We start from the raw sequence: 144,179 nt of genomic DNA on the forward strand, positions 1-144,179 counted from the left end.
GCATTTCCTCTGCATAGTATCGACACACTGCCATATTCTTTCAGCATTTCTTTCATATTCTACTGGCCAAAAAACCAGGGTTTAAAATGAAGATCTGTAATTCTTTTTGAGATTCTCTGCTTACCATCATGGAACCAGTCTTTGGCTACCCACCTCTGGTCTTTGGAAGCGTGTCCTAGGTGTCCAAGAGAAGCATTGAGCCCATTACTTTCTGAATGTCATTTATTTCAGCCAATGTTGGTCACCAGATTGGAGCTGTCAGCCAGATAAGACATGGGTGAGTGACAAGCTCTTGGCTCCCTCCCTTATGGGCCACATGTCTGCAGTATCTCCTTTTCTTCAGCCCCTAGGATGCTCCCAGGACAACTTGGTAGTTCCTTCATTACTTGGCATGCGGAGCATAAAAGGTACGTTTACTGGTTGTGGTGTCATTGTGGCAATGACCCCCACACCTAAGTCTCAGCTATCACCTTGGAACATGAGGCATGGAAGGGTTGATGGAAATGGCTCAGGCAGTAAAGCACTTGTTTCACAAGCATGAGGACCTCAGTCCATCCCCAAACCCATGTGAAATGAGAAAAGCACAGTGGTGTGTGCCTATAATACCAGCCCTGGGGAGGCACAGACTGACAGATCCCTGGAGCTCACTAGCCAGCCCGTCCAGCTTACTTGGTGAGCTCTAAGCCAATAAGGGACTTTGTCTCCAAAAAAAGCTAGACTGTGGCATAACTAAGGAATGACACTAGAGGCTGTCCTGTGTCCTGCACACACACACACACACACACACACACACACACACACACACACACACACATACACACACACAACATGCTTACCATCATGGAACCAGTCTTTGGCTACCCACCTCTAGTCTTTGGAAGCGTGTCCTAGGTGTCCAAGAGAAGCATTGAGCCCATTACATTCTGAATGTCATTTGTTTCAGCCAATGTTGTGCATGTGTGCATGCATCTAGACATAGGTGAACATAGATATAGATATGCACATACAAAACACACCCATATGCAATAAAATTTTGAAAAGAAAATGAAACATGTACAGTGCTTACATCCCCACATGAAGAACGAATGAGAGAGAGCAGGGAGTACTACAGCAGGGTGCCACGTGCATGTTCCAGATATAGCAAGTGCCATCTGCCATCACTGACATTGTCATTCTCTTAGAGTGCTCACCCAGACCCATGATCTTTGCTGATCATTGTCTGTGGCAGTGAGTGCTGTCATCTATCAAGACATTTCCAGCTCTACTTTTCCTAGGCATGGTTCAAAATAACCAAGAGCTAGAATAAACCCTTCCTCCTCTGTTTCTCTTAGACATTCTGTTCCAGCAATTTGAAAGAAACACAAGATAGAACCCAGTACTCAGGATGCTTTCAACATACAGTAGTTAAAACTATTTGAGGACACTGTCCTTTGTCCTCTTTTCTTTCCAGCCTTTTGGTACTGGGAAGTAATATCTCATACCTACTGTAAACTTCACAGGACCTAAAAATCGCCTAGGAAACCAGTCTCTGGCTTAATTATGAAGGATTAACTTAATTACGTTAACTGAGATGGGAAGAACCACATGAAATGTAGGTGTAGCCAATCCATGGACTGCAATCCTGGACTCTGCTTCTTGACTGATGACTGACCGTGAACGGCTGCCTCAAGCTCCTGTCACCATGGCTTCCTCACCATGATGGTCTGTGACCTCAAGCTGTGAGCTGAAATAAGATCTTCCTTCCTTAAGTTACATCTGGTGAGGTATTTTGTCCCAGAAAGAGAAAGTAACTATGACACAGGGATTGAACATAGGGCCTCCTACATGCCAGGCAGATGTTCTACTGAGGTACATCCAAAGTCATCTAGAAGTTTCTCTCTGTCCTTTTCCATGGCTAGGAAATGTTAAGGCCCTCTGAGCCTCACTCTCCTGAGAAACCTTGCTCATTAAGTCTTTTAGTTTCTGTGAATGGAAGGCCATTTTATCCTTCTCCAAGCTCATAAAACATTTCTCTTTTGTCTTTGCTTTCTGTTTCAGCCACTTGGCATCATGGACATCAGCCAGGTCTTTACCCATCACTCTACACTAAGGATTCCAAAACCGCTAAGAGCTCCATCCTCCTTTTAGCTTCTTGGCTCTGAGCCTCTCTGGGCCAGATTTCTCTGCAAGATGAAAATGACAGAGAACAAACACCTGGCTCTGGCCTGAAATGGTGCAGATTTGTCATCCTGATACTCAGGAATTCAAGGCAGGAATATCATATGTTCAAGTCCCACCTGGATTACAGAGTGTGCTCAAAATCCACTTAAACAATGTAGTGAGAACATGTCTCAAAAAATAAATTGAGGCTGGAGTTCAGTGGTAGAGCTCTTGCTTAGAACATGCAAGGTCATAGTTCAATCCTTAGTACCATAAACTTAATCAATTAATTAACCAATGGCTATGGATTGGGAAATGTCTGGAGATACAGGGTTGCTCAATCCTATGAGCCCAGGATGCAGGTGGTGAGCTCACATTATGTTGTTATGGTTGTTTACATCATAAATTTTCTTAACTTGGGATGCTTAATCAAAGGTCCCTAGCAACATATACACCTTAAATAACTTAAACAAGAAAAAAGGTGAAAGGTAGCCTTCCAAATACAATTTATCCCCAACAATTAGAACCTTTTTCCCAGTGCCAGTGTTTGGAGCAGGGACTGCTAGTTTAAATTGTTATCAAAAAAGCAAGGTCTTAAAGACAGACCCACCAGAGTGACTTCAGTGGTTTGGCTAGGATTTACCAATCTGTATGTAATGTCTGGGTACTTGGTAAGAACATTCTACAAGGCATCTAAAACCTATAAGAGATGAAAGTTAATAGTCTCCTACTGCATATTGAGATGGTTAAAATTAATATATCTGGAGATGTATGAGTACTTACTTGATGCCTGGCAACCTACCACATTTCATGAACATCAATTACATTCACTCAACAGTGTCTACAATGCAATTATCAGCTCACAATGTCTCATAAACAAACAAACAAACAAAACATGGAGAGGATAAGCTAATGTCCAATGTCACTTTGTTTGGAATTGGGAGACCTAAGATGTCCCCTGGGGAATCCAACTCCAGAGCTATGTGTGAAATGGCCAAGGGCATTCTAGATCTAGTTAAGGAACCAGTGTGTTGGCTTCCCTGCAGTGAGCTTCCTTCTGGATGAGGGCATGGATAGCAAAGCATGTTTTGCACTGTGATCTTATAGAGCTCTTGGGAGGGTCCTGGAAGTCACTATGACCTTCTTACTCTGTGGATTTTGGCTAGTGGTGGTGAGGAGAGAGTTCTGCTGCCAGTTTGCTTAGCTTTGATGCCACACTACAGGGAAAGCTGTCTCACTTTGGGAAAGTTTATATGGCTTCTATGCCTCCATTTCCTCATCCATGCAATGGTAATAATGGGACATTCCATGTCTTGGTTAGTTTAAGAAACAAATGAATATACACACCCACCCACTCACCCAACTCTGAGAACAGTTCCTGGCACATAGTAGGTGCTTTCCAAGGCGCCATTAACATTTTGAACTGTGTGTATCAATGAAGATTCAAGTCTTACAGGTAGAAAGTTCATGGCTTTATCATACACATTCAGGTGTAACAATAATATTACTAATAACACTCCTAGTGCCTTGTAGGTAGATCCTACTTTTTTCCTGTCTATTCTATTACCTTGGTTGATTTTCATAACTTCCTTGTGTCAGGTCCACCATGATTCTCCCTTTGTACACATTAGGACCAGAGAGGGTCAGATTCACCTAATCCCACAGCACAGACTAGAATACCTGGATCTGACACCCAGAATTCATCAGACTTAGACACAACCATGTGACCTCAAAGAGACATCAAAGAGAAAGTTCTGAGAAATGGGACTAAAGCATGCAAGCTTGGTATGCTGTTGAAACCCCAGAGGCTAGCTGAGTACTCCCCATAGTAGAGAGAGAACACCTGGAATCTGTGACCTGCCTTGTCTCAACAGGATGCTGTAGGGAGTCTCCACCTCAGGCCACATACCCAAGGAGAATAGAATCAAGAGCCCCAGATAAGCAAAGTGTGCCCGCTGCTGCTCTAGAGAGCTCTCTTCCCTAAAGCAGCCTTCCTGGCCTCCCTGCTTACATCTCCCTCCATGTCTGCTAAATTGCTAACCTCAGTTCCTTATCACTTGTCATTGTTAACCATCCTTTGGCCTTTGGGGACCAGCAGGGACTGCAACCCGGGTGGCCTGGCAAGAGTCCAAGCCAGGCGACACTGCTCTTGTGTACCCAGATTTCCTGCCTGTGGTTTGCCCTGCTGTCATTGTGCTTGCTCACACGTCCTGCCCTCACTCTTGGGCTGGCGCAATGCTGTGTTCCCCTAGGATTGTGATCCTATGATGGTGGTCATGTTGGAGAAGAAAGCAGACCCCTGGACTATCCAAACAGCTTACCCACCCTGACTTGGACCTCCTAACCTCATTTATGTCACTCTGCCTGTTCCTTATCTGCGTAGGCTGAGCTGGGGGGCGGGGTTTGCTGGAGGGCTATGAGAGATATAAGTGTAGTGCACCAGTATCCCAGATGTGTGCATTTACAGTGTGATCCCAAGGGCTCATATAGATATTGCAAAGAGCTGAGCTGCTTCTGGGTGCTGGGAATAACAAGGCTGGACCTTATAATCGAATTCAGATCTAATGACATTCTGGGAGATTTTGACCCTCCAGGAAGGAAAACTGGAGCTCTTGTGGCAGTTTAAGAGACCCTTCAGTATCAAGTCTGGTTGTCTTGTCCTGTGTACTTTGCCATCCTTGGTCTGGGAGCCCAGGCCATGAACAGGCCCCACTCAAGACACACTGTTTCCACCCAGTATGGCATATCCCGTATATTCTTTCCTTCCCTCTTCTGACTGGCAGGGCTCTGAACTATGGGAATGGGCCTGAAAAGAGCTTTTCTTGGTTATTTTCTAGTCAGTAACACTCAACATACTGGCCAATTTGAGAGGGGGAGAAAAAATGTTATTTATGGCATTAACAGAGTAGAAAAGAGCAGTGACCTTGATCATAATCAGATCTGGTGTAACCTCAACCCTGGCCTTGGTTACTTATAGCCCACATTATCTCTACGTATAGGTGAATGCCCAGCTCCAACGAAGGTTAGTACTGGGCCTAAGGAACAAGAGAGTATTCAAAGAGTGTTTTCCATGTGCCCGGACCCTGCTAAGTGCCTCACCTTACTTCTTACTTCTTCATGTGATCACACCTGTAGGGAGAAAGCGTTATTGTCATCGTCATCTTTTGTATGAATAAATGGAGACTCAGAGTTTAAGTAACTTACCCAAGATGATTCTGATAGGAATATAGGAGACTCACCTCAGAGAATTCTGTCCTATCACAGGAGTTTGCTTTCCTCTGAGATTCAGGGAAATGATGAATTGAAAGCAAGAACACATAGAAAGTGTTTAGACCTGGTCCACGAGAATGAGGAACACAGCCAGCCACAAGAATCACCTTATGCTCAAGAGGTGGTGGGTCCTAAACAAACCTCAGCAGACACTGTTCTAGTTTACTGTTAGTTAATAAAGTATCATTGGTTCTTAGTGGGACACTGCAGGTGTTGATTATACAGTGAGGAGGAGTCCTGGAGCTCAAACACAGAATGTTTCATAGATGGACCTTCAGAAGAAAACATGTAGCACACTGATCTTTAAAAAGGAAAAGTCAAGATCCTTCAAACATAGATGAGGAAGGGGAAAGTCTGCACTCAGCATTTGGCCCACCATTAATCCTTAGCAAACATTTCCTACAGGATCTCTGGGCTCTTCCTGTTATGGATTCTAGAATTCCAGTTACAACAGCTTCCCCACCACCACAAACAGAGCTTCCTCCCTTTTTCTAAATCTCCAGAAGGAAAAATAAAATAAATAAAATAAAATCACTTTCCCACCTCTGGAAAGATTGCATCATTAGCAACACACCCTGTGCACTAGCTGGTTGTTTCTCAAGTACAAGAACTTCCAATGAGCCAGTGCTTTGAAACTCAGTGCCTCCATCTCCACAATGTAGAGAACACTACCGAGTTAAGCTCCTTGCCAGTAGTCATGGAGAAAAGATGCCAGCCAACAGTTTTCATTGCCTTCTAAGTTGGGAAAAAAAGACTCCACTGAGTCCTTTAATAAACATATCTCCAACGCCCAATTATATATACTGGATGTTAATGCTGTCATCTTCATTTTCTGGAATCAAGACTAAGCTCCAAGGAAATAAAGATGAATTATGTGGTCACTGATTTAGGATCCCTCAATTTCCATTTAGAAACAGACATGAAAAATGGTGTTTACAAGAAAATAGAGTCAGTGTGATGAAAAAGGTAGTTCACCAAACATCAACACATGGGCAGGAGTCTAAAATGTGTGGGGGGATAGAGGAAGAATAGGAGATTCGGATAGCTTAACTGTATGTTCTAATAAATTTCACGTTGCTGGGATGAACATCTAAAACAGGCACAGTTTAGGGAAGGAAGGGTTTACTTCAAGCTTAGAGATCCAGGGGGAAGTTCTATAAATGGCTACCAAAGAAGTTACTTCCACACATCCAAGCAGAGAGAGAGAGAGAAAAAAAAATAGCTAGCTAAAAACCAAAAGCAGCAGCAGGGAACAGGCAGAAAGCAGCAGGAAGCCAGGCAGAGCTCAGACTGCTCTGCATATACCTTTGGGCTGGAAATCAGATCCACCCCCAGTGACAGCTCTCCCAGCCTGGTGGCTGGAGGCCCCACTTACAAGCTTTAATAGACCACCTGAGTCTGTGGGGAGCACCTATTAAACTACCACAGTGTCATACTCAGGGACACACACATAACTATAGATAGAGCCTAGATTGAGACTGAAGCATTGTTCAGCCTCACACCAAGGTCCTGCACAGTTCTATCCAGTGTCCTGCATGATACTCTCAGTTTCCCTAACACTGAGATAGCCTTGTTCTTTATACATATCTTCCTATGAAGTACAGGGAGGCAACATTACATAGGAGATCAGTGAGCCTGAACACTATAGCAGCCACTTCTCCTGCACAGAGCTGCTCAAGGAGTAGATATGGGGCCATCCCTGACTGTGTGCAGTGTGGAATCACTACTGAAAAAGTACTCTAATCACTGAAATACTTCAGGAGATATGATGACTCTCCCATGCCTGACACAGGGTGGAGGCATCAACAGGCATTCGGATAGTATCTCTTGGAGGCAATTGTCATGTCAAGGAGGGCCATGCTTACAAAGATCAAGTTCCTGGTACACTGGAGCATGTATTATAAGAGACCAGCCCAAAGCTGTGGGAGTGAAGAGAGACCTGGGGTTGTATAAAAGAGGCTTTTTGGGGTTGTGAATGCCTCAATGATAGTTTGCCTGCTGGGGCTTTACAAAAAATCTTTTTAAATTGCTAAACACTTTAAGACTGAACTTGATTCAGGCTGTACATGTCCGGACCTCTATGGATGCATTTCCTTCATAAATACCATGCAGTTGGAGAACTCACAGCAGAGACATAGCCCTGCAAGCATCAAGTTTAGATTCCAAAATTCCAAAAAGTAAGAGAAGACATCTTATGCTTCAAAATCTTTCCCAGGGGCTGGAAGGATGGCTGACTGGTTAAGGTGTTTGTCTGCTAAACCAAAGGACCCAGGTTCAATTTTCCAGGACCCACATTAGCCAGATGCACAAAAGGGTACCCATGTCGAGTTCATTTGCAGTGGTGGAGGCCCTGGTGTGTCTATTATCTCTCTCTCTCCCCCTCTGTCTGTCAAATAAATATATAAAAATTAATAAATACAAAATATTAAAAGCATCTTTCCCAGCCAAGGAAGAAAGACTGAATGATGAAAACAGAATTTTGAGGGTGTACTGAATGATAACAACATTTGAATCATTGTAAAAATACTGCTTCCACGTCAGTAAAGTGCTTGCCTCACAATCATGAAGGCTTGAGTTCAGTCCCCAGTCCCCTTGTAAAATTGATGAGTTTTGTGGCACATATTTGTAATCCTAGTGCCAGTGAGTCAGGAAGACAGGCAGATCAATGGGGTTCATTGCTCAGCTATTCTGACTTAATTGGTGAGTTAGAGACCAATGAGATAATCTGTCTCATGAAAGGTAGATGGCATCTGAGAAATGACAACCAAAGTTGTCCTTTAGCCTACACACACACACACACACACACACACACACACACTCATCCATACTCACACATGCACCTATACACAAATGTACCCAGACATCTACATACATGTTTTTAGCAAGTATAGTATCTCTATGATATTTTTCTTCTTATGTCTAATTGCTTTTCTTATATTTCTCTTGATCCACGTGTAAGTATTGTTGGACAGAAGATGTTATTATAATGTTATCCCAGAAATTTTTCTATGTGGCAAACATACGTAGTGTCTATTTGACTCAGTTGCTTGTTTATTGTCTAGCCATTGCTGATCTCATAATAATCCTCCCCAATAGGTAAAGGGTGACTCCATTTCTCTGTCCAATTCCTCAAAGGGACTGCGCAAATTCTCTCTGAAGAGCCGAGAAACATGCTGAGGACTTTTCTCTGCCTTATACCAGACTCCATTATAGAAAGTGGTTTTGAATCTCAGAAAGTTCCACAAACATTATCTACTTTGATTTTCACAACCATCTAATAAGTATGAGTTTATTTTTTCATTCACTCCTTCAAAAGGACTTACTACTGAAGGCCCATTGTGGCCAGACAGTTACTTGGGACAGCATCTGACTCAAGTAGTGTATGGAAGATACTGGGTGTCCTGACAGTTTTGTGAAGACTTAACAGTGCAAATGTCCCTACCTAGCTGTGGGAGATTAGTTTCAAGACCCTCATGGATATCCAAATCTTTGGGCTCTCAAGTCCTTATATTAAACAGTTTCGTATTTGCAAGCAACCTATATACATTCTCAGTTGTAGTTAAAATCATCTCTCCATTAATTATAACACCAAATGCAAAGTCAGTGTTATGTTCATCGTTGATATACTATATTATTTAGGGAGTAATAATAGGGGGAAAGTCTGTGTTTATCCAATACAGATGCAATTCTTTTTCTATATACTTTTATCTACAGTATATGAGGGTATGATCTGCGTGTGATGAAGTCTGATCGTTAACAAAGAACTACAAAGTAAGATGAGCTACTTACCACAAATGGTGAAAAGGGTTGGGCACAGTGCCTTTAGCAAAGGTTAGAAGCTTCATTGTGCAGGAGAAACAGAGAGATTAAGTAACCATTGCCCAGCAAGGCCTGTGAATTAAGCCACCCCATGAGAATGAATTCATTAGGCCAACAACTACTGCAACAAAGTGATTACTTTTTAACTTAGAGAAGGCTTGACAAGTTTGCTTTGGGTTTTTTCTTTTCTCTTTCTCTCATAATACAGCTGCAAGGATCCTGCGATGGAGAACATAAAATGCTCCCACACTGTCTGGTGTGTATCACAGTCCCCGTCCCAGATGCTCAAGCCCACTCAGGCCCTGAAAGATTTGCAAGCTTTGGAAGGCATTCTCTGGCATCCAACTGTGCCCATCAGTACCCACCCCCCTCACTGCTTTTCCTCCTCCATAAACCCTCTGATCTCTACTCAGTTCAGTTTCAACGGATGAATAGGAAGCCTGGAAGGAGATCTATCTGACTTAACCCTTCTGCAGGGAGACATCGTTTCCTGCCTATACTGGAGGCATGCTGTACACCTTCTTGCTGGGCTACCCCACTCCACTCTGACCCATCTCTCAGGAGGATTATGCTTTCCTCTGGAATTGGCCTGCTTTTTGATGGGGATTTATTTGAAACAGGCAAATGAAACTTATCTAGCCATTAGCCTGTTGCAATTATTCCTGTCTGCTCAGCTAAAGGAGAGCTCAGCTGGAGAGCCCAAAGGGTTGAGCAGGCCATCTCACGTTCACCCATGCTTCTAAAATTTCCAGTATGCATGCAGGGGCATTTAGCCTTCCAGTGTGAACCCCACAATTGCATTTGAGTAGATAGTGAGCTCTGCTTTTGTTTTGCATGTTAATTTCCTCAACATTTAAATGTTGACAGACACTTTTTTTTGAGAAACACATTATTTTCCAGTGACCAAATTTTAAATCATTCAGTGATCATCCAGCAAAAATATATGTCATTACTTTTCCCCCAGAAGTTCTTGATCCCATTGGATATGGGAATTAGATAAGATTAAGTTCTTAAGCAGCATCAATTGATGAAGCAGACAGATCATGTGCTGTCCAAGTGGAGAGAACACCATTGATACTTACTTAAACAGAAGACCGTGTGGTGTGGCCAACACACATACACACACACACAGAAGCTGAGGTGTGCTTGAAGTAGAACAGCATTAGGTTACTTTAAAGTGACAGTTTCTAAATGAGAGCAAAACTGTGTAATAAGATTTAAAAAATCAGACCCATTCTTAGTTCTTTAGCTCCCCAGCCAGTGACAAAATATGCCATTAGTGGCCACAGCACGATTCTGAAAATATACCTTCCTTACGATTTAACGCTTTTTTTCCCCTCTGAGCTAAAAATTACAAAGCCCCGGATTTCATCGCTCTTGTAATCTATTCTTTTCCCCCGACTTCCTGTTTTCATGAAATTTTAATCAGGCACTTAAAATAAATAGCTATGCAGAGCTTCTCTACCTCCCCCAATAGCCAGGATGGATGTTTTGGGTAAAGCGATAGTCCGGAGACCTTGAGAACAGTGAATCCCATTCAGTCTTGGCAAGACAACAGAAAGGAAAACATGGCTAGGTCTGTGGCCTCACTCTCAGAGGGACAGAATGGTCCAAAGACCTAGTATTGTTTGTTTTCAGGGCTTTTTCATTGTTGTTGTTTTCTTCTTCCTCTTCTTGTCCCCCTTTTTCTTCTCCTCCTCTTCTTCTTCCTCTTCTCTTTCTCTTCCTTCCTATTCTTCCAAATACTGATAGAAATTTGATCAATTTGGAAGGCAATCAAGATGAAAAGATAAAAACACGACTAAATAATTTCAGGAAAAAGAGCAAAAAAATTAAGCCCACACAGTAAACTATTGAAATTCATTTAAAGTAGAGAAATGAGTCATCCAGCGTAAGCCTCCTTTACTGCTGATAGATTTTAATGATGTGTATGTGAACTCCCTTCATCTAGACAGAAAAATGTCTAGTGGTAGAAACAAGCTAATATTTTGGTTCTTATACTTTTCCTGTGATGCTACATCTGCAAATGACATAAAAACTCTAACATATGAGTCACAGTGAAACATATTTAGGAGTGAATGCCCTTTCTAGAGACTGAAAGGTGTATAAAGAAGATTCTCAGAGACACGGGAAGACATTAATGTCCTTGCTTTAAACTGCCATGCTTCTGTAGGACAGTATTTGGTGAACAAATTCATCAGTTAACATGACATTAAGTGATGTGAGGGTGGATATCCTTCAGCCTCATGGATCATGTCCTTGCATCAAATTTGAATGGACTTGTGCTAGCTATTTGTACCCACAAATGGCCAAAATTGGTCCACCCAGGCACATGTGCTGATCCTGGAGAAACAGGAACTGGGTTTAAACATTTAGGAGAAAAATTTTATAAGCCTGTAGAGAGAGAGAGAGAGAGAGAGATGATAAATATTTTACAACTGGCCAACCTGGGCACACACGTTTTGGAGAAGCAAAATTTATAGTACTCACTAATTTCTGTGGTGTATATCTCCCATTATCACCAGTTTCAAGATACTGTGATATCACTAAATGCAGATTTGAGAGATGTGCACTTAACACCACAAGCTAGCACACTGGATGCTCACAGTGCATATAGAATAGTATAATGTGATAAAGTAAAAAGAAAGTTAGGACTTTGGGGCACTTGTTATATTTTTAAAAATTTTTTATTTATTTATTTATTTGAGAGCATCAGCTAGAGAGAGAAAGGGGGGAGAGAGAGAAAAAAAAAAGAGGGGAGAGAAAATGGATGCACCAGGGCCTCCAGCCACTGCAAACGAACTCCAGATATGTGCGCCCCCTGCTGCATCTGGCTAATGTGGGCCCTGAGGAATCAAGCCTCGAACCAGTGTCCTTGGGCTTCACAGGCAAGTGCTTAACCGCTAAGCTATCTCTCCAGCCCCACTTGTTGCGTTTTTTGGAACAATTTATTTGATTATAAGTTTTCATGATTAATTTGAAATAATGGTTTTGCACAACAGTAATGTACAAAATTTCTGATAACTTCACAGTGGGCTTTTAGGAACAGGTACAATTTAACTCCAGTATGCCAGGGGTATAGGGTAACCTGATGTTAGATAAGTTCTCTAAATACCAGCAACATGCAGTTCTTTGTACAAAGTAGCTCTCTCACCTCAAGGGTAGATCTTAGTTTTGTATCTGTCCTTGCCACCTTCCACACTTTCTCCAAATTATAATTGGTCAAATAATAATGGTGCTAACTTCTTTTCTTTCTAACTTCCCTCCTTCCTTCTTTCCCTCTCTCCCTCCCTCTTTTCCTCTCCTTTTATTTCTTCTTTCCCCCTCTCTTCTCTTTCTTGCTTTATTTCACAGTGTTTGTTTGGAATAGAGTTTCATTTCTTTAATTTTTCTCCAAATACAAATATACACTGGCCTTCTTATCTGGTTTAAGTGGAATATAAACTGTCTCAGGAATGGCAGCTCCAACTCCCTAAAGAGAAGTCATTCATCTGTTTGGAATCATGTCAGAAAACCTGGAGAATCTCCCTTTTTCTTCAGGGGCCAGGGATAGAATGCCCCTGAAAGGAGAGAAGACATGGGTCTGAATTTACACTAACTTCCTCCTCTCGCTCTCCTCCCTTCCTCAGTCTCCCAGGTACTGGGATGAAAATCTTGCACCACTACATCGTTCACCTTCCTTTTCTAATCCCAACACTTCCTGCCCTCACACAACATGACATGCTATTTGGGTTATTCCCTTGCCATGGGGTACCTCCATTTGGTTACAGTCATTGAGAGCACTTTCCAAGAAGTCTGTAAGGATGTGAACCTTTAAAAATCCTAGCAGCACTTTGAAGAAGAAAATATCAAAACACCTGGAAGAGCCACCTGAGAAAAGACTCTTAGTAAGAGGCTGCCTGTAGCCTGTTGGTTCAAGACCAACAGAGGAGAAGGTGAAATCTTCAAAACTGAATTCAGACCTGAGCCTCCAGGTCCAGTTGTCAGGGATCTCCTAGCTCCCAGCAGCTTTCTGCCCCTTCTCACAGCAATCCCAATAAGCAGTGGTCGGGTTGCTGGCATGGCACTCATGGAGAAGGAAGCCAAGCTCCTGTGGTTGGATGCTTCCAGCTTCTGTGATCCACCCACACTATCAACAGACCCTATCCCAGCGGCTGTGAAACCATCCTCCTCTTGGCCAAATCCTTGCCACTTGGGTTGGAGTGAGCAAAGTCATCCAAGCCAAGCAAACCTGAGCATAACGTGGTCCTCTCTATGTACTGAAATCCAGATTTAGCATGATTTGGCAGGACGACAGCTGTGCTTGGCCCTGGTTAATGTCACAACCATATCTCAAATAGTCCATTCTCTTTATAAAACACAGTTTGACTCAGGGCTTTGAGATATCAGTTTGAAGGGATTGGAAGAAAGAGAGGCTCTGACGGAGAGCCTTTTCTTTGTGAACGCTCTTATTGAAGGCACATGCTTATGTGCCTTTCAGATAGATTGAAATCGGCCATCTTTAGCTTCCTTCTTTACAACCACCATTACTCAGAGATTCTTGGGAATGTGGAGGTTTCTTGGAGCTGTTTTGTTTGCTTTTTGTAATTGATGTACTTTCTCTTCAATCCCATTGAGGTGGCTGGTGACCAAGCATGGGCTTTGCCTAAATTTGCAGATTGATAAGGTTTATGGAGCAGTTCTGGATGCCCGCAAAAGGAAACTCAGCTGTCAGGAGTTTCTACTTCTGTTCTTACCTATAGTCTTACTAGGCCAAGTTCTTCCTCCAAACAAGAGTAGAAGTGGGAGGGCTCACTTGATGGCCACATCATAGGCCTGCTGAGGTAGAAGTGGATGGAGGGAATGGGCTGAAGGACTGTGCCTAGAGTAAGTTATTCCAAACTCCAGCGGTGCTCCCATATATGAGCATTACCTCCTCCTAGGCAAGCCCAAGCAGGTTTACTTTGTACTTACACATAGCTGTGTTTGAACCCAGTCCCTTCCTTCACTAGCTGGAAGCTGGAAAATGTAGCTATTCTGAGCCTCCTATTAATAAATAAAGACAAGGAAAACAGAAAGGAAAGAAAAATAATAAAGGAATTCTTCATTGGAGAAAATTGGGCAAATTATATTCAGAACTGTATGGACTAATTTAGAAACTTGTTATGAGTCTATTCAAAAATAAATGTTTCCAAAATGCACATTAATAAAAATAACAATAACTTTAATATCTCAGATGGTCTCTTGTAAAGGCTAAATGGATGAATGCATTTATAAATGTCTGACAGAGAGCTAACCCTTCAATAGTATTAGCTGAACACATAGATGGGAGTAGGACTGCTAAGCAGGCATACATGCTGTTTTAACTTAATTCCAAACAAGGCATGATGGATACTGCATTCACCAAACATCAGGACAGACATTTTCTTCTTAAAGAGCTATGATTAGTACAAGAAGCTTCCAAGTAGGTCCTTGATATATATTTATGGAGCTTCCAACCTTGAAGATACGCCCAAATAAGTTCTTTGAAAGAACTGTTATTTTGTATTTCTTCTAGCATAAGGACACAATTCAAGGTACTGATTTTTCATCCAAGAAAACTGACATGAAAGATGTATAAGAGAGAGAGAGAGAGAAAGAGTCTGCTGGGTATCACAAATAAATAAATTGGGCCAGGGGCCAAATATATCTGTGTCACTCCCAGTGCCTTTCTAGTTTGCTTGTCTCATCTCATCAAGACTGAAAGGGCAACTTCAAAGTTAAAGCCCCCACTTCCAGACTGGTGTGGTGGCATAGGCCTGTGATTACATTATTCTTGAGGCAGAAGCAGGAAGATCATGGGTTTTAGCTACATCAAAACAGCAATTCAGGGCCTTAAAAGAAATTAGAAGGAATATACAATTGAAGCACTTCTTAGCCAAAAGACTTGAGACCAGAGGTTTAGATGTTTTCAGATTTTGAGATTTTTGTGCACACATCTTCAGGTATTTAAGGTTGGGACCCATGACTGAACAGGAACTTAATTTACATCTCATATGTTCCTTTTGTACATAAACTTAAAGTGATTTTGGGAAACATTTTTAGTGTGTTTGTGATTTCACTGTGACCCATTACTTGAGGTCAAGAGTAAGTGTGGGATTTTCCACTTGTGGAATCATATTGGCACTCAAAAATTTTAGGTTTTGAAGCAATTTGGATATTTCTATTAAGGTTCCTTAACCAACACTGAAAAATATTTATAACCCATTTTCTACATTTTCTAGTGTTTTTAAATTTTTATTTATTATTATTTTTTTGACACAGGGACAGGGTCTCATAAAACCCATGCTGGCCTAGAATTTTCCATGAGGCTGAGACTAGTTTTGAATCCTCCAGCAACCACCTCTCACATGCTACTATTACAGATGTGTACTATCATGCCTGGCTAAGGCCCCTTTCTTAAAAGAAATCTAAAAGATTCTGTAAAATGTGTACATAGTATGTTAGATGAAATGGAGCTGAGAGTGGTAGCTCATGCCTTCAATTCCAGTACTTGGGAGGCAGAGGTAGGAGGATCTCTGAGAGTTTAAGGCCACCCAGAGACTACATAGTGATTTCCAGGTCAACCTAAGACCCTACCTTGTAAAACAAACAAAAAAAAAAACGGGCAAAAATTAAGAATATTAATTCTGTAAAGCATGTTTCTTTATACACACAATTATGAAAAAAATTACAAATGCTCCTAAGTTTTTCTAGTTATTGAGGGCAGATAGAGGAGACAGCCCCTATTCTCTCTGCCTCTTCCCTCTACACAGGGCTCTTGGGAGATGTTTACTAAACCAGGAATCTTTAGGTCCTATAACGCATAGGAGACAGTGGGGTCCAGAAGGTATGAGGTCCTATACTGTTACCCAAGTGTTCTGTGGCCTAGAAAAGGAGTTGGGTCATTTGGGACCCAAAAGCAGAACACCACTGAAGAAGGTATTGTACATTAGGTTGCCAAATAAAATACAAGTTGCCTATTTCAATTTGAGTTTTCAAATAAAAAAGGATAAACTGTTACTCTAAGTAGATCCCAATATCACATAGGAAGGGAAATACTTAAAACAACAGCATGGTTGCAATTTGTCTGAATTTCAAACTGAACTGGGCTTCTTGAGATTTCATCTGTTAAATCTAGAAAACTTCGAAAATTGTTACTGAGCAAGGAAAAAAAAAAAATCTAGCAAACTTGCTCCTGGAATACATGGTCTTTCAACTACATTGTTTTTGAGTCTTACTATGTTCCCCAGACCTTCTCTGAACTAACAACAATCCTCCTGCCTCAGTCTTCTGAGTATTAGGATTATAGACATTCACCAACAGACCCAGCTCCCCAATTACTTGGGTGGAGTGTGGAGTGGAAATGGGCTCAAACTCTGTTCTGCAAATAGCAGAGGGAAGAGGGTGTGGGACACATAAGATGCCAGACCTTATAAGTTCTGCCATGTCTCATATGCCTGGCATCACTGTGCCCTCCATGATGTCCCTTTCAAGCAAATGAGAGGGTTCACACTTGAGAAACAAAGTGAGTGAAAGCATGCACATTTCAGAGCCAGATCACTAATTCAATTCAATCAGTCAATCCAGACTAGTTTAATCATTCAGTATACAAACTGAGTATTTCTAACCTGGAGAAAAGGAGCAGGTGATCAGGCTTGTAGAAACTCAGATGAGACATAGCAAGTAAAAAGACTGAACTGAGAATCCTTCCTTATCAGGTCATTATGAGAAATAGGAAGACCCCTTCTCCATGCTCTTTCATGTCTTTAATAAAAGTTGAATTCTTAAGGTATGAGAGGTAAGGGGAATGTTAGTATACATAGGATATGATGATCTCTCTCTCTCTCTCTCTCTCTCTCTCTCTCTCTCTCTCTCTCTTTCTCTCTCTCTTGTGACAGGACTAGAAGACGGACAAAAATAACACCAAAGAATGACATAGTGCCTCAGATGTCTTTGAATAAGTACATGGATCTTGTCTTGCCATCCTCAAGTGGCCAACATATCTATGTGGTCAGTACAAGCTATGCACAGTTAAAATAAAGCAAACAAATATCCAAATATCCAATATCATTGCTGGGAGCTGGCCTGTGGGTCTTTGCCGACATCTGCACTGCTTCACACAACCTCCTGGCCTCTAAAAATAGATATTCTGTGGTACATATAATTTTTATAAGATGACTAATACAGGAATGCCCTTTGGGATAACTTAGTGTCTTCATTTCTCTCTTTTCTCTCTATATTTATCTATGTCTTCACTGGCCTCTTTGTGTAAAAGTTATGTTGTAGCCATAGACCAAGAACATGAGCTAGGAAATTATTTATCTACCCCTAAAGGAACTATCACTTTTACAAACAGAAAAGACACTGATGTCTTCTAAATGGGAGTATGCCTATTTTTGTTGTTTCTTCATCTCTGTAAATTTTCCTAACCAAAAGCTCTTTGACTTGTTATAAACTGCAACATTTGAAGAAAAAGACTACATATATAGATAGACAGAGAGACAGACAGACAGAGACAGAGACAGTGTGTGTGTGTGTGTGTGTGAAAGAGAGAGAGAGAGAGAGAGAGAGAGAGATAGAAAGGGAGAGAGAGAGAGAGAGAAAGAGGAGACATGAGCCAAAGTACAGCGTGGGAACAAGCAAAGACATTTTATTTCTAACTTTGAGGTTGAGTGTGAATATGTTTTTCTGCTTATAATAAAAAATAACTTAAGTATCATATATTGTTTTTCAGGCTGGGGAGATGCCAGTGGTTAAAGACACTTAGTTGCAAAGCTTGTTGGCCCAGCTTTGATTCCCCAGTACTCACATAGACCCACACGTACAGTGTGGCACATATATTTTGAGCTTACAGTTCAAAAGATCTGGCACATCTATGTGGGTTCTCTCTCTCAAATAAATAAATAAATAAATAAATAAATAAATAAATAAATAAATATACTTCTGAAAAATTAAGCTAGACCCACTCTGATTACACTTCTTGTAGTGTCATTCTCCCTTAGATAGTGGTTTTATTGTGATAAAGAACATAGGTAGATGGATTCTTAAATTTAGGAAACTGATAATCAAACTGAAAACTACCAGAAAACTAAACACTTCCCTTGAATGCAATACCATGGAGCTCATGGAGCCCCTCCCCACATGAAAATCTGACGCTTTGTGTGCAATGCCCTTCACCCTTGATGCGTAGAATTCTGTAAACTGCATCTACTTAATGACTACTGACCAGTCATAGCTGCTTTGTTTTGAGGGGATTGTCTGGAAAGCACCCAGATCAAGAACAAATCCAGGAGGATTTGGAAAGGAACAGGAAACCTTGAGCCCAGGCTCTCCCCTGGGCACAGTAGTAAGCTTCTTAGTGTCTTGGTTTCCATTTCAGTGGTTTGAAACTGGATGGGGATGATGACAATCACAATGCTGAACACACCTCCTTCACATTCTGGCCACAGAGACTAGAACAGCTTACAGAGAATCCATTGTTGCTCCAAAATCTTGCTCAGGGACTTGCTTAGGCTCCAACCTGATGGAGCCTTTGGTAGGTAGAGTCTTGCTGGAGGCCCCAGTGAAGAGCCCTCACCCTCCCTTGAGCTCCCTGAGAACAAGGTCAGGTCACTTTTTTTTTAACTTGACATTTTTGGACCCGATGGGAGAGGTAAGGCTCTGTACAGCTCACAAGTGGTTTTTCAAGTCCCAGAGGCTTCAGTCATTAGTGGCTTGCTTCGTATTCATACCACTTTGCTAACTCAAGTCTGCAAGGCTAGAGGTCAGGTTGCTCAGCCACTACAGTGGTTGACAGTGCCACGTCATCATGTTAACATGTGGCTTCCTATTGTCCTGAGCAAGGGAGCAGAGCTCAGACAATTCTGTCCTGATTCTTAAGTGCCTCAACCAGGAAATAAGATCAATTATGACTGCTCCTATCTTCTTGGTCCCAGTAAGTTACATGACCATACTATATGGTCAAGAAGCAAATGGAGACATTCTTAGATGCAGAAATGGAAGTAAAGCTGGAGATACTAGGAATTTCTAATAGTATTTGTTACACATTTCCGTTCTGTACTCGTAATTCACGAGAATAGGACACTGTTTTAAGCACCTCTTTTGTAGTTCTGCTGTAGTTCTATGTGAGCTCCCAGTGAATCAGGGGTAGAGTTCCACATTCATTATCTGCATGTGTGCATCTCTCTCTCCACTAAGGAGAGTATTTCCAGAATCAGGAATAAGTCCAGTTCACTCTGGTCTTGTGGTGGCTTGAAAATAGAATGTCCCCTATATTCTTGTGAGTTTGTGATGAAGCCCCACACTAAATCCCAACCTGATGAAGCCTTTGGTAGGTAGAGTCTTGCTGGAGGAAGTGTGCTACTGAAGATAGACCTTGGGGTGTTATAGCTCAGCCCTACTTGCTGAACTTAGTTCACTCTCTATTTCCTTCTTGCTGATGTGAAGATTTGATGCCCAGTTGTCAGCTCCTGTCATGCTTTCTCCACCGAAATGAAACTTTCCTTCCAAACAGTGAACCAGAAATACACCTTTTCTTTCTATACGCTACTTCTACTTGGGTATTTTGTCTAATAATGAGAAAATAACTGCTACAAGACTCTTTGTTAAGTGGAAAATTGGTGCTCTAAAATTAGTACATAAATGAATGGATAGATGGGTAGATGGATGACAGATAGATAATAAATAATAAATGTACAGATGATAGATGAAGGCAGATGAATAGTTCATACATAGACAGGTAAATGATACAGAATTAGATACCTGAGAGATAAACATATAGGCAAATGAAATGATAGACATAGGTAAATACTGGCCAAATGACAAGTGATCCATGGGTAAATGAATGAATAATCAATGATAGATTGATGATAGATATGCATAAAGATAGATGATGAATAGATGGGAAACAGATAAGTAGATAAATGATAGACAAATGCAAGTAGATGATGTATAGATATATAGATGACAAGAGAGCTGGTAGACAGATAGATGATAGATAGATAGATAGATAGATAGATAGATAGATAGATAGATAGATAGAAAAATAGATAGGTAGATAGACCAATTACCACTGATACCTCCTGGTCCTAGTGCCTTACTAAACACAATGTATTAAGCAGGACAGTTCTCATCAATACTATCTTGAGTAGGCAACACAGGTTTTTGTAAAACTTTGGCCCAGATGGAGTCTATGACATCTGAGACACTAGAATTCACTGCCATTTTTTTTCAAGTTGACAATAGCAACCAAGAGTACATATATGGTGGTAAAATTGGTAAAGAGGCTTTGTGATTTTCTCCAGGACATAGATCCATGTATAAACATGTGCACATGTGTGTGTGTCCACACCAAGGGGCTGAACATGTCTATATATCCCTAAGATCTTGGGAAGAGCTCACCCTCAGCTTGCCAAGTCAGCATATTTCACTGAGTAATAAATTGGGTCATTTGGTGGTTTCATTCATTGCTCAAATCTCCTTTGAAACATCACAGTCAAAGTTGGACATGTAGTTTCAAGTTTAGGGCTATAGCTTTCCTCTGAGGTCTCTCCAGTGGGTATATCCAAATACAAACCAATCTATGATAGTATCATTATCAGTAGCCTTTAAGTTCTACCAGCCACTGGGTAGTAACTTTAGCAGGAATTCTGATGAGTGTCTCATAACCAAGGTTGTACATCTTGCCAACATTGTAAAAAGAAGTCATTACTACAAGACCTACATTACAGATGAGAATATTATTACCCATCAAGAGTTACTTGGCATGCCAACATCTGACAGGAACAGGCCAGAGGGCCTGATCTTCTAAGCCCAGAATCATTGTTCTTCAATTCCCCACCAGCCCTGGCTGTGGAAGGAGGCTTCTCTGGCTTGGAATCTGCTCTTTACTTTGATCATATCCATCTTTCAAGTGGCAACAGGTTGCTGTTTGCTGCGCATAGACTTGAGAACAGATGTCTCCCAGAAATTCTCAGGATGCCATTAAATCTGCCACCTTGAAATGTCCACCCAGCAGAATTCAAACCCAGAAGTCCTGGGTGCCAGAGAGACAGCTGACATCTCTTACCACTACCCCCCTCAGGTCAGGAGAGGAATGTGAAACTTGGGAACTTAGAATGATTGTGATCATCCACTGAACACTCTCTATGGCTCTTCCCTGATCTCCTGGCCTTATGTAGGTGTACATGGAACAGATGTGGCACAGATATTATTTTATCCCATTTTACAGATGAACAGACTGAATCTCAGGGTAGTACAGTGACTTTGTCCTATAGTTCATGATCTGAATTTCAGTCTGAACATTATGGATTGCCAATTGTAATATATATATATATATATATATATATATATATATATATATATATATATATTATATAATGTTTTATATACATAATATATATTATGTTAACTATACAAAGAAAGGAAAAAGAGTATTACTTTTCTGCTTAATTTGAAAAGGAAGATTGAGAAGGATCATTGTTGTAATTGCTATTAAAATTTATCATAAAACTGCAAAGATAAAACCAAATAATGATGCATTGAGGCTAAATAACAATGAATAATAAAGTAATAAGAAAAAATAGAGTGGAAACAGATGTGTGTGTGTAGCTAAGACAAAATAAAAAATGTATCAAGAGTATTGAAGAATGGAACATTTAAGACAAATGTTAGAAAACTTATTATCTATGAAAAAATCAACCCAGCCTTTCATATTTTATAATAAAGTAAATTTTAGATTTGTTGCAGATTTAAAATGTAGATATAAAAATGATTAAAATGATGAACAGATGAAGAGTTTGACTGATGGTTACCAGTAGCATCACAGAACACGGAAGCAGATAAAGGTAATATTTCACTTGAATAGACTTCATTTACCAGCTAAGTGTTATAAAATGTAAAAATGCAAATATAATAAGGCAAGAAAGACAGAAGATATTTTGGCACAAATATGACATGATGTTAACATAAAAAGCTGAGAAATTATCAAAAAAAAGCATCAACAGTCTTGGATATAAAAGGGAAGTAAGTAGGGGAAAGTAAAAATAACCCATAGAAGGAAGAATGAAAATGTCCATAAAATAAGAACAATAAAAAATATAAATATAAGTGAATAATTGAAAATTAGAAATATAGAACCTATTCAATATTGAATAAATATATGAATATGTGCTATCTAAACAAAATAATAACATTATACTTATATATGAAAAAGATTTATATGGAGTGAATAGCCCTAATAAGGTAGCTACTGAAACATTGTTCTGCCTAGAATTTATGGTAGAATAAACTGATTCACTCTTCTTACAGAGCAATTTTATTTCCTGTGTTGAACTTTAAAATCACACGTTTACAAGTCATTATATTTGTTACGGCATTTACTAAAGGAGAAAAACACAGGCTGCATGTGTCTATGATCTGCACCACATGATCACAGTCATGTAGAGAAATCTACAGTATCTGTACATAGAAAATCAATTGAAAGAATGATTTCTTTTTTTCTACTATGGCTATGAATGACTTTTAGGTTCTTCTTTGGGCTTTTCTTAGATTATGCTATACTACACACACACACACACACACACACACACACACACACACACACACACACACAATTAAATTAGCTCCTACTGCTGAGAGATGCTCCCATTGTTAGCTCTTCTTGCTAAAAGGAGGGCCAGAGAATCCAGGCATAGCATCATTCTCCAAGAAGCCACCATGGCAACATATCACCACAAGAGGTGATTCAGAGATGGGACAGCTTACTTGACATGTGGTGAATATGAAATGTCCCCAGCAGGCTCATATGTTTGAACACTTGGCAGCACTATTTTGGAAGACTGTGGGACTTTTGTGGTTAGATGAATTGCTGGAGAAACTGGGTTGCTGAGGGTAGGCTTTGAGGCTCTTCCCTCAGACCCCCTTTCACTTCTGGTTCCAGTCTGCTTCCTGACTGCCATGATGTGAACAGAGATTTTCTGCTCTAGTTGCTATGGCTGCATGCTGTTCTGCTGCCATGCCTTCCTGCCATGATGGAATGAGTCCCCTGAACCATGTGCAAAAAAAAAGAAACCCCTTCCTCAGTTAAGTTGCTTCTTTCAGGTATTTGATCACAGTGATGTGAAAGCAACTAATATGGGCAAGGCTCATTCAAAGAAGCCCATAACCATGCTCTTAGGTGCATCCTACTTTCTTTCTGAGCACCTTTCCCTCTCTCTCTTTTTATAACAGCCCCCATGCTTAAAAATCTATATTTAAAATGTCTTCTAATACAAGTAGATAGCACAGAGATACTGAGTGAAAGTTGGCCACCTAGGTAGAATATAGCATCCCAGAGAGGCCAGCTCCACAAACACCTAGATGAGAGGTAGAGTATCAGGGCTCAATTGCTCTGCTATTCTGCAGACACTGAGCTCTGAGTGGACACTGTGAGAAGCTGAATATCCTCATAGCAATTTTTTAGTCACCCAGCGTCCAGGTGAGAACATTGTTCTAAACAGGAACAGTGACTTGCATATCAAAGGCTCGCTGGCCAGCTTAGAAGATGCTGCGTGGAGAACTGGGAAGCCCTGGTAGCTTCTCCTCCCCTGATGGCAACCCCCTCTGCTTATCTTTTGTTGGACTCTTAGAGAGCTACCATGGTGGTGGTACTAGATGTCTGATTCCCAGTGTGTACCACAGAGATGGTTGTGTGACCTTGGAAAGGCCTACCAAGGTGGAAGATGTACTTTTTCACGGCTTGGCCTGCAAGTAACTCATTCTGCACTGAGATATGGGGACTCTGGACTTTGCTTCTTTTGCATGGGGCGATGGAGCAGAAACTATCTTGATGTTGTTGGTAGACGTATGGAAAATGGCCCATGGAAGCGTTCAGCAGGGTCTACCACAAACCAAAGTCATAGTTAGCTAAAACTGCTACTACCACAGTGGATCTTTCTACTATTACTATTGCCACCATCAATATGGCCAATGAAAGTTTAGTACTGTCACACCACAACCGGCACTGTATTGTTTCTGTCATCTCCACTACTGCACCATTCCTGCCTCCATTGTCACTGCTATAACTACTGTTACGGGACTGTTGTTGGTACCACTACTGTGACTATTGCTGTGTTCGTGCTGCCACTACACCTAATCCCGCGGCTACCGCCACCGCTACCACTATGACTGCTGTTTCTACTTTCTCATCACTGCAGCTGCTGCGACTACTTCTCTCTTCTCTGAGCAGCTCATAAGCACTTCTAGAAATCACATGCTCCAGAACTGGAGCAAATAATCTCGACTTGAACCATTCTTACTATCTCCAAAGGCTGTGCCTTGACCTGTTAGACTACACGCTGGTCAGTGCAGAAAGCGTTGTGTGCCGGTCACCCAACTCCTATACTGCTGAGGGCTGAGTCTATCAGGTCCCCATCTAGACTCCCTACATTAGTCTCCTCTCCTCCCCTCCCCAATAAATCACGACTACCTAAGGATTGTTCTCCTTTAAAAAGAAGAAATGAGACTGGTAGCATGAGGTGAAGTGCCCGAGTTCACAGAGCTGGTGAATGGTGTGGCCTTGATTCAGACATTTCTACCAGAGCTCTTGACGTCAGCTAAGCTGCTAGCGGTTGAAAACTAAGGGAGAGGTTTGGGCCCTGGCATCTGCTCAATTTCCTTGTGGCAGGAGATGGGTTTTGGAAGAAGCTGAGCTGGTACATCCCACTTACCCCTGACTCCAAGCACTGCAGTGATAATTTTCTATGCATTTACTGTGCAGGTGGCCACTGTGAGGTGGAAACTTGCACAGAGATGGCTGTGAGTGGGGGATGGGGAGAAAATGGAAGTAGGGAGGAACCCCAAAGAGACGGAAGGCAAACAGGAAGTTGGCTCCAGGGGTTGCAGGACCTCCTTCAATCTGGGCTTGGTGCCCCTAAGGCCCCTTGTGTATATTATTTTTGGAATTGGCCATGTGATGAGTAAGTGCCTGTTGGATTAGATAGAGTCAAGGCCAGCTTCCAGCCTGGTGTCTCCCAGGCAAGTGTGTTGTCAGCCCCAGGATCCTGGTCACTGGCAGCATTCCAAGTCACCTTAGTCCCCTACAGTCCTCCCCCACCCAGAACTCTCAAGGCCCTGGATAACAAAAGGAAGCACGAAAAGAAAGGGGGAACTGCTCTTCCTTCCCTTCCAACCCCAGATCTGCCTGCTGCACATCCACAGGCCAATCTGATGACCTTAGCACACCCGCCCTGACCTGAAGATCTTGCAAGCTTGGACTTTCTGGGGCCTGTGCTCTGCCGACAAGCAGGGTTTCCTGGGCTGGGACAACAGAGTTTCCTTCCCCTTTGGGTGGCCTTGGTCAGTCTTCAGGGACTATGGCAACTAAATCTTGATATACTTGAACAAAGGAGTTACAAAGTAGTGGGTTTCCACACAGTGAAGATCTTCAGTGGGCTTCATGTTGTAAGTCACTTGAGCTTGTCCTGTAATAGAGACTCCCAATGTGTGACATACCCATATTGTGTGCACGTATACTTGTGGTTGTGTTTCTGACTCCATCTTCCTTAGCCAGGCTTGTCATGAAACACAGTGAAATGTTTGGGTTTTTAAGAGCAGAACAGTGGCATTGCAAATTTTGCTAGACAGAATTATTCAGATGGTAACATCATAAGTCCCGATATCCATATACCAAGATTTTTACCAGGTATTTGAAAGGTTATCAGGCAGAGACTGTCCCTTCCCAGAACCCTTGAATCTGCCAGGATGATTCCAGCATTGTGGAGCAGGCAAGCAAGGAGAGAGAATAGTTTGGAGTCAGTGAGAACTGAGGTACAATTCTAGCCTAGCAAAATGCCTGTGATGGCACCTTCTTGGGTCTCTTGCATCTCATGTAGAGAAGGATATGATGCCTACAATGAAGGTTCACTGCCACTTACAAAGAGCTTATGGCTGATGCCAATGTGATGATCAGACAATTTTGGGGTGTTCTCAATATAATGGTCTTCCCAATGCTCCCTTCTCTCAACTTTTCAGATTCCTGCAAGCAGGAATAAAAATGCAGCCACTGGTACTACTCAGTGAGAATGGTCACCTTCTAGAAGAGAGCACTGCTGTGCATCCGCATTTCAGTGTCATCTCTGTAGATGAGCACGTACCAGGCTCTTCCTTGAATTGAGATACTAATGAAGTGGTTTTGTCTCCTGGACTAAAAGATAGGGAAAGTTTATAAAGGTGGCTTTTAAAAAGTATATAGGTAGGGTTGGGAATGTTCCTCAGAGGTAAAACTTGCATGGGTAAGGATGTAGTTCTAATCCTCAATATTGAAAGTAAGAGTGGATATGGATAGAAGAACACATGCAAACAAGAGCGGATATAGAGGGAAGAGCACGTGCACACAAGAGTGGATATGGAGGGAAGAGCACATGCACACAAGAGTGGATAAGGAGGGAAGAGCTCATGCACACAAGAGTGGATATGGAGGGAAGAGCGCATGCACACAAGAGTGGATATGGATGGAAGAGCACATGCAGGCAGGAGTGGATATGGATAGAAGAGCACATGCAAGCAGGAGTGGATATGGAGGGAAGAGTATGTGCACACAAGAGCAGATATGGAGGGAAGAGCACGTGCGCACAAGAGTGGATATGGATGGAAAAGCTCATGCACACAAGAGTGGATATGGAGGGAAGAGCATGTGCACACAAGAGCGGATATGGAGGGAAGAGCATGTGCACACAAGAGTGGATATGGAGGGAAGAGCTCATGCACACAAGACTGGATATGGAGGGAGGAGCATGTGCACACAAGAGTGGATATGGAGGGAGGAGCTCATGCACACAAGAGCAGATATGGAGGGAAGAGCACGTGCACACAAGAGTGGATATGGAGGGAAGAGCACGTGCACACAAGAGTGGATATGGAGGGAAGAGCACGTGCACACAAGAGTGGATATGGAGGGAAGAGCACATGCACACAAGAGTGGATATGGAGGGAAGAGCACGTGCACACAAGAGTGGATATGGAGGGAGGAGCACATGCAAACAAGAGTGGATATGGAGGGAAGAGCACGTGCACACAAGAGTGGATATGGAGGGAGGAGCACGTGCACACAAGAGTGGATATGGAGGGAAGAGCACGTGCAACAAGAGTGGATATGGAGGGAAGAGCACATGCACACAAGAGTGGATATGGAGGGAAGAGCACATGCACACAAGAGCAGATATGGAGGGAAGAGCACATGCAAACAAGAGTGGATATGGAGGGAAGAGCACGTGCACACAAGAGTGGATATGGAGGGAAGAGCACGTGCACACAAGAGCAGATATGGAGGGAAGAGCACATGCACACAAGAGTGGATATGGAGGGAAGAGCACATGCACACAAGAGCAGATATGGAGGGAAGAGCACGTGCACACAAGAGCAGATATGGAGGGAAGAGCACATGCACACAAGAGTGGATATGGAGGGAAGAGCACGTGCACACAAGAGTGGATATGGAGGGAAGAGCACATGCACACAAGAGTGGATATGGAGGGAAGAGCTCATGCACACAAGAGTGGATATGGAGGGAAGAGCACGTGCAACAAGAGTGGATATGGAGGGAGGAGCACGTGCACACAAGAGTGGATATGGAGGGAAGAGCATGTGCACACAAGAGCGGATATGGAGGGAAGAGCACATGCACACAAGAGCGGATATGGAGGGAGGAGCACATGCACGCAAGAGCGGATATGGAGGGAAGAGCATGTGCACACAAGAGTGGATATGGAGGGAAGAGCACGTGCACACAAGAGTGGATATGGAGGGAAGAGCACGTGCACACAAGAGTGGATATGGAGGGAAGAGCACAAAGAAACATGACTATTGATAGTGGTGTGCTCCAGATTGTTACAATTAGCTACAACAGCTATGAAAAAGTAAATTCGTAAGCTTAGCAGTTAAGACACTTGCTTGTGAAGCCTAAGACCTATGGTTTACACCTCAGGTCCCATGTAAGCTAGTCACATAGGGTGATGCATGTGCAAAGCTGCATATGCACACCAGATGGTACATGCGTTTGGAGTTTGATTACAGTGGATGAAGGCTCTGACACACCAATCTCTTGCTCTCTCTCTCTTTCTCTCTCTCCCTCTCTCTCTTTCTCATTTAAAGAAAAGCCAGTCTGTTGGGATTGCCTCAAAAAAATAAAAACTAAAAAATGTAAATTAGTTAAAATTTAATACAATTCAGCACTCAGTTCCTCTGTTATACTAGCCACATTTCAAGGGCCTGATAGCTATGGATAGCTGGTACCTACTATATTTGACAGCACAGACCTAGAACATTTTATTATCAGAGGAAGTTTCACTCAACAACATTGATTTAGAGATTATGAGATTCTAATTCATTTCAATTTTTTTTCCCTTATCAATAGTCCATCACTGGGTTTTCCTATTTAAAAAGAAAAACATTAGAGACTGGAGAGATGGTTTGGCAGTTAAGGCACTTGCCTCTGAAGCCTAGGAAACCAGGTTCAATTCCCCAGTACCCACATAAGGCTGCTGTACATGGTGATGCATATATCTGGAGTTCATTGGCAGTGGCTATTGGTCCTGGTACATCCATTCTCTCTCTGTCTTTCTCTAATGAATAAATAAATAAATACATATTTTAAAATATATATCAGTACAAACAGGTAAAGGAAAATATTAAAATGTACTTTATTTCATACATCAATATCATATATTAATTATATTCATGTGTATGCATTTATTAATATCATATTACCATGACTTTAAAATGACAACCCTAAACTCACAGAAAGAGAGACTAACCTGGCACTATGTGAGGCTGACACTTTCACATTAGTTTTTGTACTGGCCCTGGCAGAGATGAACCCCATAAAAGCCCCTTTTGTTCTGTATACAATCAAACCATCTTGAGCCAGGGACCTCTGGCTTCTTCAGGGCAGGCCAGGGCCCTTCACAACTCCCCAGGAGGCCACTTGGCATGCATTCCTGCTGTTTGCTTCCCTTCATAACTCTCAGTATACTAAAGAGATGTTTTTACAGTCTTCCCTCCATGGTTTTAAATTCTACTCCTAAATAACATGAGGGGGGAAGGAAGTATTACAAGAAGTACCAAAGCAATGAATAATTTTGGACCTTAGCAGCTGGAAAACCAAACTTGGTAAAGATATACGTGTTTCTGTGTGAGAGATGGGGAGTGCATTGCTTGGCATGTGTGAAGCCCTGGCTTTAACCCCTTCACTGAAAAAGAGGAAAAAAAAGACAAGGCAAAACAAGCTTGTTGGGGAATGTAGACTTGGACCGACTGATTGTGACTGATTGCCTGATAGCAAATGACAGTGTACAATTATTAAGAATTTCAAGTTGGGAACAGCATGGAACTCTGTCTAAGCATGTTACAGGCCTATGATATCAGTGTTCATGCAGGCCTTTATAATTTTATATAATTTACTAGTGAAAAGGGGGGCTTCCAGTAAAAAATGTTGGAATGTCAATATATTCCAGTAATATTTGTCATAAGCAGCCTTGTCAACCTCCCACCAAGTATTTTATTTTAAAATATTATGTGTGTATTTGGTGTGTGTGTGTGTGTGTGGCGCATGTGTGCTCACAAGAACATGTGCATAAATGTATATGTGGAGACCAGAAGTTAACATCTGGTGTCTTCCTTAGTGACTCTACCTTTTTTACTTTTTATGTTTTTTGAGACAGGTGCTCTCTCTAGACTAGAGCTCTCTGATTGGGTTAGACTAGCTGGCCAGGGAAGGCCCAGTGTTCCACTTTTTTTCTGCTTCCCCAGTGCTGGGATTAAAGGTGTGCACTGCCTCTCCTTGTATTTTTACATGGGTTCTGGGATCCAAACTCAGATCGTCACATTTGCACAGCAAGCACTGTGCTCATGGGGCACAGCATGTTTTTCAAAGCTATCTTTGATATAAATACTTACGTCTAAATGATTGCCATATAGCTGCCTTTAAAACCTGGTGTCCTCGTCAGAGCACCAGCAGCTTAGACAGGGGGACTGGGAAATGTTCGTCAAAGGGCAAAAAATTCTAATCAGCTAGGAGGAAAAAAATAAAATTAATCATACAACATGGTGTTTGTTTACAATTATGAGCAATGTATCATGTGCTTGAAATTTTCCTAGAATGTTGATTTTTAAGTGTTTTTACCAGAAAAAGTGATGGCAGTGAGGTAATGCATATGTTAATTAGCTTAGTATAAACATTTCACCATGGAAAAGCTATCAAAACATCATGTTTTACCCCATAAACACATGCAACTATTCTTTGCCAATTAAAAATGTACAATAAAAGTTAAAGATAGTCTACTGGGAAAACATAGAGGTGAAATGAATGCTACCATCATCAAAGAGTTAAGGAGAACGAATTCACTGGTTAAAAGATAAAAATATCCCACTCAGCTGAGCATGGTGGCACAGGCCTATAGTCCTGACACTGTAGAGGTAAAGGCAAGAAGACCTTGAGTTCAAGGCCATTTCAGTGCGTTTAAGGTCAGCTTTGGCTACATAGTGAATTGAAGCCCAGTTGAAGATGCATAGTGAGATGTTGCCTCAAAAGGCAGTCATTATTATAAGCACACTGCTTTGACTCTACCCTATAAAATAATTCATGTCATCTTGTTTGGAATGTAATTGATTCATTACCCAAATGAAAATCAGCAAGGAAGCTGTTTGAACTCACTCCTGAGACCAATGGGATGAGCTTTCTAGTCATGTCCCCTAATGTATGCTATTGACTTTTGGAGTAGGGTGCCATGAAATGAGAAAAAAGAAAGTGTCAGCCTGATAAAATTGCAGGAAATGGGGCTGGAAAGATTGCTCAGTGGTTAAGGCACTTGCCTGCAAAGACTAACAATCTGGGTTCAATTCCCTAGTACCCACATAAAGCCATATGCACAAAGTGGCACATGAGTCTGCAGTTTATTTACAGTGACTTGAGGCTCTACTACATCCATTCTCTCTCTCTTTCTTATTCTCACTATGACTGCAAATAAATAAATAAATAAATCTAATTAAACTGTGATGGAGAGATGGTGTTGCAGTTAAAGCACTTGCCTATAAAGCCACAGGACCCAGGTTGGATTCTCCAGAACCCAGATACACAAGGCAATGGATATGTCTGGAGTTCATTTGCAGCTGTTGCAGGCCCTGGCACATGCATCCCCCCCTCCCTAAATAAATAAAATACTTATTTTTAATCTAGAAAAGTCTAGTAAACCTTAAAATATAGGAAATGGTAAGAAGTTTTTAGTATTTGAAGCAGAGAAGTCTATGTTTGTAGAGCTGTCTGCCAATTAAAATGGTTCAAGTACATGTAGAAACATAATGGTGTTATGACTTGAAGCAACTTGGTTTCCTTGGTGTTTGGTAACTGATTCTTAGAAGGATGGACTTAGCCATGAACTCTCATTTTGCATCATGGCTGCCTCAAGTAGAGCAAGGTAAAAATTTGGGCAATTTCTCTGAGGATGACACCAGGGTGCCTGTAGGTATCCCTGTGACAGGAACACTTGAATGTGGGAGGGGCACAGAGCTTAGATGGAAGTGCATGTGCTTCTTCTTGGCTGCCCATCAACTATGGGGCCTGGAGCAAGCTAGCTCTGCTTCTGTTTCCATCTCCATTAAATGGAAAAATTTCTAATGCACCTGCCTCAGGTGCTTTTGTGTGGATGAGAAAGAAAAGATCCATGAAGCAGTGAACCCAACCATTGACACCAGCAGAATGACAGTATGGAGGATGGGTTTCTGTGAGGCCTTTATGATTTTGAAACGTGACATGGAGTCATCTAAATATAGTGTACATAATTTTCTAAGTCAAATATTGGAGCATATACTTGGGTAGTTGTGAAGTCATATTTTCAGGAAATTTTTAAATTCACATTTATGTTGGGAAATGTAGGACTTAAAACTGACATGGTTACATGATATGTGTACTGAGTCATTTCTTGTAAAGTTCTTTTCTGCAATCAAATGTATTTAGAGCTGGGGATGAAGGCAGGAGATCGGGAGATGATAAGGAGTCCAGCATGGTGTGAGACAGGTGCATCTTTCTGGTCCCAATGTATACACTACTCATCCTACATACATACACATAGCCTCACTCATTAGCACACCTCTATACATGCACACACCATCCACATGCACATGCCTATACAGACATGCACACCCTATACATATGCCCACTCAGTCAATCACCTACACACTTATGAACACATGTTTTATTCATTAAAGACTGATCTCATATTGTGCTAATGTATACTATAAGTACACAAGCATATCTAATTTTATATACACATGCACACATACAGTATAGTTGATCTTGAACGTACATTTATATGTTCCATGGGAGGAAATTCAAGCCTAAAGTACTGAAACCCTGTTGAAAAACCCATGGCTGAGGAAGCCATAAGCCCTAGTGTGGGAAACTACTATTGTCATCCTGCTAAATAGGTATATGGTGCCTAACCAACTGCCCTCTAAATACTTATGTTTACATATTAATGCTACTCTCACTTTTGTTGTTTACTGAAGCTTCTCTTTTCAAATGGTGACTACTGGGAAGACTCAAGCTGTATAAAGAGCTGAGAAGTGACATTGGAAAGTTCAGAACTCAATGGCACATTTCTACTCCACCCTTCAAGGTGCAAGGACCACTGCAGTAGAGGTAGTGGGAAGGAGGTAAAGCCAAAGGCAGAGGACGAGTGCTTGGAAATTCTGTCTTCCTGACACAAAGTGGCCGTGGCACTCACGGCCTCATAGTGGCTGCATAAGAAGAGGTAAAATGATGACAATCAAATAGAAGAGAGATATTTGGAAAGAAGATAGGATCCAGTGGAGGGGGAATTCTAAAAGGAGAAAGAGGTGTGGAGACTGGATTATGATCATGGCATATTGTCTATATGTACAGAGGATGTCAATAAAAAGTAAAAACACAAACACATTTGTTGTACTCAAAAATATTTTTTTCTATTTATTTGAAGAAGAGAGACAGAGATTGGGCATGTCAGGACTCACTGCCACTGCAAACAACCTCCCGACCTATGTGTCACTCTATGCACCCAGCTTTACATGCGTACTGGGGAATCAAACCCTGCTTATCAGGCTTTTTATGTGAGAACCTTGTAAAGCCAAGAAATCTCTCTAGCCATATATATATGAAATCCTGAACATTAACTTTGAGACAAATTCCGTATATTGCCACCTAGATGCCAAAACCAGCTCTCTTGTAGAGACAATGTGCCAGGACTCACTGTGAGAGGTTACCGAAGGTCATCAGATGGATTTTTGAATCTCAGAGACTCTCATTGCAGAAATTTAAAAGTATTGTGTTATAAGAATGCTTTATGTTGGAGGCAGCATGCTGTGGGAATCCCAGAAACTACATGAAAGTGAAGACAACATGTCTTCTACAGGTGGTCTTTCCTCTCCATCTGCTCTGTCCCAGCCACACCAAGTGCTTTGATTTAAAATTTAGGGGCTGAAGAGATGGCTTAGCAGTTAAATGCTTGCCTGTGAAGCCTAATGACTCCAGTTCGAGGATCAATTCCCCAGGACCCACATAAGCCAGATGCACAAGGGGGTGCATGCATCTGGAGTTCATTTGCATTGGCTGGAGGCCCTGATGTGTCCATTCTCTCTGTCTGCCTCTTCCTCTGACTGTCACTCTCAAATAAATAAATAAACAAAAAAAATTTAAAGTTATACTTGTGTGAATATGTGGTAGGGGGCTGGGGGAGAGAATATATAGCATACACAATGTTAATATTGTTTTATTTTCTAGTGCTTGGACACAGCAAAAATACAGGTTCATGGAAAACTGAGATCAGTTGTTTTAATAAACATATCATGGATTGATATAGGGGTTGTTTGATTTTTTTAGCCTTGATTTATCTGTCACTTTTTTCCAAATTTGATTTATTGGTCAATTTCTTTTCAAGATTTGATTTATTGGTCAATTTCTCTTCACAATTTGATTAAAGCCCATTACATAAGTCTTTTCAGATCTACTTCAAACTATCATATATATTTCTAAGTATGGATGCTTAAAGTCTTTATTAATAGATGTTCTTGATTGATGCCTGTTTTTCATTAATTTTTTTAATATTTCAGGTAGCCATTTATTCTGTAATCAGAATCAGCATAAACAAACTAAAATCCAATTGTGTTATGAATTACTCATATCTTAGATTCAGAGAAAAAGAAACTTAAGCCTAATGAGGGAAAAAAGCTTGTGTATGTGTGCATGTGTGTGTATGCTTGGTTGGTCTTGAAGCTCTGGATGTATTGATGATTTTTATAACAATTCCATGGAGAAGAATTATCATATCTTCAGTGAACATTTCTGAGTGTGTAGAAACTTGGATGTCCACAAGAAGGGAGCCCCTTGTTTCATTCTGGCAAACATTTAATGAGATATTTGGACTTCAGTTCTTTTTCTCTTATTATTTTCTAATAAACTTACAGGAGGAGATACTGCCTTTCAGATACCACCCACCAGACTCAAGGACACTTGATGAGACAGTACAACCGAATCCAATGAGCCTGTCATTCTGACTGTCCAGCACCATGCCTTTTTGTTTGTCTTCTTGAATCATCTCTAGAGAAAAGGATGATCACTAACTGATCATTAATTTGGGCCTCTGGATTGGTAAGATTGATAGTAGCAAATATAATTAAAAAATAATCGTGCTTCTCTACCTCCAGTCTTGACTGAGGTTTACCATCCACAATCAGGAATAGTATTGTCAACCTTGGAAGGTAGTTGCAGGGATTAAATGAAGCAATGCAAGCAAAGTATGGAGCCCAGGGTTTGAGAGATGGTCACTGCTGCTCTTTGCTTCAAAATATTATGATGAATTATAAATGCAAGTGAAAAATTATCATTTATAGAATGGTCATGACATGCCAGGAATGCGGCAACATGTCGAAGATGTATAGTTTCCCTTAGAAGAGGTCAGTGCCACATACAATTTCTTATTTGGGACTGGATAAACTGAGTCCCAGTCAGGTCAGTGAATGTCAGCCACAGCCCAGTCTACAACTCTTGGACTCTTCACTGCAACTTCTTGTACTTTGAGAAAGCTGAAGCTGTTCTCTGCGAGAAAGTCGTTGGAGCTCTAAGTCACTCAACAGTGGCAGGTCATCAGTGTCATGGTCAAGGTGAGGAACTTGTGTGGTTTCAGCAAGAACTGAACTTAATTGATTCTTTGTCTCAGCCTTGACATGACCAGCAAAGGCCAGCTTCAATTACACCAGCCACATCCTCAGTGTGGAAACCTCCCTTGGATTGGTACTCCTCTAAAAATGAGCCCTCTGAGTTCTTTGGTCTGTCCAAAGCCAGAAGCCAATGCAGTACATTTGGAAGTGTCTGGAGAGGTGCCTAGGTAAAGGCTGATCCCAGCTTTGCTTTTGTCCATTTTTATAGGTTGGGATTCTAAGGAAGCTATACCTTTAATAAGTTGTTTGTAGGGTAAAATACAATCTCCTTATATTGGGATAAAGGTATATTAACCCTGCAAAATGAGCCATTTTATGCATCCTACTCTTGAGTTGAAGGAAAAGCACTGGCTATGATGGGTAAATGATTCTTCTCCTGGTTCTACTTGGCCTTTGAATGTGCAACTCTCTTCCATCACCCTCTGTCTGAGGAATCCTTATCTATGTTGTGGATTGGATCTAAAATGTCCCTCATTGGCTCATATGTTTGGATGCTTGATAGTCTGCTGGTAGTACTGTTTGAAGAGGTTGTGGAACTTTCAGGAGATGGGGTATAGTTAGAGAAAGTGGGTTACTAAATAGTGGGCCTTGAGGGTTACCTTTGGTCAGGGCTCTCTGCTTCCTGATCCTCCAAGATGTAATAAGCAGGGCCACACTCTCTTTCCACCATGGCAATGAACTCTAGCAAGTTTACTCTGCTGAGATTTACTGTGCCCTCTCAAGCTGTGAGCCAAAATAAGTTCTCTTCCTTAAGTGCGCCCTACCTGCCTATGATGTTCAGAGGGGGATTTTTCCCCTCCCTAGTGGTTCTACTCACAGTAGCTATTTCCAAGGCTGGGGACAAGGAGAACATGGAAATATTAACTCCTGAGTATAGTAACTGTGGTCTAAGGCTACCACAACCCCAGTTAACAAGATTGCATTATGTCTCATGAGTTATGTCTGGGAGCAACAGCAGGAAGATGTGACAAGGGTTCTCAACTGCCTAAGACCAAGTAGAAGGAGAGTGGAATGTTAGAATAGGGTCTGAAGTGCTCATCTGTGTGATCTTTGGGTAGCAAATTCCCTATATGCAAAATGAGTCTGGCAGAGTTGGGAGAATTAAGTGATATGAAGAAACAATGTTTGTGGCACATAAAAGGTGCTCAAGAAAACACCTACTGTCATGATGAATCCATGTCTTAGCAGCACCTTGGCTTGTTTTGAGGAAGAAAAGTCTCTTCTCCCAGAATATCACCTGTGGGGACGATTCCAGCCTTCTCCAGCTCTTCACATTTCAGCAGGTACTGGCAAGCAATGTTTTGAGTGGCATTCAAAGAACCAAGATTTCTGAGTCCATAGCCTAGTATGAGTGCACTAAGAAGAGAGGTTGACATGAGCCCACCTAGAAGGCCCCTAGAATCTTAGCCCACACCTTCTATGGAAACATTCTTGCTGGGGCAGCTCAGCCAGACAGTTTGAAGTCTGCTGATGCTCATACAAGCACTGTGGTAGTTTGAATTAATGTCCCCCAATAGACTCAAATGTTTCATTAAAAGCTGTAACTCAGATTTCTACCTTCCTGGCTTGAAGAGGTGTCATTGTGGACAGATCCTGGGGTGGAGCCCTCAGGTATTACTGAGGTCAGATCTGAATTCCAGCTGAGATATGTAGAGTGCCTGAGCTCTGTCTGGGGATCCCAGAGTGTGCTTGCTTGTGGTGCTGGTGGTGGCTTTTCTCTCTGCATGGATTTGGTAAGGGGGACCAGCTTCTTTTGCCATTATAGAACTTCCCCTGGATCTATAAGCCTGAAATAAATTCCATTTCTCCAATAAACTGTTTGGTTTATGGTCTATCCAAGCAGTGTGGATACCAGAGAGTGGGTTGTTGCTGAGATGAATCTGCCCATTTGGACTTTGGTCTTTGTAACTTTTGTTCTGGAGGAATGGGTATAGACTTGGTACTTGCAACTGTAGATGACTTTCAAAGCATTAAGCCAAGTTTTATGGAGTATTATGGTGAGAGTTTGAAAATGCTAAGTGCAAAGAGAACTGTATTTGGAGGCTTTGCTCATGAACTTTCTCAAAAGAATGAAAGACTACTGAGAATTTTGTTGGAACTTGGCTACTGGCATAAAGCCTGGTTGCATTTGGCTGCCCATGACCAGAGAGTTTGATCAAAGTTAAATGTAATGGACTGATGTGCTTGGCTAAAGATACAGAACTGAGAAATGCAAGATTTAAAATTAGAGAAATTCAAGGCAATTTAAAATTTGCAGACACAGAGACTGGTTTTAGTTTACTAAAGCTGCTATTGTCAAATACATTAGCAATTCTAAGAAAGATGACCCTACCTCTTTACAGTGAATCACTGGGAAGGATACCTGAGGAAAGAGTGAATGATAGGAGACCAAACTCTTTAGAAAGGAAGGAATCTGCTTTTCAAGGTCATGATTTATTTCACCCCTGCATTAAGAATATGTCTGTGTCCTGCACACCTGGTATTGATTCAGAAGCATAAACAAATTTATAGACTGGATTATAAAGTGCACAGGGCTCCATGAGCCACTCCTGAGACATGGCATAAAAAAGGGCATGATGACTCTGATAAAGAACCCAGTGAAGCCACTGAAAGATAGACTGTGATTTGCAGGGAGACCCGAAGATGCTTTGAATATGGCAGGACTGCACAATGGAGTGCTGTTGGCTCAGGATAGAAGTTTCCGTGTCTACTCAGGAGTAGAACTGGAAAATCCAGAGACTCATCACTGGTCACTTGTTATGGATATTTGGCTTGAACTGCAGATGTTTGCCTAATGGTTGCTGAGTTTGCAGTGGTCCAGAATCTCCTTGTTATACCTTATAGCAGTGGAAACGTTTACTCTTGCCTTTATATGTTGAGAGTATGTAATTCGCTTTGATTTTACAGAACTCACAGTTAACAGACAATCTTAAATCTCAGATGAGACTTGGGACTTTGTAACTATCTTAAGTTGGGAAAGACTATGGGTACCTCTGAAGTTAGACTGAATATAATTTTTAATGTCAGATGGTTGTGAGGGACCAGGGAAATAATGTGGAATCTTTGAATTTGTGTCTGCCAATGGATTCAAATGTTTTATTAGAGCTATAATTTTAATTTCTAACCGCCTGGGTAGAGGAGGTGTCACTGTGGATGGATCCTGGGATCCAACCCTAAGGTGTTACTGGGGGCGGATCTGAATTCCAAACTAAGGCATGCAAACCTCTGCCTTGGGTTCCTACTGTGTGCTTTCTTGTGTTGCTGATGGTGGTTTTTTGGTCTATGTGGATTTGATAAAAGGGGCCAACTTCTGCCATTGTGGCATTTCCCTTGGATCTGTAAGCCTACAATGAATCCTATTTCTCTCATAAACTGTGTCTGACTTGGAGGTTCATCCCAGCAACATGGAGCTGAATATGGAAAACACCTTTGTCAAAGAGATGCCTCAGCACATTGTGTCAGTGGCAGTCTGTGCCTTACCCAGTGCCTGCAAGCTGGCACTCCCATGTTAGCCTGGAACAAGCCTCCGGGTACTAGCTATGTTCCCTGTAGTACCCCATCTTCCAAGGAAGCCCATAAGAAGGCTAGGGATTCTCAAAATTTTTACTCTGCCTTCTTTTTAAAAAAAAATAAAAAATCTATACCTTAGTGTGTGCACACTTGCATACCTGCCACAGTGTATATGTGGAGCTCAGAGGACAACTTTGGGTGTTGGACCTCACCTTCCACCTTGTTTGAGACAGGGTCACCTGTTGTTTTCAGCTGCATTTGTCAGGCTCGCTGGCCAGCAAGCACCCAAGGAGTCACTTGTGTTCGATTCCTATCTCCCCATAGTTTCACTGTTATTATAGACACTCACAGTACTGTGTTCTGCTTTGCACTGGTTCTAGACATTCAACTTGGGTCACATTGCTTGTGTCACAAACACATTTACCTACTGAGCCATCACCCCAGTCTTCTCTGTCTTCTTGAAACACCATTGTGGGATGTGCTGCTTCTCTCGATAGACAGGTCTACATTTCTTGATGCTCTTACCACTGCTCCACAATAAACCACCTCAGTCAATAATTACAGGTGATATACTTTGTACTTACTATGTTCCAGGAACTGTGTGCTTTGCAGTAGGATTTCCTCATTGTACAGGTGAGGAAACTGAAGACATGAATATCAAATGACAAAGTCAGATGTCTCATGTCTGTATCTTCTGGACTCCAGAGTTCATCTTCATAGTCTCCATATATCAGGAAAGAAGAAGAATGTAGAGCTACATCAAAGATGCCAACACAGAGGAAGTCTGTCTCAGGGATATTTGAGGGATGGTAAGGAAACTTCCAAGGTAATGGATCCAATTGAGGATGGCATTTCAGAAGGAACATGTGATTAAACATAGCACAGGAAGACAATGAAGGTGGATGAGGACACTTGCAAACCAATGAGGTACCGTTTGTCTCCTTTGGGTGTACTCCACTGTATGGAATCCTGTGATAGTCATTAGGGCAATTCCCAATCCCAGGCTTAGTTCTAAAGAGCAAGAATTTTGAGAAGATCTCAGAAAAATGTCCTTTAGATGAGGACTCCCAAAAGAGAGTGTTATGCCCTCAAGATTGAAAGCTGCAACAGACACATTGTCTGTCTCTTGGTTTTGTTTCTCCTAGCATCTCCTCTGTCTTTCTTTTCTCCTAGCATATTCCTGTGGTGGCTAACAGGATAGCAGTTACCTCAGAGTAGCCCTTCATATTACTGCCATAAGAGTCAGGTCTCCTCTCTTTCTCCCTTAAACAAAGAACGGTAGGCAAGCTGGCTTCATCAGAAGCTAGACCTAGAAATGTGGGCAGTTTAAGTTTGGGGAAAAGAACTTTTGGCCAAGCAGATATGATTGATAAAAATCCCTTCTCGGGGCCTCCCTGTAATGAAATATCCACAGGCTCTGTGTTGTAAAAAGCAACAAGCTAATCTATTTATGAGATGGCCAACAGAGGAAATATTGGTGACAATTTAGGTGGGTTCCCACATTCTTCTCTTTCACTGGTCTGGACCTGAATCAATGACCATGATGCCCTGGGATTACACCGCCCTAAGCCCTAATCCATGATGCCTTGTGATTACACTGCTCTGTACCCTAACCCAAGGGACATTATTAACTCAAGAACTGAAAATAAATGTGCAATATTAGGTCAATGTAAAGTATTCATATCAAACAGATACAGGTATAAATAATCTCAATGGCATTAATCATAAAATGTAGCAAAATAATTCAGTAATGATGATGTTGTTGCTTGTTACTGTAATGGTTGATCTCCTTGGTGATTTGACAGAGCCTAGAATTACTGTGGAAAAAAATCTTTGGGCATGTCTGTGAGGGATTTTCTTCATTAGGTTACCTGAGGTTGGAAACCCTACCTTAACTATGGGTGGTATCATTCCATAGGCCATGGTCCTAGATTGTGTAATAAGAAGAAAGTGAACTGAGGATCAGAATCCATCACTCTTTTAATTCCTGACTTTGGATGCACTGTTACCTGCTGCCTCACACTTTTGCTGCCATAGTTTCCCCACCATGATGGACTATAACTTCAAACCATGAGCCAAATAAACCCTTCCTTTCTTTTCTTTTTGTTTAAAGATTTTACTTTTATTTATTTATTTATTTGAGACACAGAGAGAGGGATGGAGGGAGAGAGAGAGTGAGAATGGGCATGCCAGGGCCTCTAACAACTGCAAATGAACTCCAGACTCATGTGCCCCCTTGTGTATCTGGCTAACTTGGGACCTGGAGAATCAAACCAAGGTCCTTAGGCTTTGCAGGCATGTGGCTTAACCTCTAAGCCATCTCTCCATCCCCTTCCTTTCTTAAATAGCTTTTGCTAAGAATTTTGTAACAGCAATGAGAAAAGCAACACAATTACCTTTTAATAGAATATATTTATTTGCAATTTTATATAAATTTATCTTTAACAAGACTATTTAACAATCAGTTTGCAGAATTCTTGAAAACTTGACAATCAGATTATGCAGACCTGTACAAGCTGACTTTAGCACACCATCATTTCCAAGCATATCATACCATCTGTTCAATAGCATCAAATCAGTTTCCTACTTTATTTCTTTTTATTTTATTTTTTATTTATATGAGAAAGAAAGATATAGAAATAGGGAGAGAGAGAGAGAGAGAGAGAGAGAGAGAGAGAGAGAGAGAGAGAGAGAGAGAGAGAAGTGGCATTCCAGGGGCCCCAGCCACTGGAAAAAATCTCCAGATGTGTGTACCCCCTTGTGCATCTGGCTTACATGGGTCTTTGAGAATTGAACCTGGATCCTTGGTTTTGCAGGCAAGTGTTTTAACTGCTAAGCCATCCCTCCAGCTCTCCTACTTTATCTGTTAAACCATGTCATTGCATATTTTTTTAATGTTCTCATATAATTTCAGACAGGTTTGTTTCCTGTGTAGCCTTTGTCACTTAGTGTAAACCACCTCCTCAAAACAGGCCATGAGTGTCCACAGGATTTGCCCTGCTTTGGTTCAACATGCTGATTTTCATTTTCTGCTTTCCAAGGTCCTAGAGCATCATTACCTGGACTTGAAATCATCACCCTCAGAGAGGGATTTTTAGCTGCCACATCTCATGTGAGGGAACTTTAGTGTTTACATTAACAAAGTTGAAGCCTACGAATTAGTCGGTGACATTGTGTGGCCAATTCAACCACAATCATGGGGTGAAGTTTCAGTGTGGAGTAGATCTTTGAATATCTTCCTCAGGTATGTTATTTCTTCATCAACCTAAGTCAAGTACAAGTGACACCTTCATGTTTTATCTATGTGATGTTGGCCAGGTTAATCTCTCTTAGACTCCATAGTCTCCTGAAAAAAATGGGTATAATTGCTAATGGCTGCATCATAGGCCTCAACCTACATGGAGATTTAAAATAGTGATGGACACAAAGCAAAGTGCTCAAAAAATGTCAGCTTGTCAGGTTTTTCCATTATGGAGTCTCTGCTATCCTCACATATATAAGCTCTTTCTGGGCAACCCATAGGCAGTAAGATTTTTTTTTTTCAGTTCAATTCAATTGCTATTTCCAGATCTATCGATGCTTAGGCTGCTGGGGCAGAGCAAAGCTAGACTTTTCTGCCAAAGTAATTTCCCAAAGTTTCCATTTTTGGAGGAGAAAATTAGACAATGGCCAAGATCAGCAGTTTGAGAGAGGAGGAGGAGAAAATGAGTTTCTTTTTGCCAATGGTCTTGTCACAGAATTTTCCAGGCTCTAAGGTGGAAAGAGGCAATGGAAACTGCCAAGTATATGTGCACAATAAATGGACCCAGCAGGCAGCACCCAAACGATGAGGTCTGTGGTCATTATGGGCACTTGCTATAGCCTACAATGTGTAACCTAGCATTACTGATTGCTACTATAAGTAGCCTGATCAAGTGCACTTAGTCATGTCAGAGCTTCTAAGGCTCAGTTTTCTTATGTGCAAAACATAGATAATACCAGTGGCCAACTGTGATGTTCAAGCTGAGGCCTGATGGATGATCCAAGCACAGTGAAGTTTTGGTGATGCAATGGAGTGGCTCAGGCCAAATATGTGGTCCTTTCTCACTCACTTCTGTACATCAGAATGAGATGCCCATCTTGGCCCCTGAGCATCTTACTGGACACACCTGAAAGAATTCAATGTACCTTACAAACAAGTGCTTTGGTCTTAGGCAGTTTGTCTGTGAGGTCTTTTTGTTTGCACAATGGTTGTCAAGAAGAGTTAGGCAGAGTATTAATGGGAATTGTGTCAGTTTATGCTTGTGTTAGGCTGGACAGGAAGCAAGGAAGGAAGGGAGAAGGGGAATAAAGGATAGGAGTGTAGAAAAGAAGACAGAGAGGGAAAAAAGGAAGAAAGAAAGAAAGAAAGAGGGAGAGAGAGAAGGAGGGAGGGAGGGAAGGAAGGAAAGAAGGAAGAAAGCTAGTTGGCATTATGAACACACTCTCAAGGATATATCATGGTTTAATGTTTCATTTAATTCTCTTTGGCTAACTAAATTTATTTTACTTGTCATTTCTTATGTTTGTACTTTAGTCTTTTTTGTTCTACAATTAAAATAAATAACCAAACTAATTTTAATTGAAAATTTTTCTCACTCAAGAGATAAAGGAAGATTTGGGCCAAACTTCTGGGATAGTGGCTCTATGGCAAGAAGAGAAAGAGCAGGCTGGAGTGGTATGTCCCTGTAAACTCAGCCCTATGGAGACTGAGAAAAGGGGATCATGAATTCCAGATAAGCTTCAGGTACATAGTAAACCCCTGTCTTAAAAAAATTAATAATGGACTGAAGAGATGGCTCAGTGTTTAGGGCACTTGAATGCAAAGCCTGAGGGTGTGAGTTCAATTCCCCAGTACCCACATAAAGCAAGATGCACAAAGTCACACATGTTTCTGGAGTTTATTTTTTACGGTGGCTGGAGACCCTGGTGTGCCCATTTTCTCTTCCCCTCCCTTTCTCTCCCTTCTCTCCTTACAAATAAATAAATAAAATATTTTAAAGAAAAATAAACAAAATAAAATACCCAAAAGAACAAGATGTAGAGATAGCTGTGAACCAGCCTTGCACAGGAGCATAGATGAGGGGTTTCATCAAATGTTGGAACATAGTCCTGTGCTCAGAGGTCATACCACTGCGTACAGAACTGTCCAGTCCTCCTCAACACCCAGCTGGGGTTAAGTTGAGGAGTCTAGGGGCTTTCACTGGTTCAGCAACAACAAAAATCCCCAAGAATTCCCCCTATTATTCTCTTGTTTGTTATAGGAGGTCCTTATTCTAGAAGACTTTTGAAGTTGTAGAGATAGCCCCCTGGTAATTCTGCTTCTTCCAGACAGGTTAAACACAGAACTTATTCGAACATATTGGACACATACTTTTCTCTCTTGAACTAATGGAAAGAGTGCAGAAACCCCTCTTCATGGTATTTCATGTTGACCTCAGCCAGTCCCTGCATGTTTGTTTTGGGGACTGTTGATTATTTATTTAATAGCCATTTCTGAACCCACAGTATAACTCCTTGAACACAAGTGTCAAGACTGAAGCCCTTGACAGGGATTTGCATGGGCTTAGCTATTAACCAAGCTTGAAGCACCATAAGCCCAGCCCATGGAGGCCCTGGATTCCAGATGCTGATGGTTTGTTCACACATAACACCCTCTTTAGAAGGAACTGCTGTTCAAAGTGGCTGGCAGTCTAGTCTAAAGACTCCACTTAATCTTTCTTCTCAACAATGTGCATCTCTGTGCAGAGTCCATGCTCTAGACAAACTGAAATTAGACTGAGTCTCCCATGGAATGCTCCAAGAGCAGATAACAGAAGTTACAGTATCCTTCCAGAGCAAACATGCCCTTTCCCCACCCTGCCTTACCTGTTTCCCTGCTTCCCATTCAATAGTAAAAACAGAAAACAAGTATCAAATGATTGAAACACTGGAGACCTCCACTGTTTTATTGACTTGTCACTGCAGATAAATTGACTATAATTTACTTCCAGAGTAAATTACAAGATGTTCATAAAAAAAAGAAACTGTTGTACATTACAATCCCTAATTAAGATGTTAAACACGATCCTTTTCTTAAATTGGAGGAACTGACAGAAGCAAAAAGTGCTGAGAGTGCCAAAATTCACTCTGCAGTTTTTGCTTTCTTTCCATCATATCAGGTTACTGTTGGAGGGCCTGAGGGGCACAAGTGGTGGGCAGAGCGTGGGGGCTTGCTTGAAGGGACTTCTACTGGTACGCTCTTTTGATTTTGTATCAGTTACGTTTGTGTTGCTATGAACAAACACCTTACAGAAAGTCCTTAAATAAGGGAAGCATTTATTCTGCAGAACAGTTGCAAGAGCATGCATCCTATCATGGCAGGGAAGTGTGGCAGCTGCAGAATGCCAGCTGGTCACACTGCAGCCATAGTCAGGAAGCAGAGAGAGCACATGAAGTGGACCTGGGCTATAAAACCTAAAGTCCGGCCCCTGCTGATCCATGAAAGCCAACAGAGTGGGCTAAGGAGCTTGACACTAGTGGCCTCTAAAGTTAAGCCTCCCCACAGGTGACTATTTGCCTATTTATTTATTTACTGGAGTTATTTATTTAAAAAAAATACTTGTTGAGTACTTGTGGTAGACCAAACACCAGGCTAGGTATTAGAGAGCCAGTAGTGATCACAGTGGTATTACAACATGAGCCATTTTCTTGCAAGTACACAACCACACTGTCTAGCTTTCTGCTTTATTATGGTTTAGATATGATGTGTGTGCCCCCTCCCCCACATACAAACATAAAAGCTATGGGTTAATGGCTTGGGAACCCAAGTGATGGAGTCAATCATGGAGAGGTGATTGGATCATAAGGATTCTGAATGAACAAGTGGATTAATCCACTTAGAGATTCGTAATTGAATGGTCGCATGGAGAGGTGAAGAAAAATATATATGACCTGATGAGCAGAAGTGAAATAGTAAAATAGAGGTAAGTCACTAGAGATAGCTATTCTCCAGTCCCTTCCTTTACCGTCTTTCCTCACCATAGGTGAGCAGCCCCTTCTAACACATGTTCCAGCACCATGCTATTGTGCTTCATCATGGAGCAACAGTAATGGTGCCAGCTGTCCGTGGCTGACACCTCTGAAACTGTGGACCAAACTCTGTCCTTCCTCCTGTTAAGTTGTTTTTCTCTGCTATTTGTTGCAGACATGAGAGAAAGATTAACACAGGCTCCCTCCTGTCTTTGCCTTTCAGGAGAACATATACCCTTCCCTTCTTCATCCCTCTAACTTCACAACATGTAATCCAGCTTTTTCTTTTTTTTTCTTTTTTCACCCTAAAATCTATTGATATTTAATGTGGAATGTATATATACATATATGCATTGACTTGGAACACACGTATCTTAATTTTTAAATTTAACTAAAATTTCAGAATCCTACATTATTGTGTATGGTGTGTGTGTGTGTGTGTGTGTGTGTGTGTGTGTGTGTGTAAATGTAGGGAGAAGTATGCCATGGAGTACATCTAGAGACCAGAGGATAAATTTGGTGTCAGTCCTTGCCTTTCACTTTGTTGGAAGCAGGATCTCTTACTTGAGTGTCCACTTCCACATTCACACTAAGCTAGCTGTTCCAAAATCTTCTTGAATTCACCTGTCTCCACCTCCCATATGGTAGCAGTGCTGGGATTATACACTTTGTTGCATCTGACTTTTTGGTAAGGTCTAAGAATTCCAGCTCATTCTTAATTGCCCAAATAAACTATCACATCTATAAACAGTTGGACCACAACTTGGCACAATAGTCTTTTAGTCTTTTTGGCACTCAGCGCAATTGCAATGAGTAATTTGTTGAAAAATCTTTCTATGTCACTGAATTGTGAGGCTTAAAGGGGTCAAGGACAAGTCGTGTTTTGAACCTATCTTTATTATCAGCATCTCAGTGCCTCACATGTGGTTTCTTCACAGATGGCATGATAGGTGTTTGGTTAAAGGAATGAAAGAGTGATTGAATGACAAGTGACCTTCTGCACCAGCCTTCAGGACCTCAGAGACAGAAATCTCATTTTATAAGTTCAAAAGTGCATTCACTAACTAAAATACATGATTTTCCCACATGACCTACATCATGGATGCTAACTGTAACTATAGAGTATTACTCATCCTCTTGTCTGACAATACATCTAAGAACATGGATTCCTCAACATTTGTAGATAAGGGACTTTAGGCTAAAGGCTTACATTCTCCTCAGTTCTTATTCTTTTTTAAATTATTTTATTTATTTATTTGACATAGAAAGTGGTGGTGGGGGGAGAGAGAATGGGTGTGCCAGGGCCTCCAGCCACTGCAAACGAACTCTAGACACATGCTCCCCTTTGTGCATTTGGCTAATGTGGGTCCTGGGGAATTGAACCTGGGTCCTTTGGCTTTGTAGGTAAATGCCTTAACTGCTTAGCCATTCCCCCAGCCCCTCCTCAGTTCTTATTCTTAAGCCTCAGTGTTTTGTAGGATGTCCTGCTCACCACAAGCTTCTCATCATGGTGCTAATCCAGTACTAACTCATCAAAGAAAGAGTAGAAGAAGAAAACTAATGGCATCCTCCGCAGTACTGGAGTCTGGTTATGACATCTCCATATGTGCACTTCTGAACTTTCCCTGGCCTCATACCTCTGGGCTTTTTCCTTTATATATAACCAAACAAAACTTCAAGCCTTTCAAGATCATCTTTTATGTGTGTCTGTGTCTACCAGGCTGGAAAGTCACCTGTCCTTTTTCTGTCCATTCATGAAGCCAACATGAAATCTCCCTTATGTATGTGTCCTGAGCTTGGGTTTCTACTATGCAAGCCAACCATGGAGCTGACTCCAGGGTGGGTATAACACACAGACTTCACTCAGTGTCCATAAACACCAGGGTCCAGATGCTAGAGAAAGCTGTATCTCCAGCTGATACTTAGAGAATATCAACCAGATAACTGAGATAATTTTTAACCTTGTGGGCTATACTGCTCTAGATGGAGCCAAAGCACTTAAAACATGAAGGAACTGAATTAATAATTTTCTTTGACTCTAACTATTTTATGTTTACATCTAATAGTCAAAGCTGAGTCATGTTTTTCTTCTGTGATGCATCTACCTTTGTTGTTTGGATCAGACTATATTTCCCATTAACTTTGTTGAGCACAGCATCCAAATTGAGATATGCATCTAATTTCAAAGACTTTGGATGAAAATAAATGATTATGAAATATCTCATTAAATACATTTCTATATTGTCTATGCATTAGTAGGAGACTTTAGAAGTATTGGGTTTAAAATAATATCATTCCACCTGTTTCTTTTTGCTTTTGTAAAAGTGGCTGTTAGAAAGTTTAAGACTGAAAAACGGGTTGCTGTTATATTGCTTCTTAGACAATTCTAAATGCATTAGTAAATAAATAAATAGCTGGAGCAAACACAACTACAGGTGGGCTTAACTGTGAGTGATCTCAGGGAGGTGCCATGTCTTGGCTCTACCCACCCCTGGCAGTGGTGGCCTTTCCTCTCTGTATGCTTTCATGTCTGGAATGTACCAGCCCCGTCCTGGAAGCAGAGTTACAGGTGATCAGTTAGGGTTGCTTGTTTGAAAAGCAAACTACTAACTATTAGTGTAGAACTGAAGTTTGCAATGGCATGTGTTGCCTTTCCTTTCCTGTCCCCTTCCTTATTCCCTTCATTTCTTTCCTTCCTTCTTTGTTCCTACCTTCCTTCCTTCTTTTTATTCTTGAGTTTAACTGACGGTTTATGTATGACAGATAATTGCATTTTCCTGAAGTTACCAAACACATCTACCCACTCACAAAGCCCTTATTTCATGTTTTTCTTGAGACAGTATCTCATATAGCCCAGGATGGCCTCAAACTTGATATATAGTTAAGAATGACTCCTGATCTTCCTCCTCCCCAGAAATGGGATTATAGTTGAGTTCCACCATGCCTGGTTTATGATGTGCTAGGTACCGAACCCAGGACTTTATGCATGCTAGTGAAGTATTCTACAATCTGAGCTACATTCCTGGTCCATCTCTTCCTATTTCAATGAAGGCAGAAAGAGAGACAGAGAGAGAGAGACACACAGAGAGAATGAACCTCCCAAGGGCCATGGGACATTTTTCTAAGTGTAACACAAAGTCAGTTCCCAAGAGTCCATCCCCCACGGCCATTGTAGCCCCACCAGGCACTTAGAATTCCTGAGCAGTGGCTTTCCCTTCAATATTAACTCACCTTTTTACTTATGTAATTTTTTGTTTTGTTTTGTTTCACAGCATGACTAGCATACTTTTTTCTGCTATTTCCTGGAAGCTTCATTCTTCTTGGAGTAGCAAGAAAGAAAGAGAGATGAAATGTGGGGAAGAATAATGAGGAATCAGTCCACAGAATAAGGTCAATAGTATCAGTGTGGAACCCTAGTGGCAGGTAGGATGGGGCTATGGGCCTGCTGTGATGCATAATTTGGAAATCACACATCTGGAGCCTAGGGACTTCCCTGGTGGAGGGAGACCTGAAGGAGCCATGTGTACTTCTCCTTTCGCCACTTAGCAACCTGGGAGGAGGGAGCATTCAGTGCCAGCCAATGGCCTTACCACACTGTCATGTCTTTTGCTACTGAAAATTAAAATGGTGAGCAGGTATGGTGAGGTAACTTGGTTGGGGGAAACCAGGCAGATTCCTAGCCCTGGGGCATGGATTGGTACATCTAATTCAATAGAGCCTGTCATGGTTAATCCCATAATGACTGCTGACCACTGGCAGATAGTTAAAGTTGACAGTGTTTTCTCTAATGTTTCCTTGTGCTCCCTAGGAAGTAAACCACACCATACCGCCTTGGCTTTGGATGGGCTAGCGTGGAAACGTGGCTCCTCACACCCCATGGGCAGGTGGTGCTCAAAGGACAAGGATGGCAGACACAGAGAAGAAAAGAGCTGATACCATCAAGCCATGGAAATGCAGATTCTTGAGTCACTAAGGTAGGCAGTTTCTATAGATCACAAACTCCAGGATGTTTGTAGCAAAGTCAGAGTTTCTGTTACTAAAGATTCCAAACACCTAGTTTTCATCCTCTATATTAGCTTGGGAAGCTAATGGGATATGGGAACCAGACCCATTCAACTACCTGTTTTTGTTGACCAGAAAGAAAAGAAAAAAAAAAAAAAAAGATTTTATTTGAACCCAGCCAGGTATGTTCACTCCTATAAGAGCAAGAGAAGAGTTGAGCAGCTACAGTAAAGATCAAGAGCCCACAGAGCTTAACTTACAACTGCCTTATCATTTAAGGAAAACCTGCCCATCCTAGTCCATTATTTCACTAGACAGTTAGCCTCCACCTGTTTGTAGTATTATCCTGCAAATGTTCTAAGTACTATTCAGAACCAATCTGATGTGCACAATGTTTTCTGTATTTTATACATAAGAAATTGTCATGCAGGGAGGCAGGAATATTCACTCCAGAGCTACTGGATCTGGTGTATTCCAGACTGTGTACCTTTCAGCCTATACTGGTCAACCTCAGAGTCCACACAGCCCCCCTTCTGACTCTCAGACCTGAGTTTGGATATTAAAAGCAACAACAACAACAAAAAAAAAACACCCAACCAACTCACAGGCCATCTTGATATTCATGCAGTTGAAAGTCTCTGCAGGTCATCATTGTTTTTAGTATACATGCCCATTTATCTGCAGGAACTTCATGACTGCCAACACTGTGCTATGAGAGATTCAAGGGAAATTTCTAGGCTTCAGAAAAGGGCTCTGCTCTGGCTTTGTGAAGCTTTTAGACCAATTCAGGAGAGATGTTTATGTATGAAATCACACAGGATGTCTATAGTTGCAAAATGTGGTGGTTCCTCTCTATCCTCTCTATTGTCACTTGATTGGATCAAGAATCAGGTAAGAGACACATCTCTTGGGCAGGTTTATGTGGGCATTTCCAACAAAGATTACCAGAGGTAGAAACACCTTCCCCAGAGCAGGCAGGCCATCTGGTATCAGCCTATATAAAAAGAAGTTCCAGAGCCTGGTTTGGTGGTACATGCCTTTAATCCTAGCACTCAGTAGGCAAAGGTAGTAGGATTGCTATGAATACAAGGCCACCTGGAGAATACAGAGTGAATTCCAGGGGTCAGCCTTTACTATAGTGGGACCCTTCCTCTAAAAGCCAAAAAAAAAAAAAAAAAAAAAAAAAAGGTTCCAAGAAAAAGCAACTATTTCCTCCTGCCTCTCTTTGTCCCTTGCTGATGAGTGCATCCACCCCATTAATAACAATTTTTGCTGACAATGAAACCCAGTTTCTTGTCTCCCAGCATGAATTGAAAATCAACGGGTCTCCAGGAACCCTCCTAACTTCAGTGCCAGGTGGGGTCTGCTGATACACTCAGACTCATGTACTAAGGCACTGGGTCAACAGGTCCTCCAGCCTGCAGATAGCCATTGTTGATATACCCAGACCACATCATGTAAGCCAATCTGATATATCCCAATTAGGATGTGAGAACCTTGACTAATACACAAAGAGCCTTAAAATCTGGGCTCAGAGATTTTTACTACAGAGGACTGAACTGGGCAGGAAAAAGGCCAGCAAGAAAGTCCATATCCCACATTACATTGCCTCTGACCCTCACCATCCCATGGTTCAGAAGGTGATGTGCAGCCCTGGAACTTGATGGTGTGTCATGGAAGGAGGAGATTGTGGAAGGATGAGACCAAGCTGACTGTCTTGCCTACTTTGTGGTGTTATTAGAACCTGACATCTATGGGAAAACTTATCCCAACTAGGAATCCTGCTGGCACCTAACCCTAAACCATACCACAGTAAGGGCCTTTGTGTTCCCATATTCTGGGAAGAAAACAGAAGTTCAAGACTGAAGCATGGTGCTTCTCACTCCGGCCCTGTGTAGTAGCCTTTGAATCTAGCTAGCCTGTGCCTTTAAACTTGGAAAATCTTAGACAGGAGCTCATGGAATCCTGACCTCTAGCAGGCCTCTGACTCACTATGTAGCTGGAGATGACCTTGAACTCTTCATCCTCAGTGCTAGGATTGTAGATTTGTGCCGCCACACCTGGTTTATGAGGTGTTGGGGATGGAACCGTGAGCCTCCCCATGCTACACAGGCACTCTACCAACTGAGCTACTAAAGACACTTTTAAAGAGCGTAGAGAAGCCTTTATTTCTGACCCTCCTCCCAGCCCAGGGAAGTAACAGCCTCTCCAAGAGGTTTGCAAAGGGCCTCTCTTCAGGTATTGCACCTCTGGGCCCTCAGAAACACAGGACTTCAATTCTAGAGAAATGACTTTGGAAAGAACTTGAGAAACACAGAGCCTCAATTCTAGAAAAATGACTTTGGAAAGAATTTGAATACTTTTTTGGGGTTTTATGGAATTCTTAAAGGTAATCCTTGGGCTGTCTTGGAACAGATAAATAACATTAGGAAAGTCTACCTATACCTATGGTTAAAGTGCAAGTATTAGCTAGAGGGTGGCTCATTCAATATGATATTTGGTTACTTCTTTCACATAAGATATTTAAAAGTGCACACATAAGTGTGCATGCCTAAATGTGTGCATTCTCCCTCTCTCTCTCTCTCTTTCTCTCTTTCTCTGCTGGGTGTCGAGCTGGGAGGCCCCTCTGGATGGCCAAGGTCACATAGCTAATCAGTGACAAGGCAGAGGTGAATAGGACCCTGTGCAAATCCAGGAGCAGCAGACTCCTGAGCCCGTGCTGAGCCCTGTTTCTCATTAGCCTGGCTCCTACCTCCCAGAGGCTTCTTCTCCAGCTGGCATGCATGAAACCCCCAAGCTTTGTCTAGTGCACCCTGTCAAATGAGGTCCCCTACACAGCTAACCAGGTAGAAAAGAGACAGCTCTCAAAATAGCTGTTAAGATGACACAGGGCCAGCTGGCAATGTGACTCAGTTGGTAGTTTGCCTAGCACACATGAAGCCCTGGGTTTGGTACTCAGCACTGAAACTGGATATGGTGGTGAACACCCGTAGTCTCAGCGCTATGACAGTGGAGGCAGAAGGGTCAGAATTTCAACATCAGCGCTTAGTGAGTTCTGAGTGAGCATGATCAGGGTCAGTCTTGCCTCCCTACCACCTCTATTACATATATTGAAGAGCTCAATATTCTGTATTCCTACTGAGTAAGTTCTATTCTCAAGGAAATGTGTCTTCTGATGATGTTTTAGGGAGGTTTGAGCAAAGTTCACTTTTGTCCCCCAAAATATAATCCTCTACCCACCAGCCAATGTCTCCTTGAGCTTTTGACTTATTTTTATAAGGTACTGAAGGTGAATTTTCTCCCACATTCAAGAGCTTGAAGTTAAGCTTAATGTATAAACCTTTATTTTCTAAGGAGGCAGGTTGGCCTTCTGGTATCGACAGACTCCAGAGCTGAGATTTATTACAGAATGGTAATCAGGCAAAAGAATAAATACACTACATCTTTAATTCATTAATCACCCTGGAAAGCAAAATGAACTACAGTAAAGAAGACAATATGTTTTCAAATTTGGGGGTAGGAGGAAAAGGGTTGGTTTTTCAGTAAAGTCTGGCTGCCAAAATCCATTCTTGCCACAGATGAGTGGAAGGACGGTTTGCCTCTGAGGCTGAAGCTCTGCTGAAAGCTGGAAGTTCCACAGAGCAAGGTGGCCAGGGCCAGGTGGCTGTGGATGGTGTCCTCTACAGGGCTCTTGTTGTAACTCACATCTTGAAACATAGGATGGATAAACGAGTACATGTTGGAGATGGAACATCTTGTGTTCCAAGTCTTGCTCCACCTGGAAAACAGGGAGCTCTGGGGAGTCATCCAGACTCACTTATCACTTCAGGACAATTCTTCCTTCAGGGATGGGGATGAGAGGTGTTTTGTCTTCTTAGCATTATTGCTATATTGAGTTCCCATGGAAGCTGGCCTATACCAAACATGTCAGCAAAAATTAGACACCAGAATTTTTTCTTCCCCATCATAGCAGTTATGTATGGGAGAAAGTGTCTTCTGGTTTCTACCTTGGGTTTAGCCTGGTGCACCAAGAGATGCTTTCTTGCCACTGTTGCAACCTGAGAACTAGACACAAGATGCCTTTCTGCCTCTTTAAAAGAATTCCAAGATGAGCAGCAGGAAGCCGGCACCTTAGTTTCTCCACGCCAACAACCTTCAACATCAAGGTCTGAGTAAAAATTAATGAGAAACGATGGTCATGTGAGGGATTTTGAAACATCTTTCTCCCTTCATCCAAACAACTACTCTGCAGAGAGACAGCACTATGACTTGACTCAATACACACAAGAGAAAATAAACCCATGAAGAAAGACAGGTCAACCCCTATCCCTGCCTGCAACAGTTCTCTCTATGGTTGAAAGGTGACAAACTACCACCTATTTTTAAGCACTTTCTGTATACAGAAAAATTGCTGGAGACTCTCATCCATTCTTAACAGCAATCTAGAAAGACAGTTTTGACTATCTCCAGCTAACAGGCCCAAGGTGCTTAAACTGTGTATCTGTCTTAACATGACTGACATTTGGGGCTGGACCATGGTTTGTGTTGAGAGCTGACTTGTGCATTTAAGATCCTGAACAGCATCTCTACTTTATACCCATTGGGGATTGGTAGGACCTCTCTGCAAATAATGATGTCTTAAACTGTCTCTAGATGTTGCCGAATGTGCCCCCAGTAAGTGATATCCCCCTCAGTCACTCTTGCCAAAAAAAAAAATGATGCCATGTGTGTAAGAATGGCAGAGCTGGGAATGGCACCTGGTCTTCCTGCCTCTTCCATTAGTTTGTTTTCCAAATGTCCCTTAATATAATAACCAAAGGCAGTGAGTCTCAGATACTCAAATGTGGTCTCTTTGGGGGAAATCTATGAACTAGTTGGAAACTGACATTCTCAAGTCCCACCCCAGGACTCTCTGAAATGGGTACTCTAGGGAAAGAGTCAAGGATCCAGGTGGTGCGGGAACACTGAAGAAAGCTAGCCCCTCATTACAGATGACATTGCTCAGAATTAGCAGTGTACTAGAGTCACCTGGGGAGTTTAGGGGGAATGTTGGTGTCTGGGTACTACTCTGAGATTCTTATTTAAATGATCTGGACTGGGGCATAGGCACTGGGATTTTGAAAACTTATCATATGGTTACCATAGTTGTCCAAAGTTGGGAACCATTGATCTGGAAGCGGTGGCCACTGGTTCTTAGGGAGGTACTGGCCAAAGTTCAATAAGTTAATAAAAAGCAGTTGAGGTTGTTTTGGGACCCATCCACTCTGATATCAGACAGATGCTGCCAGGACTTTCCAGTACCCTCTCATTATTTCTTTTCAGGATTCTCTTCCACGGATTCATCTACATTTCTAAGGTTTTAAGAGTCTTTTTAGTTAGGTTATGCTTTGGCTCAAGAGGTTAAGGTGACCACTAAAATTGGCAGGCTGCTTTATTTCATTATATTGGACACATTCACACAGTGAAGGAGTCACTGTTATGGGGGGAATGAAACTTAACTTTTCCTTTAACAAAATCTTAGTGACCTTGAAGAACTTAGCTAACCCTATCCCTCCCTTCAGCCATTGCCTTATATCATTGGCCCTTAGCCCCTGCCAAGCCTGTCTACTCACCATCCTGTCAGATTCCAAAGTCACTTGCTTGTTAACCTGGCTCTGTTCCCTCCTCTCCTTCTCTCCCTAGCCTGGAGTATTCATCCTACTTCTTCTGAGGTGCCCATAACCTCCCCTTTCCCTGCACTCTTTCTGAGGTCCTTTTTGACACCAATAGCCACAACAACCTCCCACTTCTCTGCTTCTCTTTTTGTGTTTACCATCAAATCAGCAATATGAGTGACATGTTTGTTACTAAGTTGAGTGACATATTTTTTCCTATGGGCTTCTTATGTACTAGTATGCTGCTAACTGGTTAAATAAAAAAAAAAAAAAATAGCCTGGTTCTCTTAGAGCTGGGCAGATGACTCAGTGGGTAAAATGCTTGATGCAATAGCATGTGGACCTGAGTTTGGTTCCCCAAGACCCCTTAAAAAATAAGGTAGGAGGGAGCTGGAGAAATGGTTTAGCAATTTAGGTACTTGCTTGCAAAGCCTAAGGAGGCAGGTTCGATTCCCCACATTCTTTCTCTTTCCCTCTCTCTCTCTCTCTCTCTCTCTCTCTCTCTCTCTCTCTCTCTCTCATAAATAAACTAAAATTTAAAAAATAAGGTAAGATTAGCATGACATGCCTGTAATCCAAGTTTTGGGAAGGTAGAGACAGAATTGCTAGGGTTTTATTGTCTAATTAGTCTAGCTGAATTGAGGAACACCAGGACCAATGAGAGATCTGGTTTCAAAAAAAAAAAAAAATAAGGTGAAGAATGACTGAGGAAAACACCTGAAATTATCCTCTGATCAGGTACACACACTTGCAAGCTCACACTTGTTTACATGCAATTGTACACACACATGCACCATGTACATATGAAAATGTATACATGCAAGCAAGCACATAGCAGATGCATATACATGTAACAACAATACCCCCCCCCCAATATACACACAAACACATACACACACACAACTGAATGTCTGGGTAGGTGAAGTGTGGAAAGAATATTTGATTCTCTAGCTATAGAATAAATAAATCTCTCTTACAAATATACTCACCATGGCCAATTGTATGTTCTCAATGCATGTGGGACTGAGAAGGCATGCACACACTTGGCTCTTGCAAGCCCCTAGATGATGGACAGTCAATCTAGCAAAGATTCACTGGACATTCGTTCTGTGTAAGGCTCTTCACTGAAGGTGGAGCCGAGAAAGACAGGGTAGGATGCTTGGATCAAAGTCTAGTCTGACACAGAAGGAAACACTGCCTGTGACAGGAAACATGCAAGGAATGAGCTGCCAATAGACTATGGGATCCCCTTGAGTTCTAACCAAAAGGATGTTTCGGAAAGGATGTTTTGGTGTTTTTGAGTCAAAGAAGACATGGTTGTCACTGGTCACTTTTGTTGCCACCTGGGTGATAATGAGAGTAGCCAGCTGGCGTAGACCATGGCTAGATGCCATCTCAGCTGGGTCATTTGCCTTGCATAAGAATTCCATGAGGCTGGGACTGGGGTCATCCCAGTGGGTAAAGTGCTTGCTATGCAAGCTGATAATCTGAATTTGGATCCCAGAAGCCACGTAACAGCTGGATGCAGTATCAGGTGTGTATAATTCCAGCCCTTCTAGTAAAGAAGGATGGGATGCAGAAACAGGAGAATTACCAAGAGTCCATTGGCCTATTATCCTGGCAGACTCAGCAGTAAATATCAAAGAGACTCTATATTAAATAAAGTGAAAAGCTGGAAGTGGTACCCAAAATTATCCTGTCATCTAAGCACACACACACACACAAACACACACACACACACAGATTAAAAAAAAAAATCCTTCCAGGAGGCTGTTTGTAGCATACCCATCTAAAACATGATGGGATGTAGCCTTTCTACAGGGCTTATGACTTAGCCAATGTCATAAGGTTAAGAAGGTCTGGTATTGGTGTCTGTGTAACTGGCAGCTCCTCACTGAAGTATGGTTACGTGTTTCCAATAGGGAGGTGGTATTTGTTTATGCATTTACTTTTTGTGTGTGATGGGAGCTGGCTGAGCTAATAGCTCTGGGGACAGAAAGATTGCCTAAAGTTGCTGAAGAGGAGTGGAAGCTGCAGAGGAACGGGGACAAGGGAAGAAGGCCAGGAACTAGAAGACCAACCCTGCCCTCAGCAGTTTCCCATTTTACTTGTGTGTAGTGATCCCACATAAACTTTCATTTTACAAATGGTTCCTCTGCTGAAACAAAACAAAATAAAATGAGTTTGAAAAGCTCTGATTTGTGCCAAATCCTTAAATTTATGAAGGCGATAACTGAAGCCTGGGGAGCTGCTAGCGGTCATTTCCACCACTCTATATTTCGTTTGAAATTGTGAGAGTGTGAAGAGTAAAACTAGTTGGAGGAAATTTTCAGAAAATGTAGTAGTATGGCCCGCTCACCGTCAGGCAACGTGGAAAACTAGTCAGGCAATATTTTAAGCATCTAGGTACCAGGCCCTCTGGATCAGGGGATGGTTTACGTCCCCTCCCTCTCTGCCCTCAGCTGGGTTCAGGCAGAATTGGTCTATCGATTTTTCAGGCTCAGCATTGCCAACTTGTCTCAATACCAGGTCACACCCTTATGCACAGGGAAAATGCTCGACCCCACGTTGTGGTACATCATTTCTCCGCAGGCAGTCTTGCCCCTGTTCAGGGACTTCCCCACATGCAACGAGGTCAGAGAATTAGAGCTGCAAAAGCTCCCCCTTTGCTCACCACCCTTCACCTAGCTCTCTCATTTCTACCCAGGAGGACTGTCACTGCATGACTGTATGTTAAGATATAACTCACAAATTAAAAACCAAAAGAAAAAACACATTTTCTGTCAATGGCTTAAGGGGATTCCATCTCTAAGCTGCTGCTAAAGCTTTCTTAGTCTTTTCTACATTTGTAGCATTTTGGAGCAATTTGCTGGAGTCAAAGAAAGCAGTGAAATTTCCACAACCGACTTCAAAGCCCCAAATCCTGTGTCAGTGGACGGGAGTCTGGTAGCAACCCCAGAGGGGACGTTTTTCAAAGAGGCATGTGTAGGAACGTGCCAGGCATTTTTGCCCTGTGTCTGCAATTGATGTTAATGGCAGACATGTGACCAAATCCCCATGTAGTTCTTTGAAAAGTGCCCCTCCTTCTCCTCCCCCCAACACTGTGGGCTGTGACAAGGCAGATGCTATGAACAAGAGCAAGAATAGACAAACCATCGCCTCCGTTTCATGAAGCTTTCATTCACTGAATGTACCTAAGTCTGTTTCACTTGGGGAACTACGTGGAGTCAGATGAACCAAAGAAAGGTCCGCCACTTGGAAAAATGAATTACAGGCAGAAATAGTGGAAGAATAAGGAAACTTTCAACCCGCCAGAGCTCCAGCCACCTTTTTTCATTCCTGTGTTCTGTTTTGTAGCCATTAGTTCACAGTTCTTCCCTGGCCTGACATTGCAGTTTTTCCTTAAACCCATCTCTATCTTCCTATCTTGGTATATGTTTGGGACAATTCTTCCTTCCCAACACACATATATTAATACTATGCTTATTCCATCTAAATACCCAATACCAATTCCATTTTCTAATATACATGTAATATGCTATGTGGATTATTGAATTAAATACTAAAATAATTGAAATATAATTATATTGATGACAAAGCATTCAAAGAGAAAGATTCATTTTCAAGAGATCTCTAACAGGGAGTAAGAAGCAACCATGGTGCACACGATATTTAACAAGCTGTCCAGGAAAGGAAATATAGCTCATAGGAGGGGCAAGGAGATGTCAGAACAGGAGTGTTTTCAGAAGATGGAAGATAATATAGAGAACAACTTCTAATTTTGGTAGATGGCAACGATGCTCTCTTGAAAATCTTACAAACTATTTATTTATTTATTCTGGATTTTTGAGGTAGTGCCTCACTCTATCTCATTCTGACCTGGAATTCACTCTGTAATCTCAGGGTGGCCTCAAACTCACAGTGAGGCTCCTATTTTTGCCTCCTGAGATCTGGCATTGAAGGCATGCACCTTTATGCCTGGCAATTTACAAACTACTAAGGGCTCCTACCACAAGTTGATGTGTGTGTTTGAGCACCTAACTGCTTATTCTGGCAGATAATCAGTGTGACTGACAGGGTGGTATAGAACATTTTGGTTGGTTCAAGCCAGTGACATTCTTCTCTGGACTTGTGTATACGTACTGTAACGCCTATCACACACTAAGTGACTGATGAAACAATGGCAGATCTTATAAATATGCTATTGGTATCTTCTCAAAGTTGGTGCAAATAATCTGAGAACACATGTATCTTTGCAACTCAATTATTGAATACATTATTCCTTTTACTGTGCATAAATTTAAAAAAATCTGCTGTAATTAACCATTTTACTGGCTCAAATCTGCTATATTTTCTTTGATTCCCATGCTGGTCCATGAAGAGGTGACCTGAAAGCTGGATGACTGCTTAACCTACAGAAGGCCCTAGATTCTAGGTAAATTGACCCACTTTCTGGACAAAAAGAATGTAATCATGCAAGAAAAACAGGAAATGTGACCCTCTTGGGTCCCGTGACTATTCAGTGGCTAAGTCAGGTTTAAAATCAAAGCTTCCAACTCCAGTCTACTTTCTCCAGGAACATAATCAGGCTGCCTTGGCCTTGCTTATCATGAATAGAGCTGATAAGTAAAGAACTGGGAAGGCCAGATGGCACTGGGAAACACAAAGCAGTTTTTCATCCATTCCCATTTTAAAATGGACCTGGAAAACGAAAAAAAAAAAAAATGCTGATTTGTCAGATGGACAATAAAATGTGGGAACTTCGCCAGTATCTTCTTTGCTTTCTGCACTTCTGAAGAAGCTTGTGTCCCCTGACTTCTTGGAATCTGCTGGAACTGCCTAATATAAAAACACTGATGTCTGAGCCCCACCCACCCTTTGAGGTTCCTATTTCATTACCTGAGGTAGGCATCAATAATTTTTGAAATCTCCACCTCCCCATCCCCTCTGGAGTATCTATAGTTGTCAACCAATCCTCTAGCTTCAGAGACTTGTTCATGTCCCAGCCCCTCAAATTTCGACCTCCAAAAGACATATAGATGAATCTCAGGTGCAAATTCTCATCTCTCATACAGGGAACTGACCCATTGCATTAGCCCAGCCTAACCCCATTCTTGGAGAGTGGAGTTTCAAAGCAGTAAATGGGGGGAGGGAGGGTGTCACCATGGGGTATTTGTTACAATCATGGAAGTTAATAAAAAAAATTTTTAAAAATTAAGAAAAAAACATAAACAGGAAGCTTGGCCATGAGGACCCAACCCTAGCTACTGCTGATGAGATAGTTTGTTCTCTTCCAAGGGCTGGAACTCAGACTCTCCTTCTACCAATAGCTGGGGTGGACTTAAGAAGAAAGGGCACAAATGTGGAGATATGTAGCATTACATGTGGGATAAAAGGGTACCCCAAAGCAGAGTCTGTATAGAGAATGGAATTTATGTGTATAAAGGGAACTGGAGGCTCTGGAGAGATGGCTTAGTGGTTTAGGTTCTTGCCTGTGAAACCTAAGGACTCATGTTTGACTCTCCAGGTCCAATGTAAGCCAGATGCTCAGTGAGACAAGTATGCTCAAGGTTGCACATGCACACAAGGGGCACATGCATCTGCAGCTGGGTTGCAGAGGCTGAGGTCCTGGCACACCAATTCTCTCTCTCTCCCCTGCCCCCCCAAAAAAGAAAAGAAAAAAGAGAGAAGATAGGAAAATGGTCAGAGAGAATACATCTCCATCACCAATTTTCCCCCAAATCACCTTGTATTCACATTGTTACAAGCACCTTCATCCTTGTATTAAAGGAATCCAAGCCTAAAGGCAGTTGGTATAGCCAAAAAAATCGCAAGTCAGGACCCCAGGGAACTAACCTATTTCTTGCAGTACCTCTGCCCTCCTATCATGGCTTACCCAGACACCAATGGGTAGGCCAAGTTAGACAGTGCCTTTTGGTGTTCTATGGCAGCAGAGATCCCAAACTGGTCTCATAAATCTCATGGGGAATCCAGGAAAGCCGGCACTACTCCCACAACCCTTCTCGTTATTGTACATATTTGTAAGATTAATCCCATGACAGTTTTCTCTCTGAATACACATCTGTGGAATCACATCTTTGTTCTTACTGGGGTGAGTAAAAGGAATATGTAAAAATATAAACTGGCCATTTAGAACAGGAGTTCCATGGGAAAAATTGGCCCAGAGGCCCTTTGGCATTGAAAGAATGAAATAACCCAAGATCTCAATGCTTTAGGCCATGGTTTATCAAAACTGCCCCATGTTACTTCCAGGAGATGGTTGATTAAAACCCAGGTGCCATGTTTACATAAGTTCAGAAAATGCTGTGTCCTCTCTGTGCTGGAATAATATGGACACAAGATGGATATGTTAGCATACAGAGGCTCTGAGATAGATGAGCAAAAATTAATGTTTAACACATGATTTCTCTAACTTATTTGAGCAAAGAGTTCTCCAAAGCACACTGATTTTATTTTTCCTGGGTGAAGGGATTATTTTCTAACAGTATGGCACAGAAGAACTATAAGCTACGGCTCCATGTTATCATCCATTTCTCAAACTTGAAATTCTTTATTTTAAAGAAAAAGAGCAAAGTTAAACAGCATAGTCACACAGTCGTTCTAATGTAAATGAAGGCTTGCAAGGTATCAAGGTCAAATTTTCATCCCATATAACACTGTCCATGGCCAAACATGGCAGAATGCTTATCCTGTGCAGGTGCTTTACATACATTAACATATTTAATCCAGGTACTTTACATACATTATCATATTTAATCATTTATGCATGCCTTTCAGGGGCAATCCCTACCTTACAAATGCAGAAACTGTGTATTCTTGTTTATGCTAACAGAGATTTTGCTGACCAATTTTTATTAAACTGGGCTTTCACTGGACTGATTTAACACTGATTTGTCTTCACTGGCAGGCAATTTCATGACTGCCAGTTGTACACCTGACACTTTACACATTGTAGAGTATTAAGGAAATGTACCATCTATTATTTTTAAAAAGCTGTTGCAATGGCAGTCTTTATTTTATTTTCTGAGCAGGAAAACCTATTCCATTACCCAACAAAATCAAAGCACAGGATCACATTTGGTTTTAGAGCTGGAAGGGTCCTTGGGATCAAGACCACGAGGAGTCATTGTTTTGCTCCTTTAGATAGCAACCAGATTATGTGTCTCTCTTCTGAGTTTCACTCAACTGTATTCAGAAAAAGATAAGAAAAAGAAAAAGAAACACCTGGGTACCCACTATACAAATTCCGGCTAAAAATTGGGCCTTGTGATCAAGGAAGGCTGAAGAGAGAGACTGACCCTGGCAGACTTGGTATTTTATAACATAGGCATAATCATAGTATAGGATCAAATGACACCTTAACTGCTTTGGGCTCTTGCTTTAAAGGGGATTAAAATATCTATTCCTCTAGTTGTTTTAAGGATGAAAGCTGGCTTAGGGGCTAGAGAGGTGGCTCAGTGGGTAAAATATTTGACATGCAAGCACTAATTGATGTGAGTTTAGATTCCTAGCACCTACATAAATGCCAGGGGTTAAGGTGGCCCATTTATAGCCTCAGCACTTGAGAGGCAGAGATGGAGGATCCCTGGGGAAAGCTAACTACGTAGACTAGCCCAATCTGCTAGTTCTGGGAGCTCTGGGTTTAACTGAGTGACCCTCCCTCAGTAAATAAAAGGAAGAGTGATTATGAAAGGCACTCAACATCAGCCTCTGCCCTCCACACACTTGTATACACATATGCACATGCACTTCCATACACAAGCGTCCCATAGGCATACAGATATGTATTCACCTACGCATGCACACCACACACACATATACGTGCAAAAAGAAATATCCGGCATGGGTCCTGACTCCCAGGAGACGCTTGATCTATTATAGTTTTTGCTTATCTTTCAAGGTTGTGAAGGGCAGAGCGGGGCAGAACTTGCCAGTGCTCATGTACCTGAAGGTCTGTTTTAACTCTTAACAAATGCAGCCCTATGTGAGCAGAACCGATGCTAAGTATCAATTCTCCTTTAAATATCTTTTTTAAGATTCCCAAAATAGTTCCTGTAATTTCAGAATTCTTGGCGGGGGGGGGGGGGAATTTGATAGTGTTTTTTTTTTAAATTAAATGTTATAATATCTGCTCAAGAAAATAATAAGTTCATGACTACTAGTTTCCATGTATGTCAGAACACTGGCTCAGGGACCCCTTTTGGACAATTGTCCTTTTCTGGTCACCTTCAGAAAAGCTAACTTTCTGACAACTGCCCATTAAGTCTCTCTAATACCTGAGATACATGGTACAAGCCCTGGCATTTTGGGTACAAATGTGTCTCTGGTACCCTTGTAAAACATTTTTTGTCCAATTTCAAAAAATAAAACTGTGCCCATGTGCAATTAACAAGTAGCAAATAACAAGCAGCATATATTAACTGTATAAAAAAATCGTTAATGAAATATCCCAGCATTAGTTTAAAATGATACCCAAGTTTACTAACATTCATTAAACATTGTTTTGTATGTATATCTCTAATGTGCTGTATTTATTATACTGGTAATTTATAGCACATATTGATTTGTGCCTTACTTTATTGCAGCATTTTGGGGTATATTTGTTGAGGTTTAAGTCAAGGGCTCATTTTTACTTCAGCAAGCCACAAAAGCTCTCCTTGGCACTCATAAATCCCAAGACTAAATTTCAGGATTTGAGTAAATGATGAAATTTACATTGAAACCCGTGATCAATTTCTTCACCTCCACTTTCACAAATTTATCATTTTTCATATGTATAGGCTTTATTGTTTGTTGTCTTGTTTCTAAGTAGAATTGTATGGCCTTATTCATTTCTCACATTAATGCCTTCATCATTGGAGCTGGAAACATAGACAAGAAAAAACATAATGAAGAAACTTTAGGACACCTCCCTCCAATAAAGAATACTTGTGTTCAGTGTGACCAAAAGGACACAAAGATTGACACACAAAGCTTCCTTCTCAAAGGGCTGTTTTTCTGGGTTTAAACCCTTGGCCCCAAGAAATAGATGAATAATATTTGCCCCATATAATCACGAATTATTTTTTCCTTTAAAAAATTAATTAAAAACACTAGATCGAATAAATATTTCAGGAGAGGAGCAGTAAAGTGGGAAAATACCATGTGTTTGGAGTTTTAGTACTCTCTGAGTACAGAAATTTATTTGCAGCAAGCAGAAAATAGACAGCAAGCATAAAAACACAGCCGAGTCCCCCTAGTAAAATTATTTATCAAGCTAACAAGGGAGGGACCCTTCCACTCACAACAAGCCAGTGAGGAAAAGACATGGCTTTATATTTTACCTTTGGGTTAGCAAACCAGTAAAAATGCCACTGACAAGCACTTCACATAAACATTTCTTTCTAAATGAGCTTCCTTGTTAGGAAGAAGGAGAAAAAAAAAGCCTTCCAAGCCAAGGAGTACTATAGCTTACAGACGGAAAATTGTAGCACACATATTCTGACTCTTCTGTGCACAAATAACATAACTGATAAAAAATAAGGTAGGAGAAATTATGAATGGCATCTGAATCACAAATTAGAAATCCATTAGTACAAAAATGCTTAGACATTGATCATGATGTCCACCCACTGGAATATTTCAAAGCCCTAGTTTTGAAAGACACTTGTTCAGAACTAGCTTTAACAGTCTCTGAAACAAACCACATCCATATATATTCATGCAGACAGATGATATCGCCTCAACTCTACAAACCTTGATGCTATAGATGCTTTTTCCCAAAAATACTTATGCTATGAGCAAACCCGCAAAGTCAGTTTTGTACAGCTTAGCTCAATGACACCAAACTTTGATTGGAAATTACAAGTGTCCTCATTGTAACTTGTAATAAAAAAACAAAGTGGAGGAAAGGGAGTAGGAAAAAGGAGAGGAATGGAAAAAAAAGTTCAAGGTAGCCTCATTCCAATTAAATTTTAAAGAAATACTAAAAAAAAAAAAAAAAAAAAAAAAACCTTGTTAGAGTCATTGTATCCTCAATCATTCTTCAAATGACTCCTGATGAGCTGACAATAAACTCGCATGGTAGGCTCTCATCTTCCTCAAAGTGGGAGTCTCACCCATTAATCATGGCAATATAATGGGAAGATGTTTTTTGTTTGTTTGTTTGTTTGTTTTTGAAAAAGAATGGTGCTAGTGAAGAGGAGAGAAACTGAATGACACTAAAATGTGGAGCAAAGATATACAGAAACACCTTGCAGGACCCACATGCCAACCATACCTCCTCAGTATGATTACAATGGCAAGTTTCTCATGACTCAAATGAAATAGGAGGAGAAAACTTGAACACATATTACTTGATTGTTTTCCCCTCTCTCTGGGACAGGGTGACATTTCAGAATGCCTGTGGTACCTCCTACTCTCAGGCAGGAGGCTCTCATTGTGCCTTGTACTCTTCTAGAGTCAAGGCTGAAACTCGCCAGCTCTAATTCTGCAAACCTGATTTGGGAGCTAGATGTATTGTTTGTCCATATATCTGCAAGGTTGTATGCTATTTCTAACCATAGTCCCCATTTTTGCCTTTAGACTAGGATCCTGTAGAATGCTACGAAGCATACAGATCTGACATTCCAAATGGCTAGGTTGCCCAGCTGCCTATGAAGAGCAATGTTTAGAACACGTGCGTGTGTGTGTGTGTGTGTGTGTGTGTGTGTGTGTGTGTGTACACATGCATGCACACATGTGCCCTATGGTGCATAGGTGGAGGTCCCAGGAAACCTTCAGGTATAGGTCTTGAACACCTGAATACCTTCTTTGAGGCAGGATCTCTCATTCACCATTGTGTTTGCTGGGCTAGTTAGAGAGTTTCCCAGGGATTCACCTGTCTTCTTCCACATCTCACAGGCAAGTGCTTTATGTAGTACACCATTTCCCGAGTCTCCACAGTGCTCTTACAGACAGTTTTATCACAGACAGCCAACCTTGACTAGACTTCGGAAGCAGCAAGAACAAACATTCTGGTGTGGTGGTTCCACTGGATTTGTAGAACACTGAGCATGTGGAGAGGCAAGAAGTCTAGGAAAAGAATTTGCTGAAAGACTTTAGGTGTAGAATAAGTCTACAAAAGTGCCTGGAGAGAAGGGGAAAACTCCCATCATTCCCAGCCTTGCTGCTTATGGAAATTTAGAGCTCATCCTACTCTGTGCCCCCTGAGAGTGCAAACCCCACACCATCTTCTAAAAGCACCAGTAAAATTAGTGGTAGCTCACACATTTTGCCTTTTCATCCTACTAGGCAATGACAAGAAAGTGTTTAGAGCTTCAAAGGGGAAAAAACGTAAAGAAAAAAAAAACACTAAAGCTTGGCAAAACAATAACAAAACAGCCTTTGAGCATCAGGACGTAACTTTCAGTAGGGCTGCCCACAGGAGCACATGAGAGGCAGCCCAGAGCCCTGGGACAGAGAGGTCAGCTTCGAGACAGAGATTTCTGATCTCTCTTGGCTGCCCTCACCATGGAGAAGACAGATACTCCAAATATCTTGTCCAGTGAGTTTGCATGCCTTCTAAAGTGCAGTTTGTAATTCCACACTATATGAGTTGTACAGCACGTCCCTTAAAATTGTTTTCAAAGGATCCTAATCAACCTATTTGAAAGAGAAAGACAAAGGGAAAAGATGGGGTAGGAAAGAAGAAAAGGATAGATGGAAGAAAGGAAGGAGAGAGATGTAACAAAAGTAAACAGAATATTCTGTTCTATTCAAAATGTTTATCCCAGTAAGAAACTTCACACCAGCTTTGACTCCTTCCTGTACATCAAGAACGAGCCTCATCTCAAGATAAAAACAAACCAGAGGAACATCACAGCAGCATAGACACCAGCCCTTTAATTAACTCCCATCCATAACAAAAGGTCTCTATTCTGATTAAAGATCCCGAGAAGCAGTCCACCCCGGTGCCTTAGAAACCCTTTAAATAATTTCTACCCCTAACTCAATTCAACCGCCAGGAACAAGCAGGGGCCTAGGAAGAAGGAAAGAAACTTTGTGTGTAGAACCCAATTTAAAGGAAGATGACCTCAGGGTCAATTTCTTGGAGCATTGGAGATCAATTCAATTCTCACCTCCACAGCCTACCTGCCAGCAAATGAACTTGCTGTGCTTTTCAATAGGCTGGGATGACTGACGATGATGAGGGAGACAAAATTGTCAGGTGCTGCATGTGAATAACCACATTATTAGAAGCTGCTTGCCAAGGAGAATGCGGAAAACAAAATCCTGCCAACAAAATGCACCTTGCCCCTCTTTCTGGACTGCCATTGTTAATTCACTGATTATGTTACAGAATGCACCCTTGCATTGTTAATAAGGTGTTAATATATTCCAGAGGCTTACACCTGAGTCCCTGTGCAGTGGTTACCTTCACTCTGTTGACAATACCTGTAAATCCCATTGCTGGTTTGCTTTCCCCACAAAGCACCTGAACTGGCTACTGTCCTTTTCCCTGTTTGGCATTAGTGCCATCTGAAAGGACGTAAGTGCTAATAGCTGTATTACATTCCTGAGAACCCTGGAAAGAGAGGCACAATGAATATCACCCCCATCCCAGCTCCCCTTGTCCTAGCATTTTCCAAATATTACAATAGAAAGTAAAAACTAACAAATAAAAGGCCTCAAGCCTGGCGCTTAGATCACTGATTGCTGATAATTTCATTAGGTGCCAGGAAAAAGAAAAAAGATGTAAACACAAACCATGACAGTCATTTCTGGAGGGAGGAAATGAAAGACTGAGAAAGTGGCAGGTGAAGGGAGTTTCAACATTGGCAAGGAATGGTGCAGTAAATCTGAGCTTTTGGCAGGTGACTAGATGTGAGCTTTTACAACGAAGGCTCTTTACAGAAGCATCGTTTTGCTTTAAGGAATGAAGGCTGTGTACTGTGCAGAAATTTCTGCCCTCCCCCCCACTAAATGAATAATGTTCCTTTCTTTAAGACAGCCTTTTGAGTAGTATCACAGGGTTGAAGGAAAATAATACACATTCTGATGGCTTTATGAGGCCAGTTAGTCTGCTGTAATTAATTATTAATTAATTAATTAAATCAGCACTTTGGTAGGGGTTTATGGTCATGATTAGGGAAGAGTTTAAATAAACAAACAGCAACAACAAAAACAATTGAGTTGAATATGGACAATGAAACATTTAAACACTTAAAATATTATTTAAAATCACTTTAAATGATTTTATTTGATTATTTTATTTCACAATTTTCTGTGTCAAAGGATACTTTTTTGTATAATATGCTTGAAAGATACCCATGGAAAAATTCACTAGAATGGTCCCCGAATGTGTAAGCAAGACAGCATTCTTCTTGTCTTGCGAGGTAGAGGACTGATTCTAAAGGCTCATTGTTTAGAAACCCTAAGAAGCGTTCACTGAGGACAGGGTTGAGACCAATCACTTGGACTTAAATCTGAACTTGCAGCGTGGTTTCACATGTCCTTTTCATGGAAACATGGGTTAAAACTTTCCAGTGATTTCTTCAAAGGACACCCAAGAGATCATCTTTGTCTTTGAACTAAACAGGTCACATGCACCCAAACAGATGCTGGCAATCAGGAACCCACACTTGCATTTTCTCTCTGGATGGCTATGAGCAATATGGAAAGACCAATAAGCATAACAGAAACAAGATCTCTAAAGACTTTGGTTGGTTTTGTCTCGTGGTTTAGTGTTACCCCAAATCATAAATTAGGGGGACACCTTTGTTACACTTGACAACTGTTTGAAGTCATTTACATGCCACAAGTAAAGCCAGGGAAAACTATGTCAGTCTTATAGCCTTTATAAGGCTAGGGGAGAAAATGGGTAGGAATGTATGAAAGAGATCCTGTTTCTACAAATTTCATCAGCTTCTCCTATGAGTGACAGGAGCCACCTATAGGCTTTCCCCTGTGTATGTGTCCCATATGTTCTACCCCAAGGCAGCTCAGAAATATTCAGTTGCATCCAGGTCTGAGCCAATGTCAAGAATATCCGAACTGGGAAGAACATGGACATGAGCTGACTACAATCCATCGCCACTTTTTCCCAGTCCAAGTTTCAGTGCATAAGAATCAAAAACATTTTGGAAGGAAAGCCCTCTTTACACGCTGATGCAAATCACGTGTCATTAGGTTATCTCTTTAGTACAACTCAAACTTTGATATAGCCTCAAAGCCTCGAGGGCTTGAGGGTCAAGCAATATCGTCATTTGTTTCCATAGAGATAGTCGTGCCTCTTCCAGTGATGCCATGGAACAAGTACAGGCAAACAGCAAGATTGGCAGAAAGAGAGGCAAGCTGTGTGTGAGGATTAGATGGTCTTCCTTGACAAGAATCACAGCCTGTACAAACAGCGCATCTGTGTGAATTTGCATTTGTGGGGCTATAACATGTAATGGAAAATGCTAGTCAAGGTCAAGGGGTGCACAGAAACAGACAGTTTAACCTTTGTAACAATACCACTCAGGATGAATATTTTGTAATACGTCCACAAACCATCTTATATCTAGACTATGTTTCTGAGAGTAAATGAAAGGTAATTAAATGACTCCCCAACTGTTTTGGATTTAATTTTTCAGAACTGAACTTAGGAACAAACTTCTAGAAATAAGTCAGTAAGTTGTATATGGATGAAATTAGCAAGAAAGAATAAAGAAAAAATAAAACCCTACTAGTTCACCTTATTTGGGCTTACACTACCAGAGTCCCTTAACCAAAGCGACTTTCTAAAAATAAACTTAAGTAACTCTCCCAGGTGTACTAGCTATTGAGCTTTTCATATATCAGCTTGTAATATCTAATATCACCGAGGAACTTCACAGAATTGTCCACCTCCTTCCCAAACTCCCTATCTGACCAAATGCCTTTCTATTCCTTGCTCTTACCTGTCAATCATGTCCACAGCTGAAATTTGATTTCTCTCCCACCAGTAACCTTATATGAAATATTTCCAGGGGGTCAGGACCAAGTGTGAACCTTGCTTTTAGAGTTCATTAACTCTTTGCTCAAAATGGATGGATTCAATGTCACATAGTCTGCCAATGGTCCTACATCACCATATTTAATAGGTGGTTTTCAAATAACAATTAAAAAGACAGAGAAGTAAAGTATTGCAACTGCATGCACACGCGAACATACAATCTCAACCCAAAGGTTTACACATTGAGTTAAAAATCTACATATGAGAATTCCCACAGAAGACGTGAGTTTTGTATAAGGTTAGCAGAGAAACTATATTATGTATTCACAGTCCAGTTATTCAGAATGGGACTCTCCTCACAGCAGCATGGAGCAGTAAGTAATCAGATACTACTTTTGAATAAAGGGAAAAGGTGGATTCTGTTTTTTTCCAAGCTCTTATTCACCGGATCCTTCAAGTGCCTTCTTTGCAAAGAGCAGCAATTTTGACAGTGTGACTTTTGCCCCCCTCAGTTTTGCTAGAAACCAGAAGAAGAAAGAAGAGAAGCATTTCATGCAAATTTCTCAGCAAGCAAAATTTTTAATGAAAAAAAAAATCAAACTTTGTTCCATTAGCCAATGAGAGGTAAGAGTATATAAAACCATGACACTAAATCCTTATTGCTGCAAGAATGTTGGTCTAGCTCTCCAGATGAAGTGGGTTCATAATTACATTCACACTGGGATACTTGTAGTAGAAAACTCATTTAAATAGCTCAGTTTTATTTTTGTTGTAGATGAAAATCAGATTTCGGCCTCCCACTTTTCTCTCCTCTCTCCCCTTCTGCCTTCCACTGAAGTGGAGGGCAGTTCCATTGCCACATTTTGGATGTAGAAGGAATGGCATATTGTGCTATAAAAGAATATTAATTTTCCAAGAGTTAGTATACACTAAATTATAAGCAACTGTAAATTTGGAATTCTTACAAAGTCTGGCGGACATGACTCCAATAAAGAAGAGATGCCAGTTGCTCAAATGCATCAAAATTTTCTGAAACTCCAGTAGAAAGAGTACATTTTCCAGCACAAACAGCATTGTGTGGGATGGAGCTGAAGAGCTAGGATCTATTCCGATTGCATTAATGGCTCATCTGAGACAGACATCTATGTTGCAAAGTCAGTGTAGAACACAAATGCATGCTGGTGCTTGCACAGATTGCTTGGGTCACACTTCTGCAGCACCACCTATCACCATTGCTATCACCCAAATACTAAAAAGACTGAAAACAGGAACTTTTCACACCAGACGAATTAGCAGAGTTGCTGGCTTGCTTTCCCTCTCATGGCAAACTCATTCAGACAAGCACATGCAAATCCAAAATCAAGGGGTACCTGTTTGACTTCGGGCAACTGCATCTCTCACATCACTGATGTAGAAGATTCCCTTGGATACCTGATTCAGTAGATATATTAAAATAAACAAAGGGTAATTAATAACCAGGAAGGGTGTTTGAAGGACAATATGTTCAAGGCACCTTAACTATCTATGACAAGGGATAGACTACAAGAAAGAGGATCTGGTCCCACTTGCTTTTGCTGGGTGGCCTCAGCTCCACTGAGCCAGAGGAGGGGTCTGCACAGAGGGAAATTGCCGGCAGTACAAAGGTGCTTTCTCTTAACTGTGACTGAGGCTGAAGTAGCCACAAACCATTGGCCTGGATGTCCAGATCAAGCATTGAAACTGTCCTCAAGTCACAGGGAATCAAGAGATTTGGGGTTAATACAGGGAGAATCTTAAACATTTCTGATGGGTATCTTTAGTGTTCCCCCAATGCCTATCCCTTGGAGGAACTGCTGCCCAGCTTTGCAGCCATTTGCCATAACAAATTTTCTTCCATATTTACCCCCTCTCCATTGCTGTGATCTATTTTGCTGGCGCTGTAAATGTTGTCTTAGCAAGTAAAGCCATTCAGATAACACCCCTTTATTTATTAATTCCTTCTCTGTTTAAATGAGTAGCTGGGAGTACTCAGAACGATAATATGAAAATGAGCTTGCTTAAATAAAAAGACATTTATGCTTCAGAGTAAATAAGAAAGCACAGCAATTCAAAGTACTTACCTTACTATCGCTCACAAAACCCTTATTACTACTAGCTGTACTAATACGAGTGGCAAAATAATAATCATTTACTGTACAGAGCCCAATATTTTCCAGACAGGCATTTAATAACAAAGCAGACCTGTCATTTCTTCCTATAGTTAGTCACACATAGCAGTTCAGACTGTCAAAATATATTTAAAATCTAATTTAAAAAATTCAACACAGTTATGGGAAATCTGTGTACAATAACTGCAATAAACTAGTAAGTCAATCTAATTTTTTTCCAGCAAGGATATTCAGTTATTTTTCTTTAATCTTCTACACTTCTATTTGGATTACCTTACAATTGGTGGGAACAAATAGACTGTTCATTCACATGCTGAATTCTGTGGGCTGCTGTAACTGAACACATAATCTTCCTTCACTTAAATTGTCACTCAGTATAACTCCCTACTTCTTTCAAATGCTCTTTATCTAAATAGTACCACTATGCCTATATGCTTGGATAAATGAATTTGTACCCTTGTGTCTGCCGGGGATGTCTGAAATACATTAGGTGCCTTCCTTCACATCTCCTATTAGAAATACCTTTAACACCTTATTGTACAAACTTCTGATCTTCAAATATTCATCTCCTGCCAAATATATTATTCTACAGGAAAAAGAGTAGAAAAGAAACAAAAGCATATTGAAATTATAAAATTACAAAACTTGAGAGCATACTGGTTATATGCATTGTTCTCTGCCTGAAGTTCAAATAGTTACTGTCTCAAAACACTAAAAATAAAAACTCCCCAGATTAGAAAATTTGAAAAAAAAAAAAAATAGCTCTAGGAACAACAGATTTCATAGTGGTGTGAGTAAACGGAGTGTAAAACCAAAGAGATTGTGGGAAGAATCTTCTCATTCTTTTGGGGGTGTTACAAACATATGTGAAGCTTTGGCAAGGAAGATTTACATGAGATCATATACTTGTGAGGCATTTTTCAATTTTAGAAAAATATTACAAAGCAATAATTGGATGTAGGTTTTGCAAAATGTGCCCCCCCCCTTTCCTTCCTGGTCATTGATAGTCTCCGTTATTTTTGGAGAAAACGCATCAGCCTCATTAAATGCAATGTTTGGCATGTTGCCTGAAATCTCATAAAGTAGATGTCCTTTTTAGATCATTGGTGTCATTTTCCTCAAGATGACCTCTACTCTCTGGCTACCTGGGGAACCCATCCTTTATTCAGGCTTTTACTTTCAGAAGTCGAAGCAGGGAGGATATTGTTTGCACACCTGAACAGGGTCCAAAAGCCATTGCGGTTTCCTTGTTCTCGCTACCTTTGCCCACACCAGTCACAGGGGAGGGGTGAGGGCCAGGGGTCTCAAATAGGAGTGAGAGAGAAGATTTTTGGGTCTGGACCATGATGGTGTAATCTAAGCCAGATGTCTGACAGCAGATACTCTTACACTAACCACTGAAGAGGTTTTTATTTTAATAGCACAAGAGTATGTGCTGATATATCTAAGCAATATTTCAAGAGGGCTCAATACCTTCACTGTGTGATGAATTAAAACGTTGAAGGTGGTCCCTGAAAACATGTCACAAGTTGTCAGTTGCTGTCCCACACTGGCCTTAGTCACAGAAATTCTGGAAGAGGGAATAAATGTTACCTGTCTTTTTATATGGGTGGACCAGTCTACAAAATGATTCAGGCCTAGCTCTTCTACTTACCTAAAAAGCCAAGTAGACAAGAAACTCTGCCCTTATGATCAGCTTAAACTCATGAAGTAGCAACTGCAGTCCTATATTTTAGTGGTGTTCTCACTGCAATGTGTCACTTAAAGGAGAAAATAAATAAAAAAACTGACAGAGGCCAGAATATATTTAATTGCCTAAAAATGGAAAACACGATATCTATCACCTTTGCATAGTGTCAATCTCAACATGATTACATGCAGGGGGTTTTTTTTGTTTGTTTGTTTCTGTTTTATCAAAGATTATTTTTTTTAAAAATATGACAGTGTAAAACTATCTGGGAACAGAAACTGTCAGTTTCTGTCTCAACATATTCATCTCCACAGTGAAAAACACTAGGAGGCAACTTCTCTTTGTGAAGCTGCAGTGAGACTGCCTAAGGAAGCCCCTGCCACCTCCCGACACACAAGGGAGGGGGCCTTTGGGCAAGGCAGCCTAGGCAAAAATAAATAAATAAATAATTTTTAGAAGAGAGTTTCCCTGAAATTAGTCCTTTGAAAGTTTGTACTGTGGAGAGTTTCTGAAAGTCTGAGCTTGTTCTCGAATTGTGTTAAATCCGGGAATGCGAAGTAACACAGTTGGAGAACTCATAATAAGTTTTTTTGGCTGGCTTTGTTTTGTAATGTTCATTAGACTAGAGACCATGGACAGCCCCAAACCTTTTGGGTGTTTTCTACAGAGATTTTAAAACAGGCTATCTGGGTTTCTTTCTTCCCTCTTTCTATTTCCCCCCCTTCTTTTTCTTCTCCTAATCAAAGCCAAAGCAGGAAAGGTTAAAAAAAAAATCTGAAAAATGGGACGGGAAATTAATGAGTAAAAATCAGCCAATGATCTGAAGCAGATGATGTTATTTACAGACGGTTGGACGGGGAGGCGCTAGGCTTGGATGGGGTTCCAGGTGAACCGGCAGCAGAGGCTTTTGGGTTGCGTCCTGCTCAGTCCTTCCAGCACTGGTCCTGCAGCGGAGCACCGCGGGTCATTTGATGGCCTGGGAGGCCCACTCAGGCCACAGTCGTCCTTAAGGCGCAACTTCAGACAAACTTCACAACAGATCCGAGCTCCCCGCAGGGGCGCTGGCGCCGGATGGGCGCAGGGCCCAGGGACTTGCTGGGTGTGGCCTCCACTGGCGCCCCCAGGTGGCGCCGGTGTGCATATTAGATAACTCAGAGACCTGACAAGGTTCCCTAGAGCTCTGTCTCCTGGGCCTCTGCTTTAAGCCTGGACTTTCAGCCAGTACTGCAAGACTTCTAAGTTGCTGCCTTCTCCTACTCCCTCGCCACGTCAGCCACTCCGGCTCCAGCCAGTTCACACCAGCTTTGCACTAGTTCTAGAAGCCCCTTAGGAAGTCCACCGTATTTCCTGTCAGCTTTTGCTGCAAAATGGGACCCTCTATGGGACTGGGCTTGCAGGGCAGATAGAATATGTGTAAAAGGCTTGGGGCAAGTGAGTGTTGAGTGGGTCTGGACTGCATGCTGATATTGGGGGAAGGGCCTCTAGCTGCTCTTCTCTCCACTCCCGGGAGGCGCCCATACCTTCTGGTGCATGTCCCTAAGGCAACCCAGATGTCTCCCCACCCTTGCCTTTGCACATAAACTGGGCCAGGAGACTGCTGGGGTTTCTGGCTAGAGGGCAGCGCCGCCTGGAGCCCCCTAATGAACCTGTGTGACCCTGCATGGGAGGAGACTGCGCAGGTAGGTAGTAGAGAGAGATTGAGTGCGACAGGGAGCAGATAGTAAGGGGCCCAAACCTTGGTGCTAAGGGCTTCATTATTTTTACCAATCTGTGGGGAGTTCAATTGGGGCCTGACAACACTTTATTAGTCCGCATATAATCAGATCTAATCCTTCCGAAGGAGAGGAGGGTATCCTTAGAATGACCTGAGATGACCCCAGGCAATTGGAGGTCACAGGCCTTTGTTAGTAATACTTTCCCCAGCCATTGCCAGGATCCCTTCCTCTGCTTTCTGAATCATTCTTGAAAATTGACCTGGCCGAGCCTAAGGTCTGCATTTCTTCTGCCCAATCCCCCACAGTATGTCAGGAACCCACTTCTATCGCCTCAGAGGTGGACACCACACAGAGATCCAAGGCAAGCATTGGTTGCAAAAACAGGACAGCTGTGTACTTGATTTGATTGCAAGCCACATGTGTCCTTGACAACTGTCCTCATTGAAGACTTTCTTCCTTACTGCCTAATGGTACAAAAGTGTAGTAGTGGTTTCTTCTCTTCTCTAAGTCCAAGAACCAACCAACCAGGAGGAAAAGCCTATCTGTGGAAGCTTAGCTTGGAAACATGCAAGGGTGGAATGGGAACATTTAGAATGGTGGGTGGGTAAGAACTGAGCCCTCAGCAATCTTTCTTCTCCTCTCCCAAACCAGGCAAGCACCCCTCCCTCATGCTGTCGTCCTCATTAGTGCCCTTTCTGATGGTAACTAAAGACCCAAGATGAACGTATGCAGAAAAGAATATAAGATTTTGCAACCCAAAGTCCTAATTATAGGGGGAAATTATTACTTAACAAAAGAAAGAGAAAGGAAATGAATTGTGTTGGACCCACTAAGAGGAGCTCAGTAGATGCGTGCTCTGATTGGAGTAAAGAACTGTGCATTTCCATCATAGCCTCCCTGTGGAAAATGTGTCTAGAGAGTTTCTTAAACTGGTCCAAGTCTGATGCAGATTCATATAAACATCTGATTTCTGTGTGCTGTTGATATGAGTGACCTCAACCTTGCAGGCCTATGAAGACCTACACACACACACACACACACACACACACACACACACATGCTTTCAAATTTCAACAAAAACCTGTCATGATGTCATAAAACCTAGTGCAGTGACCATATAAATATTGGGCTATCACTGGGGTATCACTAGGGTATCATTGGGGTATCATTATCTGACTGATCCAAATGCTACCATTTCAAATCACCAACTGATAAGTGAATAAATGTCAGATTAATATACAAATGATTTTCTCAAAACCCTCCATTTCAGCTTGGGCCCTGAAGTTGTTTTTGAAGTTGAAGAGCAAACCTCTCTATGTATTTTTTAAGAGCCCCTTGGCTTTCATCTACAGTGACTATGACTCTGGTCACTAAGCAGATGAAATTGAATGTGGTTATTCATTCCTGTGGCCTCTTGCCTTCAAAGTTCTCCTCTCTCAACACCTACAGATGGTGCAGGGAACAAGGTATGGTGCAGAGAAATTTGACTTTTGCTATTATTATTGTTGTTTTGTTTATTTTTTCCTAAAGGTTAGGATGCCCCAAGTTTGCAGTAGTACTGTACTTTTTCTTGCCCCAGCAACCAACAACACATCCTGGGAGACTGAAAGTTTATCACTCTGTCTCCTATTCCTTGCTAGAGAAAAATTGTCAGCCAGAGCTGAGTCTGTTCAGGAGATGGGGAGGAGAGATGCTTGGAGAAAATTCCCCCTTTTTTTTGACGTCTGCATTTTGAAGTGTTATATTAAAGGTAAGAAAAGCTGTGTCATGGGAAGATGTCTGAGGAAACATGCAAACACCAGTCCTGATTCTAGTGGTAGAACCCTGGACTACTCCCCATCCCCTGTGGCTACTTTCTTTCCTGGACTTGAGACATCTCCGAGGTTGAGGATAGGCTAAGAGCAAAAACCAACTGTGGGGTTTTCATGGAAGGCACACAGACTACTTATTATTCACTTAGCCTCTTGAAGAAGAATGGAGAGAGGTAAGAATCATAGCATTTGACTTCAAGAAGCTCCCTTTAAAAAGCCCCTACAACCAAAAATAACAAACCAAAAGAAGGAAACTTTCCCCAAGAAAGGGGCTAAATTATTATTATTATTATTATTAAATCAAATTAAAGTCCATCACAGTGGGAAGTCAGGTAAACCAGCACTGAAAACCTGGTAATGCTGACTTCCTCCCATGAAGTGAGAGTTTGTGTTAAGATCTCAGGCCCTGGAACTGAAGCGTGAGCTTCCCTGGCACCGTGATCAGCGCTGAAGGTTTGTCACTCACTGGGTATGTATTTTCATCATCAGTCCTGTCTGAGTTAGGCATTAACTACTAGTAGGCCACAGGAGTAGAGATACTCAGGTGGCAATCAGACTTTTAAATATGTTGGTTGCCTTGCTATGCTGCAGGAGTATTTTTTGTCTCAAGGCAAGAATGCATGGATATGGAAATAAGTGTGTCTCAACCCAAACAGAGCAAGGTCAGTGAAAGCCCAGGGAAGCACTAAACTGAGGAGCGTTGAAATGTGTCATGGGCAAATATACTCATTTCCATCAGGAAACACTGGGAATGTGGCTAGAGATAGCTGTGTGCCCTGCGGGTGAGGGCTGCCACCATTTTGCACTCTGTCCATGCTTTTAGCAATAAAGCCAGTGGGTTGGCAAAGGGAGGTCATATTTAAGAACAGAAGAAACTAGAATTGATGTTACTGAATACAACTGACTGGGGTGAGGGTTTAATGGAGGACAGCATGGCGTGTTAGAATGATGAGTTCAATAGTTCCCATTGGAGTAGTTTGTGTGGGAGGTGGCCACAGCGGTGAGGAAATGTCTACATCACAGATTTATCTGCTGGGCAGAGGTTCGAACCTATTTAATATCAACACATTACTATGTTGGATTCATTGTAAAAAATACTGTGTGATTTGGAAACATGAAATGTGCAAAAAGCTCAGAAAAAGACTTTTGTGTCTCCAGGAGCAGAAAAGGATGAGGGGAACAAATGTACACAGCAAATGCGTCGAACTATCTTTGTATTTTATCACATGTGCTTTTCATTTAAAGTTCTGACTGATAAATGACAGCACTAATATCTAGTGCCTGGCGAAAAAACAGGGTGCCCATTCTGCCAAAGCGACTGCCAGCCATATCTGTTTGGGGAGAGGAGTCAAAAAAATTAACAGAATTATCTCCCAGAAAAACAATGAAAAAATGAAAATTTTACTGTTAAGAATGGGGAAAACACATATACATGCTTTAAAAATGTTAGCTATCAACTTTGGGTAAAGTTTACATATGTATATATGATCACATATATACATACATATTATAATTTCAGTAGATTTTTAAAACTAATGTTCCAGGTTGCAAGCAATTACACCTGTTTGGTTGCATGCATTATACAAGGCAAAACACAGGGGGCTTTTCTTATGGTTCTTCTATCTATAAGACCCTCAGACAAGAGTCATGGTTGTTAATTAGTATGGAAGTTATACATTTGATAGCCTTCTTTTCCAACACAATGGTTTTTCTTTAAAGAGGAGACTACATAGAAATCAGGATTAAGTTGTTCTCCAAAACTGCAAATAATAATGCTTTGTTTTAATGCACAGCTCTTACATAAACTTCATCTTATGAACACACTGGGTGTACATTGCTGGGGCTTCCAAAATGTGGCGTATCCCACTGATGGCTCCAACTTGCGAGTGGGCTCAGTTCTGTAATTGGAATGAAAGGAATTTTAACACTATTTATATAAAGATCCAAATGCAGTATAGAGGGGGTAGCTAGATTTCCTTATATGTTTTTATTCTTTCTTTTAAATTTATAAGCCTATTTGTAATGAAGGGCATCTCGGTAGGATTTAGTTGTTTGAATATAATAAAAATAATAATAATAAAAGTATTTGTGCTTGTCACCTACTGTCCTCCAAAGATTTTTGTCACTTCTAAAAATGTCTTTTACTGTGAATTAACCTTCTCGAAGAAGCCAGCCATCCAGCCTCATTTTTACCAGTAGTTCTAACCTTACTTTCTTCTAATTTTGAACTACTTCATAGGTTTTTAACAAGATGCTTAATTGTTACATATCTGTATTTCCCCCTCAACCCTGGTCTCTTCTTTGAGAAATAACTACAGTGACTATGTCCTGAATACCACTCTTACATTGAGGATGTGTTTGCCTAAAAACTCCCTTTGGGAAAGTGATATGGCCTATTTCTACATCATATGTATACATATACATATATGTAGTCTTATGATGTGATTAGAGAAATAAAAACTTCAAGATGAAGACAGACAACAGCAAACTTGTAGTCCATGGGAGCACATTTGCTAATAAGACTTCTGCTAAGGCAAGTTAAGTGTGGATTTGGGAACCACATCCAAGCTGTCACATTTAAAGAAAGGTCAAAATGTAAAGGGTAAACTCTGTGCTATTGAAAGAGGCTGGAAGGCTATGATAAAGTAGCCAGAACTCACCAGCTTTAAGAACTACCTGTTTTAAAAAAAAAAAAAAAATTCAGGCCTTTCGTCATAGTTGCAATATTATCTTTTCTTTTCTTTCTTTTTTTTTTAAAAGAAAAACTGAAAACAAAATAAAACCTCAGTCATTGTGTTTGCTATATTTTCAAACACTGCTCGCTTTGTTTGATGTTCTATTACTTTCCAAGGGAAGTTAACTAAAAGAGAATAGAGCATGTATTTGTAACAGGGATTGCATGAATTTGTGTCGCTTTTAAATAGGTCAGTGCTCAGGAGTTCTACTCAAGGTAGCTGAGATCTTTCCCAGTGATCCCCCACCCATAGAATGTTTGGGGGTAACTAGCAATAAATCAAAGCACACTCCATGAGGGCATTCTTATAGTTGGCTGGGGAGGGGCTCATGTGACCTGAAGGCATTGCCCACCGTGTCTACTACGTAGAAGTAGCGAAATACGATTTGCTAAGAGTTAAAACCAGATATTAACTGAGCGTTATGCAAGGAAAGGGTGGATTTACTTTTTCCTATTTAATGTAAATGATCTGCAATGTTAAAGAAAAAACAAATAAATAACAGCAAATCCAAACAAACAACTTTGATTTGTGCAAAGCACTAATGTTCAGTCTTGTGAGGCCTTACTATAAAGAAAGTCACAGTATGTAAGGGGAGTAGAAAAAAATAATCAATTTTGGCCAAAAGGCAAGAATTTTTTATCTTTACCATTAACTGCATATGGTCCCAAGCTACCTCAGATGGGTCATAAGTGCCGGTCCTTCTTTTTCTAAATGAATCTGCTCCTCAGAAACTCAGGGCCATGTTTAGAAAGCCCAGTTTCTGTTTTTTATTTTAAATTACTTAATTCATTGGAAAACTGAAAACTTTGTGGAGCAAAATCTTGAAGTCATAATGTGTATCTATATTACAATTACTTGATGGAGCCAGCCTTCTCACCTCACAGGACAGCCTATAATTTTACCTTGAATCATTGGCTCCAACTTCTCCATTTTTCCTTTTACTAGAGGGGAAAAAAAAAAGATGCATGTATACTTCTCAGCAGATATTTGGCCCAGTTAAACTGTACACTAAGAAAGTGAGTACAGAATCAAAAAAAAAATGCAGTTTATTATTGTAGATTATTCTCTCTTTCGATATAACCAGAATTGAAAATGAAAGAAAAGCACATAGGAACATCACGCGTGGTTAGTAACTCAAGATATAAAACAATTTTGCACAGCAAAATATGTAAAAGAAAAGTAACTGACAAGATTTTTTTATATTTATTGTGGTAGATTTACTTTTCATTATTTTTTAAAGACAGGATGTCAGTCCCTGAAAACATTTACTGATTATTGCCTTTAAAACTGTGGATTTTTTTTAAGTTACAGAAAATCCAGTTCTGCACCACAATACAACTGTAAAAAAATCTGCATCGTCTTAAAACTGTGCAGTAATGCCATGTTTATAACTGCATAAATTTTATTAGCGTTCTAAACAGTTTTGCAATTTTTTGTATTATATGCTTGCAGGTTATATCTTAGTGCAATTCAGTCCCAAATACTTTAATTTTGAAAAAAAAACATACATTTTGAATGTAAAATACCCCTACAGATATAAACAGGGGTGTCTCCCCTTTTAATACTTTGGTTTTTCAATACAGTCAGTGGTATAGCAAAAACTACACATACCCAACTTATATTTAAGTTGCAAGCACATGCTTCATAAGCTACTTTTTTAAACAGTCCCCTTGCAAACTCTACCCCCCTTAACATCACAACAGTAAACAATTTAGTGCATCAATCTTTTAAAAAATCTACAGCTACACAGACCTAACTCTTTCCAATTTATCTATAACATTCCTTTTTCTGTAGCATACATTTTAACTGGGCTAACAGATTATAAAAACTAGAATTAAATTATATACTAGAAACCCATAGCATTCCACATTTGACAATGACCAAAAGCCAAAAAGAAAACCATAATAATAATAATAATAATAATAAAATAAAACAAACCAAAAATAATTGGGGCAAATTTCTTTTTTTTTTTTTTAAATAAAATTTAGACTGCTTTCGGCAACAGCACAATTTAAGTCCCTAAAGCGGGGCATCATTCTTATGAAAAAGAAAACATCAGTGAGAATTCTGAGATATTTGCCTTGTTAAATCTGTGACCGAGTCTGGTATCTTTGACAAGGAATGCCTTCAGTGCGTTTACAATGGGAGGCTGAAGTTGTGAGTAACTCAAAGCAGTTTGGAGCAGATGCAAACTTTCACGGGAGAAGGCTTAGGGTTGCATTTATTTGTTTGTTCTGAACTCAAAAAGTCATGAGGCAATAAAACAAAAGTATGAATGCCATGCGCTAAGTCTTCGAACGTCCATTTCCAAGCCAAAAGAAAAAAAAAGGAAAAAATAATTATACCATACATGTCCAGCATGCAGGCTTCTTTTTATTAATATAATGTCTCTTTTCCATAAAGTCTTTGAAACAGTCATAGTTCATGGTTGCTAAGACAAAGTAGCAAGCATCGTAATGCACGAGATGAGCATGAGTTGTTTGTAATGGCAGACTAAACTCTCAGATTTGGCATCTTAAGGCCAAAACTCACAAGTCACACCCAGAAGGTTGATGCAGGCTTGATTGTGGCAGGTTCAAGAGGATTTTCCCTCTATTTTAGCATAACAATGCTAAAAAAAACCCCGATGAAACTCAGCACGATGCTGCCAGTCTATAAATTTCACAGTTTTTTTTCTTTTGCAAGATCAACCTCAACATGAAGAACTCAGGAAGAGAAAAAAAAAAAAAAACTTTGCTATTTTTTTTTCTTTTATCTTATTGGAGATGAGTGGAGAGGGAGTGAGGGTGGGTGGAGGTGGGGCAACACAGCAAGCTCAAAAAAAAAAAAAAAAAAGGGAAAATCCAAACAAAATAAAACACACACACACGCACACAGAAAATGAACACCAGCTCATGAACTGAAAAAGAAGAGAAAAAAAAAGGTGCGAATGATGCAGACTTCAAAGGTGGGCAATGTTTCACACGAAGAACTCTGCTGAGATCTTTGACCATTGTGCAAGTCCAGGGTGGGGGGGTCGTAAAAAAAATAACAAGCTAGCAAGTTATGGAGAATTGTGAGTTTGGCAATCCACAAGCCAGACACCCCTTTACCCCACTCCCCCAATTTCAAATAGCCGCCACCACCAGGAACTCTGAGCAGGGTGTGCGTGCGTGCGTGTGAGTGCGTGTGTGTGTGTGTGTCTGTGTGTGTGTGCGTGCGCGCGCGTGTGTGTGCTTGGGCCACGGGGGGCGAACTCGGCAGGGGAGGGGGCGAGGTGGTGGCGAGCGCGGCTGTGCAGCTAGCAAGCCGGCTCTCGGCTGGACCCCCGCGGAGCACTTATCAAGGTGGCTAGCTGGGGTCGCGTGTCACACTCACATGAAAAACTCGGGAGAGGACGGGTTGTCGCTGCTCGAGCCGTTTTCTCGGAAGCCGCTGCTCACCAACTTCTCGTATTTCTCCTTGTAGGCGTCCCTCTCTCGCACCAGCCTGGAGATCTCCTGCTTGAGGTGGTCGACCTGCTGCAGCAGCTGGTTCTTCTCGGACTCCAGGACGTGTCTCTGCTGCACCCTCTTGAAGCGGCAGGACTGGGCATAGCCGCGGTTTTTCAGGGTCCGCCTCTTCTGCTTCAGCCGGATCACCTCCTCCTTGCTGACCCCGCGCAGCTGCCGGTTCAGCTCGCGCACCGACATGGTCACCAGCTGCTCATCGGAGAAGCGGTCGTCGAAGTGCAGGCCTCCCGCCGCGTGGTGCGGGTGCAGGGCGCCCCCCGCCCCCGCCGCACCCCCGCCGCCGCCACCTCCGCCGCCGCCTCCGCCGCCGCCCCCGGCGCTGGCCGGGCCCCCGCCGCCCGCGCCGCCCGCCGAGGAGGACGCGCCTCCGCCGCCGCCGCCGCCTGCCGAGGCTCCGGGCGCACCGGCCGTCGGGTGGTGGTGGTGAGCTGCGGCGTGGTGGTGGTGATGATGGTAGTGCGGGCCCGCGCCGCTCTGCGCCGCCGCCGCGGCGATCACGGCGGACACCACGGCGGCGGCGGGGCCCATCTCCTCGCCGCTGCCGCCCAGGGAGGCGCCGGCGCCGGCCCCGGCCGCCGCGGCCAGCTGCTGCGCCCCGCGCGCGTAGCCATCGAAGCCGCCCTGGAGCTGGTGACTGTTGCTGATGAGCGCCTCGACCGCGTCCTCGGGGCTGAAGCCCAGCGCCTCGGGGTTCAGCTGCTGCGGGTAGCCGGTCATCCAGTAGTAGTCTTCCAGGTGCGCCTTCTGCTCGCTGCCCGAGCCCGGGCTGGGCGCCGAGAAGCTGGGGGAAGGGGGCACCGAGCTGCAGGGCGTGCTCATGGGGGTGGAGGACAGCGAGCCCCCGGCGATGAGACGGCCGCACTGGCTGATGATGCGGTCGGTCTCCACCGGCTCCTTTTTCACTTCAAACTTCATCAGATCGAAGTCATTAACATATTCCATGGCCAGGGGACTGGTGGGCAGGTCGGAGTTGCTCATTGCCAGTTCTGATGCCATTCTCCTGCCGCCGCCGCCGCCGCCGCTCCGCCAGATGGGCTGCAGGAGAGGGGCCAGCGGGCTGTGCTGGGTGGCCAGCGGGTGAGCCAGCTTGCCGGGCTGGGGCGCTTCTAGCTGGCGCGGCGGTGGCTGGCCCGAGAGCTCCGAGCGAGCGCGCACACACCCCCCGCCCTGCCCGCGCCCCCCGCGCCCTCCCTCCTCCCCCTGCTCACGCCAATGTGCTCGCTCGCTCGCCCCGGCCCCTCCTCGCTGTCTCTTGCTCGCTCGCTCGCTCGCCTCCCGGAGCGCCGAGCCGGCGGCTTCAAGCTCGGGAAGGTTCTCCGCGGGTGGCGGTGGCGGCGGCTGCGGTGGCGGAGCCGGAGCAACCCGGGCCGGTGCGCGGCGTCCCCCGCTCGCCGCTCCGCTGTGCGCTTTGCATAAGGAGGGCTCGCCTCTCCTCTCCCGGCCGGCGGCTGCAGGCGGGGCGCGCGCGGGGCCGCTCGGGGCTGGAGGCGCGGCAGGCGGGCGGGCGGGCGGCTGTCCCGGCGGCGCGGGCCTTGGCACCCGGGAGTTAACACTTCATGCTTCTCGCCTCCTCTTCTGTGTGGCTCTTTTATTACTATTATTATTACTGTTTTCTCTTTCGCTCCCTTGCGCGCGCGCTCGCTCGCTCACTCTCTCTCCCTCCGTGCAAAGTGCAAGACAGAGGTGCAGGCCGGCTGGAGGCAAGGGAGGGGGAGTTTAGTTCTTTCTTGCCTTTTTTTTTTTAAAGCAAAATTACGAAGTCCAGGGAACTGCTAGCAGACAGCAGAAGGGTGGGGGGAAGCTGAGCGGACTCGAAGCCCGAGCTACAGCTCCGAGATGAGAACAGATTTTAAAGCCTCTGATCCAGCAAGAAGAGTTTAAAGCAATTGCTGAGTTTTATAGCACTCGTGACGTCAGATCAAATGGGAAATTGACTGGCACTCCCCGCCAATGGGAGGCGGCGAAAGCGGCTGCGATTAGCATAATAGTATAGGAACAAGGAAACTTTTCGGAGCTGTCAATCAGGACCCAATCAGCTGACTGTCAGCTGGGACCGGTTGGCTTAACCCTCGCTGTGCCACAGCTCCCAGCGAGAGTGGGAACGAGGCCCCCAGCAAAGTTTAGTGCACGGGATGGGATGAGGGGGGGGGGGCGGGCTGGAGTTTGCTACAGGGGCGCTGGAATCTGCGCGTACCCGGGAGGTCAGCTTGCTCTTCTTCCAGGCTCGAGTGAGACTTGCCTTCTCCAAGCTCCAGTTCTCCCGCTGCTGCTGGGCTGGGGGTTCATCCAGTCTCACCTCCCCTACCTGCTCTCCACCCCGAGATTGTGTATTCCTCTTGCAGCTGGACCTCCTCGACCCACGTTGAGCATCCCCAGTGAATGCCAGGGGGAGCTTCCTTCCCTGAGTCTTACGTGCCTGGGCCTCAAACTTGCCCCAACTCTTTGTCCCTCCTTCGGTGCCTTGCGCCCCGGGAATGCGCGCGCGACGCCGTGGGTCCGTCGGGGTGCGCCTTCACTGGCCGCTCGGATTCCGTGGAGGAGAAAGAGAAAGCCTATTTTATTACTTGCTTTTTAAAAAGTGTGTGTGTGTGGGAGGGGGGGCGGATAAGCTGTTAAGGGCCAGTCCGCGCAGGAACTAGCGGCCCGCAGGAGTCGCCTGCCACTGGAAAGAGGGAAAGAGGGAGGGGGCTGCTCCCGCGAGTTCACTCCGGATGCCCAGAGCAGGGCGCGGGCTCAGCGCTCAGGCTCCCACTTTGGCTGGAGTTTGGCCTTTGAGATTCATTCTCCCTCCCTCCCTCTCTCTCTCTCTCTCTCTCTCTCTCTCTCTCTCTCTCTCTGTCTCTCTCTCTCTCTCTCTTCACGCTCAACATCCTCACCATCTCTTATGAAATCTGACCTGGGTTTATCCCGGTCCATAGTGCCCTTTGCACTTTTCCGTTTCATTTAATTATTTCGGGCTTGGTCGTGTAGGAGGGCGGGGGGGAGAGGGGGAGAGCAGTACCCCAGCTTATTCTCGCTCCCCTCGAAGGGTTAAATTTTAAACCACTTTTTTCTCGGATAAGCCCGGAAACCCAGTGGGGGTGGGGTGGGGTGGGGGTGGGGCGGGGGTGGGGTTGGCCCCATTCCCGGCTACAAATACTAATAACTAGTTTAATTTCCTAGATCGATTATTTTAAAGCTGTGCAAATTAAAAAAAAAAAAACACGGAAAAGAGAAGGAAAGAAACAAGAAAGAAAAAGGATAAAAAAGAAAGAAAGTAACAACTCTTTTCTAAGATTTTAAAGCGGTAGACAAGTCGGCGGAGCGGAGATTTATTTTGGCGAAAAGCAAGGCTGCCTGAAGCCGACCCCACATTGGAAGACTGTCCTACTTGCTTGGAAGCTGGCACTATTGATTCCTTCAATTAATGAAATGCGCCTGATGCTAATCGTATTTATTTTAACTTTATGGGGGGAGGCAACGTTAGGAGGGTGCATTAAAAAATGCGAAAAACCTGCAGAAAGATCGAAGAGCGAAAACTATTGTTGGATGGAGTTGGTTTTTACCTCAACAGCGCCACCTTTCGGCAAAGGTTAGTTGAAATTGATCCGTGTCCAGTTTTGTCACAGTGCAAAGAAGCTGGTTCCCCAGTGTGGGAGGAGGAAAGAGGCGCAGAAAGTTAGCTGGACCGCAGTGGGATAACCCGACCTTGTAGACAGGGGCTGAAGAAAGTGTTAGCAGATGCGGGAAACTTTTTATTCCACCCCCCCCCACCCCCCGGTCATGGTTAACAAAGAGACCAGGGGACACAAGCCCTTGTGGGTGAGCGTCATTCTTTGCAAGCAGGTCTCATGGTAATAGGGGCCCCAAAACGTTGTTCAGGTTCCAGGAAGGATTTTCAGCGTGCTTATGGTAATATCAATGGAATTAAAGTTACTTGTAATTCAGTGATAAATGAGATGTCTCTCGGAAGGAAGATGGAGTGCAGGGCTATAAAGTTGTTTATCTGAAAAGTAATTCTCAGAAAACCTGACTTCTGACACTTAGTCATATATTAAGCCGGGCTTCATGAACGTTGCACTTCAGAACCATCTTACCCGCCCCGTAGCATTCTTCGCTATTTATAACGAAATCTGAGGTGTCACTCACGGGCTTCGGATACCAGATTGGATCTGTGTTAATTTCTCTGGTGCTGGCAGCCTTTAGTTTCAGCACACCCTGAAATCTCTGCTGGGAGACACCCCTGGGGATCTGTAGGAACATCTTAATCCTAAAAGGCCAGCGCTGTTGGTATTTTCCAGACTCACAGTTCTTTGCTCGATGACTGCAGAGAGCTTGTTTATAAGGGTAGTTTTGGTTTTATAGGCATACTTTGTTGGAGTGGCATGAACTATGTCTAGTCCTAGTTTGGGGAAGAAAGAGTGGAGATTATGTCAATATTTATGTGACCTAAGAGACTTCTCTTTGGTTTCCTCCTCTTTAACAATATTTTACCTAGTAATGAAGTTAAGGGATTATAGCCTGTGTATTCAGAGGAAAATCCAGTGTTTAAATCACATAAACATTGCGCTGTTTAGCACTGTGCACAGACATGGTTTTCTAGGCCTTTCTAGAAATCATTAACCACAGATGCCTGAAGCTTATATTTTTATATAACATATGAATTTATGTCTGTCTAGGAGGGTTTCTTTCTTTTTTTTTTTTGGTTTATGATACTTAAAAAAAAAAAAAACTCGTTGGCATCTCATTGTTAAAAGACCCTAGCTCTCAAAAGAAAAGTATTTTATTTGGGCAGGAACATCAAAACTGCCACATTTATAAATAAACAGCACTGTACAAACAAAATTTGCTAATGACAAGACCATACCATCTAGTTTCATGGTCACATATCTAATTGTTGCAATTATATATCATTTTTAGAAATTAAATATCTTTGTTTGGGCAGCTAAATGCACTATTATCTCACATTTTTATGGTTTATTTTTGCTCACTGCAGTCAGCCATGCATTTTTCTCCCTCCTATTGCAGATTTTTTTATAGCCTCCCATTTTCTCTTGAAAATAGAGTATCAGAAATATTATATTAATATATTGAGAGGGGCAGCAGGAGTGCTCTCAGGCTTAGAACTTAATTCTCTTTTTTGTCCCTTTTACTTTATTATTTAGTGATTCACAGGGGTGTCTAAACATTTACAGTTCTCTGTTAGCAGGGTTTCTTTGATAACAATCATGCTCTCTCATTTTAATTAGTACTATTCAGGTTTCTGATTCTCCACAATTACAGCAGGCCACATTTCTTTAGACTTCTTTGCTAACGTTGTTTGTTTCACTTCTATCCAAGCCAATCTAATCCAAGTACAATGTGAACTGTGTTTTCTCACTGACTGACATCCCCTCTGCATATACTCTAGTAATGTCTGAACAACAATATACAGTCATTTAGAAACCATGTGTTTGCCATTATTGACCAATTCAAACCAGTAGCATTAAAGTTTTTGAAAGCAATGAATATTTATAGGAGGATTTCGAAGGGGAGGAGGGCACTGGGCGGGTCATGTAGAAGATTTCGAAACTAACATGAAAATAACACAATCATAGTTCCCTGTCAGTACATACATAACAATTTCATGTAAAAAAAAAAAAGGAACGTAATCCCCCCTTCATGTCTAAATTGCCAAGATTAAGAACTAAAAGGAATATATTTTTCCTGATTGTGACTTATTCTGCTCCAGTGTGCTGTGTTTAAATCAGACTTACAGAGTCTAGAGGGAACGGGATGTATCATAAGTGTCTGAGCCCTTTGTTTGTCTAAGAGCAGATTTGATGGTGCAGAAGTAAGCACTGTCCACTCAATTTCAGGATGAAACCAACTAAATTGATCCGAGAAGGAGTTCTTGAAAGCACCTGAATAATAAGCCATACACTGTTCCTAGTTCTAGGGTTAGATCAATCCTTTGCACAGTCTTCAGTTAGCAGGGTAAGTAAATCTCAGATCACTGTTAGATTCATGGAAAAAAAAAATAATAGAATCAGACGACATAACCTGATAAGGGTAAAATTGCTGAGGAAACAAGTCTTGCCTCATATCACAGGACATGAAAACACAGTGATTACTCGGAGTGGTTATGAATAGGTGAATTATGTGCTAAATAGTCATCAGACTAATTCAACATTTATTAATTCTTTTCTCTTTAAGCAATTCACAGTTGTAAGTTAAAGCTGCTCTCTCTTTGAAGACACATCTTTTATAGTTTTTATTAGAGGTAATTTATTATTTGCATTACCTGTATTTACTTCATAATTGAACATTTTGCATTCAAATTTATGTAATGCATTATGCTTGAGAATATATTTCTGCCTGATTAGCATAAATAGTCACTTACCTCATGAATTACTAACAAAGTTTATCTTAAAATATAGTTTTTTTTATTAAGTGGAACACAAACATATGTACAATAAATTCTGAGTTTTCTAGTATCGTCAGAGAACAAGGTGGGTTTGGTTATAGGGAAGTGAGGGGAGGAAGCTTTGCAATGAGACTGGAGGCTTTCCTGCCAAAGGTAACATTTATATGGGAAGTCGGTGCAGAGAGGCATGAGGGGGGGCTGTGAGGGTCAGGGTAAGGAAAAGAGCAGAAGAATGATCCAAGCTCATTATACTATGTTGGGGGGTGGTTGATTGGAAGCTGGCCACAGGAAATGTGGATTCTGCAACTAATGACAAATAGAATTGATGATTTCTCCCTGAGTGGGAGGAAGACCATGTAGCAAGTCAGTAGCACCGATAGAATTTGGGGGTTCTGTGTATTTTATTTCCATTTTGTTTGTTTTTGTTTTTGCAGGCTTTATCTTTAGACCATAATACACACTATTTCACAAAATGCTTGCTTTGCACAAGAGGTGTGGAAAACCTGGATGATTTCTGGAAAGGTGGACCAGATTTCATCTATCTCTGTTCCTTTTCTGCGTCTGGTAGACCCAGGTGTGGCCTGGCAGACAGAGACCCTAATTGAATAAACCACTGTGGGGACACATGAGCACTGGAATGAAAGGGCTTCTTTTGGTCATACACAGCAGGCAGAGATGCAAAATGGTGGTGGTGGGGGGGCTGTCTCCTTGCTTTTGACATCCCAAATCACCAGATTTCCACGCTTGACTCTTTTCTTGCCCTTTCTTTTTATAAGGCCTAGCTAGCTCCATAGATTGTCCTTTCCCTTCAACTAGGGCCTGCCTCTGCCTTGTACCACACTTGATCCTATTCTCAGCTTGAAGCGGTAAGGGAATTTGTCTCAAAAGCAGTCAACCCTTGAAACATTTTTATTGTCATGAATTCATATCATGATTTTTTTGAGTGAAGGAAAGAAGTGAGGATGAATAAATATGAACATGCAGTTATCTTCAGGAAGCTTTCTTCTTTCATATGTGTGGTAGGCAGGGATCTCTATAGTGGGGCCTGCCGTATGAAGTGCTCTTCACTCTGCTTCCTACCTTCTGTTCCAGAGGCATTTAGCAGTCACTAGACTTTAGAAAGAGATGCAGTTCTAGAACATGTAGACTAATCTGAAACTCCCCTGAATTCTGTGGTAGCTTTATTTGGCCTGATCCAAGGAGTTTCTTACAGTGCTAGTCTGTATCTTAGTTCGTGGATAAAGCATGGATGGCATAAAGCTTCCTCGTGTACTGTTTAGCACATATCACCCAGTGACCCTCACAACATTCATTCTGGGGGGTTCTTATTCCACAAAGAATAGAAAACTGGTTTCATGCATTCCCTGACACAAAACAAAAATTAAAGTCTAATTTATAGACCTGAGAATATTTTTATTTTGAAACTTTGTAACTGTGGGGCATGGTCTTTGTGGAATTTAAGTGTTTAGGTAAGATAGAAATAGGAGGATCTCAAACAAAAGAGCTGCTTTCCCTTTCCTCCACTCAAGCCCCTTGATCTTGTACTAGTTGAGGTAGACATTTATGTTTTACAGAATGAAGTTATCGCATGGACATATGTCCTTCCTTATTTCCCTTCAGAATATATCTCTGTCCATCTCACAAGAAGGTTTTGGGTGCTTCTCAGTTTCAGGGCAGACTTCACCTAATGAAATCTCCTTTGCAGAGGGAGGGTGTCTAGAGACTTGAGCTAACCCTCCTTTCATGCAGAAGTAGAGTGCGAGTTTGAATCTGCTTTATGAGCCTGGGTGGGTGAGCTGGCAGGGTGCATGCTGACTTCACAACTAGGACAGTAGACGCTGTGCCTAGGCACTGCAACATGCCCATGGAAACATTTGCGTTTCTTTTAAAACAAGCAGAAAAAAATAGAATTTAGCATGGATGATATCTGCCATCATACCCATGCAGTCATAACATATAGTTTTAAAAGATAGTTTTTTTAACTGAAGAAGGGGTCTGTGGGAAGCCACACTGTCTGGGACTCACAGGTGGCTGTGATTCTGACACCAGGTGGATGATCACCTCCATGACAAAGGACTCATTGTCCATTCATTCTGTCTGCTATCCCTGCCACCCATCTTCCTGGCATTCTTGGGGTTTTCAAATGCATTTTGTTGGTTTTCACATGAAATATTACTTATCTATATTGCAAGAAGAATTCAAGCTCCAGGCCTTTTCTTCTCACATATTCCCCCACCCCATATTTGTGTGCTTTCTCTTCTGACTTCTTGCACAGAAATGTACAACTGTCCCCAGGAAGCTTCATTTCACTGGATTCAGCCTATTCCATGTGTGGCAGAATCTCTTTGGATCTCAGATGGCTAGCCACTAGTTTTCATTTGTTTCCTTGCTTTGTTCCAACTCCAAATAAAATTGATGTGTTTTTATATGATGTAACCTGTCTGAAGCATATTGAAACACTGTTGGGATTAGAGCTTGTTTCTAGCAAGTGTTCCGTACAGCCTGGGGCCACAGATGAATTCAATAAATCAGTAAATTGTTGTTCTCCTGCAATTCCTGCTACCCCAAGATGGTAGCACCACTGGAAGAATAAAGCCCTGTGGTATCCCAAGAGTGACTGTCCCTGTCATTCACATCCCCTAATGGACATTTTAGATAGTTTTTGCATGTATGTGAGATGTGTGTGTGCTTGCATGTGTGTTCACATGTACATCCTCAAGTGTTATTATCATCATCCACTTCTTTTTAAAGTTTTTATTTATTTATCTGACAGAGAAAGAGGGAAAGAGAGAGAAAGAATGGGCGTGCCAAGGCTTCCAGCAACTGCAAACAAATTCCAGATGCATGTGTCCCCTTATGCAGCTGACTAACATGAATCCTGGGGAATCGAACCTGGGTCCTCTGCTTTGCAGGCAAATGCCTTAACTGCTAAGCCATCCCTCCAGCCCCATCTACTTCTTTTTGAGATGGGGTCTTTCAATGTACCACAGCTCCCCAGTGAGGCTAGATTGTTTCTGCCTCCCTGGTGCTGGGATTACAGGTGTGGGCCATCATCATACTCCACATTTTACATGTATACTGAGAATCAAACTCAGTCTTCATGCTTGAAAACCAAGTGCTTTACCCATTGATCTACCTCCTTCACCCCAGTTGTGGTGACTTTTATGTTCTGTTACCCCATGTGGATGTTCTCCATATATCTTTCTAGTAGATTCTGAAATTACTTCACTTCCTGATGGTGTAGGTAAGGCTTTATGTTGAAGATTACTAGATAACAAATCCACGATTCCCATGTATGTTTGTCTTTGTAAACTTCTGCCCTGTCAAAAATCAATTGCAGCTGTCCAAAACTGGGACCTCAGAGACTAATAAAAAATAGATAAAGCCCAGAAGAACTGAGTAGAAGAACTTTGTGTACATCTGATAACCTACTCGTGAAGAGTTCTCTCCTCCCTGGTTTTGCACTTGGCTTAGATCACCCACTTTCCTGCCATTTCCTGATGCCAGGTTCTGAGGCATTTTTCTTCAAGAGAAGAATTCATAAGTTCAAGTGTCTACCTTTGAATGTAACTTGTCCCTCTGGTATCTCTTGAAGAGACTTAAATGTGCAGTTTCTGAAAAACCTTCCCTCTGAGGCTTCTACCTCACTTGCTTTTCATAGAAACTTGGGAGCAAGAGAAGGAAACGGTCTGTGAGTTATTTATGACCTGCCTCTGGGTTGTACTCAAGAATGTTCAGCCTGGTTGGTTTGGCAGACAGATCTTCAGATTCTTAGGGCTCAGGAGGCCTGAGGAGACCCTTCAGAGAAGTGTCACTGAGTGTTGACTTGGGCTCATGAGGTCCTGATGAGGGGTGAAGGCTGGGGCTCTGGTGATGGTAGGTGCTCAGCTAGGGTGGAATGTGGAAGGACGGCCTGACCTGGGGTCATAGCCTCAATGTCATTGTCCACATCTTATGTCCATTCACTGTCTGCCTTCAGCAGGGCTCCTCACTGCCTTCCTCCACCTGTTTTTCAGGTTGCAAAAGGGTGGAATTATGTGACATTGATAGGATGTCCACAGCCACTTGAGGCTAAATATGAGTCAGGTGATCAGAGCAGACACCTATAGACACAGACCAAGGCTGACACACTGGGTCACTGTGGAACATTCATGGGTCAAAACAGCCAAGCCAGAATCCCTTGGAGGTCAAAATGACAGAGCCAGTGAGGCAGGGTCAGAAGGGCAGGGACAGACTTCCTGCATCTCCAAGCCAAAAAAGCTGCTAGTTCAGGTGGATACTATTCTGAGACTCTGGTGGCACCATGGCAAAGAAAGACCTCATGGATTTCTGAGGGCTGTCAGGCAGGGACATCTTGGACCTCAAGGTGCCTTGATTTGGCACCAGGCCAAAAACAGGTGTAAATCCTCCCATGTTGGGGCTTTTGAGAGAGCAGGCATCCTTTCTATGCCTCAGTCCTCTCCCCATCAGAGGCAGGGAGAGGGCTTTATGATTGTCATGTAGTTGTGTGGCAAGTGCTTCCCACAGCACCTCCCTCTAAGGAGCTCTATAGAGAATGTAAGTGGCTGGTATGTGCTAGGGATTGTGTGCACATTCTCTGTACCCTACACTGTTTCTCAGAGTGGTGCTCCTGTGCACCAACACTTCAGAATAGTCCTCTTCTACATTTCATGCTCTGCCTTCCAGCTATCCTTATCCTATAGCTAGCCTCTTGCTTTCTCTCTGCTGAGTTTTGGCTCACTTGAAATTCCATGCTTTCCCAACATGTCCTGCCTACAGTCGTTATTGGCTCATTTACATATTTCCTTAGGTCTCATAAACCTTACCAGAGTTCTCTTGACCAGAGAGTCCCAGTGCAGACCGAGTACCAAGGGGAGACCTTTGCTTTGTGTTCTCAAGTGTCCTTAGCCCTCGGCAGGCACGTTGAAGCCTAGCACAAAACCTCTCTCTCTTTCCATTCCTTCACCTCCTGCAAATGCCGGTAGTAGTTTGATGGGTGTTTATCCATTGAAAGTGAACAACTGTGTATGCTGATTTCTCACATTCTTCTTAAAGTTCTAAGAACAGTCCTAGGGAAGATTGACTTTGTTAGAGGCAGGGTGTCTGTTGCAACAAGACACATTTTAAATTCACATCTCACTGGTCTGATCGGCTCATGCCTCATTTGCCAGGATGCTTATCTGGTTCCTTGCATAATCTACATCTTCCCGAGCTGGAATTGGGTGGAAAGCATGTTTGAGATGTACAGGCCCGTGAGCCAAGGCAGAATGCGATGGCTTGCCGGGATGAATTCCTGGGTGCGGAGAGGGACGGGACGGAATACCAGGGTGTAAGCAAGGCGTCTGCTGCTGAGAGAGAGAGCCCGGCTTCAGCTCTGCATCACAGCCCCACCTCCCCTAGGGCTTCAAGGCACACAGACGCTGTTTTGTAATCTTCTTGTAGCAATGCCAGGCCTGCCCCCATTTCAACATTCCCAAATCCTGCCCACTCCTCAGGGCATGGCTCATGGGCACTGTTGCACCTAAAGCTCTGAGCAGTGTCTGGCATGGAGCAGGTACTTAGTAAATGTTCCTGCAGCCCTTCCAGGCCCTGCCTTTCATCCAGGACTCTAAGGGTCCTCTACTACTTCAGATGCTGGTGGGAACCCTCTGGTATAGCTCTAGAAAGCAGTACAGAACCATGGCCGTGTGGAGTGGTGACTTCCAGTGTGAGAGCTTGGAGGCCTTATCTGGGGGCATTTCTAGTCTCAGGGTCTCCCTTTGTAAAAAGCAACACCACTTAACTATCTGTGGTTTGCAAATAAGAAAACTTAGGCCTATATGGGCTGAAGCAAAAGGGAAACTTATTTACTCACATGATCAAAGGCTCTAGAGACAGAGCTGGAGTCAGGCCTGGCTGAGGGGAGGAGGAGAGTATATGGTGTCATTGGAACTGGCTTTCCTCCATCTGTGTGAGTTTTAGACTAGGGCTGTCAGTGTCAGGCACGACCAGGGTCACTATAGCCCTAAAACCTCCCTGAGCTGAGGCTCCAGTGGAGAGATATCCAAGTCATAGTTTCAATAGTATCAGCCAGGCCAGCTCATTTGACAATTTATATGTACAACTGTGAGCTTGACCCTGTGGCCAATTGATGACTTATCTGACTAGCTCAGACTTGGACTCAGAATGTGGGTGGGACAGGGGTCTAGGGAGTTCTCTAAGCATCTCTGAGGGAGCCAAAGGAATTGTCTCCTTCCATGACACTCTGGAGCCTGCCACCAAATTATAACATTACTAATAGCCATCAGGTACCTGATACTCACCCAGGTCTGCCCTCAGCTTGAACTCTGTAGCTAGTCATAGCAGCCTTATATGATATGTGTTCTTATTGCTTCCATTTGACTGAGGAGGACATGAAGTCTTACTTGGTGGTATCCCCTTAGAGAACTTTTCCAGCATCATATAACTGGTGAGTGGAGCAAGGTGTGAAGCCAAGTATGGCTATAAAGTTCACATCCCCATGTCCTTTATTGTGTATTGTAAAGAAATAGTCAAGAAACAAATAGACAAGTAAATATATAATGTAACAATATGCAGGTAACATTAATATAATATATAACATGACAACATGCAGTACAGTATTTTATGATAGGATATAATGTCATGTCATGGTCATGTTGGGACAGTAAGCAGTACATTTCTGCATTCATCTTAAGAACTCTATTGTGTATATGGCTTAGGGAGAGTAGGGCAAGAGTCAGATGGTTGACCAATTGACTTGTCTTATGTGCCCAGTGTGAATCCTTTGATTTAGAAAACTTATTCCTACCATGACAATATGCTGTTGTAATATTCCTGATTTTTGTTTCAGTCTCTCAAGAACAAATGATTAAAAAAGGTTGCTGGAAGTCCGAGCCAATTACCTGGAATTTCTAGGTCTGTAACTCTCTGGCTTCCACTGGTGTGCAAAGATGTCAGGCTGGACTTGTGATGCTAAACTTATCTCTTTGGATACTCTTGGGAAAATTCTGAGGAAGTCAGTTTTATAGGCAGATAGAAAAAGAGACAGTGAAAATGACACCATGTGTTTGAGCTTAAATGCTCCATCCCCTTTGTAAAAAAATGCTATTGACTTTTTGAGAATTCCAAATGTTATGCTAAGTTGGCTTTTGTGCCACATGAACATGGGTGGTTCTTACAGGATTTGGGTGAGCAGCAAAGGAACAGGAAGAGCTGAGGAGCAAAGGCTTTGTGTTTTACCTAATGCTGAAGCCCATGGTCCCTTCTACTTCCTCAAAGTGCAGATCTCAAGAAGGAAAAATAGCCCTAGGCTTCCTCACTTCACTCCTGCCTGTCATTGTGATACCCACTATTACTGTGAGGTGTTTAATCAAAGAATAAAGGCAATTATATAATACCTCTGAAATTAGGTTCTCATCTGTAATCAGAATTGCTAATATCTCCCTCCCTCCACCATCCTTGTGTGTAATTCTTGGGTGATTTCAGTTCCCTGGAGGTGACTAAGAGTCTAGTCATGAATACAACGCCCACCAACTTTATTGGAATTTATTGTCAGAAAGGTCTGTGTTCCAAAACCAGATGAATGTAGCTGCAGTGCTAGTCTTTCCTGGCTATTGCACAAGTCCCTTCATTTTCTTTGCATTGAACTTGCTTTGCAAACCCATACACCAGCCTGCAGTTGCTGTCTATTGTTTATTTCTCAAAAAAGGAAGAGTTTGGTCTGAAGTTATTGAAAAGAGGAATTAGGCTACTAGAAGCTCTCACTCTGTCACCTACATTTTTATCTCTCCAGTAACATCAAGGTGATGTGGGAGTGATGAAGATGATGATGCCAACCAATAATTAAACTGAAATGACCAGCTTGAAGAAACGCATGAGCTGGAGAAATGAGTGGATAAGAATTCAAATACAAAAATTTTGGGATATGGCCCAAGACAAGTGTTGTAGATTTTTCAGCAAATGAATGAAAAAGAAAGGGGATGGGTCAAAGCCGGAACTGTTACAGATTCAAGTAGATCTTCCAATAGATCTAAAAGAAGTGGCTTGGACCCAGAGAGGTAGCATCAGTGGTTTGGAACCAGAATGTTTGGGAGGTGACAGGCATATATTAGTACTCCCTTATCTGTGGTTTTCCTTCTCCCAGTTTCAGCTATTCAGAGTCAACCAAGAGCCAACAAATATGTAATGGAAAATTCCAAAAGAAAAGTTAGTTGGTTCTCAGTTATGCTTATTCTGCATAACATAATGGGATCTTCAGCTATCCCACCCAGAATGTGACTCTTCTCTCTGCTAGACGTCCCCACACAGTATGTGCTACCTGGCCATTAGGCAATTAGTTGCCATCTTGGTTCCCATGTTGCCTGTCTCAGCACTTGCCTGTATGGTTCAGTACTGTTTGTGGTTTCAGTCACCCACTGGTTGTCTTGAGATGTATCTCCCCATAGATAAAAGGGGACTACTGTACTCTGCTTCTCACTGGCCTCCAAAAGTCATACTCTCACCCTGGATGTGGTATCTGCAGGTAGGTCCTAAGTACATATTAGCCTTCTTCCCACATTGTCAGATCAGCAAACTCATACTTAACTCATACTTAGTAAACCCTCTTGGAGGTCTTACCTGACCATTTCTTGCCAATTCAAATGAGTAAAGCATTTCCTTTATGCTTTCTGCCCCTCAACATGGCATGTATGACTGACTGACCATGCATGGTTACTATATGCATATTTTAATAATTAAGAGTTTGAAGTTGGTTAAGGTTCACACATATTTGGAAGGATTAATCTAGACAGATTCTGAGTACCTTCACTAGCCTCTCTCAGACATGACAACTTGTATCACAACCAGCAAACTGGCAGTTTCCATCATCCACTTTATTATATGAATTTCACATATACTGTGTGTGCATGTGTGTGTGTGTGTGTGTGTGTGTGTGTGTATCTTCACTCTGTGTAATTTTACCACATGTATAGATTCCTGTGGCCACTGCCACCACATTCATAATACAAAGCATTTCCATCATGAGCTTTCCTGATTTTATTCTCTATAATTGTCTTTTTATTTATCTAGTTCTGGCATGACTATATGTGTATCTGAACAGGGAGCTCATGTTTGATTTCTATGTCCTGGTTCCAGTTAACTTAAACCAGGTCCTGGTCCCCAGGGGATCCTAAATTAATGTTTATGGAGTAGATTTAAATTCTATCAGAGGAAGAAAGTTGAAATCCAGACCCCTTTATAAAAAAAATTTTGCTGAAGAGGGAGAAAAACACAAAATATCCCAAATCCAAATCACTCAGGAGAGGCCAGCTGTAAGACCTTTTCCTCCGTAGAGGATTGTGAGGGTTCTGGTGCTATCAATAATTTTGTATTACCTTAAAAAGTCACTTGCTCATGTGATGCAAACAGAAACATGCTTCTGTGAGAGATCAGGCACAACTACTACCCATCCTCAATTCAATCCCTTCCATATCATTTGTCTGTGAATATGAGGGGCTCTGAGGTTCACTTAAAATCATGCAAGCATCACCAGCATCCTCCTCGCCAGGGGTCTCACAGAAGTCAGCATTCCATGTAGCTGGTGGTGATTTGAGCCTCAGGGACATTTCAGGTCTGGCATGGAAAGGGCCATGGACATGGAGTTGAGGGGACTCAGCACGAGTCTCAGGGTTTCTCCTCTCCAGACAATCTCATGCTAAACTTGGGAGTAAGTTCTCCTGTACTGGTCACTGACCCTACTCCCGGGTGTCACTCTACTTAACAACAGGATTTTTTGAGGCTGCTTTGGAATTGTGATGTCCCAGGAGCTCCTCTGAGTGTTCCCAAGGTTTCATGCTAATGCAAATGCTTTCTCCATTCAGAAGACTAATCATGAGCTGTTGGAGACCCTAGGCTTCAAAGAATGAATAAATAGCAAAGTGTGTCCATGATGTTGAGTTCCTTTCAGGTTTAAGACATTTGAAAGGGCAGTGACCAGTGGAAAGATGAGTTGAGGTCACGATTATTATGTCGTCACTTACTGATATGCTGTATGTAAGGCATTATTCATGAGTTTTAAAGGAATGAGTATATCACTTTATTTGTCCATCTATCCATTTGTTGGTTTGTCATCTATCTTTCATCTGTCCACTCATCCATCCATCCCTTAGATGCATTACTACTTACAGTGTCATATTGTTAGTATCTCAAGGGGAAACTTAAAAGGAATGCAAGAGTAGCTTTTAGAACTTCTTTGTCATGTCTTCCTGACACTAACATGTTTGCTTCTCAGAAACAATACCGTCAGTTCTTAGTGACAAAATAACCACCATTACTTTCTTCCTGAGTTAAATAATTAAGAACTTAGCACAGAAACCTGCACAGAAAGCTAAGCTGTTGTGGGCAGTTAGTATATAAGATATTTTAGGTTGTTTTCAAAATGAAACTTGCATTGTATATACACAAACACATATGTCTTATTTCCCCGGTGTCTACTGAAATCAATTGCACATGGAATGCACTGTCATTACTCAGTCTTACTTTTGGAAGGGTAAAGACTTTCCCAACAACTCCTCTGGACTTTCCCAAGGCTTCATGGTGAGGGTATACATCTCAGATAGTCCGGGTCAGTGGCTTATTGTTCCTGATCTTTGTGTTTTCCCATAAGAATCAACTTACATGCAAGGGATTCAACATTCCTTTAAAGGTATGAACATATACTTTGAATCCAGCCGAGAGACCAGGGTGTTACCCTCAGACAACAAAGTCATATTAGCTTTTGATGGATACCTCTGTCATGCTTCATGCTTCACTGTGCTGGTTTCTTCCAGCTGTTTGCTAGAAATATATTTCACATTCTAGTCACCCAACTCCTTTAGTACAGAAACTTATTCTAACTGCTGGTGCCAAATTCTTGTTTATAGAGATTTTCCAGATCATTCCTATGTGATAGGACCAGATATCTGGAAGAAAAAAGGCACATTAAGCTCAATGAAAGGACAAGAGTAGAGATATGGGGAAGAACGAAGCCAAGGATTAGCTCCGTGCTCAAGCTGATATCCTGCAGAGACAGATTGTGGTGATAGAGACCAGAAAGGATGTAAGAAGCCATGACACAGCTGGTCAGTGTGTTATGTCATATTTTAGAGCTCATTAGCATGATGTTGGGTGGATTGGGCTCAGGGTATATGCCCCGGAGAAAGTTATAGGGTCAAAGAATAATTCCCAGTAACATATTAAGGAATCTGGCTTTTCACTGATGAAGTTATTACTTATATCTGGTCTAAGTGGAACCTACAGTGCAATAGATATCTCCACAGATCCCTGGAATGGATGCACAGAAAAGCTGGGTCTGGCTGTACATGCCTGTCATGTAGGCACTTGGAAGGAGGTGACAGGATTATCATACGTTCAAAGATACCTTGGGCTATGTGAGATGTCTCACAAAACAAAAATCAAAACAAAGCCATGTCCAGGAGTTTAAGAAAGAGCTATTTTAGCTCTCTGAGATTTCACCTGCTCACCTGTAAAATGCCAGTGTGATGTTAAACATTCACTAAAGTTTCCAAGTAGACACCTACCAATCTACACACATATCCACATTTTTAAAAAACATTTTTATAACAAAGCACAGCAGTATATCACACAGTGCCTGGCATGTGATAGACACCAAAGCCACCAACAGAGAGCTCTCTTCTTATGTCCATCTTGAGAAGCCCAAATACACCAAGTGTATTATCATTCCTAATGTACAAACCCTTCACTTTAATGGGATCATACACCAACCTGCACTTTGTTATAGATCATGACTTTTATTCAGTGCTTTGGACTTTTATCTGGGAAAAATAAAACTTTGCTAACACTCAGGTGATATTGATGGGACTAGCTCAAGGTTCCAACTCTCCTGACTTTAGGCCTGTACCCTTCCATTCATCCGCATGGCCTCTCTTCCTTATCCAGAGTGAATCACACTTACCTATGAAGTGGCATGCCCATATACTCCTTTTATTGGGTAGACTCTGAAAGATCTATGTGGAGCTTGGCCCTTATGCTGCTCTCATTTATCCTCATCTTATGAAAGAATTCATAGAAATGTGAGGCTCTGCTTGTTTTGCTTTGGAGAACCACAAGTTGAAGCTGTTTCTTGGAGGATGTCCTACATCCTAGAAAGAGAGACAAATCACACACCAAAGTGACCCTTTATCCAAACTGTCGTGCAGCACACAACACTAATTAACCAGGCCCTAATTAGGTTGGAGACAGAACTTAATTGCAAATTTTGCTCTGCAAAACTGTGTCAGTCCATGGGGCTCCCTCGTTCCTCTTGGTGGCTTCTCTATTCAATTTGTTCAGTTTTCAGAGGGGATGGCTCAGCAGCCAGTATCTTCTGAGCCTTGAAGCTTAGCTGTGGTCTCTAGCTAGCAGCCAGGAAATTAGGCAGGGCCCTGAGATGATGTTGGGGATTCATATCTCTGAGTTCTTTGAATAGGAAGATATAAGTCACATAGGCACTGTTAGACCACCATAATGAGCCATCTGCTGAGGAAGTGGACATAGTAGAACCTAGGGAGGGTATATACATGCCTTGTCACCACAAGCCTTGTGAGGGAGTACTATGATTTGAGGAACTTGGGGCTCCAAACATTGTGTGGTGAGTGTTCACCCACACAGAGATGCCAAGATGATGGCACAGTGAGGGTGGCATGTATAGGCTTAGAAGTCAAAACCTGTCTCCTTTGTGACATGCCTATTGGGGACCCAGGGCCAGCAGGTTTGACTGAGGGCTCAGGTTTTCAACAACCACTAGGCTTTTGAATAGTGGGTCTGAGAGAGCTAACCTCAGTTTTGTGAAATGCCATGAGATAATTCATCTAGCTCATTTCATTCTAGTGCAGACTTTCATGATGTTGGAAACTGGAAAGGAAATCAACACCCATGCTACTTCCTTTGTTTCCCAGTGCACACATCATGCATGGTTTAATAAAGATGGCACCTTAAGAAATGCAGTCAGTATTAAGGGAAGTTATTCCAGCTCCTTGAAAGCATGTGAGCCAAAGGAGGCAAGATGATATATGAACTGGTAGTCTGGAGCAGTGGCAACAACTACCAGAGCTTAGCCAGGGTGTCCCGTGTAGGACTGTTTCTTCCTTCCCACCCCCAGACATCTATTGAATAGGATAGGTACTTCACTGTGTGATATCTATATGCCACACATTCTTATTTTTAACCAAGATGATTCCAACTCACTAGGCTTTTTCCAAAACATTCAGCAATTCAGTTCCTAACCTAATAATGTTTCCCATATCACTCTTTCCTACTTCCTTTGTAAAGTTAAGCAATGTTTATTTATCTGTCTTTCTCTCCATATATCTGTGAGTTCTTTGAGGACAAGAGTTGTGTATTAGTTATTTTTTAATTGCTGTGACAAAATATATTACCAGAAGCAGCTTAAAGAAGGAAAGGTTTATTTGGGCTTATAGTTCTAGGGCATAGAATGCTGATGTCTAGCTTGCTTTCTATTTTTTATTCCATCTAAGACCTCCCCACAGCTCATAAAATGGACTGCCTGTGCTAATTAGGGTGATTCTTTTCACTACAAATTAATTTAATCTAGGTAATCCTTCACAAACATGCCCAGAGGTTTGTTTCCATGGGCAACTCTAGATCCTAACAAGTTGACAATAGGAGTTTGCCATTGCAAGTGATATCATAATTTCATATACTCTATAGAGTAGCAAACATCTTATTACTTGGAAGAATGAATTGAGTTAACAATTTTGGGAAATTAATCATTGTGGGAATATAAGAGAATATCTTTCCTCAGTGGTTTCTAGATTGAGGAGAAAATTTCCTTGTTTCACTGAAGATCAGTATCTGCCCCAGCCTTGACATTTCCTGTGAGGATAGAAATGTGTTCACTATTCGTCAGTGTAATTTAGACCAGTTTAAAGTCTTTCCATCCCAAAAGATGACACAGTAATACTTGACATCTGCTGATGATTGATCAAGTGTTCCTGGGCCAGCTCCTCTTCCCTTCCTTCTCCTCTTCTTCCTCCAACTCCTTTGTTCTTTTCTTTCTCTTCCTCATTTTTTTCCCCATTTCTTATCAGCACAAAAGAATGTACTTCTTGGTTTTGATTTTTCCTGAAGCCAGAAATTTGCACATGAAGAGCTAAGATAAACTTCTATGTAAGGGAAACACTATGATTCTCTCTCTGTACATTGAAGACTATCTAGGGAAGAAGCCAGCTGCCTTGATATGCACCATATCCTTTCCATGAAAAACCCAAGAAATTTTCAAGGCTCTGTGGACCTGAGCCTTCCTGTTTAGCACACATTGGGTCAAAGGTAAATGAATGAATACTTAAATAAATAATTGCTGAAAAGGTTAACAAAAACAGGTTGTAATTGACCTTTAAAAAGATGTGGATTTTCTCCTAAGTCTTATTTCTGCTTAAATTGCAATTTGAAGAAAAAGGCAGGTTTTGAATAAACCATCATGAAGGACAATGGTTCAGATGAGAACTTCCAAGAACAGGGCAACACTGTGAGCAGAGATGGAGTCAGGCTCTTCCCTTCTTCCTTTCCTGCTCTCATGTCTTCAGTCCCTAACCTCCATGAAGCCAACCCCAGGGTCAACTTGAATTTCTCATCATCTCATCATCTTAGCACACTTGCTGCATACATTAAAATGATTTCAATCTATAGCATGTTTTGTCATTTCTACTGAGATATCTCTCCCCATTCGTAATTGCTGCCTTGGTAGTTATCCATTTTCTGTCTTTATTGATGTGCCAATTCTGGGAATTTTCTGCAAATGGAATCACATGCTACAAGGTCCTTGGGATTGGCTTGTTTCCATAATAACCTCTCTTCTGAGCTTCATTGCTTTGTACGGATGAATAATATTCCAGTATATACATGTACCCCACCTTGTTTATATATTCTTATCTCTTTCTGAGTGCTGGAGATTGAACTCAAAGCCTTGCATATGCTAGACACGTGCTCGATCACTAAGCTGTACTGCCAGCTTTTCATTGTTTTGCTAGTATATATGTGTGTACATGTGTATGTATGTTCATAATTGTCCAGAAACATGTGTATTATCGGTGAATATGTATATGTATGCAAATTTATGTGAAGATGTGTCAAGTGTCTTCCTTAATCATTGTGCATTTTTTTTCTGTTTTGAAACAGGGTCTCTCACTGGAACTGGAGCTCACTGATTCAGATATACTAGCTAACCATCAGTCACCAAGGATCCTTCTGTCTCTGACTCCGCAGCCTTGGAATTATAGGCATGCACCATGCCCAACTGTTACATGGGTCCTGGGGAGATCGACTTATGTCCCATGCTTATCTTATACAACAGTCACAACACCTGCTGAGAAATCTCTTCTTCCCCTCATCCATTTCTTGATGGACATTTGGATTGCTTCTACATTTGGCCCAACTATGCATTCCATTCCACCAAGTGGATCCAATAGCCAATTCAAGAGCAGTTGGTTACCCACCATGGCTGTGTGCCACTATTGCACTTGGGTAAGTAACACATCAGGTTGTTTGCTGCTTAGTAGCTTAGACCACAAGTTGCTTGGGCAGATGTTGGCCATTTTGCCCCAGTCACGCATGTAGCACCTTTTGGCACAAGACAAGCTAACTCTCTTGGGACTGACTCTCTTCTAGATTCCAGCCAGGTCTCTCCATGTTCTGTACCATCAGCATATGGTGTCTTTAGCAGTAAGGTCTCACCATTAACCTTTGGTGGATAATCAAGTGGTCTAACAGAAGTGTGTCTTCTTTTGGGAAACCTTGTAGATCTTTTTGATCAACAGCTCATTGTGGATGTTAATTGTATCCTGGTACTGGGAGTTACAGGCCAGCACCAAGGAAAAGAAGGAAGAAAAAGACAGGTAATGTAAAAGAGAAGAGAGAGAGAGAGACAGAGAGAGTGAGAGAGAGAAAGATAGATAGATAGATTGATTGATAGATAGATAGACAGACAGAGATACAGAGAGAAAGAAAGAAACAGGAGAAGATTAAGGTTAGTCTTCGCTATACCCTCTCCTCTCCAGGGCCCTTTGAATCAGGTGTTCACTCTAAGGACCTGATGAAATTTCAACCTTTTAGCCTATCTTTGAAGATATAGGATTTTATGATACCAGTTCCATTTGGGTACAGTTTTGTGGCCCCTTCTGCCCTTGCCCTCCCCTCCCCCTCCACCATCTCTATTGTTCTGTCCTTGAGATGCCTATTAGGTATGTCAGCATCTTGGGCAGATACAGGTTAGGAGCCACAGGTGAGTGACACCATGTGACAGATGTCTTTCTGTGATTGGGTGAGTTTGCTAAGAATGATCTGTTTCAAGTTCAACCATTTTTCTTCACATTTCATTGTGTCATTTTTCCTTACTACTGTGCAGAATTCTATCTTGAAGATATACCACATTTTGGTTATCCATTTGTCTAATGATGGGCATCTGGGTTGATTCCAGTTCTTAGCTGTTATGAACTGAGCAGCTATAAACATCGTTGAGCAAATATCTCTGAACTGAAGCATGGAGCTTTTAGGATAAATGCCCAGTAAGGGAGTAACTGCATCTGTTGGTACCTCTATAGTCAACCTTTTGAGGAGTCTTTATATTGCTTTCCATAGTGGTTGTACCATCTTACATTCCCACCAACAGTGGATGAGGGTTCCTAGTTCTCCACATCCTTGCCAGCATTTGTTTTCATGATTTTTTTAATGTTTGCTATCCTTACTGGGGTAAGGTGGAATCTCATAATTGTTTTAATTTGCATTTCCCTGGTGGTTAGGGATGTTGAACATTTTCTTAAGTGTGTGCTTGTCATTTGTAAGAAATGGCTTTTTTTCCATCTTCTTCCTGAACTGAACAATGACCTCTGGAGTGCTCTCTCCTCCTCTAGCATTGTTCTCTGCTTCTGGTCAGGTCTCCTCACTTCAGTGGTAGGGCTAGAATCTCTCAGCCTACAGGCACTTTGAGGACCTATGTGTTGAACAAGGACAAGGTTATAAGAATCTGGCACTGAATCATAAGCTAACCTATGTTACTCACTTCTTGCCAGCCCTCATCCAATGAGATAAGAGCTCAGTCCTTCCTATTATCCAGAAGGCTTGCAAGATTCTGTCTGCTTATCATGTCAGTGATTTTCCTGCTCCCAAACCTTTGTGCATATCATTTACATTTGGTCTGTTTTCCTCTGTTCTTTCTCAAAACTAACCAAACAAATGAGTGAGTAGACAAAATTTAGTATATTCAATATATGAGCTCACTCATGGTCACATAGCTGGTTAATGGAAGCATCCTCACCATACTCTTATAATACATGTTTGTTTTCCTCAGTCTCACCTTTGAGTTGTTATGATGGTCAAGTATGACTGTCAGCCTGATGCGATTTGGAATCCCCTGGGAGACACACTGCTGAGTACTTGGGAGGTCACTTCCAGAGAAGTGTAACTGAGAAGGGAAGACCCACTGTGAACGTAAGTGGCATCATCACAAAGTCTCACCAGCATTCATTTCTGCTTCCTGTCAATAAACGCCATGTGACCAGCAGCCTCATATTCCTGCCACCTTGCCTTTCCCTGCACACTAGACTGTATCCCCTCAAACAGTGAGTTAAATGAATTATTGTTACCTTAAATTGCTTTCACGAGGGATTTTTGTCACAGCAAGGTAAATAGTAGCTGTTATAATTGGTGACCTCAAGTCCTTTTCTGCCCTTAAGTCTTTGTTTCTGAAGCTCAGCGGTGCTGTCAGTTGGACTGGACAGACTTTTGTGCATGGAAAGGTATTTGTCTTCATTCCTGGTTGCCATTTACTAGGTGTCAGTAGGAACCTCCCTCATCCCCAAGAATTGACAATCCTGAATGTGTCCAGATGTGGCCAAATAGCCCCGTGCAGATAAAATTGTCCTGTTGAGAATTCCAGCTCTATAGCTATTGTTTTGTTCAATGAATATTGGCAGGCAGCATAGTCAAGGGCATTTTCCAACCTTTTCTTACCACAGAAAGAATTTCATCCAATTATCCATTAATAGTGTGGGAAATGAGAATGGTACACATTCAGAAGGAATTTTGACAAATTTGAGATGCAAACAGTTGTATTATTAATTTAGAGCTAATGAAACTATTTATTTTAATGGAATTCCTCATTTTTCTAGATTTCCCCGGCCCCATAAATATCAACTTAGTGGCATTCCCAAGTACCCTGATTAAAGCAGTTTGTATAATTTCAAGCCATTTAGGACACATTGCCTTGAAGTATTTTCTGAATTGCTTCGTTCATCTTTTTCAGGATCTGAACTCTAGGTTGCCATGTTAATGTAAAGTGGAGGAGGGGTTGATTTTCAGGGACAGAGGCTCCAAGAGAAGCAAGATCCAATTTTAAGAAGTTCATGTTAATTTTAGCAACTTGTATGTCCTTAGGTGCTAAGCCTAGAACCAATCCTGAGAAGAAAAATAAACACAGCTGCTCCAAGCCTGCTATTCTCCTGCTCTGGGATGCTCTACCCAGCTGATGAAGTGTGGTTCCAACTTGGAAAGTGGAACTAGAGTTCCCACTAGAAACTGCTGTGAAAAACAGTTAGCTGGATATGTCCAAATGCAAGATTAATCTTTTTTTTTCCCCCAAGCAGAATCAATAAAATTTGTGTGATACATATTAAATGTTTAATTAGAACCCAATGCTGCAGCACTTTCAGGAACGTATAAAACCCCTTTGCAGGGGGTCTGGAAGCCACGGGTACTTACCATTTAGCCAAGCATTCTTCCATCCATCAGACCCCAGGGGCCAGCTTCCTTTTACATTCTTTGGTACTGGTTTGTTTTGCAGGTCAGAGATCTGATGATATAACAATTGATGACACTTAGGTGACTGCTAAGATCATAAAGAGGGTAGCATTTAAGAGCAGAATCACCATCCAGCAACTCCCTACTGCCAGAAACCATGCCGTCGTCTCTACAGGGGAACAGGAAGGTGGGTACTTTGCCCAAGGTCTGTGTGACAGACTTAAAAAAAAAATCCCAAGAGCCAAGAGCAATCTTAAGTTTCTGGTTGGTGGGGGGAGTGCTTAGAAACAGCATTTTGCAGCTTTGACTCTCACTGCCAGTAAGACTTCCTGGGGGTTTCTGTGCTGGCTTCATTTCCAGGCAGAGGAGCCAGGCTCACCCTAGGTGTTCTCATGTTGTGGGATAAAACCTTATTTAATAGCTGTATTAATTGAACCCTCACACTGGGAAGCTGGATGGGATTCATATCAGAATGTCCCCTTGATGTTAATGTCCCTGCATGATTTCCTCTGTCATATACAAGAGAAGCTCTTTCTGCTGATTTTTCTCTTACCCACTGCCATTCATCCATCCATCCATCCATTCCATTCCATCTATTCATCCTACATTTTATTCACTTGTACATTTCTCAAGAGTCTGCTTAGAACCACCTCTGTGTGGTGCACGTACTTGTGCTGAGAGGTGACCCTACTAAGCATCTATCAACTGCTAGCTACCATTCTGAGTGACTTTATATGCAACATTTTTGTGTTCTCCAGCAGGAAGAGGAGTCAGGTTAGATGGGTGGTGATTCCTCCAACTCGACATGACATTGTCTGCTTCCATTTCTGTCTACTTATATTTATCCAGTAGTTGCATCTTACTTCCTCTCCTACTTTACATGGGTACTGAGGAATTAAATCCAGGTCATCAGGCTTTGCAAACAAGCACCTTTAACCACTGAGCAATCTCTCCAGTCCTTGGAGAGATATTTTATAAAAAAATTTCCTTGTCTCTCATTGATGAAGGCAAAAAGGGGAAAATCTCAAAAAGTAGTCACAAAGGTAGCTTCAGAAGGCCCTTTAACCCTCCTTGACTAGTTTCAAAGCATGAGGGAAGGAGTCAGGCATCAAAACCATGTTGGCTGCAGTTTCAGAGTCTGCAGCAAGGACATGTTGGACAACCACTAGGGAACTCAGAACTGTGGACCTCCCAGGGTAGTACAAGCAATGGGAGCATCATTGTTCATTTATTTCTCTATTTTCACTTCTAAGCCTATCATCACAGTGTTATTTGACCAATAAGTAAAATTAAGATTTCTCAGTTAGAGGCACCTTTCTTTGGATCCTTGGGCTGGAAATCAGCTGTGTAAGGAAGGTTGTTCTGGGGACAGAGTCTGAGAACTCAGCATAAGACATCAGTGAGCACTTAATGACTATCTATGGTTGTTCTAGGGTAGGAAAGGGCACTTGATTCACTCATCCAACAGAGTAGGTAGGTTAAAAGCTAGTGCTCCAACTTAGATGCAAGTTCAAATTCAGCCTGATAGGAACATACTATGTCATTCTGGGTAAATTGTTCTATTCTCCCATGACTTAAGATTCCTTGTCTAATATTCTGCTGTTACAGATATTTCAAGAGACAACATGTCCATGATGCCGAGCACAGTGCCTGCCATGTAGCATGCACTTGGTTTATAGAAGCTGCTGTGTTAGATGGTGTAGGAGTTACCATTCTCCTTGCTGGGATAAAATGCCTGACCAAAATTAGCATGGGGAGCAAGGGTTTCTACCAGCTTCCAGTTCCAGGTTTTAGCCCACCATGACAGGGCCAGCGTGGCAACAGGAACATGGGGCACAGTTGGGCATACTGCATCTGCAGTCAAGAATCAGAGAGGGGTGAATACGAGTGCTCAGCCAGCTTTCTCCCTTGTATCCAGTCTAGGACCCTTGCCCATAGAATGGTGTGACTGACAGTTGAGATAGGTCTTCCCATCCCACTTAATCTATCAATATAACCCTTCACAAGCATGTGCAGAGGCTCCACTTACAGGTTATTATAGGTCCTTTCAAATCAATATGATCAACATAATATAAATGATCACAGATGGCATTCTGAGAGGTTGCTAATACTGTTTCTGTGACAAGGTTAAAGGGATTTTGCAGATGGATATAAAGTTACAGATCAGTTGACTTTGTGGCAAGTTACACAGGGGTGGTGTCTAATCTAACTTATGTGCTTTCTGAAGGCAGAGGATTTCTCTACATGGGACCATAAAGGGGTGTCAGAGACAGAAGATAGGAATAGGATTCACCCTTATGTCTAGATAAAGATAGGGAGACAAGTGATAAGAAATGCAAATGTTCTCTAGGAGGAAAAGTGAGCCACTTGTGACACTAGGGTAGTAAATGGGACTTCAGTCTTATAACTACAGTGAACTGAACACTTCCAGGGAATCAAATGGGTTTGATAGCAGGTTTTCTACTAGGTCTTCTCCTTCAGAGCAGAACCTGGCAGGTACCTTGACCTTGGCCTCTGAAGTCCCTACCAGAGAACTCAGTTGAACCAAGTCCAACTTCTCGTGGCCTGTCAAACTGTGACATAACAGGTAGGGTCATTTTAAGGTGCCACATCAGCAATAGAAAAGGACCACCACTTTTGTTACTGTTGCTGCCGACAGACTCATTTCATTCTCACAGTGAAGCATTGCACTAGCTACCATTCTTTTTTGGTAATAGGAAGAAAATTGAAACTCAGAAGTTAAGATTCCTACAGGGCTTGAAAGGGGGCACAGACAGAGACCGCTGGTAAGCAAGCTGAAGAATGCTGTCTTCTGGACTTGACATGGCTGCTGCCCTCCTGAACCCACAGCAGATGGAGTTATCTCCGTAAGAGCAGTGCGAGATTCCATTGTGGAGAGTGGAGGGGCTCATGAGGCCCACCCCTCCCTGATGAACCACAGGCAGTTAGTTGTTGCCTGGGGAGGAGGGCTCATTTTCCTCTGGGAGCCACTGGTAAGTTGTCCATACTCTAGGAATAACATCTCACCTATTTTCAATTAAGCAACCCTTACTAAGCTCAGTGGGTCACACCAAAAAGACATTAAAATACCAGGGGGATGGATTGGGAAGAAGTGATTCAGAGGGTGGAGAAGAGGGAGAAGAAAGTATATGTAAACATGATAAAAATGCATTATATATGTGTATAAAATTGCCAAAAATACATAAAATTATAAAAAGGAACAAAGCTCAGCAGCAGAGTGCTTACCTAGCATACATAAAACTCTGGGCTCAAAACAACTAAACCACCAAAATTTGGAGTTATTAGGCAAAAAATGTAAATATTTTAGGTCTATGATATGACAGAATTTTCTAGAAAATTAGCATTTGTCTTTTAGTTATCTTGGTAATGTAATATGTTACACAGTTTTTTAAAATGTGTCAATTAAAAAAAAAAAAACATCTTTTTTTAAATAACACCTTCATATCCTGCCTTGGTTTTATCTCCTTAGGGGTCCTATTCTTGTTCCAGACTCATCTCATTCCTCAAGCACAGTGGTATCCTCTAGAAATCTCTGAGGAGCAATAAGGGACCAACTAGACAACTCTTAGCACACATATCTACATGTGTTCATAAAGACAACCATATTCAAATTCACCCAATTACACTGTAGTATATTAAATAAAGGTGTATATATAGGCCCAGTGCAAATTAAATGGACTTCAGAAGGCACAATGAAAGGCCTCTTTGAACAGCCCAGTTTAAGCTTCTAGTTCAACAAGCGAACTACCCAGCCTCCACTCCTATGTACGGTTCACAGCCCAGCATAGCAGGTGTCATTTAGCTGGCTCTTTGGTGAAGAAAGAAGAAGGAAGCTCAAAGTAACTGAGCCAGGGTCTGTCCTCAGATCCACAGCCCCATTCTTCCTTTCACACTCACTGGGTTCTCCAATTAACTGCCTAAGGTACTTAGTGTTAAGGTTAAAACTTGCCAAAGCCTACTCTGGAGTGAACAAAGAGAACGTCAGAACCCAGCTATGTGGGCTCCACACACCTGTTCCAAGCCTTTAGAGGTAGATCCCCCAAAGCTGATCCTTGTCATAGCTGCCACCCAGAAGGCACATCTCTCATTTGCTTTCCATCTTTGTGATCTCAGACTGTTCCCTGCTTAGGATCCTAAGTGACCTACTTGAATGCAGGTGCTTACCACAGACTCTCTCTCCCTTTAGGATCTCCAACTGGGATATTTACATAGAAGCCTGGGAAAGATTTACAGAGAAGGACACCACCTAGGTGAGGCTTCTGTGTCTCCTTCTGGTGTCTTCAGGTTCCTCTGAGGCCATTGAAGGACATCCTGCAGGGGTAAACTTCTTCAGAAAGCAGTGACACTTGCCACAGAGGTTTCACCTTCTTCTCAGCTGGGCCCACGCAGGGCCACAAGTGAGTCACAAGTGAAGAGTGGAGCTGCCTCTCCTGGTTGCATAGCTTTGAGTGCCCCAACCACAAATGTCCTTTCATATAAGTGTTGGGATGATTCAGCGGAAACTTCTGGTCAAACGGATCACCATAGCAACTTTCAGTAGACATCCAGCATGCAAATTAAAGAGTGGAAAGGGACCATTTTCAGTACTCCTAAACTAATACATTCTGAACCCTGTGTGGATGGAACCCTAGACTCTTTGAAGGTGTCATGCTGTGTCAGCCCAAGTGCACATCACACCTGGCCCATCTACTGGGACCTTCAGATGCTACAAAGAGATAAGGGAAAGCCATTGGGGCAGCTTCTGTACCCTGAGTTCTGTGTTGAATAAAGAAGAGACATAGGGCAGAGCTGGGAGAATGGGATTTGTGTATCTTTTCCTGAAAGCTCTCTGAGATAAAGAAGTTTCACCTGTTTTTACAGGTAGGGTGAATATGTGGCTTATCAGGAACCAGGCATGTCTGAAGCAGTAATCAGCAAGTTCTTGGTACAGATTATTCTCTCCATCAATGGCAGGTGCCACAGGTCTTCTTTGTGGAGCTCCTGAAACCTGTTTTCTGTCCCTTGGCTTTAGTTTTTTGGTGGACACCTTTGTGTAAAAATGCAGTACTCCACTAGGGATGCTGATGCTGATGTGGTGTCTGCTCTCAAGGAGCTCCAGGAGTGGCTGAGAAGAGATGAGAAGAAATGGGAGTTTGGACTAATCTTAATAGAAGCATCCCTTAGCTATCAGCAGTTTGGGAGCTGAAGCTTTGTAGGAGGAGGTGTATTTGTGGGGGCAGGTGTAAGGGGTTTATAGCCCAGTTATTGCAAATAGCAGCTCAGCTCACTCTTGCTGCTTTCAGCCAGCTGCTGTGGCAACATGTGATGTCCAGCATCTGCTATCCTTCTCCTGCCATGATAAATCTGGAGACAGAAACTGAGACATTTTCCTCCCACCAGCTGCTTTTGATTATGAATTTTGTCACAGTAACATGAAGGTAACTACATTTTTCAGCATCTCAGCAATTTCCAGTTCCTTTTCTTCTTTGTTTCAAATATTGTATTTATTTAGTTCCAAGAAGAGCAAGAAAGAGAGAGACAGGGCGTGAGAGAGAATAGGCATGTCAAAGCCTTCTAGTCACTGCAAAAGAACTCCAGATATATATGTCATGTGCTATTTTGTACTTCTGGCTTTACATAGATATTAGAGAATAGAACCCAGGCCATTAGGCCTTGCAAGCAAGCACCTTAACCATTGAGCCATGTTGCAGTCCGATTCGCATTGCTGGTAGAAATCACCCAACCAAGAACAGCTTCTGGGAAAAAGAGGTTTATTTGGCTTACAGGCTCGAGGGGAAGCTCCACGATGGCAGGGGAAAACGATGGCATGAGCAGAGGGTGGACATCACCCTCTGGCCAACAGAAGATGGACCACAGCAACAGGAGGGTGTGCCAAACACTGGCATGGGGAAACTGGCTATAAAGCCCATAAGCCCGCCCCCAACAATACACTCCCTGCAGGAGGCATTAATTCCCAAATATCCATCAGCTGGGAACCTAGCATTCAGAACACCTAGGTTTATGGGGGACACCTGAACCAAACCACCACAAGCCATCTCTCCATTCCTGTCTTTTTCTTCTTGCTTCTCCATTTATGATTCCAAGGGATTTCTCAAGTTATTGCCATTCTATCTGCATTCCAACCAAGATAATAAACATCAAAAAGAAAGGTGACATGGATATTACCATTGGCATACTCATATATTACCATTAAGCTCTGAGTTACATGTCCATTCCTAGCTACAATAGAGTCTAGTAAGGTGCTGACTTGGAGTGGGCACTCTTAGATTGCCTCTGTTAATCCCCACTCTTCCTTCAAAACGTACACAGCAAACAGTAGCTGCCAGCCAGGCATATGTTCACAAACAGTGGGTGGGCCCTGTGGAGAAACAGAAAACATAGTCACGTTTCCTGAAATGGAGAATTTCTATTCTAGTACTGGAGGAGGGTGTGATCAAATAAGGGTACCTGCATTGGTTTATTGTTTCATATGTCTTTTGTTTTCTCTGAGATCTTGATGAGAAGCCAAGATGAGGTTGTCTCTGACTTGACTGCTGCCCCAATGAGGAAGCTTGAAGAGAAAGAAGAGAAAGAAGGGGGAGGGATAGAAGAGAGAGAGAAGGAGAAAGGGAAAGAGAGAGAATTAAGTAGGTGCTGTTGAGTTTCTGACTACCTGAGTTTCTTACATATCTTACTGCAGTGTGAAATGGAGGCAGAGGGCCTCGGAATACGCTGATGCGTGTCTTAGTCTATTTTTAAGCCACAGAACAACACAAGCTGGTCCTTCTAAAAAGAGAGATGTTGACTTGAACTGCTGATCCTGGAGGCTGGAAGTCCAGGTTCAAGTGGCTACCCCTGGACCTGGCCAGAGCCTTGTACTACATGTTACCTCATAGAAAAGCAAAAGTGCAAGTGAGTGTGTGTGGAAGAGATGGGTCACGGGGATTGCCTCGCTGCTGAAGAATGACTGGCCGCATGGTCACTCATCCAGTGCCAAGAGGGGAGAAGCTCTCTCAACCCATGTGAAATAAATTAATCCAGAAAGAAAGACTTTATTAATGCAATCATGGAGGGAGGCCTCTGTGACCTCACTCCATCCCAAAGGTCCCGATAGCTCTCAATACTATTGCATAGGGTGCTGATTTTCCAGCACATATGTTTCAGGAGATATATTCAAGCTGTAGCTATCCAGCCACCACCAAAAGCATAATGCTAAAAGAGAAAGGGAGGAAATGCATCTGGGAAGAGGAGAAAATAAATGATACATGATACAAAATTGAATGAAAACAGACAAACAGTTGACATGCCTCTAGTCCTTGATATTGTTAACATGTATCCCAACCTGTGAGTGCTCCAGAAGCTTCCTGACAGTGTGAAGATTGGGCTAACCCTACAGACCTCATCCCTTTGTCACGAGCAGTGCTACCTACCTATGTGCAGAGCCTGTCTGCCCACAGTCCTCAAAAGGCTCCAGCCCTAAGTCCCGGGACAGAGGACGAGAAGTACTAGCTGCACTTTTCTTCTTAGACATCCTTCATATACGTAGACTTAGATGGTCAACACTCAGAGCCAGTTTTATCCATGTATCCTCTTCATTCATCAACATATGCTCCAGGTTGTTAGAATAAAAATCTTCACAAACTATTTGAGTTGAATGGCTGAATATATTTGTACCTATTTCCATGTTTTTATCTGCAAAAGCAGGAACATAATTTTCAGAGTTTGTAAATGCTTAAAATGAGCGGCTGTTGTCAAGAGGGAGGAGAACGTTCAGCCAGGTACCATGACATATGTGTGTGTTCTGCATTCCCACACTCTTGAGTGTGTTCATTTAATGACTTGTTGGCAATGATTGACAACCAACTCCACTAAAAGAGTGGCAAAGTCACCATGGTCATTTGTTTCTTTCACAATAACAGTGAAAAGCGAGGTCAGAAGAATTTGTGCTCAGAGCTCTCCTACCCTCAGGACTGGCTGGAATTTTCTTGCCACTTAGGAAATAAATTGTTGGGAGTGGCTCAGTATGCTCCTAGTGACACTCCAGGCTCTGCTTTTCAGAGTACCACCAATAATTCCAGCACCAAGTTTCAGGTTTGGCAAGAGGTACATAAAAATGTTCTCAAGGTACACTAATTGATAAGCAAAATGAAAAAAAAAAATCTTCAAGCTTCCAACCTGCCTTAACAGACATAAAAAGGGTGGGACATAGCCTGGAACTCTCCAGGAGCAGGCGTTGTCTCTGGCAGGAGATGTAGATGTCAGATAGCATCATCCGAGACATTAACATGGCGGCAGAAAGTTTGACTTGCTCACTGTTCCCTTGGAACACTACAGGAAGATGTAAACAGGTCAAATAATTTCCGAGAAATGGGGTCATTATCCTCCCTCTCTTCTTGCCAAATACACACACACAGAGAGGGAGATAGAGAGAGAGATAGAGAGAGAGAGAGAGAGAGAGAGAGAGAGAGAGAGAGAGAGAGAAGAGATTATGTATTAATGCAGAAAATTGGGGTACCATTCTATAGCAACAAGTTAACCTAAGTGACAAACATTCATGGCATACTTGGTTTATGGTTGACCTTACCCTGAATTCCAGTCCCTGACCTACAAGTAGACAAGCAAACCTGTGATCACAGCATGGAGTCACTTGTCCTGTAGCAGAAGTGAATACAGGATGCCCTGGGACCTGTGCCAAGTTGCATCATACCCAAGATGATACGAGCTGGATATAGCACCCAAGCAGCCACTTCCCTCCAAAAAATAGTTCTGTGACAGCAAATTAAAGTACAAATCAAAGTGATGAACGTGGGAAAAGCTCAGCTTAACTGGACTTCTTTTCATTTTTTTTTCTTTTTTTTGCTGTGTATGTGCATGCGCTCATGTGTTTGAGTGCAGGTGTGCACATGCCACGCTGTGTGTGTGTGTGTGTGTGTGTGTGTGTGTGTGTGTGTGTAGGTCAGAGGACAACCTCCAATATTGGACTTCAGGTCATCACCTTCTACCTTGTTTGAGACAAGTTCTCTTGCTGTTCACTATTGTTTTTACCAGGTTATCTAGCTGGCAAGCTTCCTAGGATTCTCCTGTCTCCTCCTCCCACCTAAGTGTAGGGCACACTTACAGCTGCTCACACTGCTACTGTGCCTGTTTCAACACAGGTGCTGGGGATCTGAACTCAGGTAATCACACTTGCCTTGTGAGTCCATCCACTGAGCTATCTCCCCAGCCCTGAAATTCTTTTACTTTTCTTCCAGTCTGCTATTTCCAATTTTTGTGTCTGTTTGTATTTGTGGCACATGTGTGCATGTGCTCACATGTGTTAAAGAAGACAGAGATGGGCTGGAGAGATGGCTTAGTGGTTAAGCGCTTGCTTGTGAAGCCTAAGGACCCCAGTTTGAGGCTTGATTACCCAGGACCCACGTTAGCCAGATGCATAAGGGGCACATGCGTCTGGAGTTCGTTTGCAGTGGCTGGAGGCCCTGGTGCACCCATTCTCTCTCTCTCTCTCTTTCTCTGCCTATTTCTCTCTCTGTCTCTCTCAAATAAATAAATAAAAATTAAAAAAATATATATATTTATAAAAGAAGCCAGAGGTTGGCATCAGGTATCTTTCTTAATCTCCTTTGCTTGGGCCCAGATGATGTCAATTTGATTTTTGCTAGTCTAGCTAGCCACCCTGCCCCAATGATCCTGTCTCCCCCTCCCAGGAGTTGGAATTATGGAGGTAGCCATATTCATCCAGCATTGACATGAATGCTGGAAATCCCAGCTCCAGTTCTCCCACTTACATGAAAAGTGCTTTATCCACTTTTAATTTCTTGTCAGCTCATCACCTTCTCCCATCTTCTACCCCTTATACTGATCATCACCTCCCATCCTCTAGGTCTCAGAGATTCTAAAAGGCTGAAATCTGCAACACATGGGATGGCCTTTCCAAGTCTGGGTGTTGGGGGAGACTTTTAGGAAGTGATGTCTAAATTGAGCTACCCAGGCTGTGAATTGATAGGGATGAGAAGAAAAGAAGTAACAGATGGAGATGCCTAGACTTTTGAACCAAGTGGCTTCCCAATATCCTCTACACATTCCACAAACAAGTTCCTGTGGGGATGGGAATTAAAAGCTGGCAGTAGTGGGTCTGTGTAGCACTTGGCAAAATGTTCCACCAGGGTGCAGGACTTCAAAACTGTGTAATTCTTGTTGCTATTAATACTCATCTTTCTCTCCTTTTTTGTTGACACTTGCATCTTTGAAGACAGAGTGTGTATTCCTGGGCTTCATTCTGGGAGCAGCATAGTCCTGTCATGAGTCCTTGGGTCATTTTCTGATGTGTTTAAATCAAATGTCCCCCATAAACTCATGTGCTTTGAATGTTTGGTCCTCAGCTGATGGACATTTGGCAAGTGGACCCTTGCTGAGGAGGTGTGTTGTTGGGGATGGATTTGGTACGTTACAGCCCACCTTCCCCTTGTCAGAGCTTGGCTCACACTCCTGCTACTCATCTCCACCTGCTGTGTAAGCAGCGATGTCCAGCCTCTGCTCATGCCACGGTTCCTCTGCTGTTATGGAGCTTCCCCTTGAGAATGTAAACCAAAATAAGTCCTTTCCTCCCAGCAGCTGGTTGTGGTTGAGTGTTTTGTTCCAGAAACACTAAGGTAACTGTAATGCCTGGATATTCACCACATGCCTATACCATGTATGGTTCTGTGGCCTAGACCAGTGTCAAGCTGTGAGTCTCCTCTGACCTTGAACCCTCTCCTTCCAGAGCAGAACAGTATTGGATCATCTAACACAGACATACCACCTTGAGAAGAAAGAGGCCCAGAAATCTACTGGAGTTGCAGAGCTCACAAGTGAGCAAGTCCCAGGCTATCCAGCTGCCCCACAACAAATGTGCATTTCACAAACCTTCTAAATGAATCAGGCCCTGAAGGCAGCCCAGCAGTCTTTGCTATTTGCAAATGTACTTTCAGGAGGCTAGATGGGTTGCTAAGACACAGTGGGTGATTCTAGCATGTCTGGTGATGATGCTTGTAGCATGTCTCCTAATGTGCCAAGTGCCAAGCCCCTGTGCTTCATTTACGCACATGCTTAACTCTCACCTTCCAAACCCTGGGTGAATAGAGAAATCACCTCCCTCCTCACAAATTGCAGATGAGAACCAAGTGCCTTGAGAGATGAGTTGCCTTCCTGGACATCACAGAGCTGGAAGCTTTATTGGGACTTTCTCCTTCTGTGTAATATAAAATTTCCCTGGACTTCAGTCTTTCAGAAATCTCACCGGGAATGGGAATTATTCTCCCTCTGGACACTATCTGCTTTCCATGTGTTTTTAATGGAATATATTTCCTTATGGAGAGAATTCTCCATGTAGTATAGTTTTAACTGGACAGCCTTTCCACCTCAACCTATGGAGGCTGGAGGCTGATACTTGTAGAAAGAGCTGAGATCAGCCATGGTAGGAGAGGTGGTAATACCAGCATGACAGATGAAACCAGGGCAGTGTAGGACCAAGTAAGTATTCGACAGGGCAGAGACATCTGAGGACTGCCTAGAAGGTTCCAGCAGAGCTGGGATGGTGAGATATATGCCTAGAACACCATTAACCATATGTGGACAGCATGGAGCCAGTTAGATCGCCTGGGAAGGAAAGCAGCAGGCATTCAGAGTAAATGGTTAACTCTTCTGGGCTGGAAGAAATGATTATTCAAAAGTTGGTCCCCACATACAAATGCAAATGACGTCCCGAGACACATGAAAGCTAATTTCTCCAACAAGTCTGTAGACAAATGCTAGTCATTAGAAACATTTCCGTGCATTTATATTAGGCCGTCCTCTAAAAGACTTTTCAGACAAATATGTCATCAAGATATTCAAAACCATGTAATCTTATCCAAAGTTTCATCTATCCACAGTGCTGTCTTCATCTCTCGCAGCTGTGTGTCAGGATGCGGGAAGATGACTCGCAAATACAGGGGCACGGGAGGGGCTGGAGTCTCTGAGGGTACAAAGAACCCCTCCCCCGAAAAAACTGGATCGGGTTTTTAGGGTGGGTTGGGCCTCCTCGCCCAAGGGAAAGATGCGTGGAGAGGGCGTGTGACCTCCACATAGGCCTTAGTGTGGGCTCTTTCTGCAGTGTGCCTTTGAGCCCAGCACTTCTGAGACGACAGATGAAGTGAAATGCTAAGTGATAGGGACCGAGGTGGAGCTCTGGTTGCACCATGCTCTGCACAGCAAAACCTCAGGCTATTGGCTGCCCCAGGGGAGGCTGAGGGAAGGGTTAAGGTGAAATGACAGTATTTGCTAGTGTCGCACAGGAGGGCTTAGCTTTAAGTCTTTTCTCTCTGTGTGCATGCTAACTTTTCTCAACTCTACCTTCTCCTTTCTTCTAGTCCTCTTTCTCTCCTCTTCTTTTCTTCTTGGGGATTAGTATGTGGTAAAACGTACCTAGAGAGGGCCTTGAGGATATCACTGGGGTTGGAGAAATGACAGTGACTTGGTTGTTTGAGCTTGTGACACTTTATTTAGTGTGTGATTGGGTGGTGGCTTTTGGCAGTGATGAATATTTATGTTTATTAACCATACAGTAAAACTAGTTCAGTTTAAAACTTAGCTGTTATCTTGCTAGTTCACCATCATGAGTCTTCATTTATCCATCCATCCATCCATCCATGCTTGATAAAAATGTCTGATCAACCCAAAACTATGGAGTGAACATTATTCTATTTTTGTACTTGGAGAACATAAAGGAGGCCCAGAGAAGTTATAAAATTGGACAAAGATGACTTTGTGGATAAGATGGAGTTGAGACTTACTCCATTCAGCACATTAACAACCATTCATGGCATGGTTTCCTTGTACTAAGCACCAAGCCGAGGTACGACAGGAGGATAATCCTGTCTTAGATTTGTCCCTACCCTCTACGAGCTGCCAGTCATGCCAAATACCACACATGGTCATGAACTGCTAGTCTTGAAGAGCTGTGTCCCAAATTCAAAGGCAACTGAACACTGGTGTAAAAATTCAACAGCTAACGTGCTTGGAGTGAAATAGATACTGTCAGGGGTGACTGAGAACCTTGGGTCTCATCCAGCTTCTGTGGGGGCAGTGTTAAAAGTCTTCCTTTTGACAATGGATGACAAAGTAAATCCCTGTGGCTGTTGCTTTGCTGGAGGGAGTGGCAGGGGGCGGGGGGGGGGGGGCGGAGGGGGAGACTCTGGGAAGCTACAGGCCAGGGTGAATGTAGCTCCTCTGTAGATGAACTTGGTGTAATGACAATGTTTCTCGGAAATGAGAATGTCATCTGTGATTATTGGCTCATCATGCCTATCAAAGGCAGAACAAAGATCTCTATAAAGTGCCACTGAGTAGTGGAAGGCATTCTGGGTGGAAGAAACTATTCAGAGTTGCACTTGGGTAGGGAAACGTCTGTATGGTGAGGAGAGGCCTCACTGTGAAGGGTTTCATCTATCAGCTGGAATTTGGAATTTGGACTCTAGGACGCTGTGGAGGCATTTGGGCAGGGGAAGTGCATATCCAGACTGGTGCTTCACAATGACTGCTTGGCAGTGGGTGAAGCAAGTCTGGAAGCAGGAGCCCAAGCTACCTGATTGTTGCAGTAATTTAAACAGGGGCCTATCCTAGGCTCAGGGAATAGGAATGTGATAGAGAAAAAGAAAATGTCAAAGATGTGCAACTGGTCCACAAGCTGGCCAAAGGAGACGGAAAAGCTCAGCTCATTCTCAGGCTGGCACCCTGGGAAACTTGTGCAAAAATAATCATTTGTTTTTAAACCTTTCTAGGGACCAGGAGAGAGGACACATACTTTGAGGAGTCTGATATGTCCATAGGACCTCTTTATAACACCTTGTAAAAATGTCTCAAGGAAACATAAAGGAAGATAAAGTAATGAGGAACAGTGGAATTTGGGCAGTCATTGGCAAGGAGCTGACACCCACACCAGTAATAACTGCTTCTACACCCATACCAGGTAGAGCTAATCAATCACAGATCCCTCCCATCTCACTGAGCCTGGATACTCAGGCACAATTATTTGAGCAGCCATTACCGATACACTCTCCACTGAATCCCTTCTTTTCAGCTAGTCTCTCCTTAATTTTGATGTCATCAATTTTTTCCCCCTTCTACTATGCAGGTCTGGTGAGATTAGTGCCAGCCACTGTGAGGTCATGGATGCCATGGCCACTTTGTCTGGAAGACAGCCCTACAAGGCACTCCTCTCCTTCCTTTGACACGTTCTTTTCGTCACCTCTTCTGTGATGGCACCTGAGTTTTGGAGGATGTGATAGAGTTTCTTAGTGCTGAGCACTCCACTGTCTATTCTTCTTTTTTTTAATTTTTTTTAATTTTATTTTTATTTTTTAATTTTTATTAACGTTTTCCATGATTATAAAATATATCCCATGGTAATTCCCTCCCTCCCCATCCCCACACTTTCCCATTTGAAATTCCATTCTCCATCATATTACTTCCCCATTACAATCATTGTAATTACATATATACAATATCAACCTATTAAGTATCCTCCTCCCTTCCTTTCTCTTCACTGTCTATTCTTCTAAGCACTTTGGTGACTTTTGAGTCACCCCAGTGCTCACCACCACCTAAAGAGAAGCTTCTGTAATCAAAAGTGAGAGTAGGGCTGGAGGGATGCCTTAGTGGTTAAGGCATTTCCCTGTGAAGCCAAAGGACCCATGTTCGATTACCCAGGATCCACGTTAGCCAGATGCACAAGGGAGTACGTGCATCAGGAGTTCATTTGCAGTGGCTGGAGGCCCTGGCATGCCCATTCTCTCTCTGTCTCTCTCTTTCTCCCTCTTTCTCTGTCAAATGAATAAAAATAAAATATTTAAAAAGGGGAGTAGCATTAATATATGGGTATAAACATAAACATTTAGAGGGAAGTTCAGTCAGCATAATATATGCATCTAGCCAGACAATAGTAGTAACTTCCCCCTAGGGCTTATGACCTCCATAGTCATAGCCTTTTGGTTAGGTTTTCAGTACCAGGCATGAATTGCCTCCCTTGGGGTGGACCTCAAGTCCAGTTAGAGAGAAGTTACTTTCCCTATAACCAACATGTCACCATTGCACCAATTGACATTGACTTCTTATTGATTATCATAGGGTTAAATGCAGAGGCCACAGAGATTTTAGAAGTTACTTGTATGCAGAGTGAGGAGTGAAGTGTAGCCAAAGTGGAACCATAGCTGGGATCAAATCCTACTGTCACTCCTCAGTGACTATATTATATTTGGAAAGGCACTACAATTTTTTTAGGTGTTCATTATTTATTTGTTAAACATGGATAATATTAACTCCTGGGGGCTTTGAGAGGTTTACAGCTAAGGAAAATGTTTGGAACAACCTAAAATATACTGTTGGTTAACTTTCTAATTGCTGTGAAAAAGTACCAAACAGAAGTGCTGGAAGGTAGGGAGGATTTACCTTGCCTCCAAGTTCCAGATGGTACAGTCCATCATGGTTGGGAAGGCATGGAGGGATATTGGCCTGAGATTCTGAAAATGGGAGAATGAGGTAACTTGTAACATTGTAACTACTTAGGGAGCAAAAAGTTCACTCATGTGTGAACCAGGTCACTATAGGCCCATAAGGCCCACCCCCAGCTACCAACTACCTCCATCTAGCCTATACTTTTAATTTTTTATTCATATTTTAAATGCTTATTTATTTATTTATTTATTTATTTACTTATCTATGAGATTGGCAGACACATGAATACACAGAGAGAGAGACAGAGAGAGAGAGAGAAAGAGAGAGAGAAAAAGAGAGAGAATGGGCACACTAGGTCCTCTAGCCACAAACTCCAAACACATGCACCATCTTGCATATTTGGCTTTATGTGTGTACAAGAGAATCAAGCTCAGGTCCTTAGGCTTTGCAGACAAATGCCTTAACCTCTTAGCAATCTCTCCAGTTCTAGCCTGCAGGTTTATTGCTTCCACAGCTTCCCAAAATAACACCACTAGGAAAGGACCCAGTGATCAAACACATGAACTTGTTGGGGACATGTCCCAGTCAAACCACAACATACACTGAATGCCAAGTCAAACAAAAGAAACTGAAGTGGCACAAAGCTGTCTTTCCTAGGAGTATCTGAACTCATGCTGCCTTATCCCTTACCAGCACTCCTGAGCCTGGGAGGCCAGCTGCTGTCATTTCAGACTCCATCCTTTAAGAGGGAGGACACATGTAGTTTCCATGGAAATTCTGGTTCCTCCTTCATATGTGCTTTAGGGTTTACATCTGTACCTTCTTGGAATTTCAGGTCCTAAGTTTTAATAGCTCCTGAGTGAGAAACTTGGGGAAAATAAATGAGTGTTCTGATTCAGTACGGAGGCTGTTGGGTCTGCACTATCTGTGTTCATGGAGAGTAGAAGGAGGTAAGTATTTGTTACCACCCAGGAGGAAAAGGAAGAGGAGTTTCATTGCTTCAGACCGAGCAGGCACTTTTTCTTTGGGTTGCCAAGCATGTGTGACCTGAGAAAGGACTTGCAATATGTCTAGAAAAGCATGTTAAAAAATAAACATAAATAATTTATGTGTTTTCCTGGTTTGCTATTTCCCAATCACTCTCCTCCATCTAACAGCCCAGTTCTGGTCTTCTGGGTGTAGTGTAACATACACAGTGTTTAGCTAAATACCCTCAAATTTATGTAGCAAGTATCAAGTTTATCCAAGTACATAAACGATGACAGTCTTTGAACTGTGTGTCTGCCCACTCAGCCAGACTTTCACCCTCTTTGCCAAGATGCAGGGACCTCTTTTTGCAGGCTGCCTAACCACAGACTGCTGTGTATCTTGGGGGCAGTGGGAGTGGACTGGTAATATTGTTTCTTACTGCAGATGTGGGTGACACCCAATACCAAGGATCACCCAGTTTCTTGGCCTGGACACAGAACTTCTGCTGACCTCAAGGCCTCCCATTGAGGCAGGTCAACAGATGCCAACAGGCTTCTGGTCCAGCTGACAATTCAGATACAATTTGTGTCCTGGGGACCCACAATAGAGTATGGTTTGGATTTGAGCCTTCAAAATGCTGAGGTGAAAACATGTCACTTGGGGTATGCTGGTGTGTTGGTGGGGAATGAGGCATGAGTATGATTGTTGGAACATACTTGCCTTTGTACATGAGAATTTGCAGGGATGTTTTGGTATGGGTAAGAAGAAGGAAAAGGCCAAGAAGACAAAGACAGAAATGGAAAAGAGGTGTAAAGATCCCAGTGGTTTCATAACAAAGACTGAAGACATAAGGACTCGCTCATTTTCCATTCCTGGTGCAGGCCTTTGTGTCAGAAACTGTTCAAGAATCTGGGAGAATTTCAGTGATACAGATCACAGAAGTCCCTAATTACTTGGCTTTACCTTCTTGTAGGGACATTATTAATAAATGAATGATTAAATAGCATCTCCAGTTATGCATGTAAATGCTGCTATCTTCTTAGTCACTTCATTCTCTCCAACTCTAGGGCGGCTCCCATCTCTGAATACTCCACCAGAGGGAAGGCATCTAACAGAAGCTCTGGCTAACTAGGTCTCTACTTTTCCTGGAAATACTCCATCCCATTTGAGTTTTCCTTTCATGTGTGTGTGTGTGTTGTGTGTGTATTTATATGCATGTGCTCAGGTGCAGGCCTATGGGTGTGCTCATGTGTATGGAGGGCAAAAAATTAATTTCAGTGTTATTCCTAAGGAACACTGTTCACGTTCTTTTGAGATGGGTTTTGGCCTGGTACTTGCTAAGTAGGCTAGACTGGCTGGCCAATGAGCCGCAGGTATATACCTGTTTCTACCTTCCTCCTGGAATTATCAGCACATGCCATCATGCCTAGTATTTTTATGTACGTTCTGGGGATCAAACACAGGTCCTCAGATATTTGAGGCAAGCACTCTACCAGCTGAGCTATCTTCCAGTCCTCTATTACGTTTATTTTCTTTCACTTCTTTTATGTCAATAGTTCCCAAGTGAGCAGGATCTGCAATGCCTGGGGAGTTTTAGCTGTCATGACTGGGGGATGCTTCTAGAACCTAGTAGAGTCCAGGGATGTTTCTGGTCATCTTAGCATTCTCTTGTCAAAATAACAAGCCCCAAATGTCAGGACTGCTGAGGCTAAGAAACTCTGCATGTTTATTTTTTGTTTCACAGGGAGAAGGTATATCCTGTTTTCTCTTGTACACATGATATTGATACCATATATATATATATATATATATATATATATATATATATGTATGTACTGGCCAGGATGTTTTCCTAATGCTTAGTACACAGGGGATGGAATGAAGTGTTTTCTGAGTGAATATGCCATCAGCTCCATGACTTCAGAACTGTGTGACCTTGTGTCATCTCACCTTTCTGAGCCTCAACATCATCCTCTCCCAACAAAGAAAGACCAAGTTCCAATACCAACAACAATGCCATTGAGTTGGAGGCTAAGGTGAGGTACCCATAGTATGGGGGTGTGTTTATATCTTCATGCCTGCGTATGAAGTCAGCTAGGAAGTAACGTCCCTCTGAGACAAAGATTCATCACAATGATTTGTCTCTTTCCTGAGGAAAACTGCTTCTCTGGAAAGTGGATTTTGGAACACCCACTGCCTTTGCTAAGGGACGGTTTCAAGGGAGACTTGTAGGACCAAGAAGCCAGTAACCTTGGAAACTTCAGGTTCATCTTGATGACACATGTTCCCACAAACACCCTGAACACCAAATGCCTTTATGTCCCAGACCAGTTGCAGACAGAGTGTTTTAGGATCTGTCTGAAATTTACATATAATGCTGACCCCAAACACCATTTCTCTATAGAGTATCTCTGGACAGCACAGTGCCTTACACCTGAATGAACTGAAGACCACTGCCATCCTCAGGCAAGTGGGTGCCGAGTAGGAAAACCGAAATGAAATATTTGGGAAATCTGAGACATTGTTTTTAAACAACAGTTTTTTAGGGTGTTTGATTTACTATTCAACTGTGCACAGCTGCTGTTCGGAAAATAGGATGTATGCCAAGCCCAGGGAGCTGGTGGAGAGGGCTGGGGAGAGTGGGGACAAAAGAACCCACAGTGTGGTTTACACACTTAACATGTTAACTTGACTTTCAAAAATAAGCTCAGCTGACCATTCCCAAGGCGCAGTCAGCTTGCGTCTTCTTCGGCGGCTGTTTCTCCGTTGAACTGCTGCTTCCTTCTGCTGTTTGTCTCCTTTGTCTTAATTAAAGAGATTTAGAGGGCTACTCTGCCCTCACAGTACAAATTTTTAAACAGTCCTTTGACAACCTCTGCCTTGTTTGCCTTCTATTTTTCTCATTCTGGTATCCAAACACTGTATGTTGACTTGTGAGGATTTTTTTTTTTAATGGTGATTAAAACACATAACATAAAAGTTGATTTTTAAGGTACATATTTCAGTGGCATTTTGAACATTCATAATGTGTAAACCACTTCTCTCTAATTCCATGACACTTTCATCATCCCAAGAGAAAGAACCCCTAGCCACTCAGAGTGCTTCCCTGCTCTTCTCCCCACAGCCTCAGACAGTCAGGAATCTTAGTTTTCTCTTCATGGATTTACACGTTCCGAATACTTTCTAGCAAAAGAATCTTACAATGGGTAGCCCTGTGTATCTCCTCTTTTTAATGATTTCAAGGTTGTCCATATTTTTATTAAATGTTTTTACACAATTTTTATTTATGAGAGAGAGAGAGAGAGAGAGAGAGAGAGAGAGAGAGCAGTAGATAGACAATGAGCATGTGAAGGCATCTAGCCACTGCAAATGAACTCCAGATACATATACCACTTTGTGCATCTGGTTTGATATAGGTACTGGGGAATCAAATCCAGATCCTTAGGATTTGCAGGCAGGCATTTTAACCACCGAGCCAGCTCTTCAGCCCAAGGTTGTCCATATTGTAGTGTGTATTGTTCTTTCATTCTTTCTATGACTGACTACTACGCCACTGTATGGATATACCACAGTTTGTTTAACCTTTCTTTGCTAAATGCGTATTTGGACTTTTCTCACCTTTTAGTCTCTGTTAATAGTGCTACTAGGAATGTTTTAGTACAAGTAATTTTTTGAAGATCTATTTTTATTTCTTGGACATGTTTACCTGGTTTAATTTCTGGCTAGTGTAGTAATACTGTAGTTAACTTTTTGAGCAATTGAGAATTGGTTTTTTCTTTATTTGTGTGTGCATGCATGCATGCATGCATGTATGTGTGCCCATGTATACTCAGGCAGGTATGTATGCATAAGACAGCACTACCCTGGGTGTCATTCTTAGGAATTACGTCCACTGCTTTTGAAGCAGACGCTTCATTGGCCTGGACCTCATCAATGAAGCAACATAGTTTGACCAGAAAAGTCCAGGGATCCTTCTGTCTCAGCCTCCACAGTGCTGGAATAACAGTCGATTATCATCATGCCTGGCATTTATGTTAGTTCTAGGGATCAAACTCGAGCTTAAGAGGCAAGAACTTTACCAAATGAGCCATCGCTCCAGCCTGGCAATTTTAATACCCTTGTTTTACAGCCAGTCTTGGTGTACAATCAACTAATATTGCTCTCCACTCAAATGATACTCTAGTTAACCTAGAAGTCATCTATTGAGACCATGCTGGCATATGTAGGGATGAGAGAGGTAAAGGGGTCAGAGGTCCCAGGAGACAACCCTTCTGCCTTCATGGGAACAGTTAGTTCTCTGCATGGTGTCATGTGTTCAACCCCATGAAAATCATGAGCAGGCAACATATTTTTTTTAATGAGAAAAAAAGAAACAGAAATTCTGCCATTTGTCCAAGGATGCCAGAGTAAGAAGTAATGGACCTTCTTGTGTCCAGAGATCTATACATAAGTAACCGATACCACATTACCAATTTCAAAGCTTACCTGTCCTCAGCCTAAAGAAGCTAACCCTTTCAGAATGATATGCCAGAAGTGTAAGAAGACAAATCCCTTTTAGTTTAGGGGGAATTAATCAGACCAGAGGCTAGCCATGGGAAAGATGAATTTCCTTTAGCCCAGGCTACATGAAAACTTTCTGAAAGACCATTCAGGATCTGTTACTTGGAATGAACTCATTTTTAAAATTCTGAAAGTTTTGCCCTGGTCTCTTATTTCAGGGTTTACCCTAGAATAAAAATAGCTATGTTTGCCTTCCTGTCAGGACATTCTCCTTTTCAGAGAAGAAGAGAAGAACAGCCACTCATCTCTTTCTCAGCACTCACTTTGCCTAGCATCATTTCTTATGCTACAATAATACAACACTTCTGTCAACAGCTCTGCAAATTCAGTGGCAGTGGTATTTTTATTCTGATGAGGAAATTAGCATTCAAAGAAGGTAAGAAACTTGCACAGAATCTCACAATCTTACAACCTACACATAGAACAGTCAAGATGCAAAGTGAGAACCCTCTGAAAGTAGGCTATGGAACATATGAGTTCTTCCAAGCCAATCATTGATCCATGACTGCTTATCATTGGATGTTCTAGCATACTGACCTTCATGATTTCCTACATGATCTCACCTCATCTTCATAGGCATTTAGAAAAGGAGCTTGAGAAGAGTTGGATCATGTAACTCATCGAAGCACATACAACAAATACCAGCTAAAGACACAGTCAGAACTCTGCTTCAAAAATCCTGTTGGTATCACTTCATTCAATATTGGGCTGGACTCATCCATCCACAGGTGACTGCCAAGGAATCTATTTAGTTACAGCAAAAATGTCTGAAGATTGCATCTTGCCATGACTCTAGGCAACCATTTGCCATGGCAAGAAAATATGACCCCATTTTGATAAAAGTGTTGAAGCAAAATGGTTTCCCAAGTTGCTTGTGGTTAGAGATTTACCCTAAGATGAATTAGGAAGAGAAATTTTTGAAGGGATGATTTGTTTCAGCAAGAGGTGGGCTATGATATTTTTGTGTTAGAACAGGTGGGAAGCAGGAATATTTCCAAACTTGCATTTACCAGGGCAGGTCTGTGCAAACATGCAGAGGTTCACTCCAGCGTTCATGATAACATAAGGAGGCAGCAGGCTAGTTTGGGAAAAAGATGAATAAAGTATAAAAATGTTCTCCACTGAGATAGATGTCTGTATGTCTAGGATTAGAAGCACCTGTGATTTCTTTTGAGGATGGAGTGAACAATTTTGGATCCATATGCTGGGCAATCATGTGAAGTCTCTCTCTACTTCCAGATTCAGACTCAAAAGATTTGCTCTGGGTTCCAAGAATTTGTACTTTTTTACAAGTTTCTCAGGTGGTTCTGATGTTGATGACATGGACCATACCTGGAGACGCTCATCTTTGGAGTACTTCCAAGGATTGGTTGATACATACCCACTTTAAGAACCTGTCTCCAAGAAGGTACTTTGACCATGTTCCATGGTATCAGTGGAGAACCCACTGCACGGATCCTGGAGTGTTGGCTGTTCATCTGCATGAAAACTTGATTCTGTTCTGTTTACTAAGAAGTCTCTCCCACATTCTCAAAACATTGATCCGTTCTGAGATAAGCCCTCTCCTTTCATTAAAGAAACAACAAATGGTCTAACTGCACATCTTCTTTTGGAAGTCACTTAATTGGCAAGGAGCAAGAATACATGTCTTAAAGATTGTTCTTGGCAAACCCCCCTTTTCCTAAACTCCATCAAAGCTACTGAGTTCAAGGATATTTGCAGTTTAAACTCCATCTTTCTAAGTGAACTCTTGCCACTTGCAGCCAGGATTTGTAAACAATAGCAATGATCTTCCTACTCCTGCAAAAAACAACTTTTTAATTTTTTTTTCAAAGTCACACTTAAAATCTTACTCTGGCTAGAAGAATTTTTGTTTGTTTCTTTTAACTTCTCTAAATAGGAGAAGGTAGGCTGGCTTACCAAAACTCTGTAGCAATCCATTTCTTCATCCTCCTCAACAAAATTCTGATTTCATATGACATTGGAATGCAGTATCCAGCCCCTAAAAAAGGTGTGTGTGGGAGGGGGTGGGATGGGAGACTTCTTTGACAGTGTTACAAGGAGACAAGCTGGAAGCAAACATTTGACACTCCAGCCCTGGAATGCTGTAAAAATTTAATTAGGTGGATCCATTAGTCATGCCCACATGGAGGTTTCATACGGGACTTACAAAAATGCAGGCTGTTGAAGGGACCTTTCAGACCTTCCTGTAAATGCCATTTCCCTCATTATTGGGAAATGCCGTCTCAGTGGAACCATCACACCAGGCTTTGTATTTACAAAATATGGTTAAGATGACATTAATGTTGCATACAGAAAGGGGTTTGTGGATTTCAAATCAAGGACCACTTTTTATAAGGAAGTTCGCTCAGCTCTCCAACTTCTGATTCAATGGGGTTAGAGGTGACAAGGGTGGCCCTGCCTTTGATCCCTTCTCTTACTAACTCTGATTTTCAGGTTTAAGGGTGGCACGAGTGAGATCACTGGATGGACAGTTGAGAGGTGAGTCTGACCTGCATTTGATGTTAGTCAAGAGGTGATGCATCTATGTCTGTTTTCAAGTTGAAACATACAACCAAGTTCAAAATCAGAACATGGGATTGGGGGCACCAATTCAGAAAACAACTTTAGTAAGGTTTAGGGGCTTCGATACACACATATTGATTTGCAAGCAGGCAATTCCCATTTGCTAATACTAATATTTTGATTTTAAGTGTGCTGGCTTATTGTGTCATTGTGGTGAGTAGGAGGTAAGTAAGGGCAACGGGTGATTTAATTCATCATACGGTGATGCTCACATTGAATATTAACTCAGGACTTGTAGTTCTTCATCCATATAATCACATGAAATGGGCCAAACTGACTATGGGTGGAAACATTCCATGGGATTCAGTCTAATGGGGTGCTAAACATGAAACTGGAAATGAAGAAATTCAATCCAGTGTTATTTTTCTGTGGCCAAAGTTTCCTGGAGGCAGGGTAGGGATGTATCTCTATGCACTCATTTATTTGTTTACGTTATTATTTCAACATGCATATTTCTCTTTACACTCTGAATTGAGACACAAATTTTAATAAGTTACAGTTGTTGCCCTAGAGGAGGTCAACATCTAATGGGGAAAACTGATTTCTAAATAAATAACCACATAACAGTGTGAAACTAATTATAGCATAACTATCTACTAGTGTATGCACCAGCAATTTATATGCATCCATTCATATATACTTTTTAAAGAGTAACCCAGCAAGACATGATGATTTCAACTTTCTATATATGAAGAAACGGAGACCCAGGCATAAGAAATTTCTGGGAACCATGTTAACAGATGACACAGGTGAGATAGGAATAACAGGATGATCTAATTGCATTGAGCCATATTGTCTCCTAGCCTCCGGTCAGTGCAGTGAGAGAACTCAAGTGTTAAAACATCTGTTGATTGCCCTGACTAGATTGCTGGAAGAGTTTGAAAACCCCTTAGACAAATATAAGAGGAGAAATCACATAACTTTGAGGAAATGGACCCCGTGGGAAGAGCCTCACAGGTGAAGTGCAATAAGCAAGTGGGCAGAGAAGTCTTTGGCAAGGGTCAGGGGTTGGGGGAGAGATGCATAGTCTTGTCCAGGGAGCTGAAGGTGCATACCTTTGGGTCTTCTTAGATTTTCACATTTGTGGTCCCAGGAATCTCATCTGTGGGGCCATCAGCATCTTGTTAGGCATGTCACTGGTGGAAGGAAGAAAAAAAAAAAAACATATTATGGCAGAGATTATCCCCCCCCCCCAAGTATCTTTCCTGTCAGTTTCCTAAGAATTTGTTTAACATCTTCAAGCTCTGGAACCTCTTTCTAAACTCAATCTGCTTAGTAAGTGCCGCTACTTGGAACAAGGTTTTCTGTGCAAAATGTTCAAAAACAAAGAAAGGCTTAACACTTATCATTAATGTTGTCAGCAGAATGCCTCATTGCTGGAAGTCCCATATGTGCCTACACTGTGAAGGGACAAACTGGACCACTGTGCTAATTTCCACCTATGTGAGCCAGCATTCTGTATGCTATCCATGGGTACTGGCGGATATTTTCTTGAGGTATCAGAGAACTAGATCTAACCCCTGCTGCCATAGCTCCTGAGCTTACCGAACCCTGACTGGAATCGTATTGCAGTGTGTGGACCCTGTGACAAGTGTGCTCTGCTGAGCCAAGCCAGTGAGCCTAGGGGGTGAGATGTTCAGAGTAATTAGAAAAAGGGAACTTGTCATTCAGCCACAGCTCACTGTGAGGATGTTTCGAGACCGGTACTCACTGCAACCATGCTTCTACGTAATGGGAAAGGGGAGTGACCACAGGAACAAGGTTCCAGCCATGGAAGAAGCCACTGGTTTTTTCAATCTGTGAGCCCATCATCCATGTGGGAGAAGTTTTAAAGTTAGGTTGAGTTTAACAGAGTCTCTTGACATTTATAAGTGAGAGAGTACTGATAGCACCTCTGTTTAGGATGCCCCAGGCTGCCTCTACATACCTTAAAGCATGTTATAAAATTCTCAAGGTGTTTATAAAAATTTATGATAAGTTCATTTTAATTTAAAATAGGAATAAATATGACTGAGATATAAATGCTATTAAGTCTGAAAGTCAGTGATGGGTGAAGCAAGTGATTAAAATTAGGACTCTTTCCCTTCCTGGCAACTGGTGCCCTGGCACTCAGTTGTCTGACGTGAGAGCCACAAGCCACATGGCCACAGGGTACCAGTTGTCATGTGACCAGCCCAGACATATGTGTGCCATATCCGAGCAGCCCACACTGGGTTTACAGCCCTGAACACAACAGAGCGTGAGCTATCCCCATGAGGTTTTTCTTATTGATCACATATCGAAACATTACATATTGGAAATATTATGGTAAGTGATAGTTATTCAAATGATGACATTTTTCTTTTTTATACTATTGATGCCAGGCAATGTAACTTTGCATGCATGGCTTGCATTACATCTCTACTACCTGTGCTGAAAATTGTTACAAGATTCCACTTTGTGTCTAACTGAAACTTCTGTCCCTGGCACTCTTATTCTGACCGTCCCTATCTTGACCCTGGGGAATAAAGACTGCATTAAATTCATTTTTCCTCATAGTGTAACCTCTCAGCTATTTGAAAACAGCTCCTAGGTTCTTCCTATATCTTTTATTTTTCTAGGTCAAACAGTCCACATTCCTTACCACTTTCCATAGAATCTAATTTCCCCACCCTTGTCTGGATACCTTGTAGGTTCTCACAGACCCCCTTAAAATGTGGTGTGAGACATTCTTCCTGGTACTTCCTGCACTAGATGTGATGTGTCTATTAAAGCTATCTGGTTACTATTGGCTGTTTTGGAAACCACCGATACTGGTGGTTCTCAAAGGTGAATATTCAGACAAATTATGGGGCAATGTGTATGTGTGTGTGTCGGGGGGGGGGTGGGTGGCAAGGATCTGTGGTTCACCAAGCTTTGTAGTTTTGAGGGTGAGCAACCTGTCTTATTCATTGAGCCTTCTAATACCTGTGCTTTTCAGCTAGCCAGGGCATCTCTGTTCTCCTCTTCCTTTTTCTATCCTGTTCCTTTTCTTCCTCCTCCTTTTCCTTCTCCTCCAACTTTTCTCTTCTTTCCTTCTTCCATTTTCTCCTTCTCCTCTTCCTCCTTTACCTTTTCCTTATCCTCTTTTTCTCCTCCTCTTCCTTTTCCTCCTTCTCTTCTTCCTCCTCCTCATTTTGCTCATCCTCCTGTTTTTCTTCTCCCCTTTCCTCCTCGCCCTCTTCCTTCTCCTCTACATTTAGTTTGCATTTAATTTCTATTAGTGCATCACAGTTGGGACCCCTGGATCAAGCTACCTGGGATCTATACTCTGTCATTTATTCACACATTGGGACAACTATCCACTAAATAACACTGTCCTTAGTCTAAATTCAGAACACTAATATGCATGTTGAGCTACACAGGACCAAAATCATGGCTCAACTTTTCTCCAGGTCTTGGATCACATTCTTCCTTCTGCCTCTGAAACATTTCCATAGCTCATCTCCCTGACTTCTAAATATGTTGCTGACCAGTCCTTCCAGGGCCTTTATCTTCACTTATATATTCCCTCTACCAAGAAAGTGGGCTCATGGCTAGACCTATAAGACCCCTGGGCTGAAAATTATGCCCATTTCAATAATGGCCTTATGAATGCTCTATGATATAGATATATGATATAGCTTCTAGTTGTAGTGACTATAGTTCCTGGGACATTTGACAAGTTTAGATACATTCTGGTTGTCACACTGTGGGGGTGCTGTTAGAACTCAGTCTGCAGGGACCACTGGATATCCTTCAATGCATAGTCCCCCTAGAAAGAGCCATTTGGCTGCAGATATGGCCATTACCAGGTTGATAAGCCCTGTATTTGTCTTTTCTCTCTTGTTGCTGGATTTCTAACCCAGAGTGCTACAAATGCTTCTTACAACTGAGCTGTGTATTCAGATCTAAGTCTCTATTATCAATTTTATTCAGCACTAACAGAGTGCATGGGCCAAAGGAGGTGTTGAATAAAAATATGTATTGAATGACATGACATGTACTGTGAAGAAACATGGGAAACCCAAACCAAGGTCACCCGCAGGTTTATAACCTTCTATTTCAGGAAATAATTTGCCCAAGTGTTGATATAGTGGAAGATCCGTGAAAGTGCTTTTTATTGAAGAGATAAACTCTTTTCATCATTAGAATGCCCATTGCCAATTAATATACTTGCTTTCTAAAGTGCTTATAAACCACAGAAGCGTTTTTGTGTCTCTAAGTTGGCTGTGTGTTCACCTTCTGTGATCTGTGATCTTATTGCCCTGTTAATTTGCTGTGTAATATGATTTTTATTAGCTGTGTGAACTTGGGCCTCTTAGCTGCTCTAGGCTCAGTTTCTTCAAGATGCATGTGAAGATTCCTGCACTCCCACAACCCCGTGAAGGAGGAAGTAGGAGTCAGGTGATGCTTATGAAGTGTACAGAGCATCGTGTGGTCGGCCTTGGTAATTACCATTGCCTTATTTAATCTCCTTGGCAATCCAGTAACAAGCATCACAATGTGATACTCAGTGCATGGGAGGCACAGTCAGGATAACTCTTTGGCTTTCTTCCTGACTGAAAATTCTGTACATGTGTATAAGGCATTTTGATCATGTTTGTCCCTCATTACTTTCTCCTATTGTCCTCCTACTTCTGGTGAAACTCTTATTTTTCCCATTGAGTCCCTCTTCTACTTTAATGGCTTTGTATATGACCCACTAAGTTTAATTACAGTTGCCTCTTTGAGAATGGTGAGGGGGTTCTTTGGCAAAGCACGGGCAACATACCAGTAGTTATATCACTGACATAAATGCCCCAGCAACCATTATCTGCCAACACCTCCTTAGGGAGGAATGGGGCCTTATGAGTCTCACCCCTTTCCATGACAAAATGTTGATAGGATCAATCTTGTATAAGGTGGGAGAATGTAACCACAGCTTCTGTGAGTTCATGAGTTCAAAGATTATGTCATGTCCAGAGGACAATGTTCTAGAGAGCTCTTTCTACTCTTCAGTGCTTACATTTCTTAATTCCTCCTTCTGTGATGTTCTATGAATCTTGAAGGGGGTGGGGGTGATCTAGATGTGCCATTTAGGAATGAACATTCATCAGTCATTTACTCTCAGTGCTTTGACCAATTGTGCATCTCTGTAGTGACAGCCCCCCACTACAAAAAGAAGCTTCTCTGACCAATACTGAGAGTAGCACTAATCTATGAACATACACAGAAATATTTAGAAGGCAGATTGATAGGCACAACATGTCATTAGAAAGAAAAACAGTAGTAGCTTTCCTGCTAAAGACTATGAGCTTTGAAAACATTGACTAGGTTTACATTATCAAGGAGAAAGTTCTCCTGTGGATCAGAACTCAAAGCCATTTAACCAGTGGTTGGTTACCCCCATGACAAGCTGACCACTATTGCACCATTGGGTATATTTCTCATGGATGGTTGGTATTATAGTATTCAAGTATCACAGCTGCATAAGACTTTTGATGGCTTTTCTCCCCCAGTAGGCTGCAGAACACCTTCCAGCACTATGACACTTAGCCAGGTGGTTTTTCAATGAATATAGATACATTATCAGTCTTCGACTGATCTGAAGACATGAAATACTTTCATAAACAAGCCATTCCTAAAGTTTTTAATATATTGGAAAGAAGTGGTTCAAACCTCCTAGCATGAGTCTCCACGCTTGAACTTTGAATTCAAAGTTACCCAATACTTTCTTAGATTTCCAAAGAAGTGGACTGCTAAAGAGGATCAAGGTTCATGTTTAAAGGATTATATTGGAATCCTTGACATGTCATTAATATTGAGTACAGGATCCTGTATGAGGGTTGAGGCCTTAGGATCATGAATGGAACCTTCTCCAAATTGTCATTCCAAGCTGTCTGTGTAGAACACACATGGATGTGGAGCCATATGGTAGTGTCTTTGCTACTGTTGGGTGGAAGGTCTCTGGATAAACGTCTCCTAGAGGCAGTGAGTCATTGTGCCCTGGCACAGCATCCTCAGGCTTGTGGTGAAAACAAAGAGACTTTGTTGAAATAGACTTATGCATGAATGGCCTCCAGTCAACTCTTTTTGTAAGGGGACCTGTAGCCTGCACCTGCCTTTGTCTTCTCCTCTTGGCCTGCAGAAAGCACAGTGACTTGAGGCTGTGGCTAGTATTTGGCACTCAGGCCTTTGACATCAACAAAGAACAAAGATGCTAAACCTAGCTGGGGAGTGATTTTCTGGGGATGCTTTTGAGGCATGAGCTTGGGTCTCCAGCTTTATATGTCTTACCAAGGCCTGAATAACAACACTTAGATTCAACCTTCAATTCCTGTTTCTTTACCTATTTTATTTTATTTTCCTTTTACTTCCCTTCCCTTCTCTCTTCTTTGTCTTTCTTCCCTTCCCTTCCCTTCCCTTCCCTTCCCTTCCCTTCCCTTCCCTTCCCTTCCCTTCCCTTCCCTTCCCTTCCCTTCCTTTTCCTTCCCTTCCCTTCCCTCCCCTCCCCTTCCCTTCCCTCTTTGCTTTGCTTTGCTTTTATTCTTTACTTTTCACTGGCCAGTAGCCAGCTGTCACCTCCATGTTGAAGGTACTCCTACTTCCAGAGCTTAATTTGGTGAGGGTTATCCAGCTTACCCAGGAATTTCTCTGGTGAATCCTCAACTTGAGGATGTTATGTTAAAGGGAGTACTTTATTTTCTTAGCAGCTGTCATGAGAATTTCTTATGAGCAGATACCCACACATTAGAAAGAATACTCAAAAAGGTCTTTTAGGGGAAAGGTGATAGGAACCGATCTTTTTGGGCCTGAATGTGAGTAGGCTGATGGACAGGGCAATATACTTGTGTATTATTCATGAGAGGAAGGAAAAGGAAGATGGGCCTAAGTGCAGATCAGAAGCCTGTGAGATTTCTAGACGTTGAACACAGAACTCTTGGCTATAACCTTTCCTTTGGTCAACAATCTTCTACTAAGGCCACTAAACTCAAACTGGTTTATGCAGGTGGGTTTAATTTGGAAATCCCTTTAAGAAAAAGGTGTTTTGGTCATTTTGATGGTGGTAGAATTTGAAACAACCCACATGCACTTACTTTGTGACCTCAGAAGCCTAGAAAAATGTGAGGAACTAAATGTTGAGGGAACTCACAGCAAACCTGGAATAATTCTATGTCCTTGAAAGTCCATAGAACTAGGGTTTGGAGTAAACTTTAGTAAATTTCCTAGGAGTAGGAGCCATGTGTAATATCTGAGTTATATTAACAGCCCTCTACAAGTTTGTCACACTGATACCAGCATTTTTTTCCTTCTCTAAGACTAGGGGCCTGGGTCACATCTGTTGAGGCTCACTGTGATCCAAGTTATAGAATGGTCTCCAAGGAGGAGGCCATGCACTCACGCCCCCAGGAGGAGGCATGGCCTTGTTTATGAACTCCCTGGAGCAGGACAATGAGCTGGGACTGTAAGACAGGCATGAGGTGAGTCTTGCACTTGTTAACCCAGATGGAGGTCACAGCTCAATCTCAACTGCTGCTGGGAAACAACAACTTGTCAAAACTTCAGGCGAGAGCACAAGGTTCCAGCTCATTGGAACCCAATTCCTAGATGAGCACCGGCAGAAGAGGAAGCTGTGCTTGACTAGCCCCGGATAGGCCCAGCAGATGTTGTGCGGGCCTCCTTGCTGCTGAGCTAGAGTGCAGGCTGGGCTCATCACCCAAACAGGGCCCCTGGGAGCATGCTGATGAGGATCTTACAGTGCCAGGAGCTCCCAGCACATGCATGGCTTTGTCCCCTCCCCCTGGGTTGTTCTGGCCTCCTGCCAGCTCCTTTGGAAAGGAGGGGTGGGGACAGGCAGGGAGACTCGCATGGGCAACTCTTGCAAAAGACCCAGCAATGCTTTTGGATGACATCCCATTGTCACGGGCTGTAGAGACTCCAGTGGGGCTGGGTTGGGAGGGAGATTGAAGTTGGGTGCTCAGGGACACAGCCAAGGCACTCCTCCTGCACCAGCCTTCCTCAGGGGAGGGAGGGAGATGTAAACTGTATAATCTAAACCAGGTCTGCCCTGCCTGCTCTGGCTGGGAAAAGGATCCCAGCTTCCCTCAGGCCAAACAATTGCCTGCCTCGGAACACAAGCACATTCCAAAAGGAAGTGAGGAGTCTGTGATGTGTGATTGGTTACAGTGTGTGTGTGTGTGTGTGTGTGTGTGTGTGTGTGTATTCACACGTATGCACACACCTTGGCATGGCCTACTCTATAGAGGTTCTCTGTGGGTATGTGCATTCATGGATTTTGTAGACATTTAAGTGGTGTGAGAGTATTTTGAGTGTGTATGTATGTATATTTAATAAATGTGAGGAGAAGTTTGCATAGTTTAATGTTCTGTATATAACTATGGATATTGAATCTTTTTCCTTTAAGTGCCTGTATCCTTAGCACTCTGGGAGTATATTGTAGGAGTGTGTGTATGTGTGAATGTGTATTTAATGTGTACATTGCATATATATGCATGGACTTACGCCTTCTGTATGGGAGTATATGCACACTTGATCATCTGGTTAATGATGTATGTGCTCCAATATGTGCATACTTATGTCTGTGTGTTCTTATATTATGAATGCATATTTTATGAAGTGTGGGCTCAGCATGTATCTTCCATCCTGATAGTTATGTGATATACATATTAATAGTTGTGCACCACCCCAGATATATGTTATTTTTGTCCCATTTCTTGTTATCCTATGAAACTTCCCCTGGCTCCCTTAATGAGCCAAGTTACCCTATGCTTCTGGGCCCTTGTACATGTCACTACATCTCCTGACTGACTTCTGCTCCTGTCTTTCTGACACCTACTCATGGTTGAGGTTACGCTAACATGTCAATGATCTCCTTGAACTGACTGACCCCTTCCTGCTTGGGCTCTAACTATGAATGCAAACAAGATTCCCTCAAAGCACCATCAATGCTTTGGGATAGTGTTTGCCTATATTGTCTGTTTTCCTGTCCAAACTGTTAACCACGCTTGTGAGGGTAACAGCACTGGCCTCTGCTCATGACAGTTACATGCCATGCTGAGCATCATGATCATGCTCACATCCTCAGAAAGCTGTTAGATGGGTGACGCTATCCTCTCTCACAGAACACATCACACAACTGTTACATAGCTAGTCAAAAATTCAACCCCAAAGTCTGCTTCTAGGGCCCATGTACATACTGTTATAACATTCCTGCACTAGAACTTGAACTGATCTACTGATTGAATAAATAATATTTACTGAGTGCTTGCAATATACAAGGTTCTATTCTAAGCACTGGGAAGACTGCCCAAAATCATCTTGGTAGAATTTGTATTTTTACTCTGGTCTCTTCCATGAGCTGGGGGACCAATGGCATGCAGGTGTAAGTAGACACGAGTGTGTCTGTGAACATACACACACGTGTGGAGTACTTTCTCTCATTGAACTTGGAAATCCCAGGATTCAACACTTTGCCACAAAATATTACCTGACAGTTGTTTGTGCAGAGCCACCAGGTTGAAATAGAACCACCCTCAGAACAGAAGTAGCTGCTACAGACAGAACAATGGCCCAAAGATGTCCACTTCCAATTTCTAGCATCTGTAGGTGCAGTAAGTCATGTGGCCCATGGGAATTAAGGTTGCAGAAGGAATTAAGGTGGTTAATTACCCAACTTTAAGAGAAAGAGATTATCCCAGATTATCAGGGTGGGTCCTGTGTCATCATGAGAGCTCTTAAAAGGGCAAAGGAGGACAGAAGAGGAAAGTCACAGTGATATGGTGTAAGGTGAATTTCAGTGGCCATGAAGTTGGAGGACAGGGACAGTAGCCAATGCATGCAGGAAACTTTTAAATCTGAAAAGACAAGAGAGTGGCAACCTCTGTTACAGCCGCTGGTGAGAACAGAGGTTTTCCAACACCTTGGGCTTAGCCTTGTGAGGTCCATGTGGGTATTGAATCTTCAGTGTTGTGAGAGAGTGATTTTGTGTTGGTTTAGGCTGCTAAGTTTGAGTTAAACTGAGATAGAAGCAACAGGAATTTGGGAAAGGACCAAAGTCTCTGGGCAGGAGAAACTAGTTTTGCTTTCAGTTGAGATCCAGATGGGAACTTGAGGGATAAGGGCAGTGTAAAGGATGAAGGATGTTGAAGGAGGAAGTCAAAGGAACAAGCATACTGTTTATACCCAAGGTGTTCATACCATGGTGCATGCAGCCTGAGCATCTGCATGACCTTGACCTTCATGGGGTGGTGGGTGCATTTTACAAAGCTGTGGACCTTTACTTAGGAGAGTTTTTGGACTATTTTCCTTGCTGCTAATTTTGTAAAACAATAAAATGAAATAAAATAAGAAAGAAAGAAAGAAAGAAAGAAAGAAAGAAAGAAAGAAAGAAAGAAAGAAAGAGAGAAAGAAAGGGAGAAGGAAAACAAGACAATCAGGTACCAATGCAGTATTTACGAAGGCAATGAGGTGTGTTCCTCAAGGTGAACTTGACCTCTTGTGAGGGACATCTGCAGTCAAAGCTCTCTAGTTATAAGTGGGCTTCATGCTGGTCCTGAAAGCAGGTCATTCCTAGTCTAGATAGATCCATTCTACTTGGATGGCATCCTTGCTGTCCAAAAGCCTGGGATGGAGATGGCCAGTTAGAGTTGAAGGCATCAATAGCAATAAAATGAATAATTACATATTTCCCACTGAGCTCATTGTTGGGGTCTGAGCAAAAGATCCACAAATAGGGCTGCTGCTAATGAAGCTGGTGGGGGAAACTGGGCCGAAGCTGAGGGACAGCTAGGGGCCAGTTCCATTACTGCAATTAGTGTGCTGTGTAAACAGCACTTAAAAGCTCTATCTGGGAGTTTGTGGTAATCTATCTGAAATAGACAACTATTTTATGCAGGGAAGAATGAAGGGGACTATGTCCAAGTCAATTTAATAGTCTAGTCTGCAAACAATCTTCTTCTTCCTTGTTCCCGCTCTACCCTGTCCCCCCTTCTTGGCTTCCAGCCGCTCTCCTTCTTAGCAGCTGTGTTCACTTGAGTGGTGAATCACGCACCCTGAGCCCAGGGTGCTGCTCAACGTTGCAGCAGGGCCCAGTCACAGCCTGTGCCATGGCTTGGTGCCTTCTTTCTCCCTCCCAACCTCAGTGCCATTTTTGTACCCACAAGAGTGTGAGGGAGTCATATTTGCTGTGGAGGGGGGGTCTCCATGTAGCGAGACCAGAGACCCTTTCAAAGTGC

General features: G+C 42.3%; 1 protein-coding gene and 1 long non-coding RNA gene across 7 annotated transcripts; one reads left to right on the top strand and one right to left on the bottom strand.

The window, feature by feature from the left end:
- Positions 1-53,313: 53,313 nt before the first annotated feature.
- Maf (MAF bZIP transcription factor) lies at positions 53,314-85,327 on the bottom strand. Of its 6 annotated transcripts, none has more exons than XR_006634630.1 (4): positions 84,058-85,327; positions 79,766-79,863; positions 71,973-72,033; positions 53,314-54,160 (listed from the first exon to the last, which is right to left on the bottom strand). XR_006634630.1 is itself a non-coding variant. In XM_045140915.1 (3 exons), the coding sequence occupies exons 1-2, from the start codon at positions 85,185-85,187 to the stop codon at positions 79,773-79,775; spliced, it is 1,221 nt and encodes a 406-aa protein (XP_044996850.1). In that variant the 5' UTR covers positions 85,188-85,327; the 3' UTR covers positions 53,314-54,160; positions 79,766-79,772. The 6 variants fall into 6 exon arrangements, 4 of the variants coding, with proteins under 4 accessions (XP_044996850.1, XP_044996861.1, XP_044996856.1 ...); XR_006634632.1 differs by lacking the exon at positions 53,314-54,160 and adding an exon at positions 70,719-71,119; XM_045140915.1 differs by lacking the exon at positions 71,973-72,033.
- Positions 85,328-87,376: 2,049 nt separating this feature from the next.
- Positions 87,377-114,170, top strand: LOC123453732. The gene is made up of 6 exons (XR_006632940.1): positions 87,377-87,762; positions 105,748-106,092; positions 107,915-108,054; positions 109,406-109,549; positions 112,080-112,355; positions 113,570-114,170. It is a non-coding gene; the product is annotated as an uncharacterized LOC123453732 (long non-coding RNA).
- The last annotated feature ends 30,009 nt before the right edge of the window (positions 114,171-144,179 follow it).

The sequence above is a fragment of the Jaculus jaculus genome, chromosome 1, assembly GCF_020740685.1.
Source record: "Jaculus jaculus isolate mJacJac1 chromosome 1, mJacJac1.mat.Y.cur, whole genome shotgun sequence".
Lineage (NCBI taxonomy): Eukaryota > Metazoa > Chordata > Mammalia > Rodentia > Dipodidae > Jaculus > Jaculus jaculus.

Bases quoted from the DNA above. Each gene is read 5' to 3' on its own strand.
- Maf (XM_045140915.1), bottom strand. From the start codon at position 85,187: ATGGCATCAGAACTGGCAATGAGCAACTCCGACCTGCCCACCAGTCCC. The intron at 79,864-84,057 runs GTGAGTGTGACA...TTCCAATTACAG, and splicing joins TCCTCTCCCGAGTTTTTCAT to AACTGAGCCCACTCGCAAGT.